The sequence below is a fragment of the Pelobates fuscus genome, chromosome 3 (genome assembly GCF_036172605.1).
Source record: "Pelobates fuscus isolate aPelFus1 chromosome 3, aPelFus1.pri, whole genome shotgun sequence".
NCBI lineage: Eukaryota > Metazoa > Chordata > Amphibia > Anura > Pelobatidae > Pelobates > Pelobates fuscus.
The window spans coordinates 273923994-274068172 of NC_086319.1; the positions used below are offsets into that span (position 1 = coordinate 273923994).

The following is a 144179-nucleotide window of genomic DNA, read 5'->3' on the forward strand; positions in this document are numbered from 1 at the left end:
ATGGCAAATCAAAGAAGACTTCGGGAGTAGCCAAGGACGGTCCAGAAGTGGGTGTCACATGAAGAATGGCACCTATGAAGCTTTGCTGGATTGGAGAAGAAGCGAGTAAATCTTTATATTTTACATTGAATACACCATGCATCTTTATAATATATTTTGTATTCAGTGTGAATGGAAGCGATTTAAGGTAAGTTGCTTTCAGGTTCACTTTAAAGATCAGATTCTGAAGCACTGCAAAAGAACCACCAGAAGGCAGGGTTGAGCAATGTTTTTGACTGCAATACCATCAACAACATACTGTCCGCTAACCTTCACTTTCAGAGCATTATCTTACATCAGTAAAGTTAAAGGTACACTATAAGCACCATAACCACCACAGGTGACTGCAGTAGTTATGGTGAAGCATGACCCTGGCACCTTCACCAGGTTCTATGTAAAACAGTTTTCAAGCATTTTCACACAAACAGAGGGTCCTTTGGGCTCCTGTAGCCAGGCCCTTTGCTGTCCACAAAGGGCCTGTATTCTGCGGCTGAGCACATCAGCTGACTAACTCAGCCAATAAATGCTGTCCAAGTTGGACAAAATTGCTAATACAAAGGTGGAACTCCTCTCTGTTCTTCGTACAGAAATATATTTTTATGTATAAGATTATAAACACTCACATTTGTGCAGTAAAACCAGGCATCTCACTATTATTAAACTCCTAAATGATTGTAATGTAATATAAATGATTGTGTTGTCCTCCAAACTTTGGCTAGCAGATATTTAACTTGTGAGAGCAGGAGTAGGCGTCTTTCAGCACTCCAGAGGTTTTGGACTTCATCTCCTATAATGCTCTAAAAATCATAATGCTGGTAAAGCATCAAGGGAGATGTAGTTCACAACATCTGGAGTGCCGAAGGTTGACTACCGCTGAAACAATAGTATTCTGTCTTTTATTTACTTGTGGCACAGAAATAAAATGTTTGGTACTATGGGTATTTTTTTTTTACATAGAATCTCATTTTAACATTTTATATTTTAACAGAAGTGCTAATAAGATGATATATGTAGACTGAGTATCTTCTCACTAAGGAGAAATCCACTATGTTAATTTATGACAGTACCAAACATTACCTGAAAATTGTTGCCCCCTACCCCCTATGTGTCTTCCTTCAGCCTATGTTTAAAGGAAATGTAGAACAAAATACAAATGTAGAGCAAAATATATTGGCACCCAGTTATGCCTTCAAAAATGTACACGGGGATAATAAAATAGAAAACAGTAAAGGTTTTCACTCATGCAATAGATGCAAAGCTTGTAAAACCCAAAAACTATTAAATATAAAAAAAATTAAAAGCACCATAACAGGGAAAGAGTTTAATATAATATCCAACATAAATTGTGAAACCCGAAATATAATTTATGTCTTACAATGTCCCTGCGGGAAACAATACGTAGGGCGAACTTGCAGGAAACTAAAAGAACGTATTTTGGAACATCAAAATAACATTCGAAAAAAATCTAATAAACACATAGTTCCAATTCATTGTAATACCTGTAATAAATTTAATTTAAAGGAAACATTTTCATTTTCTAGGGATAGAAAAAATAGATAATTATTGGAGAGGTGGTAACCTCATTACAAAATTGGCCCAATGGGAAACATATTGGATTACCGTAATACACTTAAAACCCTACAACCAAGGGGACTTAATTTAGACATTGATTTATGGTGGTTTTTGGATTAGAATTAGTTTATTGTGGTTAGACATTACGTGCCTTTTCTAATTTTGCCTTTTTTTATCTTTATTTTTATTTTTTATTTTATTTTTATCTTTATGGTGTGGGGAATTCTACATATTGAATTTCTATTTTCATATATCTATTGTCATTTCTTTTCCTCCAGTCCTTCTTTTTAATGTAAAGAGTTCCTTCTTGCAATCATATATATATATATATGAAAAAGAACACAAAAAAGAAAGAACCAACAAACCAATATACAATCACGGTTATAGATAAAACATCTTTATTGATACAGACAAAAAAAAAAAATTATTTACATTATAATAAATTAAATGTCTGAAATATATGAATTATACCTCTTTAAATAATAAGATAATTGCTCTTTACAGTTCTATGTATGGTTGCTTGTGGGAACTTTATATTGCATATTTTTTTTTTTTTTTTTTTTTTTTTTAATTCTTTATTTTTGTTGTGCAAAAGCTTGACAGACAGGGTTAATATGCCACGATAATAGTTACAGGCATTTCAAAAGACATATTTCTGTGGCAATTAAGAAAGAATGCACATTTTTTTTTTTTTTTAAGAGTAATAAACAAGCAGGAACACGGTATGTCAGATATTGAGATGGCGGTACGCACATGTTTAAACATATCGAGAAGACTAGCGATAACAGTGTTAATAAGTGAATCTATGAACATGTTAAATTATAACTATTTCTGTAGCTTAATAGCCGCTGGATGCTATTCATACGATTAAGGTAGTTTTTAAGTTGGCGTTGTCGTATTGTGCCTAACGTGAGCTTGCTTACTAAAGAGAGGCAAAACAGGCAGAACCGTTGCACAAAAGGACACACAATTCGGAACATTATACAGGCAAAAACATTAATGACATGCTAGAATAGCCTGACTGGCATAGAGACATTAAGGCTAAGGTGGGCAAGGTGGTGTGTGCAATTGTAAGCTTGTAGACCATGAGTCCTCTATGTATTGCAATTAACACTTAAGTTAGACAGAGAGGTGAGGGAGAACGTTTCATGATAGGGCTGTGGAGATGTATATGAGTGAAGCACCTGCACCCCTATCAGGCACAGTATCAGGGTAGAAAATGCTAAGGACATTGAGCATTATCACATTTAGATGGGGGTAGGTATGAAGCCTGTAAAAGTGAGCAATGCTCGTAGGAGAGTAGTTCAACCTTTGCCCCTCGGACTGCAGGTACTATGGTGATGATCCTGGTCGGTGTACATGGTAGCATATTTAAGAGCATGCAACTAGACAATTATGCAGTATGTGTGAAATCAAAAGGGCTCAACTAAGCTAATGCAGGTCAGTAACATAACATTGTAAACTTGCTAACATCTTTTTGGCGGAGGGTTGTCAAAGTCCAGTAATGTGCTGTACCGTGGTTTACCAGGGGTGCATTCCAGACATACTCGGATCCGCGGTATTTTCATCCGACGCCATGGATGTGCTTCAGGAGATAGTCTGTGTGGTGTCTTAGTATAGTGTCTCCGTCCTTCCTCTGGCTGTTCTTCACCCGGTGTCGGTCCACATGATGGTCTCCCCCGCCTGGTGTATATGTGCGGACGCTTGCTGCACTTGCCCGGTGGTGTTGTACGTTGTTGCAGACGTTGTGTGTCCATTTACGTGGGGAAGTCTGTTGCTGGCCCAGAGGTGCCTCCGGGTGGCCTTCAGGCTGGTTTTGTTTGTGGCTCTCGCCCTGGCGTGCGCGGGAGCGAGTGCCGGTGTCCAAGGGGCTTGACATTGATTCCCGCCTCGTGAAGTGCTGGCGTTGCCCCCCAGGCGCCCCTCTGGAGGCCCGAGGAGGGTTCCAGCACATACTTCGTCTGGTCGTCGGGCGGATCCAAGCCGCTGCTTCTCTCCTCGCCCGCCTGAATGCCTGTCCCTGGGTGTGGAGCTTTGTGCAGAGGTGATCCATGAGTCTGCCGCAGAACTCTGCTATATTCCCGGGGGGCTTGTACAGTGAGCGCTTCGTCCTAGGCTGCCTTGTCGCCGCCATCTTGTTTGGGCCTCGTGGGTCCCGTTTGGTAGTAGCATGGTCTTGCCGTTTCACAGGGGTTGTCGTCCCCAGAGTGGACCGGGATAACCCCCGCCGGTCCAAAGGGGGGGGCAGCAGGGCTTTGCTCTTCTCGCGCTTGTGAGCTTGTGAGCCGGGGGATCGGCCGCCTCCTCCTTGCTCTAGACCCCGCTCAGGAGTAGGCCGCGTGGCCGGTTCGGGCTTTCCCGTGGCGGTTTGGTACTGGCTTGGTACCATTCTGCTCCGTGCGGGGTCCCGGTTCGATAGCTGGGTAGCTTGTGTTGTGGACCTCATTAATTCAGGCAGATTGGGCATTTGTGTGCCCTCTGGTGCAGGAGCCCTCAGCGGACACGTCCGGCCATCTTGGCTGTCAGGCCCCGCCCCCTATATTGCATATTTTTATGTATAGAGTTACACAATTAATAGAAAAGGAACATGTGCAAAATATTCTTATATTCAAATATCTTTAAAATGTGTTTTCATTCCCCTCTCCATACATAACATATCGATTTCGAACGGTCCCACTTTGATGGACCGACTGTGAAACACAAGAAATAAAGATCCACCGAAAAAAAATTCAATCTATGGAACGCAAGTGGAACACACAGCGGACGCACGCAACGGAACGTGATGACGTCATATACCCGGAACCAGGAAGTGATCGCATTTCAATTGCGAGCAGCTGAATTTCATCGTTGGAACCTATGAACGGACGTTACTTATTGATTGTGGGGTGTATTTAAGAAGGAGAGGGAATGCTTTTTATTTATTGTTATACCTGCCACACTGCTGCAAGGTCCCTGAGGAAGTCCCTGAAGTGGGAAGAAACGCGTTGGACACACTTTGGGCAGTTTTATCTTTGATTTTATGCTGATTGATCCTTACCTATGTGTAAGTAATAAATGCTTTTTGTACTTTGCACAAGCCTTTCTACTTTTTCATTCTGGATGCTTTTTATCTTATTTTTTTCCACATAAATGAGATTGAATAATTTTGAAGTCAGAGAAACACCTGAGAACAACAAGGAATTTTGACACGCCCTGTTTTTACAGTAAAAGTGTGAGTGATCCATTTGGCACATATCACTACTATATATATACCAAACAGAGTTGCACTATGTTACTTTTTATTTCCCTATAGTTGGATTGACCCATATTTTGGTTTCAAGTTTTATATTTAAAGTAATACCATAGTGCCAGGAATACAAATGCCCGGTTGGCCACAATGGCCATAGGCCAAGGCAGACAGGGGAGCTCCTTTCATCTCCCCTACACACTCTGCACCGCTCACACACCAAACTACACCAATAACAGACTGCACACATGACACACACTGCACCCTTACACACATTGCACCTCTCACATACTGCACCCCTACACACACTGAACCACTCATACACACTGCACCCCTCACACATTCTGCACCTCTCACACAAACAGCGCCACTCATGCACACACTGCACCCCTCCCCTACACATACTGCACCTCTCACACACTGCACCCCTCACACACGCACTGCTCCCCTCACAGACTGAACACCACACACACAGTGAAGCCCTCACACACTGCTTCACTTCATTGTGTGTGGTGTGCATTTTGTTCTTCTTGCTCCCCCTCCCCTCTTCTAACTACTCCCCCTCCCCTCTTCTTACTTCCCCTCTCCCCTCTTCTTCTTATTCCCCCTCCCCTCTTCTTCTTACTCCCTCCCCTCCCCCCCTTATTCCCCACTAATATACATGATGTAAGGGAAGAATCTTTACGTGCAGTTCTTCTTACTCCTCCCCCCCCCCTCCCTGTGTCCTCCTCACCTCCCCTTCCCTGTAATGTGGCCGAGCTCCTCTACGGTCCGCGGTACAGGAGTGTGCACTTCCTGTCAGTCCGGCCGGGTTGCGGACCGGAGAGGAGCTTGGCCACGCTACAGGAAAGGGAGGTGAGGAGAGAGGCAGTGCTGCAGCTGCCTGAGGCTCTTTACAGGGCATGAGTAATGAGTAATCAGCATGAACATCTCAGTTAAGTATAGAAGCTGTTACAATTGTGTGTAAAACAATACAATTTAACAAATCTTTACAAATCAATTTGTCAAGATCATAACAATGTATCAAAGATTTAGCTTACCTTTTTTTTTGTTTAATTTCTTTTTATTGGTTTTCAAGTTGAGTCATCAATGCAGGGGGTACAAAAGGAATAAGGATACGAAAATTGGTTGAACATAGTGGGGTTCACAGAATTTATACATAATCAATAAAACCTTCTAGCATGAGCAGTTGCAGAGCCCTGTTGGGCAGTCAATGTCTTTGCAAGTATATTTGTTTCAGATATTTAAAATTTCTAGTATCGGTGTCAATACCGTTCATAGCATGGCAAACGTCAGTTTGGACCCGTGGGTCCCAACAAGTACACTTTAAGGCTGTCGTCGTGGGATGATCGAGTGATTATTATCACCGGTTGAACAGTCGAAAAGACAGGACTGAGTAGGTTCCCTGCGGGCTTGGGAGTTTGAGGCTCCCCGACCTCCCAATATCGTTGTAATGAGATATATACAGTGGGCTCGCAGGTCTCCCATTCATTAGTGGTGGGAAGTGAGACCATTGCTGCCTATCTAGTGGTCGGGTGTGGTCAGCATCTTTACCCTAGGTGTTGGGTGCCTGACGGATAGAGCCGATAGGCAGTAGGGGCAGTGCTAGGCTTAGGTTAGAGCAGGACTCTAGGTTCCGGCCTACGGTGTATCTTGGATAAGGGCTCTCCAGCCTTTGTATTTTCGCAGTGCACGTCATGGTAGACACCTGGGTCTAAAGCGTTCGACGTGTTGTGTGTTGTCTCGGGACCGGGGGTCCAGGTATGTCTCTCTAAGGGTTTCAGCAATTAATCTGTGCTTGTTCATGCGTTTGGTCTCGTTTTGTCTGTTATTCGTGTTTGCGGTATGGGGTGGGGCAAAGGGACGGGTGTGCGTCCGCTCATCGGTCTGTCAGGCGTCTGTCGGTGTTGGGTGGGGTGGGTAGAAGGGGAGGGGGGGGGGTTCCTTGGGGAGCCAGCTGTCGGGGTACGTTGGGCCGGCGTGGTTCCCTTGCGGGGACCTCGCTTGGGCCGTCAGCCCGTGCTTGCATATATCTGGGGTCTTAGCGTTAACTAGTCTCCCCCAGTACGTCCGGGAGTTTGTCTCCAGTCATCGTCAGAATCCAGTGTGTCCATGTGTCTAGGTACCTCTGTGCCCTGTCCGTAGCCGTCAGATGTAAGTCCTCCGTCACCCTGAGGTCCTCCATTTTCGCAAACCATTCCCTAAGGGTAGGGGCCTCAGTGTCCTTCCAGTGTAGGGGGATGAGTAGTTTGGCGACGTTCAATATCCGTATAGTCAGTGAACGTTTGTATATGTTGCTAGGCACCGTAGTATGGTGTAGGAGCATTGCTGCCGGTTCGTAGGGTGGGGGGCGGTCAGAGAATTTCTGTATTCGTTTGTAAATCCCCCGCCAGAAAGGTTGTATCCTCTCGCAGGACCACCAGATGTGTATGTGTGTCCCGGTTTCAGTCCCGCATCGCCAGCAGTGTGCGTCATGGTCTGGGTGTATGTTGTGTAGTATGTCTGGAGTGCGGTACCATTGTGTGAGCAGTTTGTATGCGGCCTCCTGGTGTCTACTGAAAGCCGCACAGTGGTGTGTCAGTGTGCATATTTTGTCCCATTCCCCCTCGCTTAACTTCAGGTTCAGGGCTGATTCCCATTTACCCTTAAATCTAGGGGTTTCTACGGGAATCTGGTTTTGTATCATGCCATAGAGTTTTGATATCCCGTGCGAGAGTGGTTCCGGATCGAGGCACAGTCGCTCGAACTCCGTGGGGGTACGGCGTAGGGCCCTACCCTGTGGCAGAGTCCGGAGATAGCTTGTGCGTGTGTGAATGTCTGTGAGAAGGTCGGGGGCTGATCGCCTATGAGGTCTGAGAGGGTCTTCCGACCTGTTGGTGCGAGGAGGTGGTGGAGTCTAGGTAGTTGGTTTGGTATAATGCTCCTAAAAATTAGCGGGTCAAGTCCCGGGGGGAAATCCGTGTTGTGTGTCAGGGGGAGTAAGGGTGACGGGTACGGGGTTAAGCCAGCTCTGTTAGCTATGCCGTACTATACCTGTAAAGTGTGCCCTCCACTCTCCCCCTTCTAGTAGGTAGCCATGGGGCCAGCGCTATGGGGATCCCCAGATCCGCCTCCTCCACTATCTTCCATTGTTTGTGAAGGTTGCATTTGGACCATTCCACTATTCTGAGGAGATGGCATGCTAGGTAGTAGAGGTGGAAGTCTGGCAGTGCCATGCCACCCCTCTCCCTCGGTTGAGTGAGTTGAGAGAATTTTAGCCTATTCTTCTTCCCTTTCCACACGTATTCTCTTAGGGTCCTATGTAGGGTCGCGAAGTATGTCTTGGGGATACGTATAGGTATCGTCTGCATCAGGTACAGCAGGCGTGGGAGGAAATTCATTTTGATGACTTGGACCCGTCCAAACCAGGAGATGTGGGGGTATGACCATTCCCCTGTATCTCTTTTAAACACGGTCCGCATCTGGGCAAAGTTTTCCTTAAAAAGGTCCGTGCTGTTGCGGGTGAGCCATATACCCAGGTACCTGATTTTAGAGTCTGCCCATTGGAATGAGAAACTCTGGCGGAGAGGTGTTTCCCATTGTTTGGGTACGGAGATGTTAAGAATATATGATTTGGCGAAATTAATTTTCATGTTTGAGATCTCTCCGTACTCTCTAAAGGCTTTAATAATGTTAGGGAGTGAGAGTTCGGGTTTAGAAACAAAGAAGATAAGGTCGTCGGCATACGCTGTGACCTTGTGCTGTGCCCCGCCTCTGGTTACCCCAGTGATGTCCGGGTTGGTTCGGATTGCTTGTAGGAATGGCTCTAATGCTAAAACGAAAAGAATCGGCGACAGGGGACATCCCTGTCGAGTGCCGTTCTGTATTGTGAAGTCATCTGTGAGGGCCCCATTCACGAGTATCTGGGCTTTGGGTTGCTTATAGAGCGCCTCTATCCAACCTCTCATGTGCGCTCCCATACCCAGGTGTGTAAGGGCCTGGAATAGGAATGTCCATCCGATCCTGTCGAAGGCCTTCTCCGCGTCTGTGGATAGCAGGAGAAGGCCCCCGACTCCCCAATGCTCCCCGTGGGCTATTGACAGGGCCCTGATCGTGTTGTCCCTGGCTTCCCGCCCCCGCACGAACCCCACCTGGTCCGGGTGTACCAGGGCAGGGACGTGCGGTTGCAGGCGGGTCGCCAGGATTTTCGCTAAGAGCTTCGTATCGCTATTTATAAGGGAGATGGGTCTATAGTTGTGACAGTAGTCGCCATCCTTCCCTTCTTTTGGGATGTGCGTGATGTGTGCCCTGAGGGATTGTGGGGGTAGGTGGTGCCCTTCCCTAATCGCGTTGAAGGAGGATAGCATCGGCGCATATAGGGTCCCCGCGAAGCATTTGTAGTAGCGCAGTGGGAGGCCATCGGGCCCCGGGCATTTGCCCAGTTTAGATGTTTTGACAGCCCCTGCTATCTCCTCCACCGTGATGGGTTCATCTAACGCTTCCGCTACCTCTGGTTCCAAGTGTGTGTGTGTGTTAGTTTGGAGGAAGTTAGTTATCCGGGTCATGAGGTTGGCTCGTGATTGTATGTCTTGTGGGGTCGGTAGGGAGTAGAGGTCTGTGTAGTAGGAGCGTATGATTTTGTGTATTTCGGCAGGAAGGCGAAGCACCTTCATTCTGTCTATATATGTCAGCTGTCTACGTTTGGTCAGCATTCTTGCTAGCAATGTTCCGCTTTTATTGCTGTTGGCCTCAAAGAATGCCTTTTGTCTGGCCACTTCTCTGTGGTGTCTAGCGTTCAGTAGTGTGGACAGTTCCCTTCTCAGCTGAAGTAACTTGGCCTGTAGTGAGGGGAGGTTGTCTCTTTTGTTCGAGTCGTCTGTCGTCTGTATGTCTTGTATGAGTGTCGTGATGCGAGCCTCTCTTTGTCGCTTTAACAACGACCCCTTTTGTATAAGGTGTCCTCTTATTACGCATTTGTGTGCCTCCCAAATATATGTGGGTGAGGTTTGGTCTGGTGTGTTAGATGTGAAGTAGTCTGTCAGTATCTTCTCTGTTTCGGTCCAGACGTCAGGTATGGACAGCAAGTAATCATTCAGCCTCCATTTGGTCGCCCTTGGCCTATATAGTGGTGAGGAGATTGTGAGCGTTACCGGTGCATGGTCAGACCACGTTGCTGTTCCCAGCTCCGCTGTCTTCACCAGGGTTAGGTGATGGTGTGTCGTGAAGAGATAGTCGAGTCGTGAGTATGTGTTGTGCGGGAGGGACAGGAACGTATAGTCCCTTTCGTCCGGGTGGTGTGCTCTCCAGCAGTCTATCAGTTGCGAGCGTTTGAGTAGGGCTCTTATGTGGGTTAGGTGCTGAGTCGGGACCCTTGAGGACCGGGAGGACGAATCCCATTTAGGGTCCAGCGTCAAGTTTAAATCCCCTCCCAGAATTAGTATGCCCTCTGTGAAGGTTAGCAGTTTGCGTAAGGTGCGTTTGAGGAAGCTATAGTGCCTTTGGTTAGGGGCATATATGTTTGCAAATGTGTATGAAGTTTCGGCTATGCTGCCCTTTAGGAACAGGTATCGTCCTTCCGGGTCCGACTTGGCTTCCGTTTCATGGAATGCTACCCTCTTGTGAAGTAATATGGCGACCCCTCTTGATTTGCTTGTCTTATAATCACTATAGTACCCCCTAGTGTATCTGTGGTCTGTCAGTTTGGGCCGGAGCCCTTCTTTAAAGTGCGTTTCCTGGATATAGACCACGTCTATTCCGGATTTATAGAAGTCCCTCAGTGCGCTTGTGCGTTTCTCGGGTTTATTCAACCCTCTCGCGTTGATAGTGGTGATTGTGAGATCTGCTTGGCGAAGCGCCATGTTAGGCCTCCTGGGGGACCCCAGGGTGACGGTCTAGGGGAGATAGTCTGGGGACGGGGATAAAGTAGAAAAAAGAGAAAAAAAAAGGGGGGGGGAGGGGGGAAAAATAGGGGTGGGTAGTCAGTCTGTAGTGAACCAGCGTCCGTCGGGGCGCTGTCTAGAATGTGGGTTGCCCGGGACGGGTTAGTCACCCTCCCACCAGGGGTGTGGGGTGACCCCCTGCCCGGGGTCTATTACCCCTTCCTCAGAGGGGTCGAGGGAGGTCGCGAGTTTCGTGGCAGCACTCGTGAGTGTGTGGACTGTTATGGTACCAGTCCCCTAAGTCCTGGGGTTCGTTAACCATGTCGTCCCCTATCGGCTCGTTGTGTGTCCTAGTAGCCTAAGTGTTCCTCGCTGTCTAAGGCGTGGCCCTGGGCCATGTAGCCTTCGTGCGTGTCGGATCTCTCGTGGGTCAAGAGATAGCGTGTGTGGGGGGGTCTATGATAACCATTCAACATTTAAACATTTAAACATTTAAACATTTGATCAGTAGCAGAAAACATAAATTAGAGAAAAGGATAACCTGCAGCGTCTTGGGCCTTGTCACAGCCCGGCAGTATGTGCCCAGTGCCCCCGTGGGGCCCACCCCCTCCCCCCATCCCTGTTAGCTTCATCATCCAGGCAGTATTAGCCTGTGTTAGTCGGCCGTAGAGGCCCGCATTTCCCTTCCCGGGAGCCCGGGCCCCCCCCGGCCCGGCCGAGGGCGCCCCCCCCCCCCCCCGCGCGCTCTCCTACACGGGTCGTCACGCAGCGGAGTGGGGAGCCCCCGACCCGGCCCGGGGCACAGACCCCCTTCCTCGGCCCTGGGCCATGTAGCCTTCGTGCATGTCGGATCTCTCGTGGGTCAAGAGATAGCGTGTGATTGTGAGATCTGCTTGGCGAAGCGCCATGTTAGGCCTCCTGGGGGACCCCAGGGTGACGGTCTAGGGGAGATAGTCTGGGGACGGGGATAAAGTAGAAAAAAGAGAAAAAAAAGGGGGGGGGGGAGGGGGGAAAAATAGGGGTGGGTAGTCAGTCTGTAGTGAACCAGCGTCCGTCGGGGCGCTGTCTAGGATGTGGGTTGCCCGGGACGGGTTAGTCACCCTCCCACCAGGGGTGTGGGGTGACCCCCTGCCCGGGGTCTATTACCCCTTCCTCAGAGGGGTCGAGGGAGGTCGCGAGTTTCGTGGCAGCACTCGTGAGTGTGTGGACTGTTATGGTACCAGTCCCCTAAGTCCTGGGGTTCGTTAACCATGTCGTCCCCTATCGGCTCGTTGTGTGTCCTAGTAGCCTAAGTGTTCCTCGCTGTCTAAGGCGTGGCCCTGGGCCATGTAGCCTTCGTGCGTGTCGGATCTCTCGTGGGTCAAGAGATAGCGTGTGTGGGGGGGTCTATGATAACCATTCAACATTTAAACATTTAAACATTTAAACATTTGATCAGTAGCAGAAAACATAAATTAGAGAAAAGGATAACCTGCAGCGTCTTGGGCCTTGTCACAGCCCGGCAGTATGTGCCCAGTGCCCCCGTGGGGCCCACCCCCTCCCCCCATCCCTGTTAGCTTCATCATCCAGGCAGTATTAGCCTGTGTTAGTCGGCCGGGAGCCCGGGCCCCCCCCGGCCCGGCCGAGGGCGCCCCCCCCCCGCGCGCTCTCCTACACGGGTCGTCACGCAGCGGAGTGGGGAGCCCCCGACCCGGCCCGGGGCACAGACCCCCTTCCTCGGCCCTGGGCCATGTAGCCTTCGTGCATGTCGGATCTCTCGTGGGTCAAGAGATAGCGTGTGTGGGGGGGGTCTATGATAACCATTCAACATCCAAACATTTAAACATTTAAACATTTGATCAGTAGCAGAAAACATAAATTAGAGAAAAGGATAACCTGCAGCGTCTTGGGCCTTGTCACAGCCCGGCAGTATGTGCCCAGTGCCCCCGTGGGGCCCACCCCTTCCCCCCATCCCTGTTAGCTTCAACTTCCAGGCAGTATTAGCCTGTGTTAGTCGGCCGTAGAGGCCCGCATTTCCCTTCCCGGGAGCCCGGGCCCCCCCCCCCGGCCCGGCCGAGGGCGCCCCCCCCCCGCGCGCTCTCCTACACGGGTCGTCACGCAGCGGAGTGGGGAGCCCCCGATCCGGCCCGGCCGGGGGCACAGACCCCCTATACCCTGAGCACCCCCCCCCCCTCACCAGTCCGTGTAACAAAAACAAAACTTTGGCTGCTGGTGTGAGGTCTCTTCGGTCTCCCGGCTGGGCGGCCCGTGCTAGTTTTCAGGGTGCCACTGTATAGCTCCGGTAATCTGCTAGCGGTGTAAGTCTAAGTATAGGGGTTGGCGGGCCAGATAGTCCCAACCCCCCGCCCTGCGCCAGGTTGGCCTCTGGGGTGCCTGATGAGTGTTAGGGTGAGTTGGCACGTGGTGGCTGGGTGCCAGTGGAGTAGGGCGTGGGTGGGCCCTGGACCCCAGCGGGGCCCGGGCGGCGTACCTGGCGTTCTACATTGTGGCCCCGGACGGGCGCATCGCCTGTTGTCGGCCCCGTCGTTGTCTCTGCGGTCTCTGTTGAGGCAAATGGGCGTTTGTGGCAGGTAGGTAGAATGCCAGAGGATCCGGCCATGGCATCTGGATCGGAGGGAGCTGCAGTTCCCGGATCAGTTCCGGTAGATCTTCTGCCTCTCGCACCAGGACAGGGCCTGTTGGCGTGAAAATTTGTAATCCGGTTGGGAATGTCCAGCGGTAGCGATGTCTGTTGGATTGCAGGACCCTCGTGAGCGGGCGCATGGCCCTGCGGTAGGCCAATGTCGCTGGGGAGAGGTCTGGAAATAGCTGTATCGCGGCTCCGTTCAGAGGTATATGGTCCATCTCCCTGGCCCGTTGGAGGATCTCCTCTTTGAGTGGATAGCTGGCCAGGCAGCAGACAATGTCTCTGGGGGGGTCTTCCGGAGTCCCCTTAGGGCGAAGCGCCCTGTGAGCTCTTATGAACTCAATAGTAGAAGCCTCCGGCCTTCCAAGGATTTTGTTAAAGAGTCCTGTTAAAATCTCCTTCACCGGTTCTGAGGCGGTCGTGTTTTCGGGGACACCCCTGACTCTGATATTTTGCCTTCTGCCTCTGTTATCGAGGTCTTCGATGTGGTGGGCCATCTGCTTGAGTTGGGCTGTTTGTTTGTTAATGGCGTCCGAGTTCGCCGTTTGCACCGATTGTGCGTGGTCAGAGTCTGCCTCCAGTTGCGATACTCTGTGAGTGAGGCCTTGCAGGTCCTCCCTCATGGCGTGTAGTTCCTCCGTGATGGAGCGTTGCAGGGCCTTGTTTGCCTCTCTTAGATCTGCTTTTGTCGTGATGTTGCTGAGCATTACCATCCATTCCGGGGGCATCGATGGTGTCCCATGTGGGGCAGGGTCCCCCCCCCCAGGTAGGTGTTGGAGCGGGGTCCGCGGCCCCGGAGTCGTTAGAGGCCTGTGAAGTGAGGTCGGCCGGTGTGGTGAGGTATTGCCTGATTGACGGCGCCGGGGACCCCCTCGGGGTGTCGGCAGATCTGGCGGCTTGTGTTACCCTTTGAGATTTCCCCATCGTGGGGTCCGACACGTTGTTCAGCGAGGAGTTAAGCAGAGCCAGCGGGGAGCTCACAGATTATGCTGCCATTGCTCTCGGCGTCCAGGCCACGCCCCCCTTACCTTTTTTTCTGTATGACAAGTTCAACCACTAAAGGTGTATTTAACCCTGCAATGTAAATATTGCTGTTACTATAAAAATTACAGTGCTTTACATTGCTGGGTTAAAAGGACTGGGCCACTTCACCAAGACCACTTCATTGAAATGATTATAGTGTTCCTTTAACCCCTTAAGGACACATGACATGTGTGACATGTCATGATTCCCTTTTATTCCAGAAGTTTGGTCCTTAAGGGGTTAATAAGGTTAACGTAAGCATGGGGGCGGGGTACTGCAAAGGTGAAGATCCATTGGGTGGCCCGGGCACTTAAGTCCACCCAATGACATGTGCCACGAGGGGCCCGGTCGTGAGTTTTGGCACTTTAATAGCAAAACCGTGCTCCTTCTAACTTGCTCAGAGTGCTGGGAGGAGGTGAGTGAGCCGGGTACTTCCTCCAAGCTCAAATAGAATCTACCGCGCAAGAGGGGGAGACGCGAGAGGGAGAGTGAAGAGGCACAAGTCCCTTACACCCATCACCCCCAGCCATTGAAACCAGCATCTACAAGGTAAGAAGCTAGAGGGTGGCTAGAATTGTGATTTGTATGTGTGTTTTCTATATCTGTACATCTGCATGTGTCACTATGTGTATCTGTATGTGTTTCAGTGTGTGTATCTTTGTGTCGGTGTGTATCTGTATGTGTCAGTGTGTATCTGTATGTGTGCCAGTGTGCGTATCTGTAAGTGTGAAAAGAATGAGAAGGACATATCCACACAGTCACAATAAATCTGTCCTTTGTGATGTCTACCTCAGAGCTACAAGATAGGGGGTAACCCAAAAAAGTACAGTTAACCAAACTTAACTTAAAGGGACTCTATAGTCACCATCAGTGGCGTACACACAACCCATGGGGCCCCGGTGCGAAAACTGATCCGTGGGCCCCCCCCCGCCCGCGCGCTTACGCTGCGCGGGCAGGGGCCGCAACACATGGCGGCGGGCACCGGGTCGCAGGGCTGCGACCTGTGTGACCGCGGTATGTACGCCAGTGCATGCATAAACACATACACTTTAAGGACCACTACAGACACCCAGATCACATCAGCTCAATGAAGTGGTCTGGGTGCCAGGTCTCTAGTTTTAACCCTGCAGCTGAAAACATAGCCGTTTCAGAGAAACGGCTATATTTCACTGAGGGTTAATCCAGCCTCTAGTGGCTGTCTCATTGACAGCCGCTAGAGGATTTTCTGCGATTCTCACTGTGAAAATCACAGTGAGAAGACGCTGAACGTCCATAGGAAAGCATTGAATAATGCTTTCCTATGGGCGGTTTGAATGCGCGCGTGGCTCTTGCCATGCATGCGTATTCGGAGCTGAGAGGCGGAGAGATTCCCAGCACCAAGGGAGTCCGGCGCTGGAGAAAGGTAAGTGCTTAAGACACACACACACAGACTCTCATAAACAGACGCACACATTTACTGACAGACACACACTCAGTGACAGACATACATACACACTCACTAACAGATGCACACAAACATACTCAGTAACAGACACACACACTAACACACACTCTAACACACACACACACACACACACACACACACTAACATACACTCACACACACTAACACACTCACTAACACACACTCACACTCTAACACACACTCACACACTGACATACACTCACACACTAACACTCACAAACACACACTAACATACACTCACACACTAACACTCACAAACACACACTAACATACACTCACACACACACACACACACTAACATACACTCACACACACTAACACACTCACTAACACACACTCACACTCTAACACACACTCACACACTAACATACACTCACACACTAACACTCACAAACACACACTAACATACACTCACACACACTAACATACACTCACACACACTAACATACACTCACACTCACAAACACACACTAACATACACTCACACACACTAACTCACACTCACACTCACAAACACACACTCGCTAACACTAACATACACTCACACTCACAAACACACACTAACATACACTCACTAACACTAACATACACTCACAAACACACACTAACATACACTCACACTCACAAACACACACACACACACACACTCTAACACATACTCACTAACACTAACATACACTCACACTCACAAACACACACTCACACTCTAACACACACTCACTAACACTAACATACACTCACAAACACACACTAACATACACTCACACTCTAACACACACTCACTAACACTCACAAACACATTTTTTTTAAATCCCCCCAGCCTCCTTACCTGTGGGAGAGCTGAGGGGATTCCCTGGGGTCCAGTGGTGCTGCTGGGCTCCTGGGGGGCCGGTCACCCGGTGGGCAGGCAGGCTGGCGGGCGCGCGAGGGAGCACTGTCTCCTGAGTGCTTCCTCTTCAGCTCCCTCGCGCGCCGCGTACTGATGCCGGAGCCGGAAGATGACGTCATCTTCCGGCTCCGGTATCAGTGCGGTGCGCGAGGGAGCTGAAGAGGAAGCACGCAGGAGACACTGCTCCCTCGCGCGCCCGCAGTACCGGCCAGCCGGATGACAGCAGGGCCAGCCTCGGGGGGCCCGGAGGTGGCCGGCTCCTGGGCCCCCCAGGAGAAGAGGCTGGCCCAGTGACATACATACCGGGTCGCAGGGCGGCCGGGCCCCCTGGTGGGCCGGGCCCGGTCGCAGCCGCGACCCCTGCGACCCCGGTATGTACGCCACTGGTCACCATATAAAAGCAAGAAAGACAGGTTCCCCAGCCTTCCTTCTTGCTTTTATATGTACTTTCATTCATTAAAAAAAAATTTAGAGGTGTTTTTATATTAAAAACTTACCTCCGTTCCAGCGCCGAGCTCCCCGCTAGGCTGCGCCCCCTTTTTCGTCAAAATGACGAAATCGCGGGGCCCTATAGGACGCTTCTCACAGAGAAGCGTCATAGCGATGTGGTGCGCATGCGCGGCTTCGCGCTGCACCAATCGCGTTCTTCATAGAGCGGCATTGAATGCCGCCCTATGAAGAACCTGAGCGCTTTACCGCGCATGTGCGCGGAATGCGCGTTCGCGAGCTGAGCTGTCTGACTGACAGCTCAGCTCGCTTTCTAAAATTATCAATAAGGGGGGGGACCTACTGTCCCCCCCGGCCCCCACCCCTGTGCGGTGGGTGGGGGCCCTAAAATTATCAATGAGGGGGGGACCTACTGTCCCCCCCGGCTCCCACCCCTGAGCGGCGGGTGGGGGCCCTAAAATTATCAATAAGGGGGGGGACCTACTGTCCCCCTCCCGGCGCCCACCCCTGTGCGGCGGGTGGGGGCCCTAAAATTATCAATGAGGGGGGGACCTACTGTCCCCCCCGGCCCCCACCCCTGAGCGGCGGGTGGGGGCCCTAAAATTATCAATAGGGGGGGGGACCTACTGTCCCCCTCCCGGCCCCCACCCCTGAGCGGCGGGTGGGGGCCCTAAAATTATCAATAAGGGGGGGGACCTACTGCCCCCCCGGCCCCCACCCCTGAGCGGCGGGTGGGGGCCCTAAAATTATCAATAAGGGGGGGGGACCTACTGTCCCCACCCCCTGCCCCCACCCCTGAGCGTCGGGTGGGGGCCCTAAACTTATCAATAAGGGGGGGACCTATTGTCCCCCCCGGCCCCCACCCCTGAGCGGTGGGTGGGGGCCCTAAATACAAAGGGGGGACCCTAGTTAACCCTTCCCCCCCCCCAAAAAAAATATCTCCCTACCTAACCCCCTCACCCTAAAAATAATGAGGGGGGACCATTAACTAAAAACCTGTAAAAAAGAAAAAATGAGATAAAATCAACTTACCATTCGATGTTTTCTTTCTTCTAAAATCTTCTTTCTTCAGCCCCAAAAAAGGGCAAATAAAAATCCATAATAACGGACGCAATTAAAAAAATAAAATAAATAACCAGCGCAAAAAAACTAATCCATCTTCACCCATGAAGGGCTCCGCGCAGACTGAGCTCCGCAGGGCGGGGGAAGGCTTATAAAGCCTTGCCCCGCCCTGCAATTAGGCTAAGAACACTCTGATTGGTGGGTTTAAGCCAATCAGAGTGCTCTTTGTCATTTTACAAGCGTGGGAACGTTCTTTGGAATTTTCCCACGCTTGTAAAATGACACAGAGCACTGTGATTGGATGGATTTCAAGCCATCCAATCACAGTGCTCTGCGTCATTTTACAAGCGTGGGAAAGTTCTTTGGAATTTTCCCACGCTTGTAAAATGACACAGAGCACTGTGATTGGATGGATTTCAAGCCATCCAATCACAGTGCTCTTTGTCATTTTACAAGCGTGGGAAAGTTCTTTGGAATTTTCCCACGCTTGTAAAATGACACAGAGCACTGTGATTGGATGGCTTGAAACCCATCCAATCATAGTGCTCTGTGTCATTTTACAAGCGTGGGAAAATTCCAAAGAACTTTCCCACGCTTGTAAAATGACACAGAGCACTGTGATTGGATGGCTTGAAATCCATCCAATCACAGTGCTCTGTGTCATTTTACAAGCGTGGGAAAATTCCAAAGAACTTTCCCACGCTTGTGAAATGACAAAGAGCACTCTGATTGGTTTAAACCCACAAATCAGAGTGTTCTTAGCCTAATTGCAGGGTGGGGCAAGGCTTTATAAGCCTTCCCCACCCTGCGGAGCTCAGTCTGCGCGGAGCCTTCCATGGGTGAAGATGGATTATTTTTTTTTGCGCTCGTTTTTTTTTTTTTTTTTTATTGCGTCGGTTATTACGGATTTTTATTTGTCCTTTTTTGGGGCTGAAGAAAGAAGATTTTAGAAGAAAGAAAACATCGAATGGTAAGTTTTTTTTATCTCATTTTTTTTTTTTTTACAGGTTTTTAGTTAATGTTCCCCCCCTCATTATTTTTAGGGTGAGGGGGGTAGGTAGGGAGATAATTTTTTTTGGGGGGGGGAGGGTTAACTAGGGTCCCCCCCTTTGTATTTAGGGCCCCCACCCACCGCTCAGGGGTGGGGGCCGGGGGGGACAATAGGTCCCCCCCTTATTGATAATTTTAGGGCCCCCACCCGCCGCTCAGGGGTGGGGGCCAGGGGGGACAATAGGCCCCCCCTTATTGATAATTTTAGGGCCCCCACCTGCCGCACAGGGGTGGGGGCCGGGGGGGGACAGTAGGTCCCCCCCCTTATCGATAATTTTAGGGCCCCCACCCGCCGCTCAGGGGTGGGGGCCGGGGGGGGGGACAGTAGGTCCCCCCCTCATTGATAATTTTAGGGCCCCCACCCGCCACACAGGGGTGGGGGCCGGGGGGGACAGTAGGTCCCCCCCCTTATCGATAATTTTAGGGCCCCCACCCGCCGCTCAGGGGTGGGGGCCGGGGGGGACAGTAGGTCCCCCCCCTTATCGATAATTTTAGGGCCCCCACCCGCCGCACAGCGGTGGGGGCCGGGGGGGAAGGAGAGTAGGTCTCCCCCCCCCCTTCAACCACTATTGTGGACAGTAAGCGTCCCTGTGAATTCGGGCTTCAGCTGTCAGCTGAAGCTGAAGCTGTCAGCTGAAGCCACGCCCACAGCAGTGCTGATAGGCTATCAGCACACAAAGCGCGTTCACAGTGCTTTGTGTGCTGATAGCCAGTCTGATGTATTCACCCAGAATGCATCAGACGAGAGGCCTTTTTAGGAAGTCCCTCTGGTGGCCGTCTGATCGACTGCAACAAGAGGTGTTCCAAGCTTTCAATGTAAACACTGCATTTTCTCAGAAAATACAGTGCTTACAAGAAAAAGGCTCCGGGTAGCTGTAGCACTCACCTGAACAACCTCATTAAGCTGAAGTTGTTCAGGTGACTATAGTGTCCCTTTTAACCAAACATACTGCCTACCTAAGTGCTACCTAGTGAAAATAAATAATTAAACAAAGTGAGGAGCTACTGACGACGGTGTATTTTTACACCGAAACGCCCGTCGAGCGTTTCCTCAGTTTATTTAATTATTTATTTTCACTAGGTAGCACTTAGGTAGTCAGTATGTTTGGTTAAGTTAGTTATCAGTTTATTTAGGACTTTGAAGTTAGGCAGTCCGGATCCTGTGGGGCTAGTTTGGTCTCAGCTTGGGGGTTGGGTTTGCTCACCTCAGTAGACCCACCCGCCTAGCAAACAGTACTCCTATCTGTCTACCTGTCATTTACGTGGGTACTCTCTCTTTCTCTCTCTGTGAGGTTTTAACCTCTTCTAGTCCGCTCAGTTTGAGTATTTCTGAGATATAGGAGACGTTACAGTTACGTTCTTTGAGGATTCTTTCCTCCTACAGACACCATTTTTAGATGGTTCATAGGTGTAGATAGGGTTTCTTCTGTTTACTCACTTCCACCTTGTCCATCTTTCTACTCTTGTATGAGTGCCCCCACCTTTCCTATTATTAGCTGGCAACTACGTTCGTTTCTTTCTGTGTGTCCAGAGCTACTACTGGGATCCCCTTGCCACAAGGGTCTCCTTAAACTTACTTGTATCTGTAAGTGTGTCTGTTTGTGTATCTATATGTGTGTGTCAGTATGTGTGTAACTGTATGTGTCTCAGTGTGTGTATCTGTATGTGTGACAGTGTTTGTATTTGAATGTGTGCCTGTTTCTGTATGTGTGGCAGTGTTTGTATTTGTATGTGTGCCAGGATATGTATCAGTGTGTCTATGCAACTGCATGTGTGGCAGTGTTTGAATCTGTGTCTGTGTATCTGTATGTGTGTCAGTGTTTGTATCTGTATCTGCATTTATGTCAGTGTGTGTATCAGTGTTTGTATCGGTGTATCTGCACTATTTGCTCTATGACCACTAAGGTTTATGGTCATGGTGCTACGCGTCTTGGGTACGTCTTCCCCAAATCCTGGACCCTCTGCAGTTGTCTCTGCATCTGTGTGTCTGTGCATCTGTATGTTTGTCAGTGTGTGTAACTATCTGTATCTATCTATATGTGTCAGTGTTTGTATCTGTGTGCATGTGTCAATGTGTGTATCTGTATCTCTGTATCTGTGTGAGTGTGTCACTGCTTGCATCTGTATGTTTGTACAGCTCTATGTGTGCCAGTGTGTGTATCTGTGCAACTGTATGTGTGTCAGTGTTTGTTTTTGTGTGTTTGTGTATCTGAATCAGTGTTTCTTTTGTGTCAGTTTTTTTGTGTGTCTTTGTGTGATTTTCTGTGTCTGTATCTGTATCAGTGTTTGTATCTGTGTATTTGTATGTCTGCACGCGTCAGTTTGTGTATTAGTGTACATGGGCATCCGCAGGAGGGGCATAATTGTAATGACATCCATGCTTGGCCCCTTTTTGACAGTGTAGACAGTTCTCTATATTGCGGCAGGAGATTGCATTTTTGAAGTCAGAGATTTGTAATTCGTCTGTTAAACAATCTCAGGCTGGGACTGTTGCAAATCCACTGCCGCAGAGACATACTAGGAATGGCAGATGGATTACTGTAGGATCTGGTAGACTTAGAGATGTGGACAAAATGCATATTGCACAGTCTGTGTCTTTACATAATTCATTTTCTGCACTTCCATACTGTAGTGGTGTTACGGAGAAAGGCTCAGGCACCGAGTTTGTGGAACCACCATCTTCTATACCTAAAGTGAGCAAGAGTGCAGCAAATGACAAAGAGGACAAGGTGAGGCCTGATAGAAAGCAGTTGTTGTTGTTGGGGTATTCTATCTTAAGAAGTGTAGAGTTGAACAATAGTGGCTTTGTGAGATGTCTTCCTGTAGCTACTGCTTACAGAGACAGGAGACGTATCTGTAATATTGTTAAGCAATGAAAGCAGGAAGGGGAATTAGAAGTACTTGTCCATCTAGTGACAAATGATTTGGTTTGCAATGAGGTTTCTGAGGTAAAGGAAGGGTTTTGTGTTCGTGCCAATGATATACGGCAGGTTGCTTCCACACTATCATTCTCTGAAGTTCTGCCTGTGCATAACACTCCGAATTACAGGCGGATGCGTATTAGGGACTTTAACTTGTGGCTTGGTGAATGGTGTCGGGAGCAAGGATTTGGCTTTGTTTCTCATGGTAGCTCTATTTGGAATAGAAATGAACTGTACAAATAAAAGATTGTTTGCATCTTTCTCAAAAGGGAACAAATGTTCTCAGCGATCAAAGATAGACAGACTTAGCGAGAGGAAATCGGACGCCAAGTTTGTTTTGGTTGTAGGGTAATTAGGGCATAACCCAAAATGAAGATGCAGAGAAAGATCAGACTAGGGCCAGGGATAGGCAACCTTTCGGCTCTCCAGATGTTGTGGACTACATCCCCCATAATGCTCTTACACACATAATGCTGGCAAAGCATTATGGGAGGTGTAGTCCAAAACATCTGGAGAGTTCGAAGGTTGCCTATCCCTGGACTAGGCTTGCAAAAAACAAGACCAATACTAATCCTATTACCCTTGTTTTAATTAACTAAACAGGTATTAGACTGGGTGCCTTGATTAAAAACACAAACTTTATTGAATCTTTATACAGGTACAGAAAACACACACAAAAAGATAATAAATGTAGGGAAAATTTCTAAATAAATGTGCTTCAAGAAAGGGGGAGGGGTGGTCCTGTATGTGAAGGAAAGCATAAAATCTAGCCTAATAAAAGTTAGTGAGGCGAACATAGACTCCGTTTGGGTTACGTTAGAATTTGGTAATCACACAGTAACTCGTGTAGGTGTGATTTACAGGCCCCCTGGAAAAATAGAAGATTTAGATAATCTACTAGTTGAGGAAATAGCTAAAATTACAATGAAGGCGAAAGTTATCATCATGGGTGACTTTAATCTTCCTGATGTGAACTGGAAAACCAAATTAGCTGCTTATGCCAGGAGCACACATATTCTAAACTCCCTACTGGGATTTTCTCTAAATCTCTAAAACAACTTGTTGAGGAACCAACTCGTAAGGAGGCCATACTAGATTTAGTACTTACAAATGGGGATTTGGTATCAGATATTAGTGGAGGTGAAAGTTTAGGATCCTGTGATCATCAGTCAGTGTGGTTTAATATAAGAACAGTGACTGAGTCACACCACACAAAAACAAAAGTTTTAGACTTTAGAAAAACAGACTTTTCTAAAATTAGAATATGCGTAAAGGAGACCTTGTCAGACTGGAGCAGTTTAAATGGAGTCCAGGAGAAATGGGATTATTTAAAAGTTCCGCTGCTGAAGGTAATAGAAAATTGCATTAGGCTTGTCAATAAAAGCAAAAAAATTAAGAAACCACTGTGGTACTCCGCAGATGTGGCCAAAATAGTAAAAAAACAAAAAGTTAGCATTTAGTAATTATAAAAAAACCAGAGTGAGGAAGACAGACATATCTATAAGATTAGGCAGAAAGAGACTAAGCAAGTTATAGGAGCTTCCAAATCACACACAATCGGTCCCTTCCAGCTCCTTGCTGCCCTTTCCACCTCCTTGCTGACCCTTTCTGCGCCTTCTCCTACTTTACCTTTGTGCTCCATCTGTTCCTTTCTGCTTATTGCTGCCCCTTTCTGCTCCTTTTCCTACTTTACCTGTGTGCAACTTCTGATTCTTTCTGCTCCTTTACCTTTGTGCTCCTTTTGTCCCCTTTTGCTCCTTGCTGCCCCTTCTCCTACTTTACCTTTGTGCAACTTATATTTTTTTCTGCTTCTTCTGTCCCTTCCTGCTCCTTGCAGACCCTTCCTGCTCCTTGCTGCCCCTTTCTGCTCCTTCTCCTACTTTACCTTTGTGAAACTTCTGAACCTTTGTGCTCCTTTACTTTTGTGCTTCTTCTGTCCCTTTCTGCTCCTTACTGACCCTTTCTGCTCCTTGCAGACTCTTCCTGCTCCTTGTGGACTCTTCCTGCTCCTTGTGGACTCTTCCTGCTCCTTGTGGACTCTTCCTGCTCCTTATCCTACGTTACCTTTGTGCTCCTTCTGATTATTTCTGCTCTTTTACCTTTGTGCTCCTTCTGTCCCTTCCTGCTCCTTGCTGCCCTTTTCCGACCCTCCCTGCTCATTTCTGTTCCCTTCCCCTTCTCCTACTTTACCGCTGTGCTCCTTCTGCCTCTTCCAGCTCATTGCTGACCCATTCTGCTCCTTGAGGTCCCTGCTTGCTAATTTCTGTTCCTTCTCCTTTCTGCTCCTTCTCCTACTTTACCTTTGTGCTCCTTGCTGCCCCTTTCTCCTCCTTGCAGACCATTCCTGCTCATTTCTGTTACTTTCTGCTCCTTCTCCTACTTTACCTTTGTGCTTCTTCTGCCCCTTCCAGCTCCTTTCTGCCCCTTTCCGTTCCTTGCTGCCCTTTCCAGCTCCTTGCTGACACTTTCTGTTCCTTTGTGCTCCTTCTCCTACTTTACCTTTGTTCTCCTTGCAGACCCTTTCTGCTCCTTAAAAGGAAACTATAGTCACCAGAACAACTTACAGCTTAAAGGGACTCTCCAGTGCCCCACTTCCTCCCACCTCCCCCCCCCCATCCCAAGTTGCTGAAGGGGTTAAAACCCCTTCAGTGACTTACCTGTATCCAGCGCCGATGTCCCTTGGCGTTGGTTCAGGGTCCGCCCACGCTCCTCCCCCGCCAACGTCATTCGGCGGGGGAGAACCATTGTGCATGCACGGCCTCCGGCGGGGGAGACCTAATGCGCATGCGCGGCAATGCCGCGCACGCGCATTAGACCTCCCCATAGGAAAGCATTGAAAAATGCTTTCAGTGCTTTCCTATGGGAAATTCTGCGACGCTGGAGGTCCTCACATAACGTGAGGACGTCCAGCGACGCTATAGCACACTTTTCGTGTGCTATAAACAAGGAAGTGCCCTCTAGTGGCTGTCTAGTAGACAGCCACTAGAGGAGGAGTTAACCTTCAAGGTAAATATTGCAGTTTATGAAAACTGCAATAACTACACTTGCAGGGTTAAGGGTAGTGGGAGTTGGCACCCAGACCACTCCAATGGGCAGAAGTGGTCTGGGTGCCTGGAGTGTCCCTTTAATTTAGTTGTTCTGGTGAGTATAATCATTGCCTTAAGGCATTTTCATGCAAACACTGCCTTTTAGAGAAAAGGCAGTGTTTACATTGCCCCTAGGAAAACCTCCACATGGCCACTCCTTAGATAGCCACTGGAGGTGCCTCCTGGCTCAGTGCTGCACAGTAGGCAGCAGGGCCATTCAGCGTCTTCTCATAGAGATGCATTGATTAAAACATGGGGCGGGGCCAGCGCCGGCAGACCCGCATGGCGCTGGAAATAAGGTGAGTTATATTAACTTTTAAGAGGGCTAAGGGGGGGGGGGGGAGGGAGAGGGAGGGGGGGGCAAAGCAACCTAAATGGTGGGTTTTGCACTATAGGATCAGGAATACATGTTTGTGTGCCTGACCCTTTAGTGTTCCTTTAATGTCCCTTCCTGCTGATTTCTGCTCCTTCTTCTACTTACCTTCCTGCTCCTTTCTGACCCTTCCTGTAAGCAGTGGCGTACATACCAGGGTCGCAGGGGTCGCGGCTGCGACCGGGCCCGGCCCACCAGGGGGCCCGGCCGCCCCTGCGACCCGGTTTGTAGCCACTTGGCCAGCCTCTTCTCCTGGGGGGCCCTAGAGCCGGCCACCTCCGGGCCCCCCGAGGCTGGCCCTGCTGTCACCCCACGGCCGGTCCTGCGGGCGCGCGAGGGAGCACTCTCCCCTAAGTGCTTCCTTTTCAGCTCCCTCGCGCACCGCACTGATACCGGAGCCGGAAGATGACGTCATCTTCCGGCGCCGGTATCAGTACGCGGCGCGCGAGGGAGCTGAAGAGGAAGCACTCAGGGGAGAGTGCTCCCTCGCGCGCCCGCCAGCCTGACTGCCCGCCGGGTGACCGCCCCCCCCAGGAGCCCAGCAGCACCACTGGACCCCAGGGAACCCCTCAGCACTCCAAAAGGTAAGGAGGCTGGGGGGATTAAATAAATAAAAAAAAACGTGTGTGTGTGTGTTAGTGTGAGTGTGTGTAAGTGTTAGTGTGAGTGTGTGTGTAAGTGTTAGTGTGTGTGTGAGTGTGTGTTAGAGTGTTTGTGACTGCTAGTGAGTGTCAGTGAGTGTGTTACTGTGTGTGTCTGTTACTGAGTGTGCTTGTGTGTGTGTTAGTGTGAGTGTTAGTGTGAGTGCTAGTGTGAGTGTGTGTCTGCTAGTGTCAGTGAGTGAGTGTGTCTGTTGAGTGTGTGACTGCTAGTGAGTGTCAGTGAGTGTGTTACTGTGTGTGTCTGTTACTGAGTGTGTTTGTGTGTGTTAGTGTGAGTGCTAGTGTGAGTGTGTGTGTGTCTGCTAGTGTCAGTGAGTGAGTGTGTCTGTTGAGTGTGTGACTGCTAGTGAGTGTCAGTGAGTGTGTTACTGTGTGTGTATGTTACTGAGTGTGTTTGTGTGTGTTAGTGAGTCTGTTTGATGTCTGTTAGTGAGTGTGTGTTTGTCAGTGAGAGTGTATGTTTTGTAAGTGAGTGTGTATGTATGTCTGTCGCTGAGTGTGTCACTGTCAGTAAATGTGTGTGTCTGTTAGCTAGTGTGTATGCGTCTGTTCGTGAGTGTGTGTGTGTCTTCAGCACTTACCTTTCTCCAGCGCCGGACTCCCTTGGCGCAGGGGATCCCTCCGCCTCTCAGCTCCGAATGCGCATGCGCGTCAAGAGCCGTGCACGCATTCAAACCGCCCATAGGAAAGCATTACTCAATGCTTTTCTATGGACGTTCAGTGTCTTAGAATCGCGGAAGCGCCTCTAGCGGCTGTCAGTGAGACAGCCAATAGAGGCTGGATTAACCCTCAGTGAAACATAGCAGTTTCTCTGAAACTGCTATGTTTTCAACTGCAGGGTTAAAACTAGAGGGACCTGACACCCAGACCACTTCATTGAGTTGATGTGATCTGGGTGTCTGTAGTGGTCCTTTAAGTGTGTGTGCATCTGCATGCACTGGCGTACATACCGCGGTCGCAGGATTCGCAGCCCTGCAACCCCTGCGACCAGGTGCCCGCCGCAATGTGTTGCGGCCCCGGCCCGCCAGAGTAAGCGCGGGGGGTTGGGGGGGGCCCACGGATCAATTTTCGCACCGGGGCCCCATGGGTCATGTGTACGCCACTGCCTGTAAGCTACCCCTATGCCTCATTTACTTGATCTGTAGTCTGCCCCCCATCCCTCACTTACCTGATCTGTAGGCTGCAGCCCATCCCTCACTTACCTGATCTGTAGACTGCCCCCCATCCCCCACTTGCCTGATCTGTAGGCAGCCCCCCATCCCTCACTTGTCTGATCTGTAGGCAGCCCCCCACCCCTCACTTACCTGATCTGTAGGCTGCACCCCATCCCTCACTTACTTGATCTGTAGGCTGCCTATGCAATCTGGGAGTTGCTGGCTGCACTCTGTGCTGCTCCCCTGCAGATTCAATCAGGAGAGAGAAGCAGGAATGTAGCTTCCTATCCCTGCCTCTTTCTATACACAGCGCCACCTACTGGCCAGCGCTGCTATTGCAGTATATTCTGAATCTCAAAAGAAAAATATCGGCACAAGCTGAAAATTCATCCTTTTATATCAATAAAAACAAACTTTCAAACAAGTTTGATACTAATTAGCTATGTGAATGATAAAAGTGAGAACATGTACAGTATTTTAAACTGTACATATTAAAGGCAATATTGTAAATATTAAGGCTAATATCCCAATAAATAAAATTCTACCAGCTGCACATTTTGTTTCAACTTGGTAAACATACAAGCACCCAGAGTTACACAATCACATACTTTGTGTGTACCTGGCAGAGCCCTGGCTCTAGTTACACACCCTCTCCAGGGCACTGACCAATCAGATCGCACAAAACACTGTCTCACTGCGAGGCTTGGAACGCATTAGAAGCTGCGCATGTGCGAGGAAGGGGACACGGTGGTGCCTCAGTGGCACTTTGGCAAAAAGTAACTTTCTGTAAGCGGTGATGGAGCGGAACAGAGCTGCAGGTAATACGCCCGGCAGAGTATGCCATTAGTGAGGGAGGAATTTGCCGATAGATTAACAGCTCTTGTCATATTAACCTACGAGGAGAGAGTGCTATGCACTAACATTTAATATGCGAAGAGGATAGTTCAGGTCAGGTAATGGCACAGCGATGCATGAAGTCGGGCAGGGATATACTCTGTGAGAAATTGTTTTAGGGAGAAGGCTGTACTGAATGGATCAGAGCTGCTAGGTGTGAGAAGGGGATTGTCAAAATGGGACAATCTTGCAAGGAGTGGGCAAGTGATGCACTGAATGGGCAATTGATGAATTGAGTTGGACAATGCTGCAAGGAATGAGAGAGTGAGGAATTCAGTAGGACAATGCTGCAAGGAATGAGAGAGTGAGGAATTTAGTAGGACAATGCTGCAAGGAATGAGAGAGTGAGGAATTTAGTAGGACAATGCTGCAAGGAATGAGAGAGTGAGGAATTCAGTAGGACAATGCTGCAAGGAATGAGAGAGTGAGGAATCGAGTGAGACAATGTTGCAAGGAGAGAGTGAGGAATTGAGTGAGATAATGTTGCAAGGAGAGAGTGAGGAATTGAGTGAGACAATGTTGCAAGGAGAGAGTGAGACAATGTTGCAAGGAATGAAACAAGAGAGTAATGAAAGGGCCAGTGTTCCAGGGAGAGGGTTGTGGAGGTTGGGATAGACGTTCTGAATGTGGTGTTACAGGGAGTGGTAGAAAGATGTGTTTAGTGGTACAATGTTGCATTATAGGGACACTCCAGACCCCTAAACCACCCCTAAAATGCTTAATGTGTGTGTGAAGAGTGGTCCTTATTAGCATTTTATAACAAGTACAGATTTCAAGAAAAAATAGCATTTTTATAAATAAAGCCTCTTACACCCCCAAGAGAACTCCATCTTTTGTAAGCTGTTTTTAAATATACCGTAAATAAATATAAAATGCATAATGTGGTGAGTGGAGTGTCCCTTTATGTGCTAAAAGGGTGTTGTGCAGTGTGGGGCAACATTACAGGGAGTGGGAGACGGATGTTTTGAGTGGAGCAGTACTGCAGGAAATGGTACAAAGCTGTATTGAGTGGCTTCCAAATATCTCCTTTGAACAGCTAACTATTATCACACATATTAAGTGCTATATCCTTACATATTTTGTTTTTTTCAAAACATTTTTATTGTACTTGCTGTAAAGAACACTTCCGTCTGTCCTAAAAGATCCTTTCTCTAAAATTCCTTTACTGGCCCTGGATATATTTGTATAATGCTATATCTATCTATCTATCTTATCTATCATGAGTGACTTGTACTATTGTTTGCACAGTTGTAATCACATTAGTAGAAGATTGCATATTGTAGGTTACATTTGATCATACTCCATGTTGTGTTTCCTCCAGCCTCTTTGCGGGCCGAGTCCTCTTCATTGAAACAGCAGAAGAATAACAAACCCCGGTCAGCAGAGAAGAAGGTTCAGCCACACAGACCGAATGGCAGCTTCACGCGCAGGGTGTTTGGATTCAACTGGTCAGATTTTTCCAGCTGGCATCGCTTTGTTACACTAATGAATAGACCCACCGATCCTGCAGGACTTGGTGTATTCCGATTCCTTTTTGGTGAGCTATTGCCCCCACTCACCTAGCATCTCATTCACAAAAGTCTATATTTACTGCTAAAACAGGACTGAGGTATTTTAAATGGGATACACAATACATATATTCATCCAGATTGTTTTAATTTTTTATTTTAGACTTATTCCACAAATCCAAAAGTAATATAAAGCATTCACTAGCAAGAGAAAATAAGAAAGTCTAGTGCACAACAGCAGAATAACTATATAAAAATATAGAAAAACCTCCTAATAAAATAATGCACTCTTAAGCTTGACACCGCTTCATAGTCCAGATATACATATCGGGTAAGGTTTATCAAGTCAAAAAGCTTTACTTTCTCAAACAAAGTGATAATTAAAGAGTGATCACAATGGAAACAAATGTAATGTCTCATCTCTCTCATTTAAGACATTGCACACAAAAGAGTACATGCCTTGCCTTGATAAATCTCCAAAATAAATCATTTTATATATATATTACACAAGATCCAGCGCACTCAACCAATACACTAAACAGCAACTTCAATGTTGACAGATTTCTTAAAAAAACAACACCTAATCTATGCAAAAATAATGGGTTTAGTTACATCATATGATCATACATTGCATAAGCCTGCCACAACCTCAATGTACCCCATCTTTGGCAGGTCCTACACTAACAGCCTAATGTCTGCTCTTATGAGATTAACCCACTTACTTGGGGAAAAAAATTCCATCTGGGGCTCTCTGCAGTACAAGGCTAAATAGGGACCTGTGAGGGGGGAGGGGGGGGGGGGGTGCAAAACCAAGGAGTTGGCTAGACTCCCAAATAAAAAAAAAAAAAAAAATAAATAAATATATATATATATATATATATATATATATATATATATAATGAAACCAGGGGATTTCACTCACCTGAACATGCATAAATGGGGTGCAGTTGGGATCCAATTTATACAATACACAAGATCCAGCGCACTCACCTATCCAGTAAACCGCAACTTCAATGTTGAAAGATTTTATTTGTTTTATTTGCCTGCCACAACATCAATGTACCCCATCTTTGGCAATGTACCCCATCTTTATTTATTTTGCTGGAGAGATATAGTTAGCAGCATCCGTAACCTCCATTGTCATCTCTAACAAACATATAAATGTGCATATATAGTAACAAATAGGGTTTTTAATCACACATCAGCTTCCAACTCCCTCTCTTTATCTTTCCCAAAACCAGTGAATTCTGGGAAAGATCAGTGAGAAGAATCTGAAATGCAAGAGCCTACTGAGTGTCTGTTTGAACACCTTTTACCTTACTGCTATTTATTTATGATCTTTTAATACTTATGGGGGCATGCATCACTTGACAATTCTTTTTTAAACCAGCAAGCAAACACCTTTTAAACAAATCTAAAAAAACTAAATAAAGCAAGATTTTTTTTGCAAAGTATGTAATAAACTTGTATAAACTTACTTACATGGTTACATTGCTTTCTTAAATATAGGCCTCTCAGCTAGGGGAGTTTCTATAGCCCCCATACTTTTAAACATTGATCTCCGTTTCAGACCTGCCCACTAATGACCGAAACAAGGCATCATTGTACAGCAGTAGGAAAGAGAAACCCATAAACAGAGGTTGCTCATAATCATACTGATCAGACTCCCTCTCTTCTCTCCCTGTCAGGATGTTGCAAGGTGAAGAAGTCTAATACATGCACATGTGTAAATCTTGTCAGGCATGCCCTATGCACCTTTGCAGCATTCCTAAGGATGGGACACTGATTGGTTAGATCAATATCCCTTCTTTGCGTAGGTGTGGAAAGCATAAGAAAGAAGTAAATATGGAGGGGGAATCATATTTAACTGCTTTTTTCACCCTGCAGAGTGAGACAACTGTCTCATTCGAAGCCAAAAACTTTAAATGAGAGCAAATCCTTTTTTAATAAAGTATCACATTGTATTATTTATGTGCACCAATTCTAATTTAGTGAGTAAACACACATATATTTACTAACGGCTGAAAATGTCATTTGCAGAACTGCACAGACCGATTAGCCAGGTTTTTTTTATGCAGTTTACGAACAACCAAATTTTTTAGTACAATGCTGCTAACAGAGCAGATTTATACAAAATTTGCTGAATGAAAAGTAATTCATATAAATGAATGTGAATCTGTAATGACAGGTTCCCATTAACAGATAAGAGCTCCTAAAGTAATGAATGTATAATTTATCATAAAGATAATGGTGGTTCTGTTAATAGTCACTTTCTCTTTCATTGCTGTTAACATGACACTCACTTCTTCCACCAATCTACTACACTATTGTTCATGCATGGAAACGCTTCTACGAAGTAGTGATTTGTTTTTCTTTTTTGGGGGGGCAGTGATGTGTCCCTTTAAATTGTGTCTAGCATGACTGATAAACTTTAATTCTGGTATTATTGGGATTATAAAACCAATATAGAAATTTATTGCTATATTTTATGCGCACATCACATTTATTTAGGCATTACTGACTTTAACATCCACTAATTGTCTATTATTACAAGGATCATGCTCCTGTGTAGCTAGAGGGGGGAGGTGACGCAATGTTAGCCTGACCTTTGATTTATTTACATGGTGTGGGGGGATTATTCATTCACAAACACAGAAGCTGAAATGTTAGTTGGAGAGGTGAAGGGGTCACTTTTCTCATCTATCTTCTTAGATCTTGTAAAAGTTTATTAGATTTTTTTTCTTTTCTTTTTTTTTTCCTTTTCCATTTTTTTTTTAAAGGAACATGCTAACTTTGATAATAAATATATTTATTTTTTATTTTACATTCTCCGCATAAATGGAGAGGAAAAAGAAAATAAATAAAGCTACCAAGCTTAGCTCAGAGATTACCATTCCCAACTGAGAGGAGTTGGGGAGCACCATCCAGCCACTCCTAAGTAAGAAGTCAAACCATTACTAAATGAGTTGATTAATTGCTTTGATGGGGGCTAGCACCATAACTACTACTATAAAATGTAGTGGTTATCATGCTTGGAGTGTTCCATTAACGAGGAAGTGCCTCTAGCAGCTCACGGACAATACTTATTAATATTATTTTTCAGAAACTGTCCAAGAACAAAAAGAGCATTTATGCACTAAAACCACTTAATTAGGATGTAGTGATTTTGGTGCTTAGTGTCCCTTTATGCACTTTGTGTCTGAAAACATAACAAATATTCAATGCTATATGTGACGGAGCTCCTATATTCAAATTCAGTATCTCTTCCAATCTCTTCTGGCACAGCTAGAATAATTATAGCTCCATCCTCAAGCATCAGCCTAGGCTTTATGAATGGTAAACATGTACAACCTTTATTCAGAAATTCACACATATTTACAAAGCCATTCCCAACTGGGGGTCATCAAACCAAACAATACTATCCCACCTTGGTGTCTGGGACATAACTCAATCAAAGACGGGGTAATTAAATAGCAGACATCATGGCGCCTTACAATAATATCTCTAAAGTAGAGTATTCCCCACAAGTAATTCCCAATAGCTATACATGAGAGCTTAAATAATGGCTTCTCAGAGCCCTGTAGAAGGGAGCTCCTTCAAGTCCTTGGTGTTGCTGGACACCTCATAACCACCCTGACCTCCCCTCCAAATAGAGCTCAGGTTGGTGGTTCAGAGACCAAGAGATGCCCACTTGAAGTGTGACTAGATCACTGAATCTTCCAATCTGGTGTACAGTCCAGGATGATTCTGGTTACCGCGCGGTGGCCGGTCAAGCATCACTTCTCCATTTAGCCCTAAGAGGTGTCCTGAAAGTCTGTAGGGATAGCTGGGCCCAAGGTTAGACTCCCTTATGTTCTGTAGGGTCCAATATTATAACTCCAATGCCACTTAGAGTGTAAATACTGTTTTTTTTCCATGCTTGTAGATGTGCAAAAATGACTTCAGTCATGAAAACATTTGAGCTGTTTGAAAGTCTGCACAAGTTATTTAGGATTTTTACTTTCAGCGGAAGTGCAGATCCCCATTGTGATGTCACACCATGAAAGGAGGGGGTGTCTCATTCCTTAAGCTATAATGAATAGAATGAACAGGGATGTACAGGGAACTCCTTGATCCCAAAGGAATCAAACAAGCCTAAGGAATTCTGAGAGCATAAACATTTTAAATGTTATGATTTGGCTCCCACTTTTTCCCCCTTTTATGTGGATATTTATGGAAAATTATTTACCTTATTATTATCTTCTCCTCCCTTATCATTGTATAGAGTTTTTATATTCTGTTGTTCTGCAGGGCCACACAGATTCAATATCCTTTTGTTGCTCTATACAGGTCTGTTGATGGTTCTGGACATACCTCAGGAACGAGGCCTCAGTTATCTGGACCATAAGTATTTGGATGGGTTGGATGTATGCCGCTTCCCACTTTTTAATTTCCTGCAGCCGCTGACTCTGGACTGGATGTACCTAACATATGTCATCATGCTTCTTGGTAGGAGATATTTTTTTCTGTATGTATTTTATAAAATATATGCCCTATGTCTTTGTCTCCTAAATGCCTCTGTTTTTTTAAAATTATGTCAGAATATCAATTTCTGCAGGTCAATGTCTGACCAGCATTTCTCTCTTTCTTTCCAACTTAATCTTCATGTCAAATATTTAATTTTATATTCATTTAGGTGCACTGGGGATTACCCTGGGATGTTTTTACCGCCTAAGCTGCCTCCTTTTTCTCCTGCCATACTGGTATGTGTTTTTCTTGGACAAAACGTCCTGGAACAACCACTCTTATCTTTATGGACTGATTGGGTTCCAACTCACGCTGCTTAACGCCAACCGTTACTGGTAAGATTTGCTATTAAGTGATCTGTTCCTTAATGTTAAAGCAGCCTTGTCATGTTTTGTGTGGTTATTCTGCTATGGTTTTCCTTCCTTAATCTCCATGTAACGTATTGATAAGTCTCCACTCATTGCCACCTTCCCTTTTTCATATTTATTATCTTCAGTTCCTTGTGCTGGACCGCAATATCAATTCTGTTTTCTTCTGCCCGTGATGTCCATTTTCCAATCTGTGGAATTCCTTTTACTGAGTGTTGGTAAATTAGCTTAGCAACTGGTCCGGAACCTTAGTTAAAGGAATACTTCATAGCCCAAATGGGCAAAAAATTGAGAAGCCTCTGAATTGGTGCACTTGTGTGTGTGCACACATCTGATCAAAGGTCTGGAAGAGCTGAATGTGCTGATGTAGGGGAGGAGGCAGTTATGTTCAAGTAGGAGTTAAAAGTAGTTGTGAAAGTGACAATTCCTCATCACAATTGGCACTTTTATAAACTGGGCTTAAAATAGGATACAGCTCACCCATAAGCACTTGAGCAAGCTAAAGTGCTTATGGGCTATGGAGTGGTCTTTTAAGCTCTGCCTATTGTCAAGTTTTGTCAACTTGACTGCTAGACATATTAGTCCCTAAATTTCCTTATATATTTTATGAAAACTAGAGGGCTCTTTAAAAAAAAAAAAAGTTAAAGCAATTCAGACAAAGGGAGCTGTATAGAAACTATATTCTATTCTATCTATTTATATTAGATAAAGTTTATTTTTGGTGGCTGAGTTCCTTTAATAGCAAAATATATCACTTTTGTCATTGTCCTAAATGACAAAGAACAGATACCAGCTTTCTGCTAAATTCTGCAATTTATTTTTACCACTTTGTGGGTTAGTTAAATGGTTAAAGGACCACTATAGGCACCCAGACCACTTCAGTTCAATGAAGTGGTCTGGGTGCCAGGTCCCCCTAGTTTTAACCCTGCAGCTGTAAACATAACACTTTCAGAGAAACTATGTTTATATTTGGGGTTAATCCAGCCTCTAGTGGCTGTCTCCTTGACAGCCACTACAGGCTGCTTTTGCGATCCTCAATGCGAAAATCGCATTGAGGACACGCTGACGTCCATAGGAAAGCATTGAGCAATGCTTTCCTATGGGCGGTTTGAATGCGTGCGCGGCTCTTGCGTCGGCAGGGGGAGGAGAGGTCACCAGCGCCGAGGGAGCCCGGCGCTGGATTAAGGTAAGTGGCTGAAGGTGTTTTAACCCCTTAAGCCCAGCGGGAGGGGGGCCCTGAGGGAGGGGGGACCTAATAACCCTATAGTGCCAGGAAAACAAGTTTGTTTTCCTGGCACTATAGTGCTCCTTTAAGGACGTATTATCATGTCCTACAAAGCATGGGCTTTAAGGACGTTGCGGCATAATGACATGTTCTAACGTTTTGGTGTTACCAGGTTTAAATCCCTGCTCAATCCTTTAAATTCCTGCTCTATCAGCTGGGGCCATATTTATTGGCTCCTGACTGTATGTAGTGCCCAAAGTGAGAGCTGCATACAACCCTTTAAATGGGGGTTTAAATCCTCATTCTTTCAATGTGGTTGAGTAGGGTTAAATCACATTTAGTGGCCCCAGACTGACAAAAGAGCTGTATGAAGAGATCAAAGTGAGCACTGCATATAACCCTCTAAATCTATTGAAATCACTGCGGCTGAGTGATGGCTCTCAGTCGTGGTGATTCTAAGGCTGCAAGCTGCTCAAGGTAGACCTCCAGGATCTGAACAAACTCTCTCAGGGTCTCTCTGCGGGTCCCCATGTTCAGTGTGAATGGGATTGGTTTGCTACACAGCATTGATCTCAGTGTAATCGGCATGCTGGAGTTTCAGTATTACAGGGGCCATTATTGTTGCAGAGGCAGGCAGTAGACAGCAGATGGAGTCTCACTTGGGACATTTATTAGGTGGTGTGAAGAGCGGCATGAGTGTAATATACTATTAATGGAGGAAGAAAGGAAGTTGGTATGGAATAACTGATTAGCTGGAGATGTGACAGAGTTAACCATCATTGAAAAAGACACTCTTGTGGTGTATTAGGGAAATTGATAAAGAGATTGGGAAGTGGGTTATATTCTAGGTAGGGAGTGATATGACTAATATGATATGTATGAAAAGGATTGTACCTAAATAGAATAGAACGGAGAGGGTTATACTGGAAACTGTATTTATATTTCCCATTCTTCCTTCTCTGCATCTTCCAATATACAATCCGTATCTGCTTTTCAATCCTTCTGAATCAAACATTTCCTCTCATCTGTTTAAAACTTAATTGCCTTCCATGTCTCCCTCCATTTCAGTTCCCATTCCCTCCCTCATAATTATCCATCCTGCTCTTCTTTCCATACCATTTTTCCTATAAGCGTCCTATTCTCACACTTCCATCTCAATATCCACTTTTTTAATCCAACATATACCTTCTTATACAGATCACTCTCCATTGCCCTATCTTATCTAATTTTCAGAGGGTGATAACCTTGTTCGTTCAGAGCATGCGGTATAGGTAAGACTTGCAGTTTTCCTGACACTGTAGAATCCTGCATTGCCCCCCCTCCCATGGTGCTGAAGGGGTTAAAACCCCTTCAGTCACTTACCTGAATCCAGCACAGATGCCCCTCAGCGCTGGATCAGGCTCCGCCCACGCTCCTCCCACGCCGACGTTAGCAATGGCTGTGCTCGCATTAGGATTTCCCTATAGGAAAGCATTTATTCTCAATGCCTTCCTCTGGGGAAAGTCTGATGCTGGAGCTCCTCATGCAGAGTGTGAGGACATTCAGCGTCAGATAATGGACCAAAGGTCCGTTTTTATTCCGGAGGGGGCCCCAAGAGGTGGACGCTTCCGGCGGGCTCCTGTCTCCCGGTCAGACGCGGCAAGGGAGCTGTGTTCTCTCTGCTCCCCGTGCGCTGTTTGGTGTGGCGAGAGAGAAGAGAGAACACAGCTCCCTTGCAGCATCTGACCGGGAGACAGGCGCCCGCCGCACTGAAGCCCCACTGGACCTCAGGGACCTCCTCTCCAAGTAGGGAGGCTGGGTGGACATTTTTAAAATTTTAAATAAAATAATAATAATTTGTGTGTATATGTCTGTGAGTGTGTGTCTGAGTGTGTGCGTGTGCGTTTATATATGCATACAAGTATATATTTTTTTTTGGGGGGGGGGGGATCTTGGGTGAGTTCACACACTTTATTCCCCAGGACTTGATCCCTGTGCAGCCCCCTAACAGACACGCGCACGCAGCCCCCTAACAGACACACACACGCAGCCCCCTAACAGACACACACACGCAGCCCCCCCACAGACACACACGCAGCCCCTTACAGACACACATAGGAAAAAAAAGGTAGAATATAAAATAGAAAACATATATATATATATATATATATATATATATATATATATATATATATATATATATATATATATATATATATATATATATATATATATATATATATATATATATATATATATATATTAAGTCCATCTTAAAGGGGAAAAAAAAATCAGATTTGAGCTATAAAATTAGTTACTGTGGTGGGCGGTAAAGGAAATTTTACCATGAAAAGATAAAAAAGTGGGCTATAGGTAATAAAAGGTTGACTACCCCTGGTCTATACACTAAAACTGCTGCACTAAGTGAAATTTATTTTGTTGTGTTAATGGATTACTTAAAATATACATGGCATGTAAAAACATGCCACGGTACTGTAGGTTATAACATTTATCTATTTTATATATTGTTACCTAAACAGCTAAAAATGTATATGTTGAGTCTTTTATGTATTGCTTTCTGTTCAAACTTGTATACTGTTAGCATCAATGTGCAAATTTTCAATATGCTGTAATAACGAAATCAATAAATTTACCTTTGCACTATGTGTAGTAGGTGACTACAAGCTAGATAGGATTGAATTCATGTAGTAAATGGATAACGGAATGCCAGGTAAGATGTGCTTATGTATTAGTCTACATTCTGTTGGAGATTTTATAAGCTCTGTGTGTGGATTTTTCAAAATGTTATGTTAAATTTGGCCTTGTTAGCATCCCCTTTTTGGGGTGCTATGTCCTCATTACATTCAGCTTGTCATCTTACCATTTTAATTGTAGATATAGAAGCAACGTAAACTGTATTAAATACACATACCTTTGAATTTCTCTCTGCTATCCATTGTATTTCAAACTTTGAATTGCAATGGGTTAAAAGGGAATTTCCAAGTATAAAAATACCTAAGTTAGACAATGTTTCCAAATGTTCTATTACCAGTTTGTTTTTCACTTCACCATAAGTCGCTATTAAGTGAAAAAACCCCGTAGAGTTCTACCTTACTTAATGAAAAGAGAAGTTGTTAATTCTCAGTATGTGTTCTCTCTTTCTATATTAAACCTTCTAATACAGCTTCAGGAACTGCATGTACAGTTTGTAATTTTTGTGATCTCTCCCTTTATATATGTGCCCTTATGTATTATTTATTAATTTCCACAGGTCTATAGATGGTTTACTAAATCCCCGCAAGCGAAATGCACATGTCCCACTTTGGAATTACACCTTGCTCAGGACACAGGTAAAAACATTCCTTTTTTTTTTTTTTTTTTAAACCCTTTCTGAATAATTGGCATTTCAAACCACTTCCTTATTTATATTTTTTTTTAATTTATTTTGTATTCTTTCAGATTTTTATTGTGTACTTTATTGCTGGTATCAAGAAGCTGGATGCTGATTGGGTTGAAGGTTATTCAATGGGGTCTCTGTCTCGACATTGGCTGTTCGACCCTTTCAAGTAAGACACCGCGTAGGCGGAAGTCACATGAACATGGTTTTTGTTTTTTTATATATATATATATTTCTGTGCGTTTTAACCTGTGTGCTTGTTGTAAGTGAACAATTACAAACCTAAAGACTCATTGTAAGTGAACAATTCCAATGTATTAAATAGTATCCCTATTTATAACCATTGGAATAACACAAAGTATAACTGTACAGTGCCTTTTCAGGAATGTGAGATTGCACTTAACAATAGGTATCTTTCTATCTATTTTACATCTTTTATAAAATTTAGTAATGTCATACTGTTCCGGGAAAAGCAGTTGATTTACACAACCTTACTATGAAAATTATATTTATGTCCATGTGCAATTATTCTGTTAAGTTATAAAAATGTTTACATCTGTATTTTTTTTTAAGGTTTTCTGGCGATTTAATGTTTTGGGGGTAGTTCTTGTTTGAAATATTATAATGCAGTAGCAGTCACAATTATCTTCCATGAAAATACAGTGACACAGAAGACACCATAGAGTGGATAATTTATGATTGCATACATGATAGCCTAAGAAGCATAAAACTCAAATAATGTGTGTATTGATATATATCCTTTATTATTACAGAGAGCATAGAGTTTGAACATGGATCCTTTGTTGAAAGTCTAGACAGAAAATGTTTCAGAATTGTAGATTATGCTAACGTAGTGTACCTATAATCTTAAAGGGACACTCCAGGCACCCAGACCACTTCTGCTCATTGGAGTGGTCTGGGTGCCAACTCCCACTAATCCTAACCCTGCAAGTGTAATTATTGCAGTTTTTTATAAACTGCAATAATTACCTTGCAGGGTTAACTCCACCTCTAGTGGCTGTATATTAGACAGCCACTAGAGGGAACTTCCTGCTCTATAGCACAGGGATCCTGTGCTAGAGCGTCGCTGGACGTCCTCACGCTGTGTGAGGACCTCCAGCGTTGCTCAAATCCCCATAGGAAAGCATTGAAATTCGTTTTCAATGCTTTCCTATGGGGTGACGTAATGCGCATGCGCGGCATTAGGTCTCCTCGGCCGGTGGGCGGGATCAGTCTCACCCACCGGCCGACGGAAGAACAGGGAGGAGCGTCGCGGAGGAGGAGACAGCGGCGAGGGACATCGCCGCTGCCTCAGGTAAGTGACTGAAAGGGTTTTCACCCCTTCAGTAACCGGGGATTGGTGGGTGGGAGGGAGAGGGACCCTCCAGTGCCAGGAGAACGGATCGTTTTCCTGGCACTAGAGTTTCCCTTTAATTTTAGTAATGACAGAAGGCGAATATTTGCATAATGAAGGAATTTACTTAGACTATCTGGATACCAAGTCCAGAGGTCTATAGTAAGTACTGGAGTAGGAAAGATGGGATTACCAAATTAATTAATGATATGAACGTAAAGAGTCACTTAGCAAATATAACAAAATAGCCCAAATATAACAAATACCCGAATTGGGTAAAAAAATCTAGCCACAGTGGCTCACCTCAAAATATCTTAGTCAATGGGGTACTTTATAGATTAGTCTTAAGAAAGCTACAGATATTAGAATTTAATCATGGTAGGTCAATTCTGATAGCTACAGACAGTAGATAAGCTTAGCTCCAAGTTGCTAAGTAAAGTATTGACTAGAAACACAGACCTACTCATAATATTTAAGGTTCACAGTATATCTTACCCATATTATGTGAAAAAAACAGGGGGGGGGGGGGGAATGGGAAAAGCTTGCAGGAATGTAGTACTAAGTCTAAGAGTATATAGTTAGCTGCTCCCAGGCAACATGTCCAGTGTAATGAGGTGAAAAATAAAGAAAGTGAAAATTAGAGTGATCTAATGTGTAGAACCATACTTAGATTGTTGGTTACCTACACATAGTGACAGTGCCCTAGTGAAAAAATAAGTGAAAGGAAAGAGAAACCCGACGCGCGTTTCGGTGCTTTCTGTAATGCACCTTCGTCAGGGGCTGGGGTTGGGCATATTACGAGTAGGTCTCATTACAGTTATCTAGCCCTCATATGTGTGGGTATGTTTGCAGTTTTGTCCTGTTGATTATTTGCAAGACTACTTTTTAAATCCTGTTTGCTCCATTTAGATAACTCCACAGACGTTAGCTGTGGCCTATAGAGCTTTACAACCAAGTCTGCTCCCAGCCTAAAGACCAGTGTTTCTAGTCAATACTTTACTTAGCAACTTGGAGCTAAGCTTACCTACTGTCTGTAGCTATCAGAATTGACCTACCATGATTAAATTCTAATATCTGTAGCTTTCTTAAGACTAATCTATAAAGTACCCTATTGACTAAGATATTTTGAGGTGAGCCACTGTGGCTAGATTTTTTTTACCCAATTCGGGTATTTGACCACCTATTTTGTTATATTTGCTAAGTGACTCTTTACGTTCATATCATTTAATTAATTTGGTAATCCCATCTTTCCTACTCCAGTACTTACTATAGACCTCTGGACTTGGTATCCAGATAGTCTAAGTAAATTCCTTCACTATTCTCTATTTATGGGCTAAGCCCCAGGACACGTCTGGAGTGTCCAATCTTGGTGAATTTCTGCCAGTGTTGAGGAGTTCCATTAGTTGGACCCACCAACAAGGGTAGGGATACATTTCGTGATTGAATATTTGCATAACTCTCTTTTTACTGAAACTCCCAGCAGCACAGATCATAAGAGAACAACCAATCAAAAAACACTTCAATGTTATACAAAAGGACCTGTCACACACATCACTTCCTCCTTCTTTGTAGCGAACGGATAAAGGTAAGGTTCAAATGTCCGAAAAGTCCAAACATAACCTAGATAAACAAATCAAAACTGTAGCTGTGGAAACGTCCATAACCGCCGTAGATTGCAGAATAGATGTAGAAAGCACCGGTCATTCTGAAAAGAAACAGAAAGAAGTAAAGGCATCTGAAGTGACATTTTGTCTAACATACCATAACTGTCGATCTACTACTTAAGTTAGATGTAAATTAAATATAACAGTCATGCCTAGCCGGTAGAAACGACTATAACAATCTATCTAGCTACTAGAAGACGATAATACTATACAATACATATAATAGCACCATATATGATCATAGAATATCCTAATATCATAAAAAAAATTACAGAAATATTGAATTATAGAAATCCCAGGGGGGGAAGAGACAATAGGGTGGGGAATATTCGCCTCCTGCCATTACTAAAAGTAAGATTATAGGTACACTACGTTGGCATAATCTACAATTTTATCACATGACAGGAGGCTTCATATTTGCGTTTTTAATGCTGAGAATTTAGAAAAGTGAAATAAGCGTGAGAGGACTGTCTGTTATAAAACACATGGAGAGTAGATTCCCGTGACCAGTCCGCACATCGTATGATATCGGCCAATGATGCGCCCGCTAACAAAGCTCGTGACGCCGCAGCTCTGCGATCCGAGAGTGCACTGAAGCAGGAATCTATTCCAGCCAAAGACAAAATCCAGCTGCCCATACCCCGGATGGTATTCTGCCAGTAGTGTGATCTTGCGGGCGAGGCAACATTTGTATATGTCTTCTGCCGCCTCCATCAAGGATCGGGATCTGGCTCTGCCCAGTCCGTTGAAGCATTGGACCGCTGAAAACTGTCCATGCGGAGCAGGGTGCCACAGTCGGAAAGTCCTTTCCGGTGTTGGTCCAAATCTAGCCGGCCATTCCAGGCTTTCATGTGGAGTAGCCACCAACAAAGTTCTGGCCGCATCTCTCGCGATAGGGGTATCCAAAGATCGTATAAGTGACCCACACGCAAATGTTTTGCCTTCAGTCGTAGCAGACTTCTGTAGTGCAAAGGCCCTGGAAATATCGCCTGGGTCAAGGAGGCAGAGGGCCCACTATCCACGCGAGGAGTCGCAGAGGAGCCGTATCCGTGTGTAAGAACTGTCGAATCTCCTTTCGGATGGATGCAATCTTCGTGGCAGGTGGTCGGAGGACTCAATCCCTTGAGTCTATCTCGAAACCGAAAGACTGTATTACCAGTGAATGGGAAAGGACTGACTTTTGTCTGGTCACCACGAAGCCCAAAGACTCCAGAAAGTGAACGGCAAAGTATGTCTGTGAGCGCAGTCTGGATTCTGCGTCGCAGAAGATCAGCAGGTCGTCCAGGTAGACAAGGCAACGGATGCCCCAGATTGGAAATGGGCCATGACAGGCTTCAGTAGCTTCGTGAGGCACCATGAGCCAAACCGAAGCCGAAAGGCAGGCACGTAAATTGACATGACCGACGACCCCATACGAACCTAGAAAGCAATGACTCGTAGACGCCACAGGTACCGAACGATACGCGTCCTTGAGATTGAGACGAGAGAGCCAATCAATGACCAGCAGGAGATCCCAGAGTAGATGTATACGTTCCATTATGAAATGTCAATAGACGACACAGTCGTTGAGCTGGCGGTGGTTGATGACTGGCCGAAAGTCTCCCGAGTTTTTTTCAGACCAGGAAAATGTTGCCGTAGAAGCCCCAATTGTCCAGGGCGAATCATACCGTGCCTTTGGCGACTAGAGAGCGAATCTCTTCGTCTTTGAGGAGTCAGTGTTCTCTTGTTACATGCAACGGAGGTGGTCAGGTGGTTTGTATGGGTTGGGAGTGGAACTCGATGGTATAGCCCTAAACCGTCTGCAGGATCCAAGCATCTGCCGTGATCTTTAACCATTTCTGTAGGATAGAAGGTCGGCGATTGTGAAAAGGGCCTGGATCCAGTGGACCAAAATCGGCTGGTGGCTCGGCCCCTTTGCCGACCAATCCTCCCCAAAACACCCCTGCCGGGTGGTGGTCTGAAGCCGTGCTTGAGTGAAGGTTGGGCTTTGGTCAGCGTCGTGAACAGGTTGACCTGTCGCTTAAACTCTGCTATAAAAGGCTCACCGAATAGGAGGAGTCACTTTGTCAAGGGTCCCAGTTCTTTGGAGCCCAATTCCAAGAGTTTTGAGTCCATCCTCAACAGTGCTGTCTCGCATCTCGCTGTACAGAGGGTCGCATTGGTGTTACCCATCATGCAGATAGAGCGATGGGCCATCCTCTGAAGTCATTTGGGTCCAACTGCGTGCCCTGTGAGAGGGCCAGATCCACAAAGAATAGGATGGGCCTAGTAGCTCCAACAGCTTGTCTTGTGACAACTTTAGCACCTTCTCGACGCCCTTCCTGGGGTCTCTGCCAACCCGAGACATGAAAACTCAGATACCAGAGTGATAGCCACCAAATATGGACGAATTGCGGGTCCAATAATGGACGAATTGTGCCAGATGATCTGGCATTGTCCATACCGACAACCTGGGGTGTTGTATAGTGCGTGGATCGAACATGGGTACCCACATTTTGTCCAGAAAAATCCTCCTCCGGTGGTCTTGGGCGGAGGTGTGCAGGTACCCTTTTCCTGATATTCGTCACCTAGCATGGTTTCAATCCCGTACTTGGAGTCGGAGTGGGTTAGGTTTTGCCAGTCCACTCTTTCAAAATGCTTGCCCCTAGACTTGCTCGGGGACCTGGAACCCATCCCGTGACGTTTGGGCCCTGTCTGGCTCAATGGAGTGTCAGATACCAGGGCGGCATCAGAGTCTTGTGGCCCAGTTTGCTGAGATTTAGGCAGGACCCGTAGTAGGGCCTTTTAAACGGAGGCCGCAACAGCGGCATTAATCATGGCCTGAAAGTCCTGCGTTGGTGGAGGTGTGTCGCTCATGGTGGTCGGTCTGCCTGTAAGAGGACAGTGGCAATCAGTAGGAGCAAGATAAATGGAGACGCACGTAAGGTGCCAGGCTCCCAGCTCACCCAGGGATCAGATTCACGGTATAGCCGTCTACAATGATAGTGCAATAAAGAGGGGCTCACCCTCTAGGTGTACGAAAGGGGGTTTCTCTTAATTGAATGGGAGACGTGGTAGTCTCAGAATTATGGGGTTGATCCCCAGCTTAATTCCCCATCCGGGGTGATATTGAGGGGTTAACCTCGTAATTGTTGCCAAGGTGACGTATCTTCGAGGGGTTCACCCCAGTTACACGTCAAAGCTGTACCTCCGTGGTCCGCAATAAAACAGGTGTACACCACATGCGTGATAGTTCTGCATGGTGTGATTATGTATCTCCAGACAACATAAAGGATGTGGGAGATCCCTGTAGGGCATGTGCAGAACACCTGTGAGCCCCCAAATCTCCTCACCCCAGGTGGTGTGCCATGAGAACACCCACATATGGCAACTAATGTTATCAAAAAGGCATATTCTATATGGCTGTTAAGCCCAACATGGTCCCACATAGCTACACCTCAGTGTATGACAATTTCTGTTGTGTCAGCAAACATGTAACAGCCCAGCACGTATTGAATAACTTGTAGTAAGTACTTTGACTGTAGGTGAGAAATCAGCACTGCAGTCTCCAGTGGGATGGCACCGTGTATATGGCTGTGAAGCTCCATAAATTTCCACATAGCAATTACACCTCAGTGTATGTCAGTCTGTTGTCCGCAAACAGCATGTACCAGCCCAGCATGTATGTGTAATCACTTGTAGTAGGTACCTTAGCTGTGGATGAGTTTGGAGCCTCAGATACAGCTTGAAGGTAAGTTATTTAGTCCAGATTGCAGTAATACCAAACCGGAAGTAAAAAAGAAACGGGCAACATGAATCCCGCGGCACTCGCGAGATTCAAGATGGCTGGCGCGCGCGCGCAACGATTGGTGTGACCCGCGTTTCTGCAGGCCCGCCGCTCGCAGAAGAATCACGCCCACCACGCACACACCCTCAGCTAGCCCCAAAGAAATATAAACAGGCTGAAAAGAGCACGATGGCCGCGATCAGCATGAGGGGCAAGGGCCAGGACAGTCCTAGGAGCAAGGAGAGAAGGATCAGGCCTCAAAGAGTGTTGTGAAAAGCAGGTAAAAAGGGGAAACAAGTATTAGCAGAACGGTAGTGGGGACAAGCTAACAAGAACAGCAGGGTAAATACCTATATAATACAAATATAGTAACCTTTGTTTAAAGTGAAATAACACACAATGAAAGAATACAACCTATAAATCAGTTTACCTAATAATACAATCTTCAAACTGTACAAAGATATATCCGCTAATAAAGCAATCTTAAATACCAGTGATTCATTACCCAGAATACAGAATAAATCTGACAAGTAACCGTAAACAGTCACAAGGACAAAATACTCTAACCTGTACATGGCTGGAGCAGCAAAGAAAGAGGAAGTGATGTGTGACAGGTCCTTTTGTATAACATTGAAGTGTTTTTTGATTGGTTGTTCTCTTATGATCTGTGCTGTTATGTTTCAGTAAAGAGATTTATGCAAATATGAAGCCTCCTATGTGATAACATTTCTGCTATCATCTATGAGTTAATGCCATCACTAGGTGGTGCTGTTTGCTTACTTCTGACATTGCACAGGCTGCCCAGCTCCTGCAGTTTCTCTCTTAGACATATTCTTCTGTAGCTTTCAGTATACAGTATCAGACTTGCCAGAACACAGGAACCTTAACCTTCTGATATTGATGCAGAGTAGCCTAGAACTTTCAGAAAGCCTTAAATATACAAAGTAAAGTCTTTACAAGGAACAGTAGTGTGAATGTGAAAACAAATCCGTTTTGAATATTCCCTTATTTACAATGGGTAGGCTTGTAGTGGTGAGCTCTGGCAGTCCAGAAGTTGGAACACCCGGGGTATGGTTGCCTTGAGTACTGTTGAAGTGAGGGCCTGGCCACGCTAAACCTGCAGCGCTGGTGTTCCATGCATAAAAGTGAAGCAGAGTGTAGTGCATGTCTTTCCGTTGTAGAATGTCAGAGCAGAGTTGTGAGATGTACTGTCAGAAAGTAACATTTCCCTATATTTCTGCTACAGACTGATCATGTCAGAGGAGATGACCAACCTTGTCATTGTGCACTGGGGAGGCCTTATTCTGGACCTGACAGCCGGTTATCTGCTCTTCTTTGATGTCACTCGCCCCGCAGCCTTGTTTTTTGTCTCTTATTTCCACTGCATGAACTCACAGCTCTTCAGTATTGGTGAGAGATAAATGCATTTAGCCTCCAGCAATGTTTACACCTACTTCCCTCCTTATTAGTAAACTTAGCTGTCTGTCCTCCATGTTTTTGCACTGCACATGGATCCTTCAACCTTTAATACTTCCCACTGCATATGGAAACTCCATCCATGTCATACTGCACATGTAGGCATAGCACCTCCTTCTGAACATCCATGAGGGAGAAGAAACCATTCACTGTACATGTAACTCCCATTCCATAAAACATAAAACAGGATAAGCTATTGTTTGTTCTTATGTAGCACACTGCTCTTACAAAAAGTTATAATACTTTTAAATTATTTTATTTATTAATTATTAATTATTTAGTTCTTAATTCTGTCTCATTTCAGTCTGTAGGTAGTCCCTGTCCAAAACATTTCCACACCCGTATATTATCGTGTTATTTTCTCATTGTATTTGTTCATACTTCTGCCCTTCCCAACTGTGGGCCCACTTCCAATGTTATTGTTCAATGTCTTCTGTAAGCTGTTTTTACTACCAGCTGGTAGATATTTGCATCCATAAAATACTGACAGGTTTCCAACATCCAGGACCATGAAAAAAAGTCTGCCGCTGCAGATTCTATGCATGTCTTGGCATCCATCTATGTTGTCACATAAAAAAGCTGCGTTCTGTATATGCACACTTCAACGGTGATAGGTTTGAGTAGGACAGAGATAGAAACGTTGTACTAAGCTAAATACATAGAGGTGTGATGAGTCTCTGCATCCAAGTTGTTGCCCTAACTTATGAGGTTAAGTTTTGTAATGTAAATTATTAGTTTAAATGGCAATGTGAATTTAAATATTTATTTCCTTTTTTTTTTTTTGTATAGCACCAACTCACTAAAAAGCTCTCATTTCCTATTATTTTCTGTGGGAGAATAAACTTTTCAGCTGGGAATTACTACTACTCACTACTACCACTACTCACTAACTTTGGTGACATCTGTGTCCATATCTTTTGGAGTGTGTTTCCTGTGTGTATAAGATTAGGTCCCTCTGGTTAAACTTTTGTCCTTTGTGCTCTAGGCATGTTCTCTTACACCATGTTGGCCACAAGCCCATTGTTTTGCTATCCTGACTGGCCTCGTCGACTTGTGGCTAAGTCACCGTCCTGCCTGCACTGGCTTCTGCCCGCCACACAGCCCCCACAGGAGAGTGCGGCCTGTGTGTACCCAGGACGCAAAGGCAAATCACACTCCAGATTGCGCCATAAAATAGGAGCGGCCTTCACTGTGCTCTACATAATAGAACAGCTGTTCTTGCCGTATTCACATTTTATTACACAGGTACAAATGATTTTTGTTTTCCAAAATGGGTCAATCTAGTTTTGTTTTTTTGCTCAGGAAAGGAGGGTCTGATTCTGACATTACAGTAGAATATTCAAACATGGTATCCTCATTTCTAACATATAGAGACTTGTATTATGACTGAGGTGCGGCCATTGCTACAAAGGCTAATTTCTATACTGTTTATTTTATTCTGCCTTGTTCAATTGCATCATTCTTGTATTCGCCCCATGTATTAGAAGTTATCTTCAATTTAAGGGGCTTGCTTGTCATCTATTTTTGTGTGAACTGAATAGTTTTGTCTTTTTTTTTTCCTCAGGGTTACAATAACTGGACAAATGGCTTGTATGGTTACTCGTGGGATATGATGGTTCACTCCCGATCACACCAACATGTAAAAATAACCTATAAAGATGGAATAACTGGGGAAATTGGGTATCTTAATCCTGGGGTAAGTCTCCCTGCATGCAAGGCTCACACAATATCTGCGCCTGCGTCCTGATAAATATGAGACGGAATGCCAGACTTGTCAGAGAATCTTTAGATTAATATTTTGGAGCCGGTTTATATTGGCTCGAGCAAATGCGAGTGCAGCGACTGTGAAATTCAGAGTGTGATGTAACCCACTTCTTTCAAAAACACAGAGCAGTGTCATTGTATATTTTATGTTGTTATTTTTTTAGTTCTCCGATGATTAGGAGGGTAACTTTGTTTGCATTCAGAGTGCACTTTCACTTTTGTTTTAGTGTGATTTGTAGAAATTCTATGCTTGCAGCCTTGTTTTCAATCTCATAATATCTAGTTTCTGCTAACGTAAGTTGTCCACCCTCATTTCATCCTCTTCTAGTCCATCCTTTCTGGGCGACCTTGACTTTCCTTTCATGCATGTTTTGACATGTTGCACTGTGTATTCTTTATTCCAAGCCTCTAAGAATTGTTGACTGTGCATTATCAATCTATTAATTAAGCGATTGTATTTTTGAATTGAGGCAAAAACTAATTTAAAAAGGTGTGCTAGATTATTGCTGTTACATCTTTCATTGTTCTCCCTGGGAAAAACGTTAACCTGAGAGTGTATGGCCGAGGTTTTGTTTACAGTTAGAAAGCACTAGCAGAACCTGGTAGTTGTCTGCTGCCACTGTGTCCTCTCTTCCATCATGTGACTTTTATCCACACCCTGTATTCCTACCAGGTGTTTACCCAGACACGACGCTGGAAGGACCACGCAGATATGTTGAAGCAGTATTCTGTGTGTCTTCATGGTCTTTTGGGGGCGTATAACATTTCTGAGCCTGAGATCTACTTTGACGTGTGGGTTTCAATCAATGACCGGTTCCAGCAGAGGTGAGCAATAGTTGATTTGCATGACAGGGTGAGTGTTAGATCTGTCATTTTTGCAGTTAAATAATTGCCATACCACGTAGTATTAAAGCTAATATTCAGTCACTTCTGAAATTGGGACATATATTTCTTCTATGTAGATAATAATATCCAATAAATATTTGCTCCTATAATGTAGCTTATGATTGTGGTTATTTAAATAAAATATCCTTGCGTTCCACATATTTGCTTCTACACAATGACTGAACAATGCTTGCACAAATTTGTACCCGCTTTTAGGCTGTTTGACCCCACTGTGGACATTGTGAAAGCTGATTGGTCACCATTCCATAGAACACCTTGGTTGAAACCCCTTCTGGTTGACCTTTCACCTTGGAGGGCAAAATTCCAGGAGGTGGAGGACTCACTGGACAATCAGACAGATGTGGTCTTCATTGCAGATTTCCCAGGTATGAAATTATATCCTCTATGATAACATGTTTAGTTAACGGGACACTCTGCTGTCCAAATACAAAATAAATAAAACTCACTGTTTGTAGACCAACCCAAATGCCAACATACATTTATTTCCTTCTTTTTTTTTTTCTTTTTTTTTTAACTGAGTAATAGTAAAAACTGCTTGCAAAACCTGCAGTTCTCTTAACTGAAGCCTTTGCAAGCCCTCTCCTACTAACTCAGCCCAGACTTTCTGTGGCTGTCCAATCACAGACTTCCCAATGGAGCTCAGTGAGAAGTCTTTGCCAGCGGGGTTAAACAAGGTTAATTTATAAAACTGTCAATTTCTATTGAAACCTGTACTTTTTCAAAATGGAAAAAAAAAAAAAAGAGGACACACTCTCTACACACACAAAGTTTCTCAGCAAGATAAAGTGCTTTTAGGGGGCTGTCCCTATAAGAGGTATTTCGTTGAATGCATATAACTGGAATAGCAATCTTAGAAAATCATGCCAGTGATGGCTTCTATGGGATCATTTTGAGCAGAACATGGCAATTACAAATGTGCAAATTACAATTAAAAGTAATAATAAATTGGTTTAAATACAATATACATAGTATTTATTAATTATTAAGACGTTCTGCTGCTTGGGTTCAAGGACTCCCAATCAACCAGACCCAACCAATATATATAATTGTGTGTAAACATGTATTTAGCCAGCCTCTTTTGTTCAATTACACATACATATTTATTTAAACATACAAAATTTAGGTCTGTGCTCAAACTCACAGTACTCCTTGGCAGCACCAATGGCTACAGTAAGCATCAGCCCAAATACATAGAACAATACCATGAAGCTTCCTGTACATGATCCCAAATCCCTATGCACATTTAAATAACTGGAGTTTTTTTGTATCACACCAATGGCCATTAACATGTGAGCTCACCTGCTATGCCAAGGTGAGTCTTATACTAAAAATAATTACCTGCTGTTTTCAGCTAAAAGGTAAAATCCCCATTTCTGTCTCATTACCGATTTTCCCTTTTAGCTGAAAACAGCAAGGTTTTTTTGGGTTTTTTTTTTTAGTACCTTTTTGGAAATTGCATACAATTGCATAACTCTTCAATCACATACATAAGTCAGTCACATGCAAACACACATATACATAGTCACAACCAACTCATGCACAGACACACATAATTCCTATATTTCTAACGCATTCACTGTTACACTCCCCTTTGTCTATGGCGAGATGGGAGAGAAATGAATCCAATATCTAGTTCCTGCTGTCTAGTCTGTAGAATTGAGAGATCTGGATAACTGCGTACTATTCAGCTCGGCCTTCTCTCCCACTCTGTCAGCGTGCTCTCTTTAGACAGGCAGCATGTGCTGGGACATAATTTCCCATCCAAACACCCTCTACTATCTCACAATATGAGCATACTCCTGTTGAAGCTGGACATTCAGCAATTAGCACTCTGCCCAAAACATGTGTCTCACTTGCCAGTCTCTCTAGGTCTCTTCATCAACTAGGAGATTTATTAAAGAGCATGGTGACACTTGCAATGGAGCTGCAATTCAGGAATAGCAACTAGGTGTGGCCAGGTATGACCTGGTAAAGGTAAATGGAAGCCAGACTACATATTTTACAAACAATAGAAGGACCAGACATGTAGGTGAAATCTCAGCCACTTACCTGCCATGTATTGCATGGGGATTTCCAGCAAATATTAGTTATTCAGAGAAGCGTGTATATGATATATCAGCCACAAAGCCACATCTACTATTAGCCTCTGGTGTTGTATAACAAAAACTGAAGACACACACGTGTTGATGTAGAATTATTAAAAATCTTTATTGAACTTGTATTGAATTATTGTACTAACTCCATTTTAACTGCATACTGTGAATCCTCCATTTTGTCCTCCTAACCTGACTTCTTCAATCCTCCATTTTGTCCTCATAACCTAACTTGTTCATTTTAAAACTACATTACATGACAGAATTTCCCAGCACATCTAATACAATAGACAAAGACTGTATTCTCTATAAAGACATGATTAACTCAGGAACTGCTGACTTTACTGACTTTCCCCTAACTTGCAACATAGTATAATTTGAAGGCCACGAGAACACAGTAGTAATGAAATGTTCTATTCATAAGAGACCTTGCACCTGGACATGAGGCCCGATATCACTGACTGTGTAAAATGACGCTCAAGCCCCCCTTTCCACCGAGTAAACCTCATGCTGGGAAAGATGGCGCCTGAGCCTTCTGTCCACACCCTTGTCCAGAACAATACCACCTCCCGGTGGGAGGACACCTAGCTGGTCACTCAAATCCCTGAGCCAATTAATAATATTGATGGGTGGACACTGATATAGTCACATAACGTTTAATCCAATTAATGATGTTTATTTGTTATTATCTGATATTCAATGATGATGTCATTTTGCTTTTAAAAAGATCTACACAACTGTTTTCCAACCAGATTGTATTAAATTTTCTGAAGTGCTTTTAACCTGAACTCCATGTGTCAGTGTGAGCTTACTTCTGCGTATACGCAATTTAATCATCTCAGATTTGGACAGGAACAGATAGACATTTAAACATATTTGTTTATTTCTAAATTAATCTACATCAATTTGGCGCCCAACGTGGGGCATCGGGCTATGGCCTCTGGCCGGTGAGCCGTCCTAAGGAAGATGCTGTTGGACGGGGGAATCCTGGGGGTAGGAAGGGAGACTGATCACCTCCAAGTACACGGTAGAGACTTCTGCAGAGCCACCGGTATGTTCCGGCCCCTTTGATTGACCCGTCCACGTGTCTGTGACTGCTTCCCGGGAGGACATCAAAGACAGGTAATATCTTGCCCGGTGTCTCGTTACTCACTTGTTTACCTGCATTTTAGTCTATCTGTTGCCTGGGTGTGTTTGAATTGTTTGCCTGTTTCCCCATTTTGAGATAAAGGGGGGGTGGACCTGCAGGGGTTTTGCCTGGGGTTCTGTCTTGCTTGTTTTCCCCTTTTTGGGATAAAGGGGGGTGGACCTGAGGGGACTTGCCTGGGTCTTCAGTATATCTGTCTATCTGTTTGTATTTTACCCCTTTTGGGATAAAGGGGGGTGGACCTGAGGGGATTTGCCTGGGTCTTCTGTTGCCTGTTTTACCCCTTTTAGGAACCACGGTGCTGTGGTTGTAGGGAAAAAGGGGGGTTGACCTGTGGATGTGTTCCTGGGGGTCATCTTTTCCTGTTTAACTCTTTTAGGAGCCTCGTGGCTGGGGCTGTAGGGAAAAAGAGGTGTGTTGGATCTGTGGAGATTGTGTAGACTCATAGTTTCCTGGGGATCCTTCTTGTGTCACTTTGATAGCCTAGCTAGCTTCTCTGTGCACGTTACTCTGCTTGCAGAGTGGTGGTACCCTCCAGCTTTGAGCGCTGAGCTGGAGCCATTCCAATTTTTATTTGGTGGTGTGTGAATTCGGGCAGGCATTGCTGTCTTCATCACCACGGAGTAGTGGGACTTATAAAGTGGGTCTTTATAGGGGCACTACAAGAGTGAGGGTAGCGCAGACACTATTAGTGGGCTGCTGTGACGAGGGAGGCATATGGATTTCGGACCGGTGTTAGCTGTTATCCTTGGCCGCTGGTAGTAAGATACTACGGGATTGAGGGAGGTGACTTTGGAGTAAGCACACGAGTAAAGGAAAGGGATTATTGTTGATTTCATTTGAACTGTGATGCATGCACTATATTTCAATTGTACTGTTGTTTTGTTTGTGTAATTAGGAGTTATTTAAACTCCTGTGTCTGTCTCTAAGGATTTTTCCTTGCCTTTTCCCTTTTCTATACTTCCTATATTATTATTCTATCCTCTCCTATTTCTTTTGTGAGAGAAGTGATTGGTCACACACTTCTCACCTCGCTCCAATTAGTGACTAGTCTACGTTTTGGGAAGACGCACTTGGGGGGGACCCACCCCTCTCGAGTGTCAGTCCACCATTGTAGACACTGTTTAAAACCTTTTTCCCCTATATCTGGGACGCCTGTATAGGAGGGGAATGGAACAGGGTTAGAAAAGCCCAATAAGGGCTGACTAGCGCGTGTGATCTAGTTGAAGATAGAGATTGCTAAAGTGTGTAAAATTGCTGTGCCTTCATGTGGTAGATTACTGACAGAGAAGAAAGCAAGCTTACTGGTACAGAGTAGCAATGCTATTCAGCAGGAAGGTAGGGTTGAGGAAGAACTAGATCACAAAGGGTTAAGAATGTATGTATATTATAATAATTGTTTTTGTATTTTGTGTTAGCCATTACCCTGGTAGAGGGTGGGGGTTTTGTATTGAGTTTCACTGAAGAGTATTATTAAATGTTGTGTTTTTGTGTCTCTTTGCTTTTGCAATAATTGTAACGTAACTGTCTTTCCAGCGCTGACATGGTTAAAAAACTTCATGCTGGCTCTCTCCTTGCCTTCTGTGAGACGCGAGGGGGGAGAGGGAGGGGTGACATTCCTGGTTTTTCAGTTCTGCGTTCAGTAAAATTATTCAGAAACTAATAAGATTTAGCAATGGAACAAAGTATTTTCTCCAAGACTGTTGTATAAGATAAGGAGTCAGGGATGTAGCTCAGTGTTTATTACGAAGGTTAGGAAAGTGAATCTGATGCAGGAATAGAGAATTATTTGGACGAGTTAAAAATGTAAAGGCAAGTGTGATTTGTTGCATTGCTATGCAATGTGGATAGAGGGAATATGCAAAGTTGTTAAGCTAGATTGTGAAGAGGAAAAGTGATTAATGGCTGTAGGTATATTGTTTGCATTCCGTGAGTTTATTTATTTATTTTATTTATTTATTTATTTTCCGCCCGTGTATTGTGTCATGCTCATCCTATCTTAAAGACATGCTGTCTTCCTTAATTCCCATATATTATGAACAAAAAGGTTACGGTTACTAGGATTATCCTGCTATTAGTTTCCCTGTGTCAGGAAGGTGTCTGTGACAAGTATTGGTTAATATGTAGATAGGATATATATCCTATCGTTTCACGTATAAGTAACAAGTGTGTTTTAGCTTTGTGTACAAAGATTGATAACATGCTGAAAGAAGGGTTATCTTAAAGAACATTTACTAAAAGAAAGTTCTAATAAACCAAGATTTCTTGAACAAATGAATAAGCCAAGTTTAAAGACTGACTAACATAATTTTTGTTGTAAGCCCAGATATTTTATTATTGCATATGCGTAGGAATTGAGACTTTGGGCATTATAGTATATTAATTCTAGATCTGTTACTAGCAGCAAGTGCTTAGCCTTATGCCTATCCCACGCATGCTTAAAACACTTCTACTGAGTTAACCTCTACCACTCCAGTTGGAAGGCTATTCCATGCATCCACTACCCTCTCAGTAATGTAATACTTCCTGATATTATTTTTAAAACCTTGGTCCCTCTATTTTTGAGACTATGTCCTCTTGTTATGGTAGTTTTCCTTCTTTTAAATATAGTCTCCACTTTTTACTGTGTTGTTTTCCCTTTATGTATTTAAAATGCTTTTATCATATTTCCCCTGTCTCGTCCTTTCACCTAGCTATACCTGTTAAGATCCTTTAACCTTTCCTGGTGAATTTTATCCTGCAATCCATGAACCAGTTTAATAGCCCTTCTTTGAACTCTCTATAAGGTATCCATATCCTTCTGAAGATATGGTCTCCAGTACTGTATCCAGTACTCTAAGTGAGGTCCCACCAGTGTTCTGTACAATGGCATGAGCATTTCCCTCTTCCTACTGCTAATACCTCTCCCTATGCAACCAAGCATTCTACTAGCATTTTCCGCTGCTCTATTACATTGTACATTGTCATCAACAGCCAGAAACTGGAGAACAAGAAATGTGAATTAATGTATAGCCATTTATAAGCTTAACAAAATCTCCATTATCTTTTCCATTTATTTTGCAGAAGGCAATGTTATTTGTCTATTTTGTATGTTTTAAAAAATACATTATCAGTAAAGAGTAGAATAAATTTTATCCCATTTACGAGACATAAAATTGTGATAATGTATATTTGTGATATAAGTAGAAATTACATTTTGAGATGTTAGATATAAATTATTAAATTAAGAACGAGAGTCAGGGATAGCGTCTGTCTCCGCGGGCACAAGGCCCCGTGTGGAGAAGTGGTGGGCAAGCCATCATGGGCCACCCATGGGAGTGAAACGTTCGAGGCTTGTGGAGACAAGATGAGCATGTTAGCCTTTTATTATTTTTCTCTAGGGAAAGCATAGGGCCAGTTAATAGTTGTTGTACATGGGCTATTTGCAGCCTCCATTGCATTTCTACCTAGTCTTGATTCCTGATGTATCCTCCATTGCTACATCACCTGTTTGCTCCCTTACCTGCCCACCCCCGCTTATTCCTCTAACCAATCCATCCATTCCTCCCACCGATCCCTTCCCTTCATCTACAAGTCCCCCACTTTCCCCTACTGCCCCTCCCTCTACTCTACCTTCTCCTCCTCCTACTCCTTCTTCCTGCTCTTACTCCTCCCTCCTCTTCCTACTCCTCCCTCTACTCCACTTTCTCCTCCTACTCCTTCCTCTACTCCACCTTCTCCTCCTCCTACTCCTTCTTCCTGCTCTTACTCCTCCCTCCTCTTCCTACTCCTCCCTCTACTCCACTTTCTCCTCCTACTCCTTCCTCTACTCCACCTTCTCCTCCTCCTACTCCTTCTTCCTGCTCTTACTCCTCCCTCCTCTTCCTACTCCTCCCTCTACTCCACTTTCTCCTCCTACTCCACCTTCTCCTCCTCCTACTTCTTCTTCCTGCTCTTACTCCTCCCTCCTCTTCCTACTCCTCCCTCTACTCCACTTTCTCCTCCTACTCCTCCCTCTACTCCACTTTCTCCTCCTACTCCTCCCTCTACTCCACTTTCTCCTCCTACTCCTCCCTCTACTCCACCTTCTCCTCCTCCTACTCCTTCTTCCTGCTCTTACTCCTCCCTCCTCTTCCTACTCCTCCCTCTACTCCACTTTCTCCTCCTACTCCTTCCTCTACTCCACCTTCTCCTCTTTCCTCCTCCTTCTCCTCTACCCCCCCCCACCCCTTCCTCCTGCTCTTACTCCTCCCTCCTCTTCCTACTCCTCCCTCTATTTCTCCTTCTCCTCCTCCTACTCCTCCCTCTACTCCACTTTCTCCTTCTACTCCACCTTCTCCTCTCTCCTCCTACTTCTCCTCTATTCCTCCTTCTCCTCCTCCTACTCCTCCCTCTACTCCGCCTTCTCCTCCTCCTACTCCACCTTCTTCCCTCTCACTCTATCCACTACTCATTCTTCCATCTCCCCACCACCATATCTATATCCTTTATATGCTTCCTCCCTTCTTATTCCTTACCAATTTCCTCCACTCATAGACAACTCTGCCTCTACCTGACAACATTATATTTTGAAGAAAAGTTGCTCTGGCCACTCTTCCGCCACTTCCCAGGGGGGAATACCACACTGAAAGAACTGTTTTGGGCACTCTCAAGGAAATAGTGCGGCCCTGACCCAGATTCCCATGGAAGTAAGGGAGGTGGCTGTCCCTCATGTTTTTTCTTCACTAAGTCCCCAGAAATCTCATGAAAGGAACTTGACTCATTAGAACAAAACATGAACATTCAATTTACAAATCTCTACAGAGGGGGGTCAGCAAGAGAACTGTGAATAGAAAGACAAAGTAGCTTTACCAGATCCTGACTCCACTCTGTTTGCGGATAAAGAGGAAAGGTACCATACTGGATTTGCTGTTGCTACAGAAGATCAGGTACGTCAAGCACCTTCACTTTCCTCACTCACATCTGCTCAAGATGCTGAATTGACAGCCTTCTCAGTGGCATACAAAATGCCTGAAGGAAGACATGCCAATATCTACACTGACTCAAGACATGCCCTGGGTGCAGCACTCAGCTGCCCAAAAGCTGCCAACCAAGCCACAAGTGCACCAAGGGAAGTGGACAGAAGGGTGTCCGCTAAAGAAACTTCTATACTCACCATGTAGATCCTACCTACAGATCTCAAGCTTCTGAAAGAATGACAAGCAGCTGCTGACCCTGAAGAAATACAAAGCTGGAAAAACAGAAAGGGGCAACCCTTGAAGACGGGCTGTACTCCAACGCTCTTAAGCTCTGTTTACCCAAAAACATGTACTGGGCAGTGAGCCCATGGAACTTTATACCTATCCAAGACCCTCATGAACTCTTTGATCTCTAAATACTCTAAAGCACCTAGAATTACTCCTCTAATCACCAGTCACTGCCGATCCTGTGTTATTTGTGCCAAGGACAGCTCAGGCAGAAGAGGAGGAGAATCCTAAGCACCTAGCTAACTCTCAATATCCCTTTCAAGAATCCAGATGACAAAGAGCTACTGGGTCAAATATGCACTAGTTATCATAGACATTTTGTCAGGATGGCCAGAAGCCTAGCCGGTCATCAATGTGACATCCAAGACCATATACCCAGTAGTGCATTGTGAAAGTTGCAGAGATCACTCAGTGGATTCATTGTTCCAGATTCAAGACTCTCTCTGCAACATGAGAAGTGACATTTGTTGATTTTGACACACTTTTGACTCTAAAGAAAAAAATGACTTGTTAAATAAAAAGATACCAGCAAGTAGGTGTTTGATGGCCATAATAATGCCTGACCACCTGCCATCAATGGAAAGCCGAGGACCCCAAAAGGAGACCTCGTGAAGCTAAAGAGATCCAAACGCCAAGCTCCCTCAGGATTATTTGCCCATCCTGAGTTTGTGGTGATATTAATATTGACTAAATGATCCGAGTCCACCTACGCTGATGTAGCGTGGGACAGGTTTAATACTACAATGCATAAGCAAATGCGCCCTAGCCAAGGTTATTATGTCCATACACATAATACATGACAAGGTACTCTTGACACACCACATTCATGCTTCAGAACATAAAAAGGAGCACCCCTCTAAAGGGAAAGTTTGATATATATATATATATATATATATATATATATATATATATATATATAGATGCCATAGGTGTGCCAAGGGGGGTACCAGATGATTTTGCAGTAAAGGGAAAGTTTGAGTCCATTTTCCCAACCGTCACTGCTAATAATAATAATAATATTTTGATTTGCATTTATTATATCTATTGCAACCAACAACGTTTACCTGTCACCATGACTTGTTGTGCCTATATTCCAGATAACACAGGTCCATATGGTAATGTAAGCTTGTCTATTTATGATGTCCCTCTGAAGAACTAAGAAGACTTTAAGAACCGTTACTTCATAGGGTTTTGTGCCTTTGGGCTAACCTGTCTTCTGAAACTAACTAATAAAGTTTATCTCTTAGAATATTAACATTTCATAGGGGGGACTGATGTAGAATTATTAAAAATCTTTATTGAACTTGTATTGAATTATTGTACTAACTCCATTTTAACTGCATACTGTGAATCCTCCATTTTGTCCTCCTAACCTGACTTCTTCAATCCTCCATTTTGTCCTCATAACCTAACTTGTTCATTTTAAAACTACATTACATGACAGAATTTCCCAGCACATCTAATACAATAGACAAAGACTGTATTCTCTATAAAGACATGATTAACTCAGGAACTGCTGACTTTACTGACTTTCCCCTAACTTGCAACATAGTATAATTTGAAGGCCACGAGAACACAGTAGTAATGAAATGTTCTATTCATAAGAGACCTTGCACCTGGACATGAGGCCCGATATCACTGACTGTGTAAAATGACGCTCAAGCCCCCCTTTCCACCGAGTAAACCTCATGCTGGGAAAGATGGCGCCTGAGCCTTCTGTCCACACCCTTGTCCAGAACAATACCACCTCCCGGTGGGAGGACACCTAGCTGGTCACTCAAATCCCTGAGCCAATTAATAATATTGATGGGTGGACACTGATATAGTCACATAACGTTTAATCCAATTAATGATGTTTATTTGTTATTATCTGATATTCAATGATGATGTCATTTTGCTTTTAAAAAGATCTACACAACTGTTTTCCAACCAGATTGTATTAAATTTTCTGAAGTGCTTTTAACCTGAACTCCATGTGTCAGTGTGAGCTTACTTCTGCGTATACGCAATTTAATCATCTCAGATTTGGACAGGAACAGATAGACATTTAAACATATTTGTTTATTTCTAAATTAATCTACATCAGTGTAAATATGTATTATTTTTGTTTTTTTGTTTTTTTGTTCTCTTTTTCTTTTTTTGTTCCTATCAGGCCTGTACCTAGAGAATTTTGTTAGTGAAGACTTGGGCAACACCAGCATACAGGTTCTTCAAGGAGAGGTCAATGTGGAGATTGTGAAGGATGCAAAAAACTTTACACTGAAAGAAGGAGAGCGAATGCAGGTAACATATAGCCTGAGTGCAAAATGAGTCAAGAGAGAACAACTCGCATAGTCATTCTTCTGTGTAAAGGCCCCTTTTGGGTACCTCATACACAACTGCATATTACATTCCTGACTGCCAATGTTTTAAGCATTGTTGTAGAGCAGTAACTAATTTGACCACAGGGTGGCTCTTAGCATTAGTAAGGCTTTAAACAATGCATTATCGGAAAAGCGAGAGGGGAAAATTCATATTTAAAATAAATGGAATGCAATTCAGTAATTCTCATATCCATTAACCAATCAAAGCCAGGAGTGAATACGTTCCAACATTTGGCCCTAATCATTCTCAGACAGTAGTAAAGCATGCCAAACCATAGCCTGACGTAATTTTGTTTTTAAATACAGTCCCTGAACGTTCTCTATATGGACATATTTTGAAAGGCAGTCAGTTGTTTGACATGGGCACCAAATCTTGACTTTTCCTATAGTAGCTGCATGAGGGGAAAAAAGTATGCACTACTGGGGCTAAACACACGCTATTAGAGCTGCCTAATTTAGAAAACTATTTGTGAAATTGTGTATAGTTTTAGAATTCTTTAGATCTTTTCCGATTATATCCCCTCATTATTCTGTGTTCAGCAAATTATCCAAGATAAGGTTACAAATGCACAGAATGCTGAACATGCCATATCACATGTCACCGTGTTATGCATATCAAGTCATTGTGAAAGATACAGAGAAAATGAGAGAACATTACTCTGCTCTGCTTTTGAAAGAGTACTAAGCTTACTTCTTTTGTCGTTTTATACAGCATATCTCCATATCTCCCCCCCCCCCCTTTTTTTTTTTTTTTTTTTTTTTTTGCTGAACACTTTTATCTATTTTGCTTAAAAATGTCATGGCAATGAAATATCAAGCTTGTACTGTTATTTTCTATTACTACAGTGCAGCTGTGGGCAACCTTTAGCACTCCAGATGTTGTGTGCTACATCCCCCTGATGCTTAACAGCATTATGGCAGTAAGGGCATTATGGGTGATGTAGTCCACATTTTGAGTGCCGAAAGTTTCCTATCCCTGCTGTATTACATTACCCACACTCCATAGTTTGGTTCTGTTAAGTACTACATTTCATTCTCTGAGATCTGTAAAGAACTTATACATTTCTGGCTATTTTTTCCCCCCCGATTATTCTGTCAGCTCCCGGCTGGTGAGTACCACAAAGTTTTTACCGTGTCTCCAGGACCCTCGTGTTATATGTACATTTATGTTAACACTACAGCCGTGACATTGGAACAGAAGCTCACTCGCCTGCGAGAACTAAAGGAGAAGGTGGAGAACGGAAGTGGTAAGAGTACCAGACGTAACAGTAGGGTGGGTTTCATGTTGGTCAATGTAAACCATGAGGAACAAGTTCTCCTCAAGCCTAATGCAGTGAAGACCAATATATACAATTCATACAACAGACTTTTAAAGGATGTAATAATTACTAATGTGGATTAAAAAGGATTTATAATTTAAAACACACTTAGTTTATCCTTAGGCTACATGTCCTTTGGAAAGTCTTTAATGATCTGCTTTGCGGTAACCTTTTAATCCTGATTGTATCCTTTCAGAGACCTCTCCACTGCCTCCAGAGTTGCAGCCTCTTCTATCTGGAACAGTAGATGATGTCAGTTCTGCTGATCCTCTAGTTGTCGCTTACTTACGCAGGGAGATGCGAGTGGCAGAGGCTGAGAGGAGGCGCAACGCAACAATAATACAGAGATTTGAGCGTTTTGTCAACAAGAAATACTACATGATGAGACGGAGGTAAGCGCAGAACTTTTATAGACACCGTTTAAAGACTGTTATGCAGCCACCATAGGAAAAAAAAAAAATTTTGGTGCCAATGTCAAACAATTGACTGCCTTTCAAAATAGGTCCATGAATCAGAACGTTTAGGGACTTTACTTAAAAACAAATTATGTCCGGCTATGGTTTGGCATTTAATACTACCTGTTGCTGATAGAATGTTAAGGCCAAACATTGGAAAGTTTCCACTCCTGGCTTTGATTGGTTATTCAATATCAGAATTAATGAATTGCATTCTAAAAATCAAGTTACTTATACATTGTGTATTTAATTTCATTAAACATAAAATTATAATTGTGTAATATAATTAAAGAGAAACTCTAAAGTATTAGATTCAATGGCCCAATGTTAAAATAAAAAATATTAATTTGCCTTCTATCCATCTCCGCACTGGTCTTCCTGCAGCCACCATTTCCTCAGAAAAGGCAGTGGCTACACATGAGTTACTGTAGGGACAGTCTATATGCACCAAAACCACTACATTAAGCTGTAGAGCTTCTAGGGTATCCTGTTTATAATGGTAGTAGTCATAAGAAGTTTTGGTTGCACACCTTTTGTAAAAGTTTATTATCAATAATTTTCAAATTATCTTAAATCAAATAAGACACAGCGAAAAGGTTACAGTGGCTATGGTGTTTGAAGTGTTCCTTTAAGAAAACCGACTGAACAGAACTTATGAAGGAAATTATGGGGGAGAACAAAAAGATGCCCAACAAAGTAGATTGAGAGAAAAAAAGGAAAATATTGTTATATAACCATTACAACAAATGTATATTTGGTATAAGAATAAGAGGAGTCATAAAGTGTCAAAATTGTGCAATTGCGGAAATTTGCGAAATTGGTGCAGTTATAAGCCCACCCGCTCTGTAATAGATGTTATAGGTGGAAAGTTATATCTTTATTTGACCATACATGGCATGTACTCATATGTAAAATGTTTCATCTTTCATCTCAAAATCTGGCGTTATAACACATGGGCTTCATAGAAGAATAATACATCTTTGGGTTTGCTCATATAAAATAAGAATGAGGAATTGATTGTATATGAAAGTCAGTTAAAAATGAAATATACTTAGAATATATATATACATACACACATATACACACACACACACACTTTAAATTCTTTATTTTTCTTGTGCATAGAATAACAGATAAGCTTGTAAAGCCACAACAGCGATGACAAGCAGTTCAACAGCGTACAATGTCATGGCAAATAAAACCGCACATTTTATATTTATGAGTGGGAGCAGGCTAGGGGTACAAACTAAACTATAGTAGTGTAGCCAGTCTACGTATGCATGCTTAAGTAATAGTTGTATGATCAGAGAGTACACTAAGTGTATTTTAATATTAATATATATTTTAATTTCAAAATACACGTAGAATGATTGATTAAATATATAAATAATAAAAAAAATAAAAAAAATGTAAATACGTAAAAAAATAAATAATATGTTATTTGTTCTAACTGTATTGTGATATTAATATATATTGATATCAAAATACACGTAGAACGAAATAATATATATACGGTATCTATATACATAAGTATATTCGTATATATCACTATATATATATATATATATATATACCTATATATAAATAAAAATGATTTTTAAAAAAAATTATATATGTGTGTATGTGTGTATGTATGTGTGTGTGTGTGTATATGTATATATATATATATATGTGTGTGTGTGTGTGTATATGTGTATATATATATATGTGTGTGTATGTATATATATGTATATATATATATATATATATATTCTACGTATATTTATGTAATATTTTTACATAATTAGGTAATTTTATTAATGACAATTTGCGGAACCTGCTTGACAACCCGGGCCGAAAGTATAGGGAATTTAATTTGCTAGCACTATATTTAACCCTATAACTTTCCAAGACACCATAAAAACTGGACATGGGGGGTACTGTTTTACTCGGGAGACTTCGCTGAACACAAATATTAGTGTTTTAAAACAGTAAAATGTATTACAACGATGATATCGTCAGTGAAAGTGACATTTTTTGCATTTTTCACACACAAACGGCACTTACACTGACGATATTATTGCTTTGATATTTTTTACTGTTTGAAACACAAATATTTGTTTTCAGTGAAGTCTCCTGAGTAAACCAGTACCCCTCGTGTACAGGTTTTAAGGTTTTTTCAAAAGTTATAGAGTCAAATATAAGGCTTGCGTTTCAGTTTTTTCAAATTCACAATTAAATTCACCAGATTGGTTACATTGCCTTTGTGACCGCATGGTAGCCCAAGAATGAAAATTACCCCCATGATGGCATACCATTTGCAATAGTAGACAACCCAAGGTATTGCAAACGGGGTATGTCCAGTCTTTTTTAGTAGCCACTTAGTCACAAACACTGGCCAAAATTGGTGTTCAAATTAGTTTTTTCCATTTTTCACACACAAACAAATATTAACGCTAACTTTGCCTAGTGTTTGTGACCAAGTGGCCAGGGACGTATTTGCCACGAGGCAAACAAGGCATTTGCCTTGGGCGGCAATTTCCAGGGGGCGGCAAAAAAAGCCTCCCCAAATACCCAGGCAAATACCTGGTTTGCCTCGATTTATGGGAGCCCAAGAGGTGGCCAGTTGGCCACCTTTGGGCTACCCATGGGCAGACGGGCAGTGGTTTCCTGGTCGGGCGGCGAGGGAGCACTATTGCCTGAGCCTTCTGCTACCTCGCGCGACCCACAATGATGCTGGGAGCCGGAATATGACGTCATATTCCGGATTCCGGCATTACTCTGTGGCGAGCGAGGGAGCTGAGCAGAGCGCTCAGAGGAAAGTGCTCCCTCGCTGAAAGTGCTCCCAGGTGAGAAATCCACCCAGCTATCCCAAAAGTAGGGAGGCTGGGTGGATTTCAATTTAAAAAATATATATTAATAATAGTTAGTGGAGGAAATGTGAGTGAGTGTGTGTCGGTGAATGTGAGTGTGTGCGTCTGTCAGTGAGTGTGTGTCCGAGTAGTGTATGTCTGTCTATCAGTGTGTCAAATCAGTGAGTGTGTGTATGTCATTGTTTGTCAGTGTATATGAGAGTGTGGGTCAATGAGTGTATGCATCTATCAGTGAGTGAGCGTCTGTCAGTCAAAGTGCGGCCTTGACAGGAAGGGGTGGGCAAAATTTTAATTAGTGGGAGGGTGCCCGAGCACCGTCCTGCCTAGGGCAGCACAAATCCTAAATACACCACTGCATGTGGCTACTGAAAAAAGACTGGACATACCCCATTTGCAATACCTTGGGTTGTCTACTTTTGCAAATGTTATGCCATCATGGGGGTAATTCTCATTCCTGGGCTACCACACTGTCTCAAAGGCAACGTAACCAATCTGGCGAATTTCAATGTGAAAAAATAGAAAAATGTAACATGCTATATTTGACCCTGTAACTTCCCAAAACACCATAAATCCTGTACATAGGGGGTACTGTTTTACACGAGACATCACTGAATACAAATATTGTATTGCAGTAAAAGCAAACGGTATTATGACCGTCACAGTTAAAATGACAGTTAAAATTAAATCTTATTTTCTCCCTTTTTAACATTTTATATTAAATTATGTTTCATAGCTAAATATTTGGTGTTAAATGAAAGCCCTATTTCCCCTGAACAAAATTATTTATAATAAGTGTGGGTGCTCATAATAAGAAAGAGGCGAATTACGGTTGGACAGACATATAGCTCAAATACCAGGTTTTAAGTTTTTTGTTTTGATCACAACGTTTACATTTGGCTCAGTCCTTAAGGGGTTAAAGGAATACTCCAAGCACCATACTTTTTACGTAAATTATGTAGTGCAAAAGATAGTTATGCTTCCCTGCCATACATAAGTATTGTATCCTCACTAACGTTTACAGATCGAGTCAAGTCTTTCTGTGCACATTTTGACTAGCTTCAAACATGAAACCACATAAATAGGGGTAAATTATAGCAAACTTTTTTTCTGTGTTTCACAGTAGATTCATTAAAATGGTTTCTTGTGATTTATATGAATGCCATCAGACATGTTATTGCTAACCACTCCTAAACAAAACAATGCTTAAGATATAGATCTCATATAAAATGAATGCCTAACGTTTTATTGGGTAAAGTTCAAATAGTGCTCAACTGATTTTAAACAAAATTAAATCTTTTGTATATAGAAGCACTCTAAGAAATAAATATATTTTTTTCTGTTTGAAATTGATTTTGAATGTTCAATTTCCATGATCACATGGCCTCATTGCATTTTACATGTAGTGAGTAAAAACCAAATGCAATGTTCATATTAAATGGACACTATAGTCACCCAGACCACTTTAGCTCAATGAAGTGGTCTGGGTTCCAGGTCCCTCAGGTTTTAACCCTTCAGATGCAAACATAGCAGTTTCAGAGAAACTGCTATGTGTACATTTGAGGTTAATCCAGCCTCTAGTGGCTGTCTTCCAGACAGCCACTAGAGGCGCATCTGCAACGCACCTCCATCACGCAGAGCGTCCATAGGAAAGCATTGTGAAATGCGCCTTCGGCTCCGCTGACGTCGGCGGGGGAGGAGAGGTCACCAGCGCCGAGGGAGCCCGGTGCTGGATTAAGGTAAGTGGCTGAAGGGGTTTTAACCCCTTCAGCACCACGGGAGGGTCACCCTCAGGGCACTATAGTGTCAGGAAAACCGCTTTGTTTTCCTGACACTATAGTGATCCTTTAATATGGATTTTCTATTTGCTTCTGGGATTGTATAGAGAGCCTTTAAACGTGACTTCAGGAGTCCAACTTCAGGGCAATAAATAAAATAACACTCCGAACAGTACTGATTCCTGGAACAGCAAGACAGGTGGGGACTATTTAAAGCATTTACATTTTTTTTTTCTTCTTCTTCAGTCAGCTGTTTTAGAACTGAGATACTACCCATGTGTAATATTACCCCTTGTGTGTTGAAAACACTCTATATTTTTTAAAGGAAGATGTGCAATGTGTATTTGCGTGTGACTAGGGAATTAGAATGTCAATAAACAAATAACAAAACAGCTGTAAGTTCAGAGAGATGTGAAAAAACAGCAATTTGACACTAGCAGCATTATTCACTGAAGTGTGAATTGCCAGGAGTTCATACTGAATTTCCATTTGTAGTCCAAAATAGCTAATTTCAGTTATTTAGAAGTTTAACTACATAGTGCCATAAAGGTAAATGCATACATAATTCTGTTAGGGATTCCAAATTAGCTGGAAAAGCATTTTCTAAGCAGATACCAAACTGTACGAAGAATATTATAGAGCAGTGATAGACAGCCGTGAGTACTGTTGTAGACTATACAGTTGCAAGAAAAAGTATGTGAACCCTTTGGAATGATATGGATTTCTGCACAAATTGGCCATAAAATGTGATCTGATCATCATCTAAGTCACAACAATAGACAATCCTAATCTGCTTAAATTAATAACAAACACAGAATGAAATGTTGCCATGTTTTTATTGAACACACCATGTAAACATTCACAGTGCAGGTGGAAAAAGTATGTGAACCCTTGGATTTAATAACTGGTTGAACCTCCTTTGGCAACAATAACTTCAACCAAATGTTTCCTGTAGTTGCAGATCAGACGTGCACTCCTCTTTACAGAACTGTTTCAGTTCAGCAATATTCTTGGGATGTCTGGTGTGAATCGCTTTCTTGAGGTCATGCCACAGCATCTCAATCGGGTTGAGGTTAGGACTCTGACTGGGCCACTTCAGAAGGTGTATTTTCTTCTGTTTAAGCCATTCTGTTGTTGATTTACTTCTATGCTTTGGGTCATTGTCCTGTTGCAACACCCATCTTCTGTTGAACTTCAGCTGGTAGACAGATGGCCTTAAGTTCTCCTGCAAAATGTCTTGATAAACTTGGGAATTAATTTTTCCTTCGATGATAGCAATCCGTCCAGGCCCTGACGCAGCAAAGCACCCCCAAACCATGATGCCCCCACCACCATACTTCACAGTTGGGATGAGGTTTTGATGTTGGTGTGCTGTGCATCTTTTTCGCCACACATAGTGTTGTGTGTTTCTTCCAAACAACTCAACTTTGGTTTCATCTGTCCACAGAATATTTTGCCAGTACTGCTGTGGAACATCCAGGTGCTCTTGTGCAAACTGTAAATGTGCAGCAATGTTTTGTTTGGACAGCAGTGGCTTCCTCTGTGGTATCCTCCCATGAAATCCATTTTTGTTAAGTGTTTTACGTATTGCAGATTCGCTAACAGGGATGTTAGCATTTGCCAGTGACTTTTGTAAATCTTTAGCTGACACTCTAGGATTCTTCTTCACCTCATTGAGCAGTCTGCGCTGTGCTCTTGCAGTCATCTTTACAGGACGGCCACTCCTAGGGAGAGTAGCAGAAGTGCTGAACTTTCTCCATTTATAGACAATTTGCCTTACCGTGGACTGATGAACAGCAAGGCTTTTGGAGATACTTTTATAACCCTTTCCAGCTTTATGCAAGTCAACAATTCTTAATCGTAGGTCTTCTGAGAGCTCTTTTGTGCGAGGCATCATTCGCATCAGGCAATGCTTCTTGTGAAAAGCAAACCCAGAACTGGTGTGTGTTTTTTATAGGGCAGGGCAGCTGTAACCAACACCTCCAAACTCATCTCATTGATTGGACTCCAGTTGGCTGACATCTCACTCCAATTAGCTCTTGGAGATGTCATTAGTCTAGGGGTTCACATACTTTTTCCACCTGCACTGTGAACGTTTACATGGTGTGTTCAATAAAAACATGGCAACATTTCATTCTTTGTGTGTTATTAGTTTAAGCAGACTGTGATTGTCTATTGTGACTTTGATGATCAGATCACATTTTATGACCAATTTGTGCAGAAATCTATATCATTCCAAAGGGTTCACATACTTTTTCTTGCAACTGTATCTCCCCTGATGCTTTGCTAGCATTATGGCCATGAGAGCATTATGGGAGATGTGGTCCACAAAACCTGGAGTGCCAAAGTTGCCTATCCCTTTTATAGAGCAGTCATGCCCCTTTAGACATGTAAGTGCCACAGAGAGATGTATTTGTACTTAACTCCTCTGTACACCTCACCCAGTAAAGTATTTTATAGTGTTTACTGGAGTAAAGAAATGCAGATCTGTCATTTTGAGCTCATTATCAATTATTTAAAAGCTTGCTTTTGTCACTCAATACAATTCTTATGTTCCAAAGCTTGTAGTTTACTAAACTGAATTATAATGGACTGAAAATAATTTTAGCTAAAATAACTAACCCCCCCCTCCCAACTCAGCTTTAAAATTTAGTTTGGGTGGGATTTCAAAGTTAAGTAAATACTCTTTTTTTTTTTTTTTTTTTTTTTTTAGTTTTTATTCTAACCTACAAAATGCCTATCCTAAATCAGACCAAATGACATAGGGAGCCTGTTCTTTGTCCTCTTGCCGTAATCAGATGATACGATTGACTTTTATGAAGTCACATGGTAATGTGATTCTCTTGAGTGCTGCCAGAAAGCTGACCTTGAGTAATCTATGTCTCGATTACAGTGACTCACTGGTGGGTACTACAAATTTGAAACATGGGGGATGGTTGCACTCACCTGAACATGCTTAAATGGGGTGCTGCTGGGGGCCATATTATACAATAAACAATACACAAGATCCAGCGCACTCTCCTATCTACTAAACAGCAACTTCAATGTTGACAGATTTTATTAGTTTTTAAAAACACCTAATCTAGGCAAAAAATAATAATGGGGATTTAGTTACATTTTATGATCATACATTGCATAAGCCTGCCACAACGTCAATGTACCCCATCTTTGGCAGGTCCTACTCTCACAGTCTAATGTCTGCTCTTATGAGATTAACCCACTTACTTGGGGGAAAAATCCATCTGAGGCTCTCTGCAGTACAATGCTAAATAGGGACCTGAGATGAGGCACCTGTAACAGGGAGGGGTGCAAAACCAAGGAGTTGGCTAGACTCCCAAATATATATATATATATATATATATATATATATATATATATATATGAAACATGGGGGATGGTTGCACTCACCTGAACATGCTTAAATGGGGTGCTGCTGGGGGCCATATAATGTAACTAAATCCCCATTATTTTTTTTGCCTAGATTAGGTGTTTTTAAAAACTAATAAAATCTGTCAACATTGAAGTTGCTGTTTAGTAGATAGGAGAGTGAGCTGGTACTACACATTTGTTCAGTATATAATTGGAATTTTATAACATGACAGGAGGCTTCATATTTGCTTAAGTCTCTCTTTACTAGAACTCCACAGCAACAAAACACCAGAGAGTAAACAACCAATCATATTTTTGTATATGTATGATCATTGTCTGTTTTGTTTAATTCCTTGAGGACTGTTTTTTCCCTTAGGGGATATTTTTTTCTAACCCTTTTCTCCTCTACTGGGATTCTTTTATTTCTCCCTTTGGGGCGCTATCCCCTTAACTGTCCCCTCTCTGTTTTTTCCTGTTTGTGCTTCGGGTATTGTGCTGCTCGGGGGTTTTGAGAGGCCGTCCGTTTGCTGCCTCCTCCGATCCCCCCCGAGCCCTCGGGACCGCGAAGTACGTCTCCACCGGTCCCGTGTCTATTTTTTCCTCTGCCTCCGGTCGCGGGCTGCTTGCCACGCGAGCGCTCCTCCCGACGACCAGAGCTTTCCTACACGTGGCCGCCGGTCGCGGCCAGATCATCCCGCGGACCGCATGTGTCCGCCGAGGGGAGGAGGGAGCACTATACACACGCTCCCTCCCCCACTTGTTAGAGGGCTGGCATAGCGTTTTACACGCTGAGGGGGTTCCCTACCTACGTTAGACCGCAGTCTGAGGCCTACCTATAGGTCCTGGCGGTCTCGGAACACCCCTTTCCCCCCTGCATTACAACAGTAGCTATAGCTTCACATTCCTGATTGCAAGGACCTCTATCAGAGCTGTGCTCATTCAAGGTCCTTTAGACAGGGCTTAGCAAGGTGGGGGTGATTATATGTGCTGCATTAACCCCTTGCAACTCACTCTTCAGCCCTATTTGACCATCTGGAGGTTCACTTCACTAAAGTGACCCTTTTTACATGTACTTTCCGTAGTGACCTGGCCTGCGCTGTCTGTGCCCTTGTCACTGGCCTGCTTTGACTGTGCCACATGCCTGGCCTGCTTTATGTGTACCCCTATACCTGGCCTGCGCTGTCTGTGCCCTATGTCTGGCCTGCTTTGTCTGTGCCCATGAGATTGGCCTGCTTTGTCTGTGCCCATAAGATTGGCCTGCTTTGTCTGTGCCCATAAGATTGGCCTGCTTTGTCTGTGCCCATAAGATTGGCCTGCTTTGCCTGTGCCCATAAGATTGGCCTGCTCTGACAGTGCCCTTTTTCTGAGCCGGCGCCTACCTACGCCTAACTCCTTACGGCCGCTGGCCTGAGATATTATGCAGGAGTTTCTTATTCTGGGGTCCACTTTTACATTGTGTCCGCCTACATTACTGCCATTATAATTGGGTGACGCATGTCATTTCTACCCCCAGGGTCACACTACGGTCACGATATGGATGCTCCAACCCAAGAGAGCCTGCAGGCTATGATTAACGCGGCCGTGGCCGCTTCGGTGGAGAAAGCGCTCTTGCACACACTTCCTCGGTCATCCCAAGATAGGGATGTGTCAGAGAATCAGCATGCGCTGATAGATTCCGGTCCCGACTCACCGGACAGAGGCCAAGCACACGCTTCCAAGCGCTACTCGAAGGGTGAAGGCCCTGGACCGAGTACCTGGAAGGGTAAGGCTCCCCGCAAAGAGACCCAGGTGGACGTCCGCCGCGTCTCCAGCGCGCACGCGCTACTTCCCCGAGGCGGAGTTCACCCTTCCCGCACCCCTATCCGTACTGGATAATTGGCGGGCGGATCAATCCCCCTCAGAGGACGAAAGGGATTGGGGCGTGGAAGACCCGGAGGAGCCGGCGTACCAACAGGACGCTGGCAAGGATGGCTCACTACACCTGCAATCCTCCTTTGGGGAGGATGTGTTCCTGGACTCAACGGGCGAACCCCTATTCGACCCACGCACCATCCGGCACCCCAGATCTCCTGAGTGGTCACTACTCAGATTGAGGGCTGAGTGCCCTAGGCCCACCTTACCGGATAAGGTCGCTATGGCGCCCGAATTCGACATGATGGTCTCCACTTATTTGACCCGTACGGGCGTGATCCCAAGAAAGGGATCGAACGCAGTCTCCGCCTAGCACAAGATAAGGTGCTTGACATGTTGGGGCCGCTGGCACGGATCCATGCCATGGCGGACGAGGCTGTCTCGCAGCATTCCCCCCTGGACGCTGCAGCCATAAGAGATTGGGCTTTGCGCTCCATTTGCCTGCTGGGCAACTCAAATGTGGCATTGTGCACAGAGCGGAGGAAGTCGGTCCTTATACGCATGGACGCCAAGTTATCTGAGCTGGGATCCAAGGAACTGGGACCGTTGGCCAAAGGGCTACTATTTGGAGAACCCTTCATCAAAGAGCTCCAGAGGCACGTCAACCTCTATGCCACCCTGAATAAGGCCCAATCTTCGATGAGGAGGGTTTTCCTCGGGTTTTTGGCAGGGCTGGAAGGCAGCGGGGTCGTGCCTCCAGCCGCTTCTGGCCATCGAGCCATCGAGGATCCCGGACACCGTCCTTCTTTCCCAGCTACCAATCTGGGTCCTTCAGCTCCCAGAGGTCGTACCGTGGCAGAGGAAACCGGTCACGCGGTAGGGGCAGACTACCCACAGGTGAGACATATTACACCACAGTTTCCTCCCAGTCTTTTGCATGCCGGCAGGTTGCGTTTTTGTCTCGACAGGTGGCGGGACATTTCTTCGGACACTTGGATACTCCAAACGGTCCAAGGTTACGTTATAGACTTCCATTCGCCCCCTGTCCAGAGGATGCCCCCCTCAACTCCGGTGTCGTCGAGAGCATTGCAGGCCCTCATTGACGCCGAAATTCAAGCCCTTTTCGACAAAGGGGCAGTTCAGTGGGCGCCAGACGACGGAGGTTTCTTCAGCTCAATTTTCTTAGTCAGGAAAAAGACGGGAGATTTCCGCCCGGTCATAAATCTGAGGAACCTGAATGCCTTTGTTTCCTATCAACACTTCAAGATGGAGGGCATTGATCTTCTAAGAGACATACTGCGCCCAGGGGATTGGTTCACTCGTCTAGACCTGAAGGACGCTTATCTCTCCGTGCCGGTGGAACCAGGATGTCGCCGTTTCCTCCGTTTCAGCTGGAAAGGGAGGCCATGCCAATTCACCTGCCTACCCTTCGGCCTCAGCTCGGCACCTTGGTGTTTCACCAAACTGCTGAAACCTATAACTGCATGCCTGCGCTCCAGGGGCATTCGGTGCCTGATATACCTGGACGATTTGCTTCTCTTCTGCGAGGACGCCTCCAGGCTGAAATCTCAGACGCTCTACGCGGTCTCTTTATTCGAATCCCTGGGGTTTGTGGTCAACCGAGAAAAGTCGGCCCTCACACCGACGCAGGTGGTTCAATTTTTGGGGTTCGAAATAGATGCGACTCCCTCAAGCCAAAGTTTCGGCCATTCGAAAAGAGATTCGCCGGATCCTGCGTCAAGAGATGATCCCACTCAGGATCCTGGCACGAGTGGTAGGCCTATTGTCTGCTTCGATCCAAGTTATCTACCCAGGTCCCCTTCACTACAGAGCCATGCAATGCCTGAAGGCACGCTTCCTGCGCAGGAAGCCCTCATACGACCAACTGATTCCCATCACACAGGAAGTCAAGACCGAACTTCGTTGGTGGCTGTTACATATGTCAGCCTGGAACGGCAAGGCAATTTTCGGTCCGACCCCGGATTTTGTCCTGGAATCGGATGCGAGCCTATGGGGCTGGGGAGCGACCTGCGCGACCGCATCCACGGGAGGCTTTTCTTCAGGACTGGCCGGCACAGGGAGCCTATGCATTTCCGCCATTCACTATGATCTCCAAGACCCTTCTACAAGTGCGACGTCAACAGATATCGTTGGTGTTGCTGACACCTCTGTGGCAGGGCTAAGCTTGGTTCCCGGAATTACTGGAGCTGTCATATCAGGACCCGCTTCTTCTCCCGTCTCCGCATTTTCTTCTGTCGGATCCTCGGGGCAACCATCACTCCCTCGTACTGGAGGGCCATCTTCACTTGGTGGCTTGGACTCTTTCCGGGGTACCTGGAATGTCGATGAATTATCAGGATCGGCTAGAAACCTCCTCTGGGACTCGTGGGCCCCGGGTACAAGGAGATGTTATCTGTCCGCCTGGAACATTTGGTGTCGTTGGTGCATGGAACGGAGTATCGATCCCTTTACGGCACCTGTATCCAGCATACTGAATTTCCTTTCCCACCTCTTCGATCAAGGGAGGTCATATCGCTCCGTTAACGTTGCCAGATCGCCCATTTCGGCGGCTCATGTTCCCATTCAGGGGACACCAGTTGGACAGGATCCATTGGTTTGTAGGCTATTGCGAGGAATTAGACTGGCACGTCCACCGGCTCCTAAGTATACATCACTCTGGGATGTACACAGAGTTTTGGATTTTATTCAAGCATAGCCGGAGTCAGGAACTTTCTCTACGGCAGTTGTCAGCCAAGTTCACACTTCTCTTATGCCTGGTATCATTTCGTAGGGTCTCCGACGTCCGGGCTTTTGATATTAACGCTTTCACCTTTTCTCCAGAGGGGGTGACCTTTTCGGTGTCGAGACGTACCAAATCTGACTCAACTGCCATTTTCTACCCTTTTTTTCGAGAAGCTCCTAAGCTCTGTGTGGTTTCTGCTTTGTCTCGATATGTGGCAGTTACGGCACCACTTCGAGGTTCTCAATCGGAACAACTGTTGATATCTTATGTACGACCACATAAACCGGTTTCTACCATTACCATGGCTCGTTAGATCAGATGGCTTTTGTCGTTGGCTGGCGTGGACTCCTCTTTTGGCGCTCATTCAGTAAGGGGCGCGGCGGCTTCGGGAGCCCTGGTAGCAGGTGCTTCCCTGGCGATATTCTACGTTCAGCAAACTGGTCTCGATAAGACACATTTCGACAGTTTTATTTCAGACCAACGGAACATGCAGCTTTTGCCTTGCTGGCTGAGCGTTGAAACTGCAAATATGAAGCCTCCTGTCATGTTATAAAATTGTAGATTATGCTAGCTTTAGTGTACCTATAATCTTAATTTTATTAATGACAGGAGGCGAATATTTCCCACCCTTTGTGTTCCTGACCCTTGTGTGTTTTATTATCTGATAGTTTAATATTAATAAAGGAATATGTCTCTGGTCAGTGTTCGTTGTGGTTATTTTCTTCGATACGTTTCTTTTCTGCCTGGGCCGGGATCTGTAGACTTGGTGGTTTTCACTATAATTTTGCACTGGGTGGCTGCATGTTTTTCTATGTACCTTTCGATTCTGTTTATCTTGTTTCAGTATAAAGGTCCCAGGATGAGCTCACGTCCAAGTTTTCGATTCGGTTGAAGATTCCTAAGAGAGTCGTTGTTTCTGTCAGAATTGGACTATTATTGTTTTGTTATGTTTACCTTTTCTTATGACTGTGTTTTGTTATCGCAGCTCGAAAGAGGAAATGGAATGTTGGGAAGGGAGTTATATGGTCTCCTTACTGTTTTCTGATTGGTTGTTTACTCTCTAGTGTTTTGCTGCTATGGAGTTCTAGTAAAGAGAGACTTAAGCAAATATTCGCCTCCTGTCATTAATAAAATTAAGATTATAGGTACACTAAAGCTAGCATAATCTACAATTCATGTTGGCAGTTTTTTTAGTTTAGTGTTTTTTTTTTTTTTAATAAAGTGAATCTGTTACGATAGTTTCACTTTACGTCTTAATAACTCATTAAAGAAACATTACATATTTAAAAATGTTAGAAAACTCTCCAGTGCTATAAATAGAAGTATTAATTTAAAATTGTAACGGATCCCCTATACTCCGACTGAGTATATGTGCTGTAGTTCTCCCAAATCCCAAGTGAAGCAGTGATTACCCAAACATCAGCCAAGAATTAATGAAGGGTACATGAAGACTAACTAACTACACAGCAAGGATACAGTAAAACACTCCCACAACACCCCCATGAATTTCTGTGTCAGCATGACTAAGCATAACACATAAAATATTAAAAATATACAAAACACAAATAGGAACCCCCATAAATATAACATTGTTAAACAACCCTGATCTGAGCGCTCAGATCCATGCAGTGTAGGGGAAACGCCACTGTGTTAAAGTTCAGAACGGCCGCACACATGGTCCTATGCCCAAAACAGTTCCAGGGCGTTTGGTGCTTTTGCTGGTGAACTTTCGGGTGCTCTGCCTTGCTCTTAGGTAGCTTTGGTTCACCTTATTCTCAGGCACCTTCCCTCCAAAAAGCACTCTCCTGGTGGATTTCAAAGTGGATCTACACTGCGAACCAAGTTGTCTGGGAACCGCCCGGGCACCTCATGCCGAAAACAGTTCCACAATATTTGCGCGACTAAGTCCCGCTGAGGTGACCGGGAACCCATGAAGTCCTCATGCCGAAATTAGATGCATAGCAGTTGCGGCTAAGTACCACTGGGACCATTTGTGGGTTTGGTTCACGCCAGAGTGCCAGCTTTCAGTTCCATTCGCATGAAGGGAAAGTTCCTAACCAGGAGCACCCAGGGCACGCTACTAATGGCGGGTGGGTAGATTTAACTCCTGAACAAAGTCATGGTGGTCAGCTTCTACACTCCTCCATGAATTTGTGGAAAACATCCAGGGCAAGGAGCGTTTGTCACAATAATATTGGAGTGTTCATATTTGTTGTTAACCCCTCTCCCGACTCCTCCCCCACCCCCATGTCTCAAGGTACTCTATATTTTTTTTTTTTTTTTTACTGCCTTGTTAATTCTCTGGATCTATTTCTTAATTGCTGCTTTCTTAGTGTTCCTGGAAATTATGTTTACCACATAGTTGTCATCTGACCACACTAGCTGGTGCAGTCAAAATTCTCACACATGCTCTCTTCACAGGACATTTGGAAAGGGCAAAAGGAGTCAACACGAGAATATTCAGGAAAGCTGAGTATTCTGGGAAAATTCTCCTAGACACAGGAGAAGGAGCTTACTTAAGCTCCACCATAACTCAAGAAAGTCAAGTGTAAAAAAAATTAATAAGACAAAGTAGTCCCTATTTTGTCTTATGTATTTATTTAGAAATAGATGAAAAACAGTAGGGAAGAGGATGTTATTAGGAAAAGGTAAGTACAGGTGACACTTTATGTAGTAAATATATACTTGGTGTAATAATCACAGCAAATACAGTGCTTGCAAGCATAATGTATAGATTACAGTGCAAGTTCTTTAAAATTACCATTAGCCTTGTGTACCATGACTGGTACCTTTTTAAAGATGTTAAATTAACTTAAGGGATTCTTTTTAAATGTGTGTTTGTAGATATTACAGTAGGTAACATTATTTAAAGCAGCTACCTGTTAAGGAAGTGGGAGAAATATTTAGGTATCAGCACTTCTTAAAATAGCGAGACTGCATGTGTGCAAATCCTGGCTGGGCAGTTTTACAAATTTGGAAACAGGTGCCTTGGCCTGTGACTTAGCTTGATTGGGCATTTGTGTCCATGTAATGCTTCTCATTCAGATTAATGTTCTTCAGAAATACCAGATCTGCAAAGCCGTTAAATGGTTGAAGCTGCCCATTTATTGATATGGAACTGTAGAGACTAGTCAATCATGCCCAGTCCCAGAGATATACTCAAGGCTTGGCAGATCTCTTTGCAATGTCAGATCTTAAGCTAAAGTTCTGCCATGTAACGGTCCCCTGTGTGGATGGCTAAAATGCCCTTCATTTTCATCCCCAGTTGGTTGAGATCCTCTGATTATTTGTATGTACCTGAAGATGTTCATCCCCCAGCTCATGGTTGATGGCAGGTGAGAACTAAATTTAGCAACTGCCTGCTCTTTATACTTGATGCCATCGGCTGATCTTCAACAGTCTTTTTGGTACTAACCAGCAGCAGTATTTGTGTGAATGGTGTTAGATAAATAAGAGCATTCATGCTTAAGTTTTCAGTTGTTGAATAAAAACTATCTAGCATAGTGTCATGCTCCCACCTGAGGACCACGTAAACTGCAGCATGTGATTACATGGAAAATAACTAGGTTAGCTTAAAAGATGACATCCTTGAAGCAATAAACAGAACAGCATGTGTTGCATAAATGTAAATATCCCTACCAAAATTGACCCAGTCTATGAACACTGATAGATGAGTCATCTTTCCTTATCCCCCTGTAGTTTGAATGACCAATAAAGGACTTAGATTATTTTCTCAAGTGGTCCAATCTTTTATAGAAAGCCATTTTCATCAGAGCTAGGCACCACAGGTGCTTCTGTGGTGTCAACCTATCCCGCTTCCTTCTAATCAATGTGTTACTGTTTTTTTGCTGCCATTTCAATTACTAGAGGGGCTGTACCAAGTGTGGTGAAGCCTGACTAGGCATCCCAAGTGGTTGCGCTGGATTGTAAAGGAGTATGGCAAGTCACAGATGCTTGTCAGTTGGTGTGGTGGCATATAGAAGAATTATACATTTTGCCTATTTAAAAATCACAAAGACTTACAGTAGTCCTTTTCTCTGAAGTTTGTAAATCAATAACAAATGTTGTATATGCTATTGGTATGACTTCAATCTTGTGGAATTTAATTGATAAATTAAATTGTCCTTGATGCCCCTTATCCCCAAGTTTGTTTTGGGTACTTTAATATATTTTTTTTAATAGCTCTGTTAAATTGTTTAATTTCATTTCAGTTTCCTCATGACTGCCATTGCATTGCGGAACCTTGTGTTGGGACGACCCTCACTGGAACAGCTGGCACAGGAAGTTGCTTTTGCAAACATTAAGTATGAGGATACAAGCAGAGAGAGTAGAAAAGAACATCCCAGAGAGCATGAACACTCAGATTTGTGAAAAAAAAAAGTTAAAAGTTAAATGCTGCTGGTAGACATTTAAGAACACTGTGTGCAATTACCCTAAGCCTTTTACAATAAAAAATAAATAAAGTGTGTAAGTTGTGTATGCTTAATAATGCCTAGATGTCTAATGGGCTTATTTAAAGCCTTTACCCTGCATTGTAAGGCATAAGGCCCTGATCTAGAGTCACAGAACTGTCACCTTTCTTTTGATGTTCAAGAGTATGTATTATGCAAGAACCAAGCCAGACACAGACATAAAGGAGAATTGAATACTTTATTAAGGTTAGGTCTTCTGCTGTTAGTTTACCAGAACCAGACATTGAAGAGATTTAAAAAAAAATTGGTGGAAATTTTATGGAGCTAGCACCTAGTGTAGGAGACACACTGCATTGCAGCTTGTAAACAACCAGTTACTCTGTACAACACTGGTAAAGTGTGCTTACACCTACAGAGTGTTTCCTCACTGGAACAAGCAGACATGTTACACCAGCTAAAGCCTCTGCAGAAGACAGTCCCGGTTTTTCTGTACAACACCAGGGCCTGCCAGAGGTTACTGACCACATTGATGAAGAGAACCAATACACTAAGATTTTTCAAAAAAAAAAAAAAAAAAATAAAGTTGTTGCCTGAAGCAGAGGCTACTCTGTACTTACTCTAAAGTCAGGCAACACAATAAATAAAGCAGTTACATAGCCATTTTCTTCAAGTAAGATCCTTTCACTCTGCCAGCCTTACATGCCAGTTCTGTGTCTGGACTCTGCACCAAGCTGGTTTCTCTGTAGCCACACCAGCTCGCAGCAAAGCAAGAACAAAAAGCAGACATAGCACTGGAATGCAGAATAAAGTTAGTTTAAAAAGGCAGGGAGAGATTTGTGCAGTGTGGCAGTTGAAAAAAAAATAAATTTGAGTTTAAGATTAATTGTACAGGCACCAGGAAGGGACATCTTGTTACAGCACTATGGCCTCCCCCCACTTAATGTTTGTACTTGCAAGTTTAAGATAAACCCTGCAAGTTTAGCTATATTTTGGCAAAGTGCTTAGTCTAATGCATAGGGAATTTTAAATGCACACTGGGCATTGAGGGTGTAAACTTAAGTTACTTATATGAAGTCTTAGGTCATGGGAAGAGTCAGGGATTTAAGCCATTTCCCATGTTAGATACTGCAGGGGTAATAGCCAATGACACCAGCAGAACTGAACCATAACAGTACAAGGCAGGCAAGATACTTGGTCATGATAGAACACAAAAACATTTACGGCTACGTGCAGTTTAGGTTTATGCACTACAAGCACTGACTAGATAAACAGCAGAGGAGGATACAGGTCATACATGGTCCCTTCTCCTCATTAGCAAAACATGGCACTAGAGACTATACAGTGAGCCAGGAGTGACAGGGAAAGTTGAAGGGGGTCTTTTCCTCCCATAAGATCCTGCAAGCTTCTCTGTATACAACGCAAGCAGGTCTGAGGGGGAAAAGCCTAACAATCAATACTCCAGCTTTTTGGGCACTTCCCAAGGGAAGCTGTCCCTACCAAAGTGACCATAGGCTGCAGTCCTCTGATAAATTGGTTTCTTCAGATCCAGATCCCTGGAATATACAAGTCCGCTAGTTAATACATAGTCTTAAAAAGATTTTCCATAATTATAATCCCACTCTTCTACAGGGTGATCCTGCCCCACCACTCACCCTGTGCAGTTTTGTGCACATGTAGGCCACTCTGTACTTACCAGAAGACTGGCTAGCTTCCAGATCCACCAGTGAAACCCACTTCCAATCTTCACACATCACCTATAGTGTCAGCCCACAATATGACAAGCCAGCTGAGGCAAGCCCTCACTCAGACTAGCTATGCACAAAGTTAACCTTAAATATTGGAACACTCCACCTCCCCCAATAAATAAAGCAGAGTTCTACCAGCGTTACCTGACAATGACACCAGGACGAAGGTCAAAGTTCTTCTTTACTATTTCCAGCAGTTCCCGCTCACTCTTCTGTGAGGTCCCATAATGGAAAATGGAGATTGACAGAGGATGGGCAACCCCAATTGCATAGGACACCTGAAAAAAAAAAAAAAAAAATCTCATCTAAATATAAACAAAGAACAGCATCCACATAGGAATAGGATTTAAGTGTCCAAATTAAGACCAGTATGTTAACACACCTGGACCAGGACACGGCGGCAGAGTCCAGCTTTAATCAGAGATTTTGCCACCCAACGGGCAGCATAAGCAGCAGACCGGTCCACCTTGGTGTAGTCTTTGCCAGAGAAAGCTCCACCTCCGTGGGCACCCCATCCACCATAGGTATCAACTATAATCTTTCGTCCTGTTAACCCAGCATCACCCTGTAGGCAAATATAAAGGACCCTGGATTTAGTACGAACAAAACTGGGACTACTGCACTGTTTTTTATTAAGTGCAGTTTACACAAAAAGTTTGTAAGTTTACCTGAGGACCTCCAATCACAAAGCGCCCACTTGGCTGCAAGTGGTAAATAGTATCATCATCCAGGTATTTTGCAGGTACCACAGCCTTCACCACCTTTTCCTTAAGGGCATCTCTCATTTCATCTAGGCATATCCCATCATCATGCTGCACAGATACTACAATGGTGTGTACTCTGATTGGAATAACTGCTCCACGGTCCTGCATATACTGAACAGTCACCTGCAGAGAGTGCAACAAGAATGTGGTAAGTTTCTCTTTTTTTTTTTAAAACACTGAAGCCAACACTAAAGTTCCATTAGTCAGGAAAAGAACCCTCACCTGGGTCTTTGAGTCAGGTCGAAGCCAGGGTAGAGTTCCATTGCGTCTCAGTTCTGCCAACTTAGCATTCAATTTGTGAGCAAGGACCATTGTAAGTGGCATGCACTCTTCTGTCTCATCTGTGGCATAACCAAACATTAATCCCTGCAAGAAGGAAGCGCTGTTAACTTATGGGGGCCTTGTTTGGTGGCTGTCACTCTTGTGTATTTATACCCTACCTCCTCTAGGCCAAGCTCGTTTGAGCAGGGTCCTCAACTACCTATTGTTCCTGTTATTTAGTTAATTCCCTTCTATTGTAAAGCTTTGTGGAATAAGCTAGCACTATATAAATACCAATAGTTTTGTTCAGAAGCATATCACCCCCCCCCAAAAAAACACCTTTAGTGTAGAGCAGGATCCTTGATCCATATACATACACCCATATAAAGACAGTACAGTTACACTCAGCATGCCAACACCAGAAGCAAAATATATTTTGGTCCACTAGAGTCTGACAGCCGAAGAAGAAACAATTCTAAAAAGACAAGAGCTTTGAGGAATGACTAAGTGGGTCTGGCACAGACTATCAGTAAACATTCTAGGTAGGTGCTTACCTGATCTCCTGCTCCAACATCTGCTTCATTTCTGTCCAGATGAACAGCAGCAGCAATGTCTGGGGATTGCTGTTCCAGTGCAACCAATACATTACATGTTTTGTAGTCAAACCCTTTAATTTATAGATATAAAAATGTTAGTGTACCATCTATTTGACTAATCACATTTGCAAGTCTGCAATAAACACTTACCCTTTGAGGAATCATCATATCCAATATGTTTAATTGTGTCCCGCACAATTTTCTGGTAGTCCACAGCTGCCCTGGAGGTGATTTCACCAGCAAGGAGGATCATGCCAGTCTTTGCAACAGTTTCTGCAGGCAGAGGAGAGCTTTAGTAATTAAGTTCGCATATCAGTCACAAATAATTTCATGTTACAACCAAATAAATGTCTTACCACATGCAACTTTGGCATTTGGGTCCTGTTTGAGGTGGGCATCAAGGACAGCATCACTGATTTGGTCACAGATTTTGTCTGCAAGACAAGACAAACATTTCATATAAATAACAAGAGTATGTATTAATCTTAATGACTCCATCTAAAATTGTCAAGTGGCCCCTTAAGACAGGAAAACATACCAAATACCAACCGATACTAAATGGTGACATTTAAATCTTTAATTGTAACCAGAGACCATGCTGTAATGTAGCAGTGTAGACTATACCATATGCCACTCTATGACCACTTGTACATGTGGTTAGGTCATCAGTCTCATTCCGTGAAAGCATTTCCAGGGATAGCACTGCATACCAGAGTGCTGTAACTGTCAGTTGGATCACATTCATTACAGTAAAATCTTGTATAATTTAAACTCCGCCTCCATTAGTGGTTACACAAGGTAAGCCACACCTGGAAACTGATGTTTTAAGCCAAGAAAATCAACTAACAGGTAGAATTGAAGGTGTGCTCAATAGTGTTACACAATGCTCCTTGAATTGATGTGCTGCTGCACTAAACCCACGTGGTAGAGACCAGAACTGAAGCACTGTGTACACTTCCGATGGAATGTTTCCAATGACAGCACATGTTTTATAATATTCATGCCGTCGCAGACCTGAAACCTGATCCAATGAGGCAGCTGCCTCATTGGATGGCGCCCTTCACACCCACCCATCTTCTTAGACGTCTTGCCATGCGATTTAAATAGATCAGAACCAACTTATTGGTCAGTTAGCCAACACCCACTACAAACTACACATGGTAACTGCATCATGCCAACAGATCCCTTACACTTAAGGTCACTGCACTCACCAAGTGCAAATGTAATTGCGTCAGCATTCCAAGAGCTACTCCACCAGACATTCTAAACAGAAGGTATTTCTGGGGTTCTAGAAGAAGTCCTGCATTTAAATCATGTAAACTCCCCTCCTATGAGACATTGCAACTAGAGCTGGTTTGACAATGAGAGCCTGCCTACCATATCAATTGGCTTTCTTAGTTCGAAGCGAATTTGCATTTAAAAAAAAAAGTTTCATTCACGTAAATTTTATACTTGAGTGTTCAAGCCACACATATATATTTAAGTTTAATTTATGGCTACACAGGCTGGCGTTAACAGAATCCTTTCTAAGTCAGTGGCTGATCCTCAGGTAACAGTGCCCGCAGCAGTTACCCAACACGACTGGCCAGCGCTCGTGCGATCAGACTGCTGGCTGTCACGCTGTAGTGCGGGGGGGGGGGGGGGGGGGGGGTGACAGAACGGATCCCGGCTCGCGCACACTCCGCCCGACCGCAGCCCCGGCTCCCCCTTTACACCGCGAACAGCCGTCGCAAGAGCCTCCCTGGGACAGAAAGTACGCAACAGCCCTGCCTAGGCCCTCAGCCTGCACCACGCGCCCGCCGCCATGTCACTCACCGGGATGGCCTTCTCCGACAGACTCCGAGGTAAACAGAAAGCTGCCCTCGTCGATGAGGGAGTCGTGGAAACCGTTAAGCATCTGTCCGTTCATTATTGCCGGTTTATAACTGCGGAGTGTATCGAGCAGCCACGAATCACAACCACTGACTTTCTGTTCCTCGCCGGTAGGAATGCGGGAATGGAGCCAGGTGCTGGCCTTTTATAATCTGCTGGCTATTGACGTCATCCATCCCGCGCGATGCTCGCCGGCCATTCCCCAGCCCCCTCCGTATCTGACGTCAGCCCTGAGGAGAGTGGAGCCAGGCGGACTGTACCACTTCGAGGATTAGAGGGGACCGATAATACCAAACATATGCGGTTCATTTGTTTTTAACGTTGGTGGTGAGATATTTCATGTCGTTTCAGATAATTGCTTATCAGTTTGAGTATATAGTGAAACTATTTAGATTATTAGATAAAAAAGTTAATAAAGGTTTAATTTCTCGTTATTGTACAGTCCACTGTGGTTGGGCTATCTGCTAGTAGGCGGAGCTTATCAGTCTCCTCTGGAACAGGGAGAGAGAGTTCAAACTAGTCTAGTGGGTCAATCATTATTGTGCTCACTGCAGTCTGTGTTCATTATTATGTTTCTTTTTCAATTGGGAATGATAGCACGTCTTACAGCTTATTTTCACTGCCTGCTATTGCACAGTAATTATTTTTACAGGCAAATATGGTTTCTGCAGTGCTTCTCAGTCTTTGTTCCACCAGATGAATTAATAATTTAGGTTAGGTAGGTGATGTGGGATAACGCATCAGAAAGTCAATGGGAAGTTAAAGCAACTTAAATCAGTTGCCTTTTTTAATTTTGGTTGGGTGTCTATAGTGGATGATAATTTGTACTGCATGACTGGTGGTAAATAACATTATTTTTAAAAAAAAAAGGATCAGTCCATATGTTTGTGATTTATGATAACTATACTGCTCACTATATGGGATAACCTTATAAAAGATGCAATTCAGGTTTGCTGAGCCTTCAATGCAGCAACTGCAGAATACTGTATGAGTGCAGAGTACTTAGTAAAAGAACAATGTATGTGCTTGCCTTGTTATACGAAATTATGTCATTATTTAAAATATTTTACCAAGAAGAATATGCATATTATTTTGTATCACTCAGCATAATATATATATATATAGAGAGAGAGAGAGAAAGAGATATAATGCTTATTATATTAGTACATCATCTATACATGTTTTGCTGCGGAAAGGGACGGTGCATTTCATTATTAAAGCTGAGTGGGATCATTTTTCTAAACTTGCTTTTTTTTTAGCTGCAAATTTAATTCTTTATTTACAATAATTCTGTGTTTAGCGAATAAACCCCTATAGGCTTGGTCATGGGATGACACTCTTTTGACAAGAGGGGTTGATGTTTCTGCATGCACCTTTGCTTGTGGACTTTGGCAAAAGGATTTATTTTGTTTCATCCCACGTCAAATAAACAGAGCACTGCTTTCCTCTCAATGACATCCTGATTTATTTGGCTGAATCTTAGCAGTCTGAATGCAGTGTTATCTTGTATATCATATTCATGTTTTCTTTAATAGATGAAAAGATCCTAAGTCTACAATATGGTACAATAAGTCTCTTAGCCCATCATACTTTACTTGCATCAATGTAGCATTTGCTCTTACTGTCTTTTGGGGTAAATTTGTTTTTTAACAAGAGTAAGTAGAATCTGGGGCCCTTGTTGAAGAGTAGTATTTTCAGGCACTGTATATATGCAGTGCTACTTAAACTGCACCAATACTAGTGTCCCCTAAAGACTGATGGTTCACAGTGCTTTCCTCCTGTTGTTCAAGTCCTTTAATCTGCAGGGATTTTTTTTTGTATAGATTTAAGATCTGGCTGCTGCCACTAATGTAATATGATACAATAAACTATCATACACAAGGCAGTGTTCCTGGGCCTTGATCATGTTGCTATATTTTATCAATTCTATGAGACTATCGTGTACCCTAGTCATTGTAATTTCATTGCTCTTAAATGGTTACATTTCACTCTGTATTGAACGGCTCTGCAGATATTCATGTCAGCAATGCAGTGTTCTGGGAGCTTTGGCCAGAACTATTCTGCTCTGCAGGTTTATAGGATGGATATTTTGTTTGTTTGATTTAATATTTGCTAAGCAAATCCTTGGAAATATGAAGCTAAACTCTGCAATTCTGTGGAATAAATCTTCTATCTAAAGTTCTTTATTTTTATGCACTGAAACAAGGTTGTCCCATGCTCTGTAGGTCTACCAACGGGGTTAACTGTATTGTCTGTACGTCCCCGGGACATTCATCTTTGTTCTGATGGCCTATGTTCTGCAGAACATTCAGAGTGATATATACCCCTGAGATCTCAAGGTAGGTTGTACAGTCTGATAACAGGGTTACTGATTTGCAGGGTGGGTTACATGTTCAGCAGTTCACATGATAGGCTACATTTAATTTGACATATCCCATTACATTGTGCGCAGCAGCGTTCAGGGTAGGTTTGATTGTTCTGCATGGCTCAGGGTAGGTTAGTTTTGGTCTGTTGATCTCAGGGTAGGTTTTTGTTATGAAAGTCTTGTGGTTGGATACTTGTTCTGCACATCTCAGAGAAGGTTGCTTGTTCTTCTGCAGGAATTTGGAAGGGTTACTTTGTGCACTGCAGGTCTTTGTAAAATAGCATTTTCCATAGACGGTAGAGTGTTGCTCCCTCCTCCCTTCACTGCAGATTTTTTCTCAGAATCGATGCTGATGAAACAAAGAGCTTGCACGTGGAACTTGAGCTAAAGAGAGCAATGACACTGCATGTTTCATACCAAACTGCTTGCATATATAACTTGATATCAATAATGCAGAATGTAAAACACAAGATTTGAATACAATATCACTCATGCTGGACATATTCATTTTCACTAAGAGCACATGCAAATCTATCACTAAATGCTTTTATAACTGTAATTTACTAATATTGTGTAACATAACTCTTTTACTAACACTGCACGTATGAATACTCCTAGCTGTCCTGGGTTCAGCTAGACTGTCCCGAATTCGGGCTCCTGTCCCACATTTCTGGTAGTCCAAGTTTGGGGATCACAAGGAAATCAAAAGGCACACTTGTACTACGCAGAATGCTGTCAGAACATTAAGATAGCATTAGGCCCACGCTCAAAGTGCTTCACAATATGTGGTGTCCTGAAGTGGGGCTTGCCAGCTAGGCCTTCTATCAGTCAGCAGTCATGCATCCACACCATAGTTACATATCCTGTCTTCTGTCAGTCGTACCCCATTTCCATGCGGGATTGCCTCTTTTTTGCTTCGCCAATAGTACAGCTTCTGTCACTGCCAAGCCCGCCTACCCGTCCCGATTTGTTACTTCCCAATGTTGAGATGTATGTGTATAACATAATAATACTGCGTATATAATACATCACTAAGGCAACATACATTACATGATGTACTAACGAGTTTGCATGGTTGGTATGCAGATTGCTGTCGTTGGACTCTATAGTGGTGGAAGGATATTCTCTGGATTGATGAATTAGGCATTGCGGGTGCAAAAAAAAAAAAAAAGTTTAACAGCAAGATGGCTACGGAACACTTTTTTCCTTGCTGCAACTACAAAACTGTATATATATATATATTCCACTCACATGAGGTAACTTTATCTGAAAATTCCAGTAATATATATCCTCCACCAGATACACAAAAATAAGATGAAACCCCCTGGGTGACTCATTGTGTCCTATATAGATTTTGTATTATCTCATTTATCCAAATAACTAGATACTATTACAGCCTTCTATAAAGAAGACAAAGTCCTACCTAAAAGGGACACTATAGTCATTTTAACAACTACAGTATAATGTATTTGTTCTGCTGAGTATAGTCAGTCCTTGCAAGCTTTTTGCTGTAAACAATGCATTTTCATAGAAAAAGTCAGTGTTTACATTGCTCCCTAGGGACACACTTTCAGTGGCAGTCACTCAGGTGGCCACAAGAGGTGCTTCCTGGGTCAGTCCTATACTATTCATTTAATTCAGGCTTTAAATAAAATGATTTGGAAGTCCAACTATATTCTTGTTACATGTGACATGCAATCCCTATATACGATCATTCCTCACCATGAGGAATGTCAAGCAGTACAGAAAAGAAAATGTACACAGGGTAACACGGTAGCAGAATGGAGACCTCCAAGTACATATATATGTATATATTACTTTCCCCTTGTATTCGCCTGTCTCATCCTTTTTCCGTTCAGGAGATGTCATACTAACAGAATTATTTCGTCTCCCGAACAAGGACCACTCCTGTACCCCCTTAGAACGTTGACACTGACCCCTTAAGTGTGAAACTGCAAGGGAAGTAATTAATAAATGCTTCCCCTGCATGGCCGCCATTTCGTATAACCGAACATGTGGCAGACAAAAGAGTGGCGGCCATCTTATCTCTCGATTGTGGGCAGCGGTACTTGGTCGTCGAGTGCCTGGAACTCTCTTTGGCTAGGCACTCGCATGAACGCCGGTAAAACATATATATTATATATAATTTTCTTTTTTAAAAGGTCTGTACAAACACAATAATAGACCAGGCTAGTTGCCATTATGGCTCCTGGCTTAGTATTCCCAAGAATACATTTTTAAGAATTATGAGAAACTGCTCCTTTTTGGTACAAATTATAGGTAGGTATGGCAACCAGAAACCTGCATAGTGGAACACTGTTGGAATATAATCTTCTAAACACCCTAAACACTTAAGCATTCACAATAATAATCTAAACCATATTAAAGTTATTGGAATACAAAAATGTTAGAAAAGAGATGCACTGGGTTTTTCATTTAAAAACTCTTGAACCCAAGAGTCTAAATGCAGAATTTGACTTTTAGTACTTTATAAATATTTTATTTTTCCTTTCTTCAGCTTCTCCTCCTAAGGCTGTATTTTTATTTTAACTCTAATCATATTTATTTTATGTGTCTCCCATCATTTTAGTATAACATGCCTATATATTTATGGTAATTTTGATATTAGTTTATATTTTTATAGCAACTTATACGTTTATTTTCTTACCTCAACTATTTATTATATAAAACTGTTCATTTTCATTTCACCCGTAGTCTGCCCTTATCCTTCACTCCCAGGAGCCCTTGTTCATATTTTTCTTTTTTTTAGATGCACAGCATCTGCCCACAGTTTGCCCTTTTAATATTTCCAGAAGCCATAACCGATCTTTTCAAATTGAGCAGGTCACATGACATACTGATGTATTTCTGTGTCACTTTACCGCCACATTTTCACTTATTTTATACCTATTTATTCCCTCTTTTCAATATTAGTATTTTTCTTTTATTCCCCACATGGATAGGTTTATTTTTTACAATTCATTTGCCACCTATAGCCCCTTATTATCTCATCCTATTATATGCTTATGGGACTTTATTGCAGTCATACAAAGGTTACTGTATATCCCTATAATAAAGCTTTCTTTTTAATTTATCTTATTTTATTATGTGATTGTGCGTATAGGTGTGTGTCAGTGATTGTGTGTGTGTATGTATGTATGTATGTATATCTGTGGTTATATGTGTATGTATACACAAATCAAAAATCACATGGAGAGACACAATTATATTAAATAGCTAGGTGCAAACCATATAAACACTCCCTTACGTGTTTTAATATCCAAATATCTATATTATAGTGTGCATCCTATATTATATAGATATACGGTATGTGGATGTATATACATGTGTACATTTTAAATAAATAGCTCCCTAATTTGGTATTCTTAAATATGGCATTACCACATAAGGATACCAAATTAAGTGAGTTATCTATTAAACAAATGAAATATAAAAATTAAGAAAATAGTTTGTCATGTTTTATTATATAAATGAATTATATTATGTATGTTATGTGCGGCTCAAGACAATTCCTCTTCACTCGATGTGGCATTGGGAAGCCAGAAGGTTGGACACCCATGGTTTAGTAAATAACTCTATTGTGGCATAAGTCATTTACTTCATGAATGTGTTCTGGGTCAATTACAGTTTAATGTGTACATGGAGTTCATGTTGAACTCTAGTAAAACATTATTATGGCAGATGAAGTAGGTTAGGTGTTTTTTTTTTTTTTTTAACAGTTACATTCTGTTTGGTTTGAAGGGGCTGTTTGGTGAATTAGTGAGTAGTCTGGATCTTGTTTGTTGGCCCAACAGCACCCTTATAATGTATGCATGTGCAGGTGAGTACAGCCCTCTTGGTTTCATATATAAATATATTCCAGGTCAACTCCCTGGATTTGCACCTGTCCCTGTCTCAGGGGTCTCATTCAACGTTGTCATGCTGAGAGTTCCAGGGGGAGCATCTCTAAAGAAAGTGGGTTAATCTCATAAAATCAAGCATTAGGTTACTAGGATAGGATATGCCAAGAATGGGATACATTGACATTGTGGCAGGCTTGTGCAATGTATGATTATATTCTGTAGTCAACTCCATATAATTTTTGCATAGGTGAAGTGTTTTAAAAAAAAATGATTACATTCTGTCAGCTTTAAAATTATTGCTGTTTAGTGAATGAGTGTGTGCGATGGAACTTGTGTGTTGCATAGCAGAAGAAGCAAACATGCCTAGTTAAGATAGTAACTATGTACATTTTCAATGGTTACACTTTCTGTTTCACATTTTGGTGACTTTAAAATTGTTGTTGACGTTAATTCTCTATGCTTACAGTTACTTACAGTTAAAGCGGCACTGTCACCCACCCTTGAAAAATGTGTATTTCATAAAGATAGACTCTCATACTGACTCATTCAGATTGTTTATGATGGAATTTCACTGAAATTATACTGATACAGTCAAAAGCTATACAGAGACATTATTTATTTAGCAAATATTTTCCCAGGAAAGATACATTGAGGTTTCTCTTATTTCCTCGGTAAACAAAACATTGCATTGATACAATAAACAGGTAGGGAATATATCAACCATGACACATGCATTCTGATTTGTATGTAGAGAGGGATCTCTTAACCCCTTAAGGAGCAAACTTCTGGAATGAAAGGGAATCATGACATGTCACACATGTCATGTGTCCTTAAGGGGGTTAAAGGACTTTAGGCTTGGGGAAGATTTTAAAGTGTGCGGGAGGTCGTTCCATAATTGCGGTGCTCTGTAAGAAAAGGAGAATCGGGCTGCTTTCTTTTTGTATTCAGGCAGACTAAGAATAGTGCTGGTACTGGATCGGAGGTTATAGGAGGTGGGAACAGCCGGGGAGAGCATTCTGCTCAGGTAGGGTGGAAGTTTCCCAGAAAAGCTCTTAAACACAAGGCCCAAAAGATTAACAGTGCATCTGGATTCCAGCAACAACTTTTTCCTCAGTATTTTTCCTACACTTGACAAAGCTTGAAACAAGACGGAGCTACCACTGTCAAGAAGTGTCGTACCCCCAACGGTCACCAGTGACGCCTGCCAGTAAACTGGCTCTATCTGTGGAGGCTCCTGCGGTTGTTATGTTTGGTTTACATGCAACTCTATGGTTCATTTTTCTATTGCAATTATTTCCTGTTTTGGGGTTGCTTCCTGTTCTTATCTTATCATGATTTCTGTCCACTAATAGCTTGCACTGTCATTATTTACACCACATAAAACATGGTGTCAGAAGTGTCTGAACCTGATCCATTTCTGCACATTTAATCCTAAAATCTTGCAAGTCTTACATTCAGAGACTTTAGACCTGGTTGTGCCCTCCCGTAGCAAAGACTGTCCTGTCCTGGAAGCTGACGGCAGCCGCTAATTCCACTACCTAAGGCAATGAATGAGTGGAGATTGCAGCAGGGCAACTTTAGAGCTGAGTTAGAGATAAGCCTGCAGCAGTGCAAGCAGCCAGATTAAGGAGGGTGATGTGCAGTGGATACCACTATGTTTATAAGCACAATTTATACCTGACAGAGGAGCAAAAGAGTGACCCTAAGTCCAACAGGGACGCATTAGAAGCTTTTTTCAGACCTTCAAATAAGGTAATACATGAAAGATATATATATATTTGCCAATTGCAAGCAATAAGAAGGTGAAATAATCAACAACTTTCTCACATGGCTAAGAGAAAAGGCTGTGAGTATGGCTCTCTGAGAGATTATCTTATTTATGACGAAATAGTTCAGGGCATCAATACTGAAAGTACACGCCATCGCCTATTGAGGGAACATGATCTAAACTTACATGCAGCAGGTGAGATATGTTGAACTGCAGAACTCACTGACAAACATATGAAAGCTATAAAGCTGGATAAACGGACTGACAGTATCAATGCAGAGTTCAAGCAAAAGCTAAGCTTGAAGAGCCACAAGGACAAGCGACTCACCGGCGTCCGGTGTTCAAATACTATGATGTCACATAGTGACAATTCAAAGTGACATGGGCAAGATTGGCCTAGAATGTTGTCTATTGCAAGAAGATCAGCCTGTTGTATTTGCATTCAAAGCACTTTCTTCAGCCGAGCAAAATTATGCTTAAAGTGACACTATAGTCACCCAGACCATTTCAGCTCAATTAAGTGGTCTGGGTGCCAGGTCCCTCAGGTTTTAACCCTTCAGATGCAAACATAGCAGTTTCAGAGAAACTGCTATGTTTACATTTGGGGTTAGGCCAGCCTCTATTGGCTGTCTTCTGGACAGCCACTAGAGGCGCATCTGCGACGCTGGAGGCATATTATGCCTCTATCGCACAGAGCGTCCATAGGAAAGCATTGAGAAATGCTTTCCTATGGACACTTTGAATGCGCGCGCGGCACTTGCCGCGCATGCACATTCGGCTCCGCTGACGTCGGATGGGGGAGCTGACGTCGGCGGGGGAGGAGAGGTCACCAGCGCCGAGGGAGCCCGGCGCTGAAATAAGGTAAGCTTCTGAAGAGGTTTTAACCCCTTTAGCGCCACGGGAAGGGGACCCTGAGGGTGGGGCCACCCTCAGGGCACAATAGTGGGGGCACTGACACTATAGTGATCCTTTAAATTGAGAAGGAATGTGTAAGCATTGTTTTTACCTTTTTTTTTTTTTTCTCTGCAATCAGAGCTGAAACTGGTCACAAACCACTAATAGCCATCTTCAAAAAGCCTCTTTTGTGTGCGCCAAAACATTTGCAGAGCATGATGCTTACATTGCAGCATTACAATCTTGTTGTCTACACGTCAGGAAGTGAACTGTACATTAGTGACACCCTAAGCAGAGTTGCAACAGAACATGTGGTATCTGGAGGCAAGCATGAGAAACTTGCAGTTAGTTTGGCTGGAGCAGGAATACCATTTCTCTACCAATCAGCTCATACAGCACACAGAAAGAGGTACAACTTCAACTTTGGAAGCTCTAAAGTCTATAGTTCTGTTTGAGTGGCCAGATGAAAAGGAAGTGAAGGAATGTTGATTCTTCAGAGATGAGATTATCGTACAAAAAAAAATGGTATTCTCTACAAAGGTCCAAGAGTAATAGTACCGAACTCGAGATGTTATTACACATGCATTCAAGTCACATTGAGGGTGAGGCATACTACAGACAAGTTCACAATACTCTTTAATGGCCCAACATGCAAGGTGAAATTAAACACTTTGTCAGCAATTGTCCCACTTGCAATGAGTATGCACACTAGCAACAAAAGAAACCATGATGTCACATGAGATACCTAAATATCCTTGGCAGATTGTCAGTATGGACTTATTTAAATATGCCAGAAAAGATTACCTGATATTAGTCAATCATTCCTCAGACTTCTGGGAAATTTTACTTCTTCCTGACATATCTACTGAAACTACAGTTAAAGGGACACTATAGTCACCAGAACAACTACAGCTTAATGTAGTTGTTCTGGTGAGTATTATCATTAAGTTCAGGCATTTTCATGAAAACACTGCCTTAGTATTTACATTGCCTCAGATGGCCACTTGAGGTGCTTCCTGGGGCAGCAGTGCACAGTAGGCAGCACTGCCGTTCAGTGTCTTCAAGCTCTGCATGGAGATGCTTAATTGTCCCCATAGAGATGCATTGATTCAATGCATCTCTATGAGAAGGTGCTAATTGGCCAAAATGGTGTTTGGCCCTTCCCACATCCTGCATCCTTGCCGATTTCAACCAATCCAATGCTTTCCCAATGGGAAAGCATTGGATAGGCTAAAAATCGCAATTTGGATGATGTCATTAAGGAGTTGGGTGGAACGGCTTACCTGAGGTTGGAGTCTGGTAGGCAGAGATATATGCTTACCCTTGCAATTAAACACAGGCCAAGGTGGTCAGGTAAGAATTAATCTGGCCTATGAGTCTGTGCATGGGGGCTGTACAGGTAAGGACACAGGCAGGAGAATCGTCGACCGTAAGCCAAAAGTCAGAGGGTGCCAAAGTCAGGATAAACGAGGGTAAGTCAAAGTCAGAGGATGCTAGAATTCAGGATACACGATAAGAAAGCCAAGGTCAGGAGCCATGTGGAGAACACTGCATCACAAATACAAACACAAGAACCAGAGTCAATGAACTGACACTGTCCTCAGAGAGAGGCAGTGTTTTATACCTGAGTAATTAGGCATACTATACAGGTGGACCATGATTGACAAGAGCAGTCACAGGTTAAGTCCAGCCCCCAGTACTGGAGACATGGCAGGACTAAGTTTCAAGACAAACCAAGAGCTGAAGTGGCTCAGAGGCAGGAACACAGGTTTAGAACCATATAGCACCCAGGTTCAAATCCCCTGTTGGGCATTTCTGGGGTGACCTCGTCTGGATGTCACGAGGAGAACCGTGACATTGGGAGGGCCAGCGCTGCAGCCCTGGAAAAGTACGTTTTAATTCTTTCTAAGGGAGCTAAGGAGTGGCAAATTGTGGATTACATGTTTGTGTTCCTCACCCTATAGTGTTCCTTTAACAGGTGCAAGGCACAGTCTGCATGTCATGGCCAGCCAGATAAAGTTATCTCTGATAATGGACGTCAGTTTGCAAACTTATAATATAGAAAATTTGCCACTAAATAGGAGTTTGAGAGTGTGAATTCTTAAATACGTCATCCACAGGCTTACGGCAAAACTGAATCTACTGTGAAGATGGTGAAAAAAATGTATGCAGCAAAACAAAAAGTTATGGTAAAGACCCGTGGAATTGCAGAAACACTCCAACCGAGGTCATGGATATTATTCCGACACAGAGACCGATGACAAGGAGACTAAAGACATCCTTACCAGTAGCCGATAAGCTACTTGAACCATCTGTGATACCAGGTGTACCAGAAAAGTTATTACTTAAATCCATTTTAGTTCAAAGCCACGAGTGAATCTCTGTCTGGCAGTCACTAGAGGCGTGAGGATTGCAAAATGTAAACAGCACCATTTTTTTTTTAAAATAACACTGTTCTCATTTGCAAGGCTCGGCAGCGTCTGTGCCCACAAATCAATTCAATAAGTTAAAGTAATTGTGGTGCTTTGAGTGTCCCTTTATAGACAAATTTTCATAAATGCCATCATCACAATCTGGATTTAAAGGACTCCCAACTAAAAGTATAAATTACAAAGGATCGGATTGTTATGAAACTGCTGACCATCACTGTTCCCCAATGGGCTAATTTAAAATTAAATTTTTCAATTCACCAAAATTCATACTTAGGAGCACTCTCTTAAATAGTTGTGTTTGAAAGCCGGTTATCTATAAAACTCAAACCAGATGTTCGGCTGGCACATTTTTATCCTCTGTGTTTTTTTTTTTTTTCTAAGTTTCCCCACAAAAATAAATAAAAACAAATATAATAAGAAAAAAGTCCTTGGTAGATATAGAGTGTAAATAAACAAATCCCCGTAGATGTGGGAATGAACTCTGTACATTGATTTTTCCGTGAAGTTTTGTGATAATGTATAACTGTTTCTATTTCTGTTATCAGCGGCATAACAAGGCCAGGTATAAAGAAACTAAGAATAAATCTGTCATCACCCTACCAAAAAAAGAAACATCACATAATGGAATACCAAACGACAGCTAAATAGTTATTTTAGATTGTGTAACACTATATACTCCAATAGCACTGGGTAAATGTGGCCAAGCTCCCAGCTTTCTTTGTGTGTATGCATAAAGATGAAAGGTCAAGAACCATTAAAAAGCGTGAATCTCAGGACCCCTATTAAATCCCCTCAATTTTGAGTGCCACAGACAAACAGGGTAAAGAATAACCTAATGCACAACAAAACTGTCTGTGGAAATCTGCATATAATGAATTTGTGTTCAGTTGCTTTTATGTTAGAAATATAGAGACATGTTATGTGTATCTCTTATTAACAGCTTATTACACAGACAAGTCATCCACTCAATATATTTGTAGCATACCTAGGTCTATGGGGAACAATGCTATTGTTATGGATATAAATTAGTGATAGTAAAAGGTCTATTTACTGTGTACACCTGTATTCAATATCTACTCAAAATGGCTGCTAGAGCCAGGGCCGGACTGCTGATACAAAGCAGCCCTGGATACAAAATTTATGCCAGCCTCATAAGTCACTGCGCCATATATTGTCACGTGTAACATGTAAGGCTATGTCTTGCCATGACAGATGATTGAGTAATATATATATATGCATGTCCCTACAGGCTTTTCAACGTAAACACTGACTTTTCAGAGAAAAGGCAGTGTTTACATTGCTTCAAAGTGACACCGCTAGTGACAGTCACTCAGACGGTCACTAGAGGTGCTTCCTGTGTCAGTGCACCTACATTCAGGGCCTCCACACTCTGTAGGTGCTGAACGTTCCCCAAAGAGATACATTGATTCAATGCATCTCTATGAGGAGAGGCTGATTGGTGTAACATTTTGCAGCCAATCCAATGGCAAAGCATTGGATTGGCTGAGATCATCAAGCTTGATGATCTCAGCCATAGAGGCAGGGCCAGTCGAGGGGAGACCAGCTCGCTGCGTGGGAAAAAAAAAAGGTGAGCAAAAACACAATTTTTAAACACACATATACACCATGACAGACACAGAAACACACATATACCATGACTGATACACACCCCATGGCAGACACACACCATGACAGACCATGACACAGACAGACCATGAGGCAGACAGACCCACACACACACCATGACACAGACAGACACACACACATATACCATGACATACACACCATGACACAGACAGACACACACCCCATGACAGAGACACACACACCATGACACAGACATACACACACCATGACAGACAGACACACACACACACACACCATGACAGACAGACACACACACCATACAGATAGACACACACACACACCATACAGACAGACACCGTGACACAGACAGACACACATATACCATGACACACACACCATGACACAGACAGACACACACCCGATGACACAGACACACACACCATGACGGACAGACACACCATGGCACAGACATGCACACACACCATGACAGACACACACACACACCATGACAGACAGACAGACACCATGACACAGACAGACACACACACCATGACACAGACAGACACACACCCCATGACACAGACACACACACCATGACGGACAGACACACCATGACACAGACACACACACCATGACGGACAGACACACCATGACACAGACAGACACACACACACACACCATGACACAGACAGACAGACACACACACGCCATACAGACAGACACCATAACACAGACAGAGACACACACCATACAGACACACACCATGGCACAGACAGACACACACACCATGACGGACAGACACACCATGACACAGACAGACACACACACACACACCATGACACAGACAGACAGACACACACACACACACACCATACAGACAGGCACCATAACACAGACAGACACACACACCATGACACAGACAGACAGACAGACACACACCATACAGACACACACCATGACACAGACAGACACACACACACCATGACACAGACATACAGACACACACACACACACCATACAGACAGACACCATAACACAGACAGACACACACACACACGCCATACAGACACACACCATGACACAGACAGATACACACACCATGACACACAGACAAACTCACACTGACACACATTACTCCTACCTGCCAGGGGGTCGTGCAATGCAGGAGGTCTGCTGGCGGCCGCTGCGGGAGGTCTGCTGGCGGCCGCTGGGGGAGCTGCACTGGCTCTCCCGCCCTCGCGCGCTGCTGAATGAGACCGGTGCCGGAATATGACGTCATATTCCGGCCCCGGTCTCATTCAGCTGCACGCTGGGGGAGCAGAGCCAGCGCAGCCAGCAGTCCTCCCCCAGTGGCCGCCAGCAGATTTCCCCCAGCAGCCGCCAGCAGACCTCCCCCCAGCGGCCGCCAGCAGACCCAGGTGTCTGCCCGGCCCCAGGTGCCGACGGCCCACCGGGAAATTTCCTGGTATCCCGGTGGGCCAGTCCGGCCCTGGCTAGAGCACCCCCTCCCACCGACTAACTACTTTGTGTAACAAGATGGCGCCTACATCCGGAGTAAAATCCCGGGATGATGGAGACATCACGCCCCGTAGGATGTGCATTAGATAAGACACTTAACACCTAACCAATTAAAGATGGATTCTTTCTGTTATCTACATTTTTGCATATGATGTATTTCTGACTTTATAAGGGGCTTGCCGCCCCCCTGATTAAACATTCCGAAGTTCTTCATTAACCTGAAGTATTTGGAAGGGAGCAGATACTCAAATAAACAAACACTTGGTTTGATCCACAACACTATTAAAAGGGACAGTTTAAAGCGATAGCTCCTTGGAGTGGTCATGCTGTTAAGAACCATTTGATATAGGCAAATGGAGGATCTCTAGATGTTGTAGAACTGCAATTTCTATGATGTATTGACATTCTAAAGGCTGGCAAAGCATCACGTCAGTTGTAGATCTACAACATCTGAGGATCTACCTTTTGCCAATTCTTGATATACACAAATGGTCTTCTCGGCACCAAGGGACATCCCCCATATTTAATGCATTGACAATACAATTAACTCTTCCGTATATCAGTGTCAATTTATTCTGAACTCTGACATTGATTGAATGAGTATGTGCATAGAAACATAGAATGTGACGGCAGATAAGAACCATTCGGCCCATCTAGTATGCCCAATTTTCTAAATACTTTCATTAGTCCCTGGCCTTGCCTTATGCCTATCCCACACATGCTTAAACTCCTTTACTGTGTTAACCTCTACCACTTCAGCTGGAAGGCTATTCCATGAATCAACTACCCTCTCAGTAAAGTAATAATTCCTGATATTTTTAAACCTTTGCCCCTCTATTTTAAGACTATGTCCTCTTGTTGTGGAAGTTTTTCTTCTTTTAAATATAGTCTTTCCTCCAAGCTATACATGTTAAGATCCTTTAACCTTTCCTTGTAAGTTTTATCTTGCAATCCATGAACCAGTTTAGTAGCCCTTCTCTGAACTCTCTCTAAAGTATAAACCAGATGAACGGTGTAAAGTGTAAGGCACTTAAGGTAAATTTACATAAAAAGTAGAACAAGCTGCTCAACACTCGTGTAAGTACCTCTAACTTAACACTCTTAACATGCAGACCAGATAGTGGAGTGGAGTTTGAGTTGAGAGAACCAACCACATCAAACAAAAACCCAGTGGAGCGCTGAATGAATACACTTACCCTTAAACAAGGGAAGAAACTTAAGGATCTATAGGGAAAATGAACAGAATATTGTGCAGTATGTCTAGATACACAGAGTGGTATAATGTCTATATGAAGCACACTCACATGGTACAGAGTCTTGAAGGGATAGGCTCAAATCTCATGCCCAGAGGTATTTCAAGGTAATACCAAAACTTCTTCTATGTAGAGGTATGGAGTACTCAAAAAGGAAAGATAAGCTATTTAACCGAACACCTGATCATTCGGGACTTTGTTTTATGTGAATGCTTTAACCCAGATAGCACAGCCATGGAGCCTATTTGTGTAGTTAAAGACTTTGGCTCCATGGCAATTGAACTGTGTGTATAGGATCTGAACGCTGTTCGGTACAATTGTGCGCTCAGATCCCAGCTATCTGGGGATGGGTTACATGTATATATTTTATGTGATAAATGTAACATTATGTATTTTAGTGTTTTATTGTAACCACGTGTGTAATGGCGATTTGCCTCTGTCCTGGGAGATAATTGGATTACTTCCTAATTATCTCCAGGATAGAGGGGAGGGAAATTAGGATGCATTGTGGGGATGTTTTACTTCTGTGTGTCTGAATGTGATACATGTCTGTCTGTGTTACAGTCTTCCATCTGGTCCCCTAGGGGAGTGTCCACCAGGTGGGAGACCTGCATAAATACTGGGAAGGTAGCCCTGAATAAACCAGACCACTGCTTGACTCTCAACACGGAGCTCTGTCTTGTCTTTGTGGGGGGGGGGATTTACTGTATGCTGTTAGAGACTGATTGCCAGGAGTGTAAGCCGCTTGGGTGCTTTTCCTGTTCGTCTGCTAGCAGCTATTCGTGAGGTTCCAATTCGGGAGTGCTACTTTGTATGCAGTTTGGGAGTTTGGAGCATTCCCTTGTATTCAGTTCGGGAGTTTGGTGTTCTGCAGTAGCTGTGCCTGTGTCTCTGGAAGGGGAAGATCTACTAAACGGTTTTAACCCCTTTATGCCTGGGGGTGCCGTTACACTCACCTTATTGAGAGCCAAAGGACTGGGCTCTCAGGGTAATGTGCACTGTGCCTTTAAGAGGGCACAACTCTTCTTTGCAGCAGAGGACAATGGCAAAATAGGGAACTTTAAGATAAATGTAAAAATTTATTACCAAAAATAATGGATATAAAAACAAACACATTTAAAAAATACCAGTTATTAAGTCCCACACTAATAAATATGCCGTCCAAAGTTGTCAGATGCGTTTCGCCTGAGCCAACAGGCTCTCACAATCGGTGTCCTCATCTCTGCTCAGTCTGCCAGTTTTGTACCTGGCGGTTCGTCCATGATTGGTCCCCTGTGTAATGTATCATCCAATCGGTGCATTGGTCCGGGGGGGTGTCGGCTCTCTCAGCTGTCTGTGTTTAGTTCCATATGAGCGGAAGTATCAGAGGTCGTCTGACGTCACTTCCGGGTTAGCGATATCACCATTTTAAGTGATGGCATAATGCTTGCCAGCATACCAGTACGAGGCAAAGTTCATGGTATCCAAAATATTATGCAAAAAAATTGGAGAAAACAGACATTAAGAACTCAATCTTAAAAGGCATTTATAAATGCAGCATAATAATTATTGTATACGCTAGCAAATTCTGCAAGTATACTGCTTAGTGTGTATTCACATATAGCCAAAAAAAAAAAAAAAAATCATCATCCACACGTACCCAACATCTCATATATATATATATATATATACACACACACACACACACACTATACTGTATTAAAGTGCAAAATATTTTACCAGCTTCCCAAAAAGAACCACATGACAGCATCATAAATATATATATAAAAGTAAAAGGAATGTTTTTGAAAATCATAATTAATGGAAAAAAATGCTTAAACGGACCCATTGTGGCCTTATACATCCCATAATAAATGTACATAAAAATAAATATAAAAAATTCTTGTTTTATAAAAAATGACAGTTCAAAATCGCTGTTTAAACCACTTGGGTGTAGGGTATCCAAATTAAAAATCCAGCGCATCTCAGCTCGTCCCATCCTTTTAATTAAGTCATCCCCCCTCCAATTGGGGGTTACTTTATGGATTCCTAAAAATTGTATTTTACTGGGATCACTGTTATGGAAGTTCTTAAAATGAAGAGATACACTGTGTTTTAAAAAGCCATTCCTCACATTTCTAATGTGCTCCTGTATTCTTATTTGTAAGGGGCGACTAGTACGTCCAATATATAATAGTCCGCATGGACAGGTAATCATTATTTTTTTTAAATTCTTTTGGAATGGCACGTGATAATGTTTTTAATTTTAAAACTTTTTTTCGAGTCTTTGGGGTGTATAAATTCCCTAATTATTCTGTTTTTACTATTTGTATTCCTACACGCTCCGCATGTCCCCAGGGCCGGCGCTTTCTATAAGGCGAATTAGGCAGCCGCCTAGGGCGCCACATAGGAGGGGGCGCTCTGCGCCCCCATCACCGGCCCTTTAAATACTGCAGCTACCTGAGTGCTCTGTAAAGAGCTTTAGGCGGCTGCAGCACTGCCTCTCTCCTCACCTCCCCTTCCCTGTAGTGTGGCTGAGCTCCTCTCCGGTCCGCGGTCCCAGCCGGACTGATAGGAAGTGCACACTCAGTGTGCACTTCCTGTCAGTCTGGCCGGGTACAGGAAAACAGAAACTCCTGTTCCGCGCGGAGTTTCTAGTATATTATTATCCTGTACCCGGCACCTTCCTATCACTCCGGCCGTGCACCACGGACCGGAGACGAGCTCGGCCACGCTACAGGGAAGGGGAGGGGAGAGGAGGGGAAAGAAGAAGGAGGGAAGGGGGGAGTAAGAAGGGGGAGGGGGGAGTAAGAAGAAGGAGTGGGGAGTAAGAAGAAGGAGGGGGGAGGGGGGAGTAAGAAGAGGGGGAGGGGAGTAAGAAGAGGGGGAGGGGGAGTAAGAAGGAGGGGAGATAAGAAAAAGAGGGGGATAAGAAGAAGAAGGGGGGAGTAAGAAGAAGAAGGGGGGAGTAAGAAAAAGAGGAGGAGTAAGAAGAAGAAGAAGAAGGGGGGAGTAAGAAGAAGGGGGTAAGAAGAAGGGGGGGTAAGAGGCAGAAAGGGGGTAAGAAGAAGGGGGAGGGAGTAAGAAGAAGAAGAGGGGGTAAGAAGAAGGGGGGAGCAATAAGAAGAAGGGGGAGTAAGAGGAAGGGGGGAGCAATAAGAAGAAGGGGGAGTAAGAGGAAGGGGGAGCAATAAGAAGGGGGAGTAAGAGGAAGGGGGGAGCAATAAGAAGAAGGGGGGAGAAAGAAGAAGGGGATAAGAAGAACAAGGAGGGAAGTAAGAAGAACACAGGGAGGAGGGCGGTAAGAAGAACACAGGGAGGGGTGAGGAGAACACATGGAGAGGGGGAGTGAGAAGTACACAGGGAGGGTGGAGGGGGGGATGAGAAGAGCACAGGGAGGGTGGGTGAGTGTGAGGAGAGACCACTAAGGGGCAGGGGAGAGCTCTAAGGGACAGAAGGGACAACTCTATAGGACAGGGGGCAAGACAGGGAGCTCTTTCACACTACGCGCACACACACACACACACAATGCATCCCTATACACACAAAAACACAACATGCTTCCCTTACACACAGAGAAACACACAATGCATCCATTACACACAAAGACAATGCATCCTTTGCACACATACACAGAAACACACAATGCAAACCCTTACACACACATGCAAACATACACACTGCTTTTCTTACATACACACAGAAACACAATGCATCTCTTACACTCAATGCACACACATACAGACACACACCTTGCATCCCTTATGCATACAAACACAGATTCACACAATGCATCCCTTACACACAACCAGAAACACATAATACATCCCTTATACACAAATATACACTGCTTCCACTACACACAAACACACTGCATCACCTACACAAACTGGTATCCCTATACACTACATACCATAAGCACACATATTAGATCCTCTACAATAACACATAACGCATCCCCTACACACTCCACTCCCTGTGAGCGAACATATAAGTGGACTTATGAGTGGGCCTTATGGGCATAATCACCGTCAGGCCCTGGGGCCCAGACCTTGAGCTGTGTAAGGGGCCCCCAAAAAATGGAGCTGCTTCCAATTCTCCCAGAACATTGCATTTTGTGACCACAGTTGCAAACAGCCTCCAGATATCCTGTTCTACACCAGACCAGTGGAACCAAACTGCAGCCCATCATCATCCTCATCTGGTTGTAAGTAGGCAATCTAGTATATTATTAGTGTCACTAATCTATAATTTACCTCACATTAAAGGGACACTATAGCTTAATGAAGTGGTTCTGGTGTCTATAGCCGGTCCCTGCAGGCCTTTTAATGTAAACACACACTGTGTGCAGTTCATATGGCAGATCATATGGGTGGGGTATTGTGATTTCACACGGGGTGGGGGGGGCAAATATTTATTTTGTCTAGGGTGGCAAAAATCCTTGCACCGGCTCTGATCCTGGGCAGGTGCACCAGTCTACTGGTGACCCACAGGAGGGGAGTGCACTGATTGCACTGCACTCTCCTCCTGCCCAGACCCGTGTTTACCTTAGTGCAAGTGCCCTCTGCCCCTAATTTACAGTGGCTCACACTCACAACAAGCAGTGTCTCAAGCCCTTTGCAGAGACGGGAACAAAGAGGTTCTGCGGCAGCTGGCCATCCTGCAAGCATTACATTAAACAGCTGTTCCCCATGCAGCCGCAGGTGGCACTGTACTGGGAGAATGTGATTACTCTTCACTTCCTCCCAGCTTACAGAGCAGCGCATGGGGGAGAGAGAGGAGGAGGCATGATTTAATCTTACAGCAAATCTTTATAAATTTAGGGGGATCAGCTCTGTTTCCACAGTTTATTGGTGTTTACTCTGATGTCTGTATTAATATTGAGGTATTTCTAAGTAGTAACATCAGTTTGTGTCAGCAGGGCCAGCCGTTGGGGTGTGCAAGCTGTGAGGTCACGCAGGGTGCCATGACAACAGAGGCGCCCGGCGGCCAACACAGCTCACAAGTTGGGTACACCAGCATATTCAATTTAAACGATTCCATGGTGGTCCACTGGTGCGCACCAGCAGTAGGTGCAGTCAGATTATAGCCTCTCCTCGAGGTTCCGGCGCTCAGTTAGTGAGTCAGAGCACAGGCTCAGAGATTCTCAGCCTGCGCTCTGACAACATTGAAAGTCAGAGCTGTGAAGGAGCGGGTATGGCAAAGAGCTACTGATTAGCATAACATCAATATCCGTTAAAAAAACAGGAAAAGGTGGGCATGGATGGTGAACTGATTTGGTGGTGCAATGGGCCACTTGACTGGTTTTGCCCCCAAGTCATAAGGTTGCCAGCCCCCCCCCTGCCTGCTGATGTCTGATCAGGGTCAGGTGAAGCACAGCAATAGTCAAGGTACAGCCCCCAGTGTTGTAGACATGCCAGGATGAACAGGATCAGAATAGCTTAGAGATAAACTAAGCTGCTGTGGCTCAATGGTAGAAAGCAGACCCCGGACCGCCAAGTTCCCAGTTTCAAATCCCCTGTTGGGCACTTCTGGCTGTCTGGATATCACAGTGAGAACCCTGACACCCATCCCCTTATAAATATGTTATTATGCTACTATAATTTCCTCTATATTTTCTGACATGTTTTGGTTATTTTAATTTTTGTTATGATTGTCACAGCAATGTATATGTAATGATCATATGAGCTAGTCCCAAGTACAATAAAGTATTGCATGTCAGTTCCTTTTGAAACGTGTGACCTGTGTGGATTTTTAGGGATCCAAGTGACAGAGTCTTCAGACCTGTTGGCTGGTTGAATGATCCCTCTACCCCTGGAATAACAAGAGAGCTAGGCCTGAGAGCCGCCATTGCCTTGGTAAAAGCAATAGCAATCACTGTAAGCAGTGCTGGTGGAAAAGCTCCAGAAGTACCTCAGTCAAGCTGTGGTGACTGGGGCAGATGTGTTTCAGGTTTTCCAGTTCGAGCTAGGAGGTGAGCTTGGGGAAGGTACTCAGTACTTGGGGAAGGTACAGGGAGCTCTGTCACATCTGGATACTTAAATATGCAATGTCCATGTGCTGCACATTATAACTATTATACACTTGATTCATAGCTTGTTACAAGTTAATTATATTTTGGATAGCAATGTTTCCTTTAAGAAAGGTTATTTCAAGCGCCATGATTTGTAGTGGTCATGTTGCTAGCAATGTTTGCTGTGCATACAGTTTAACCCTTCTGCTGCGGGATGTGTAGCTCCACCTCTGGCCTCTGGCCAATGCCTCACATGCGCATTATGTCTCCCCCGCTGGATGACGTCGGCAGGGGAGGAGAGAAGGTGGACCCGCACCCGGCGCTGGACCCAGGTAACTGACAGAAGGGTTTTTTAACCTGTTCTGCACCATGGGGCAGGGGGGGGGGGGGGGGGGGGGGGTTGACGTAAGGGTAAGCCATAGTGCCAGGAAAAGGAGTTTGTTTTCCATTTAAATGTATATATATATATTTTTTGTGGTGGGGCGGCTAGACCTGTTTAGGAAGGATTACTCTGATAATACAGCTTTTGTTTGAAGTAACCCTTTAATGCTTCAAATGATGTTGTACTCTCCTTTGTGTTCTTGCCTTTCTCCCCTGTTTATTTCCTGTACCCTATCCCATCCAAAAAAGGGAGCGCCAGTGATGCAATTTGCATAAATGGCTTTGCCTGTAGGGAGACACACCTGCCCATAGAATTGACAGCCCAGCTTAGCATGAATGCAATCAAGGCCCAGAGGAGGCGGGCTGAAAGCTAGCCGGATAGGAGGCATGTGTGGGTGTGGTGAGTGTAGGTGTCACAAGTGGGGATGTCACTTAGGTTAGAGCAGTGGCATACTAAGGGGGGGGGGGGCGGTCCGCCCCGGGTGCCATCAGGCAGGGGGGTGCCACCAGGGCTGGCCAGGCTTGGGGGTCAGTGAGCTGTGTGGCTGCACCGGTTGCCATAGCAGCAGGGGCGCCGGGCAGCCGACACAGCTCACACGCAGGGGCTGGGAGCAGGAGCAGGAGATCTGGCTGCACGGCGAGTTGGGGGCGGAGCTAGAACAACCGTGGGGGCGGAGCCAAGCCGGATGCGGGGGCGGAGCTAAATGCAGCCTCTTACTGCTGCACACAGAGGGGAAGCAGGAAGGAGTCCCTGCTTCCCCAACTACAGCACAGGAGGGACTGAATCCACTCCTCCTCCAGCCCAAGCTTACTGTAAGTGAGAGAGAGTGCTGTGTGTAACTGTGATTGTGACTGTCTTTGTGTGTGTGTGTGATTGCCTGTGTGTGTGTGAATGTCTGCCTGTGATTGCCTGTGTGACTGTGTGTGATTGTGTGACTGTGTGTGTGACTGTCTTTGACTGTGTGTGTGCTGTATGTGACTGTCTGTGACTGTGTGAGTGACTGTCTGCCTGTGATTGTCTGAGTGACTCTGCGTGTGTGTGTGTGTGACTGTCTGTGACTGTGTGTATGTGTGACTGTCTGCCTATGATTGTGTTTGTGTATATCTGTGATTATGAGTGTGTGATTGTGTGTATCTCTGTGTATGTGTTTAGTAGATAGCTCCCTTATTTGGTGACTGTCTGTGACTGTGTGTGCGACTGCCTGCCTGCCTGTGTGTGTGTGTGTGTGAGAGACTGTCTGCCTGTGATGGTGTGTGTGTGTGTGTGACTGTCTGTGACTGTGTGTGTATGTGTGATTGTTTGCCTGTGTGTGTGTGTGTGTGTGTAAGACCGTCTGCCTGTGAGTGTGTGTGTGTGTTTGTGTGTGTGACTATCTGTGACTGTGTGTGTATGTGTGATTGTCTGCCTGTGTGTGTGTGACTGTCTGTGACTGTGTGTGTATGTATGTGTGATTGTCTACCTGTGATGGTGTGTGTGTGACTGTCTGCCTGTGATTGTGTGTGACTGTGTGTATGTGTGACTGTCTGCCTTGGATTGTGTGTGTGTGTGACTGTCTGTGACTGTGTGTGTATGTGTGACTATCTGCCTGTGATTGCGTGCGCATGTGTGTGACTGTCTGCCTGTGACTGTGTGTTTGACTGTCTGCCTGTAACTGTGTGTGAGTGACTGTGTGTGGGACTGTGTGCATCTGACTGTGTCTGACGGTCTTCGCCCTGCAGTGAGACGGCAGCCGGGATATGGTGTCATCGCGGCCTCAACGTCATTACAGGGCGTGCGAGGGGCCTGTGCAGGAAGAGCACAGAGATCCCAGCAGCAACCACTGACCACCAGGGACTGAGGATCCACTCCAGCCCTTCTAGAGCAAGGTAGGGAGGCTGCAGTGGCGGCTCTAGACTTGGCGAGGCCTTAGGCGAAATTCATACATGAGGCCCCCACTAACACCATTATTGGAAAAAAATTGCAGTTGACTTGTGTGTGTGTATATAAGAAGCTGTAGATATATTGAAAGGAAGCTTGCAGTACTGGATATAGAGAACTAGTCTTTGTATACATAGTTGCATTGTGCATTTACCTGTGTGTACCTGAGAGTGTGTGTCTGGCAGTGAGTATCTTTGTATATGTATGTATGTTTCCCTGAGCATGTGTATGTTTGTGTACTGGCCTTTGGCATTAAGTTCATGGCGACGCTATGTTTTATGACAGTGTGTACTGTGTAGAATGATTGCCTTTAGGGGGTGACAGGGTGAGTGTAAAAGAGCAGGAGGGTGCCAGAGTGCGCAGAGTGGTGCCCGTGTGTTTAGAGGGAGCGATAGTGTGTATGGAGGTAGGTGACAGTGTGTATGGAGGTAGGTGACAGTGTGTGTGGAGAGAGGTGACAGAGTGTGTGGGAAAATGACATAGGGGGTGACAGGTGAGGTGGCAGGGTGAGAGGGGGTGGTAGGGTGAGTGACAGGGTCAGATGTGGGGTGAGAGGGGGTGACAGTGTGAGGTGGGGTGACGGTGTGTGGGGAGTGACAGGGTAAGTTGACAGAGTAAGGTGGGTGACATAGTGTGGGGGGGTCACAGGGTGGGTGACAGAGTAAGAGGTGGGGTGACAGGTGAGGTGGCAGAGTGAGAGGGGGTGACAGGTGAGGTGGCAGTGTGAGAGGGGTGACAGGTGGGGTGGCAGGGTAAGTGACAGGGTCAGATGTGGGGTGAGAGGGGAGGCAGGGTGAGGGGGTGACAGGTGGGGTGGCAGGGTGAGAGGGGGTAACAGGGTGAGAGGGGGCGACAGTATTAGGGGGTGACAGGTGGGGTGGCAGGGTGACAGGTGGGGTGGCAGGGTGAGATGTGGGGTGAGAGGGGAGGAAGGGTGAGGGGGTGAGAGGGGGTGATGTGGGGTGAGAGGGGAGGAAGGGTGAGGGGGTGGCAGGGTGAGAGGGGGTGACATGGTGACAGGGGGTGACAGTATGAGGGGGGTGACAGTGTGTGGGGAGTGCCAGGGTGGGTGACAGAGTGGGGGTGACAGGGTGGGTGACAGAGTAAGAGGTGGGGTGAGAGGGGGTGACAGGTGGGGTGGCAGGGTGAGAGGTGGGGTGAGAGGGGGGTGACAGGTGGGGTGGCAGCGTGAGAGGGGGGTGACAGGGTGAAAGGGGGTGACAGGTGAGGTGGCAGAGTGAGAGGGGGTGACAGGTGAGGTGGCAGAGTGAGAGGGGGTGACAGGTGAGGTGGCAGGGTGAGAGGGGGTGGCAGGGTGAGTGACAGGGTCAGATGTGGGGTGAGAGGGGAGGCAGGGTGAGGGGGGTGACAGGTGGGGTGGCAGGGTGAGAGGGGGTAACAGGGTGAGAGGGGGCGACAGTAATAGGGGGTGACTGGTGGGGTGGCAGGGTGACAGGTGGGGTGGCAGGGTGAGTGACAGGGTCAGATGTGGGGTGAGAGGGGAGGAAGGGTGAGGGGGTGGCAGGGTGAGATGGGGTGACAGGGTGAGATGGGGTGACAGGGTGAGATGGGGTGAGGGGGGTGACAGGGTGAGGGGGGTGACAGGGTGAGATGGGGTGAGGGGGTGACAGGGTGAGATGGGGTGAGGGTGGTGACGGGGTGAGGGGGTGACGGGGTGAGGGGGTGACAGGGTGAGGGGGGTGACGGGGTGAGATGGGGTGAGGGGGGTGACGGGGTGAGAGGGGGTGACAGGTGGGGTGGCAGGGTGAGTGACAGGGTCAGATGTGGGGTGAGAGGGGAGGCAGGGTGAGGGGGGTGACAGGTGGGGTGGCAGGGTGAGAGGGGGTAACAGGGTGAGAGGGGGCGACAGTAATAGGGGGTGACTGGTGGGGTGGCAGGGTGACAGGTGGGGTGGCAGGGTGAGTGACAGGGTCAGATGTGGGGTGAGAGGGGAGGAAGGGCGAGGGGGTGGCAGGGTGAGATGGGGTGACAGGGTGAGATGGGGTGACAGGGTGAGATGGGGTGAGGGGGGTGACAGGGTGAGATGGGGTGAGGGGGTGACAGGGTGAGATGGGGTGAGGGGGGTGACGGGGTGAGGAGGGTGACGGGGTGAGGGGGTGACAGGGTGAGATGGGGTGAGGGGGTGACAGGGTGAGATGGGGTGAGGGGGTTGACGGGGTGAGATGGGGTGAGGGGGGTGATGGGGTGAGAGGGGGTGACAGGTGGGGTGGCAGGGTGAGTGACAGGGTCAGATGTGGGGTGAGAGGGGAGGCAGGGTGAGGGGGGTGACAGGTGGGGTGGCAGGGTGAGAGGGGGCGACAGTATTAGGGGGTGACAGGTGGGGTGGCAGGGTGAGAGGGGGCGACAGTATTAGGGGGTGACAGGTGGGGTGGCAGGGTGACAGGTGGGGTGGCAGGGTGAGTGACAGGGTCAGATGTGGGGTGAGAGGGGAGGAAGGGTGAGGGGGGGCAGGGTGAGAGGGGGTGACAGTATGAGGGGAGTGACAGGGTGGGGGTCACAGGGTGGGTGACAGAGTAAGAGGTGGGGTTACAGGGTGACAGGTGGGGTGGCAGGGTGAGAGGTGGGGTGGCAGGGTGAGAGGTGGGGTGAGAGGGGGTGACAGGTGGGGTGGCAGGGACTGACATGTGGGGTGGCAGCGTGAGAGGGGGTGACAGGTGCGGTGGCAGGGTGAGATGGGGTGACAGGTGGGGTGGCAGGGTGACGGGGTGACAGGTGGGGTAGCAGTGTGAGAGAGGGATGACAGGGTGAAGTGGCAGGGTGGGGGGGTGACAGGGTGAGGTGGCAGGGTGAGGGGGTGACAGGTGGGGTGGCAGGGTGAGAAGGTGGTGAGAAGTGGGGTGGCAGGGTGAGGGGGGGTGACAGGGTGAGATGGGGTGAGGGGGGCGACAGGGTGAGATGGGGTGACAGGGTGAGGGGGGTGACAGGGTGAGATGGGGTGAGGGGGTGAGATGGGGTGACGGTGAGATGGGGTGACAGGGTGAGATGGGGTGAGGGGGTGAGATGGGGTGAGGGGGTGAGATGGGGTGAGGGGGGGTGAGATGGGTGAGGGGGGGGTGACACGGTGAGATGGGGTGAGGGGGGGTGACAGGGTGAGATGGGGTGAGGGGTGTGACAGGGTGAGATGGGGTGACAGGGTGAGATGGGGTGACAGGGTGAGATGGGGTGACAGGGTGAGATGTGAGATGGGGTGAGGGGGGGTGACAGGGTGAGATGGGGTGAGGGGGGTGACAGGGTGAGATGGGGTGGGGGGGGTGGGGGGGTGACAGGGTGAAATGGGGTGGGGGGTGACAGGGTGAGATGGGGTGGGGGGTGACAGGGTGAGATGGGGTGAGGGGGGTGACAGGGTGAGATGGGGTGAGGGGGGTGACAGGGTGAGATGGGGTGAGGGGGGTGACAGGGTGAGATGGGGTGAGGGGGGTGACAGGGTGAGATGGGGTGAGATGGGGTGAGGGGGGTGACAGTGTGAGATGGGGTGGGGGTGTGACAGGGTGAGATGGGGTGGGGGTGTGACAGGGTGAGATGGGGTGGGGGTGATAGGGTGAGATGGGGTGGGGGGTGACAGGGTGAGATGGGGTGGGGGTGGTGATGGGGTGGGGGTGGTGACGGGGTGGGGGTGGTGACAGGGTGAGGGGGGTAACAGGGTGAGGGGGGTGACAGTGTGAGCGGGTGACAGGGTGAGGGGGTGACAGGGTTAGGGGGTGACAGGGTGAGGGGGGGGTGACAGGGTGAGGGGGGTGACAGGGTGAGATGGGGTGAGGGGGGTGACAGGGTGAGATGGGGTGAGGGGGGTGACAGGGTGAGATGGGGTGGGGGGTGACAGTGTGAGATGGGGTGGGGGTGTGACAGGGTGAGATGGGGTGGGGGTGATAGGGTGAGATGGGGTGGGGGTGTGACAGGGTGAGATGGGGTGGGGGTGTGACAGGGTGAGATGGGGTGGGGGTGTGACAGGGTGAGATGGGGTGGGGGGTGACAGGGTGAGATGGGGTGGGGGGGTGACATTGTGATATGGGGTGGGGGGTGACAGGGTGAGATGGGGTGGGGGGTGACAGGGTGAGATGGGGTGGGGGGTGACAGGGTGAGATGGGGTGGGGGTGTGACAGGGTGAGATGGGGTGGGGGGGTGACAGGGTGAGATGGGGTTGGGGGTGACAGGGTGAGATGGGGTTGGGGGTGACAGGGTGAGATGGGTTGGGGGTGACAGGGTGAGATTGGGTGGGGGTGTGACAGGGTGAGCTGGGGTGACATGTGGGATGACCGGGTGAGGGGGGGGTCAAAATGTACCTTTTTCCCTGGTGGTCCGGTGGGGTCAATCTGTCCCTGGTGGTCCAGTGTCCTGGATGGCTCCCTGGTGGTCCAGTGGGCTTTCCGGTCTGCAGCTCCGCCGGATGCAGAGCTGCAGACCACATGGGGAAAGTCTCGCGATCTCCATTCAGAGCGTTGCCGTGGTAACCCGCGGCAACGTTCTGATTGGCTGGAGATCGCGAGACCTCAGTCTGCAGCTCACACCCGGCGGAGCTGCAGACTGAGGCAGGCTCTCTCCCCAGGCGGCCTGACAGGAGGGGCCTCGCACCCGGCGGCACCATGAGCAAGCCGCCGGGCCCCCTCCTGTGTCGGGTCCTCGGTCATAGACCGAGAACCCGACATGTCAGTCTGCCCTCAGGCGATTTAGGCGGCCGCGAGGCCCCTGACTGCGCGAGGCCTTAGGCGACCGCCTAAATCGCCTAATTAGAGAGCCGCCTCTGGGAGGCTGGGTGGACCTCTTATTTATTAAATGTGTGTATGTATGTAATGATTGTGTGTCTGTGATTGTATGTGTGTGGGTCTGTGATTGTGTTTGTGTATATCTGTGATTGTGTGTATCTCTGTGTATGTGTTTAGTAGATAGCTCCCTTATTTGGTGTCCTTAAATATTGCAATCTAATATAAGGATAACAAATAAGGGATTTATCTACTAAACAACTGAAAATAAGAAAAGGGCGTTTTTAATTTTGATCCCTTAGCTGTTTAGTAGATAATTCCCTGAATTGGTGCCCGTATGCGAGATTTCCATATTTAAAGATACCAAATGAGGGTGCTGTTTAGCAGATAGTTCCCTTATTTGGTGTCCTTAAATATGGCAAGCTCACATAAGGATAGCAAATAGGGAAGTTATCTGCTAAACAATGATAAAAGAGGTGTCAGCCAGCCCACAACAAGAAATCTGGGTGGCTAATGTGAATTATATGCAAATGTGTTGTCAGATGCCAGCCTGCAGAGCACAGTGTTTCTGCGTGTGTGTATATGTATCTGCATGTGTGTATGTCCGTGTATGTGTATATGTGCAGACATCTCAAAATCTCACCAACACTACACACAAATACACTCATGCATTTCAACGTCAACACTACATACAAACCATACCATTATATATAACCACATCACTGCATTCAAATACCACACAACACACAAATGCATGCTTGCATTCAAACACCAACACTACATACAAACACACACACCCCTACATTCACTCACTCATACTCCATACAAAAACATGCATACATTCACACACAAACACTGCTCAGTGCTAAATACATTAAAAATGTTTTGGTTGTTTTTTACATTTAAAGTTGAGGGGTGGGGGGTGCCAAAAATAGGACCCGCCCCGGGTGCCAAATGCTCTAGGTACGCCCCTGGGTTAGAGGTAGGGTGGGGTCATATAAAGAGCAGTCATTTTGTCCCCTTACCTCAGCCATCTTAGAAATGACGGCTGGTAACATCTTGCTGCCTGTTGCCACTGCTTGTCTCAAGGCCAGGGCTTATGGATATTGACTCCATCTTAGCGGCCCTCCGGGCTGAGGCCCTTCAGGATGGTGGCCGGCACCTGCAGTCCCAGCTGGCATGGCTCTAGGGTGCTGCTGTTGTGGCTGCTCCCTCCTCCAGCAGCCACGGGAAAATTTTGGCTCATTCATCATCTATCGCACCCCCATGGGGGTTCTGTAAATGATGACATTGCGGCAGAACTCTGCTGGGTTTCATACGCCTCATTTGATGCTGCGGTTTGTATGGTCATGGCCGTGGGCCCCGGGGCACTCATGGCAAAAACCGACATTGAGACGGCTTTTCGCCTTTTGCCAGTTCACCCGGAGTGTCATCATCTCCTGGGTTGTTCTTTTGAAGGGCACTACTACGTGGTTATGTGCCTCCCGATGGGTTGCGCAATATCCTGCTTCTATTTTGAATGTTTTAGCTCCTTTCTGGAGTGGGTAGTGAAAACGGAGTCTGGTTACGACTCCCTCCTTCACTACCTAGACGATTTTCTGTTTGTTGGTCCCGCACATTCCCCGAAATGCGCACACATTTTGCAATCGGTAGCGGATGTGGCCTGTGGGTTTGGCGTGCCACTAGCGCCCGACAAAACAGTGGGCCCTTCCCCGTGCTTGTGCTTTCTGGGGATCGAGATCGATTCTGTTGTCGGGGAATGTTGGCTCCCGGCGGACAAATTGGCTGATCTACGGGTGGTGGTGCGGAAGGCGGGCTCCCTGCGAAAAATTACGTTACAGCGGCTTCAATCCCTCCTAGGCAAGCTGAACTTTGCCTGTCGGATCATGCCTATGGGCAGAGTGTTCAACGGCGCCTGGCGGCCGCCACGGCTGGAATCTCCAAGTCGTTCCATTTCATCAGCTTGACTAAGGCGCTCAGGGAAGACTTGGCAGTCTGGGCTGTTTTCCTAGACGGTACAATGGTAGGTCTTACTGGCAGCAGCCAGAGGTTTCGAATGCAGCGCTTCACCTGTTTACAGACGCTGCGGGGTCATCTGGTTTTGGGGCTATTCTGGGGACACAGTGGTGCGCGGAACCTTGGCCCAGGGCTTGGGTTGACTCAGGCCTGACCAAGAACATGGCGTTCTTGGAGCTCTTCCCCATCCTGGTGGCGGTCCATCTATGGGGGACGGAGCTCAGGGACCGTCGAGTCGTGTTCCACTGTGACAACTTAGGCGTGGTACAGGCCATTAATAACTTAACGGCTTCCTCCCTTCCGGTGGTCAGGCTCTTGCGGCAACTGGTTTTACGATGCTTGTCTCTGAACGTGACATGCCGCGCTGTACACATTCCAGGTGTTCTGAATACCACGGCTGACGCTCTTTCTCGTTTTCAATGGCAGGTGTTTCGGGCGGTCGCTCCGGGAGCAGATATGGAAGGCCTCTCCTGTCCCAGAGAACTATGGTCCCTTGGCCTGAGCGAATAAGGGATCGGATACGGTCCCTGGTGTCAGAGGCGACATGGGTCCGGTATGGTAAGGCTTGGGGGGATTGGGTCACACTGGAACAGGATCTCCGAGGGTACGCTTCCTCTGCCAAAAGAGTCCAAGGTTTGTTACGTTTGCTCTGGTTCTGGGAGGTGTGTGGGTGTTCCCCGGCTACTGTGTCGGGGAAGCTATCAGGCCTTAGTTTTTGGTTCAACCTAACTCAGGTTCCAGATGTTACAAAAGATTGCATGGTAAGGCTTGTGATGCGCGGTTGGCGTAGGGGCCCTCGCGTGTGGGATTTTCGTAGGCCGGTTGTTGGGGATCACCTCGGTACTACCTCAGATCTGTTATTCCGCTCCGGAAGCTTGTTTGTTTCTAGTTGCCTTCACTTTTGCCTTTTTTGGGGCCCTCCGGATTGGGGAACTCGTGAGCCCAAGCAGGGGGACCCCAGGAGGACTGTTGTTTCACGATGTGTTCCTCGTGAGTGGTGCAGTAAGTTTTTTGTTGCGATGGTCCAAGACTGACGTTCTGGGAAAAGGAGGATGGGTTACCCTCCGCGCCATCCCTAATTTGTCTGTTTGCCCTGTCTCGGCGTACCAGTCCTACTGCTCTATACGCCCGACTTCAGCGGGCCCGCTGTTGATTCACGAGGATGATGCCTATCTGTCTCGTTTTCAGTTCCTCAGGGTATTCCGGTTGGCACTTGACCGGCTGGAATCCCCGCAAAGATTTTGGGGGTCATTCCTTAGGGATTGGGGCTGCAATGGAAGCATCTCGGCTAGGTTTCTCTGATCAAGCGATCCAGAGGTTTCGGTCTTATGTACGGCCTACGCGTCTAATAGGTACCCCCCTTGTGTTTTCTCCGCAGGGCCCGGCCGATGGATCTGGCTGATTGGGCATTCATATATCTACTGGGCCCACCTGCGGGCAGGGGTACGCCCAGGTGGGACACATCTCGGAATTCCTCGGGAGCTGTCGGAGGTCCGATGGTTTGGGTTCCGGGGCATGCGATGGGTCCAGCTCTTGCCGGAGGTTGTACAGCTGGCTACGTTTGTGGGGGCCCCTGATGTATTGGTAGTACATCTGGGGGGCAATGATCTGGGGGCGCTGCCCGCGTGGGGTCTTGGAGAACTGATTAGGCATGATTTAGCGCGCTTGCGAGTCCTGTTCCCGTAGCTTTGCTTGGTTTGGTCAGGGATAGTGTCCAGGAACTATTGGGGGCGCGCGCGGGATCAGGGGGCTATTGAGCGCTGCAGGGTTAAGATCAACAAAAGGGTGTCCAAATTTGTGCTCGGAGTCGGAGGTGTCACGGTGCGACACCGAATATTCGAGCGGGAGGCAGCGATCTATTTTCGCCTGACGGGGTCCATCTGACCGACGTGGGGTTAGATTTATTTAATTTAGCGCTGCAGGATGCGCTTGAGCAGGCCATGGCGTTGGTTGGAAGTCGCGCCAGCTGATTTAGGCTTAAATGCAGCAGGCGCTAGTGGCGGGTATGGTCCTTGCCGAACCAGTTGGGAAAAGGAGTACACTGGAAGAAGGAATGCAGGGTCTGGTCCCTCCCCTAACCTCGGAAAATGTGTTGGTAATTGGGCGTGCCCCCTGTGCCAGGAAAGGCAGCCAGGGGTTGGCATGGGAAATTGGAAGGCCAAGGTGAAGGCCAGTTATCTCGGACAAGGGGGGAGGGCAGGTACCCTGGAAGGGGGTACTCTAGAGTTGTTATGGTCCGGTTGGCAAGGACGAGTTTGAGTTACGTCTTACTCATATTAAGGATAGTTAAATATTGGTTTATATATATATATATTTATATATATTTATGCTTGTTATTTATAAATAAAGCTGTGGCCTGTTTATACCACATTTACGTTTCTTGGTCTTAATTGGTGGAGGATGGGGGAGAGTGGGTTTGTGGTATATTGGGTCGCACCACACAATAACCACTGCACACAAGCAACCACTGCCCACAAAGGGAGCACTGTTTCAGTGCTCTCTGCAGGGTCCTTGTGCCTTGAACATAGCACAAGCTAGTCTAATGTTAAGGACAGTTCTTTTGTGTCCCAAAAACCAGGGAACTAAGATGGAACGGCGAGACAGGGCCCAAAAATCAATCACTGTCTTGCTGAAATTGAAATGGTTGGATGCCCTGCTATCCCTATTATCAAGAAAATGTTGAAAGTGGAATAAAAAGGTGTATTCCCGAACTACTATCATATACTATCAAACTATAGCTGAAATTATAACAGGGTTATGCATGACATAATCTAGTTTAATATTATCTTTTATATGCCTGGCTACTCTATTATAGTTGGGTTATTTATTAAATAATTGGAGTATAAGCACTGAAAAGTGGGTTGTGGTGAGTTGACAGTGAAATTGTAAATTGTAGTTCTAAAAAGCTGAGATGGAACTTTTGTTTCTTCAAAACACTATTTAATAACTACATTATTAAATTTTTTGCAGTGCACAGAACTGACTGATCTGAAAGGAAATGCCCCATGACCTGTAGAACAAGAATTGGAAATTCCTAAGTAACTAAGATAAGGATTTTAGTAACCTTCACTTGGAGAGAAATCCTGTAGGCTTAAACAATGTTTGTTGGTCCACTTGATAAACTAGAATCCCAAAACATCCCCCGACATCCACCAGTAGTTTCAACTTTACCCATTAAATCTACAGATAACATTAAAAAGCAATATTTCCTTTATTTTTAAAAAGCTTTTTTTGGCACAGCATCAGTTCAATTCATCATTCAATTTTTTTGTTTCTTCATCCTAATTTTGTGGTCTCTTCACATGCTCACTCACTGGCTTTTACACAGACAGACACATAGATACACACACACACACAGAGGCTGTTACACACACACACACACTGCTTATACATCAACACCCACTGGCTCTTATACACGTACACACACACACACACACACTGGCTCTTACACACACACTTACTGGCTCTAACACACACACACTAACTCTTACACACACACTGCTTATACAGACACCCACGCACACCCACTGGCTCTTATACAAACACACAAACACTCACTGGCTCTAACACACACACTGCTTATACACACTCACTGGATCTAACACACACACACTGCTTATACACACACACACACACACACTGCTTATACACACTCACTGGCTCTAACACACACACATATAGTCTCTTACACACACACACACTGGCTCTTACACACATACACACACACACACACACTGGCTCTAACACAGACACACACACACACACAATTTCTTACACACACACACTGCTTATACACACTCACTGGGTTTAACACACACACACAGTCTCTTACACACACACACACACACTGCCTCTTCCATTTAATTATTTATAAAATATTTTACCAGGAAAGATACATTGAGATTTCTCTTGTTTTCAAGTATGTCCTGGGTCCACAAATCATTGCATTGTTACAGTTAGTGTACAATAAAATACAAATACAATATTAATATACAATATATACAAAATTTAACATAGAACAGGTATGAAATATATAATCAACCATGACAGGTACATTCTGTTTTGAGGTATGTAGAGAGGGATCTCTTAAAGGACTTTAAGCTTAGGGAAGATTTTAATTTGTGCGGGAGGTCGTTCCACAAATGCGGTGCTCTGTAGGAGAAGGAGGATCGTGCTGCTTTCTTTTTATATTGAGGTAGACTAAGTAAAGTGTTGGTACTGGATCGGAGGTTGTAGGAAGTGGGAACAACCGGGGAAAGCATTGCGTTCAGGTAGGGTGGGAGTTTCCCAGAAAAGCTCTTAAACACAAGGCTGGAAAGATGAAGGATGCGTCTGGATTCCAGCGACAGCCAGTTTAGTTCTTTTAGCATGTCACAATGGTGGGTCCTGTAATTACATTGTAGCACAAATCGGCAGAACGAGTTATACAATGTGTTGAGTTTTTTAATGTGGGATTGCGATGCAGATGCATATACTACATCCCCATAATCAATGATTGGCATCAGCATTTGCTGTACAATCTTTTCCTTTACTGAAGGGCTTAGGCAGGATTTGTTTCTGTACAGGGCACCTAGTTTTGGATAAAGTTTAGATGCAAGCTTTTCTATGTGCAGGCCAAAAGATAGATTGGGGTCTAACATCATACCCAAGTATTTTAAAGAGTGGACTGCGGTCAGTGTGCCATTTGAAATTGTTTTGATGGATAGGTGGGAATTGTGTAATTTGTGTAATTTAGGTACTGTTCCAAAGATCATTGTGACAGTTTTGTCAGTGTTCAGGAACAGTTTGTTTTTTGCGATCCACTTTTCTACCTCTGTAAACTGGTCTTGGAGCACAGCCTCAAGCTGCGGTAGATCGGAATTGCTCGCATAGATTACCGTGTCATCTGCGTACATGTGTACATTTGAGGATTTGCAGACATTAGGCAGATAATTTATAAATAATGAAAATAGTAGGGGGCCGAGAATGGAACCTTGGGGAACACCACACGTGACTGGGAGAGGGAGGGAGTCGCTGTCAGAAATGGACACATATTGTGAGCGTTCCGATACATACGATCGAAACCAGTTTAGCGAATGATCACCAATACCTGAGTTTTTGAGTTTGTGCAGTAGAATGTCGTGGTCTACTGTGTCAAAGGCCTTAGCAAAATTAAGGAAAATAGCTCCAGTTAGGTCTCCTTGTTCCATGCCAGTTTGGATGTCATTGCAAACTTTTAAGAGGGCAGTTGTAGTGGAGTGATTCTGGCGAAAGCCCGATTGATCAGGGGTCAGATAGTTTGATTGTTGGTAATACTCACATAGTTGCGTATGGACACATTTTTCTAAGATTTTTGACAATACCGGGAGCAATGATATAGGGCGATAGTTAGAAACCAAAGTAGTGTCACCACTTTTATGGATAGGCACTACTCTTGCAGTCTTCCAAAGTTTGGGTAAGTATCCAGACACCAAGGATTCATTAATTAGGGTTGTGACGGGTTTAGCAATTGCCGGCGCACTGAGCTTCAACAGCATTGCTGGGATTTGGTCAGGTCCGGACTGGTTTTTCATTTTTAGATTATTAAGATGTTTTTCAATGACACTAACAGGTACAGGTCTAAAAATGAACTTGTCTATATTGGGCGTTTGCAAATTTAGTGAGACCTGATCCACATTTGTAGTTTCAGGATGCGTGCCATTTATTAGCTTGGCAATCAGGGCAGTAGAGCATACGACAAAATAATTGTTAAAGGCATTTGCTACATGTAAGGGAAGTTGCAGGGTTTGGTTATCCACTTTGACAGTGGAGGGTTGGGAGTGGATTGGGGGAGTTTGTAGTTTATTTATGACTTTCCGAAAGTTTCTAGGGTTTGAGATGTGATTGTTCAGATTGTCATAGAAATATTGGGCCTTGGCCAATTTTGTTTGTTTTGTGCATATATTTCGCCATTGTCTATACGCACAGTGATCATTCATAGAGCCAGTACGCTTAAACTTTGACCACAAAGAATCCCGAAACTGGTACATTTGGATGAGGTCAGCAGTGATCCAGTTCATATGTGCTCCTTTTACCCTCACCTTACGCAGCGGGGCATGCAGATTCCAAATTTGTAGGAGTTCAGACTGAAAGAATTCAACAGCACAGTCTAGGTCTGGGATAATGTTTAATCTGTGCCATGGGAGGTTCTTGATGTCCTTTAGAAAGGATTCAAGATTAAATTTTTTGAAGGACCTAGTTATTTTAACCTTGGGAGAGGATTTAATAGCCTTTATTTTGCGCACACAGTACACTAAACAGTGATCACTGAAAGTGTTTGGGAGAACACCGGCCTCCTGGATTCTATCAGGAGAAGTGGAGAGAATCCAATCTAGCAGGGTATGGTTAAGGCTTTTAATGTTTATGCGAGTTGGGGAGGAGATTAATTGCGTTAGCTGCAAAGTCTTAAAAAGCGTGCAAGAACTATTATTTTTAGGATTCAGCCAATCAATATTAAAATCTCCAAAGACCAACAGTTCACTTTTAGGGTTTTGAGCAATGGTTTCACTAAGGAGGTGGGCTATGTCAGAAAGGGAATGCACAGGGGAGCTAGGTGGGCGGTAGATTCCTGCAGCAATGATTGAATTACTGCACGGGATCTCAATTGTGCCAGAGAGGAAATCAAAGGTGGCAGGAGGACTAAGGTTTTGTAAAGGGGTAAACTTTATGGAATTGTCAACATAAATAACAATGCCTCCTCCTCTCTTTGCTCTGTCATTTCTAAAACATGAATACCCCTGTATTGCAATGGCGGTGTCTGGTATTTTAGTCGTTAACTAAGATTCTGAGAGCACAATGATTTTTGGTTTGTAATGGGAACACCAAGCTTGCAGTGCATCCAGTTTAGGGAGTAAACTACGGGTGTTGCAGTGCACAAAATAGAGGCCATTTTTAGTGGGGAGATTAGGACTAGAATTAGCTGAGGGGCCAGGGTTAGACTCCACATCATTTGCAAGGGCAAGTAACATAAGGAATAGGAATTTGGACATCATTTTTGTTTGGGCATATAGTGAATGGGATACTTTATAATTTTGTGAGGTGGGGGTAGGAGGGCTATTTTTTAGAACTCTCCACCATACACACACACTGGCTCTTACAAACACACACACACTACTTATACACACATACACACACACACACTGGCCCTTACACACAATGGTTCTTACACACACACTGCTCATACAGACACCCACGGACACCCACTGGCTCTTACACAAACACACACACAACCACACACTCAATGGCTCTAACACACACACTCACTGGCTCTAACACACACACACACTGCTTAAACACACACACACTGGCTCTTACACATACACACACATCCAAATTATTATGCAAATTATATTTTTCTCATTTACCTAAATAATTGATGTAAATAACAGTCAGCATAATTCTCATGTTATCAACTATTAAGAGAACAATTCAAATTTTATTTAACAAACCACCTAATGATAACAGTATTTTTTTTAAACATAAAAAAACTTACAATGCACTGTTCCAAATTATTATGCACAGTAAGTTTCAAAACACTTTATAGGTTGTAAAGAACTGAAAATTGTAATTTGTTGTGATTGCAGCATATTGCAGCATATGAAATCAAAAGCTATTTCAATCAAACTTATAGCAACATTTTTAACTTTTTAAACATTTTAACAGGTCACGTTACATTTTAACATAGGACCCCTTATTTGAAAGCAGCTTCACAAGTCTTGCATCCATTGAACTTGTGAGTATTTGGACAGTTTCTGCTTGAATTTGTTTGCAAGATGTCAGAATAGCCTCCCAGAGCTGCTGTTTGGATGTAAACGCCCCCCCCCCCACCCCCACACCCTCATAGATCTTTTGCTTGAGGATGCTCCAAAGGTTCTCAATAGGATTGAGGTCAAGGGAGGATGGAGGCCACACCATGACTTTCTTTCCTTTTATCCCCATAGCAGCCATTGATGCAGAGGTATTCTTTGCAGCATGAGATGGTGCATTGTCATGCATGAAGATGATTTTATTACGGAAAGCATAGTTCTTCCTTCTGTACTAGGGGAGAAAGTGGTCAGTCAGAAACTCCACATACTTTGCAGAGGTCATCTTTACACCTTCACGGGACCCTAAAGGGGCCGACCAGCTCTCTTCCCATGTTTCCGGTCCAAAACATGACTCCCCCACCGCCTTCATGACGTTGCAGCCTTGTTGGAACAGGGTGGTCGTCCACCGACTATCCACTACTCCATCCATCTGGACCATCCAGGGTTGCACGGCACTCATCAGTGAACAGGACTGTTTGAAAATTAGTCTTCATGTATTTTTCTGCCCAATGCAGCCGTTTCTGCTTGTGAGCATTGGTTAGTGGTGGTCGAATAGAAGGTTTATGCACAGTTGCAAGACTTTGGAGGACTCTACACCTTGAAGTCTGTGGGACTCCAGAGGCACCAGCAGTTTCAAATATCTGTTTGCTGCTATGTAATGGTATTTTAGCAGCTGCTCACTTGATCCGATGCATGGATCTGGCAGAAATCTTCCTCAATGTGCCCGTCTGTGCTCTGAATCAGCCACAAATCTCTTAATAGTGCGATGATCACGCTTAACCCCTTAAGGACCAAACTTCTGGAATAAAAGGGAATCATGACATGTCACACATGTCATGTGTCCTTAAGGTGTTAAAGGACCACTATAGGCACCCAGACCACTTCAGCTCAATGAAGTGGTCTGGGTGCCAGGTCCACCTAGGATTAACCCTTTCTGCTCTAAACATAGCAGAATCCAATCTAGCAGGGTATGGTTAAGGCTTTTAATGTTTATGCGAGTTGGGGAGGAGATTAATTGCGTTAGCTGCAAAGTCTTAAAAAGCGTGCAAGAACTATTATTTTTAGGATTCAGCCAATCAATATTAAAATCTCCAAAGACCAACAGTTCACTTTTAGGGTTTTGAGCAATGGTTTCACTAAGGAGGTTGGCTATGTCAGAAAGGGAATGCACAGGGGAGCTAGGTGGGCGGTAGATTCCTGCAACAATGATTGAATTACTGCACGGGATCTCAATTGTGCCAGAGAGGAAATCAAAGGTGGCAGGAGGACTAAGGTTTTGTAAAGGGGTAAACTTTATGGAATTGTCAACATAAATAACAATGCCTCCTCCTCTCTTTGCTCTGTCATTTCTAAAACATGAATACCCCTGTATTGCAATGGCGGTGTCTGGTATTTTAGTCGTTAACCAAGATTCTGAGAGCACAATGATTTTTGGTTTGTAATGGGAACACCAAGCTTGCAGTGCATCCAGTTTAGGGAGTAAACTACGGGTGTTGCAGTGCACAAAATAGAGGCCATTTTTAGTGGGGAGATTAGGACTAGAATTAGCTGGGGGACCAGGGTTAGACTCCACATCATTTGCAAGGGCAAGTAACATAAGGAATAGGAATTTGGACATCATTTTTGTTTGGGCATATAGTGAATGGGATACTTTATAATTTTGTGAGGTGGGGGTAGGAGGGCTATTTTTTAGAACTCTCCACCATACACACACACTGGCTCTTACAAACACACACACACTACTTATACACACATACACACACACACACTGGCCCTTACACACAATGGTTCTTACACACACACTGCTCATACAGACACCCACGGACACCCACTGGCTCTTACACAAACACACACACAACCACACACTCAATGGCTCTAACACACACACTCACTGGCTCTAACACACACACTGCTTATACACACTCACTGGATCTAACACAAACACACACCCCGTCTCTTACACACACACTGCTTATACACACACACACACACACACACACACTACTTATACACACTCACTGTCCCTAACACGCACACACACACGCAGTCTCTTACACACACACACTGCTTAAACACACACACACTGGCTCTTACACATACACACACATCCAAATTATTATGCAAATTATATTTTTCTCATTTACCTAAATAATTGATGTAAATAACAGTCAGCATAATTCTCATGTTATCAACTATTAAGAGAACAATTCAAATTTTATTTAACAAACCACCTAATGATAACAGTATTTTTTTTAAACATAAAAAAACTTACAATGCACTGTTCCAAATTATTATGCACAGTAAGTTTCAAAACACTTTATAGGTTGTAAAGAACTGAAAATTGTAATTTGTTGTGATTGCAGCATATTGCAGCATATGAAATCAAAAGCTATTTCAATCAAACTTATAGCAACATTTTTAACTTTTTAAACATTTTAACAGGTCACGTTACATTTTAACATAGGACCCCTTATTTGAAAGCAGCTTCACAAGTCTTGCATCCATTGAACTTGTGAGTTTTTGGACAGTTTCTGCTTGAATTTGTTTGCAAGATGTCAGAATAGCCTCCCAGAGCTGCTGTTTGGATGTAAACGCCCCCACCCCCCACCCCCACACCCTCATAGATCTTTTGCTTGAGGATGATCCAAAGGTTCTCAATAGGATTGAGGTCAAGGGAGGATGGAGGCCACACCATGACTTTCTTTCCTTTTATCCCCATAGCAGCCATTGATGCAGAGGTATTCTTTGCAGCATGAGATGGTGCATTGTCATGCATGAAGATGATTTTATTACGGAAAGCATAGTTCTTCCTTCTGTACTAGGGGAGAAAGTGGTCAGTCAGAAACTCCACATACTTTGCAGAGGTCATCTTTACACCTTCGGGGACCCTAAAGGGGCCGACCAGCTCTCTTCCCATGTTTCCGGTCCAAAACATGACTCCCCCACCGCCTTCATGACGTTGCAGCCTTGTTGGAACAGGGTGGTCGTCCACCGACTATCCACTACTCCATCCATCTGGACCATCCAGGGTTGCACGGCACTCATCAGTGAACAGGACTGTTTGAAAATTAGTCTTCATGTATTTTTCTGCCCAATGCAGCCGTTTCTGCTTGTGAGCATTGGTTAGTGGTGGTCGAATAGAAGGTTTATGCACAGTTGCAAGACTTTGGAGGACTCTACACCTTGAAGTCTGTGGGACTCCAGAGGCACCAGCAGTTTCAAATATCTGTTTGCTGCTATGTAATGGTATTTTAGCAGCTGCTCACTTGATCCGATGCATGGATCTGGCAGAAATCTTCCTCAATGTGCCCGTCTGTGCTCTGAATCAGCCACAAATCTCTTAATAGTGCGATGATCATGCTTAACCCCTTAAGGACCAAACTTCTGGAATAAAAGGGAATCATGACATGTCACACATGTCATGTGTCCTTAAGGTGTTAAAGGACCACTATAGGCACCCAGACCACTTCAGCTCAATGAAGTGGTCTGGGTGCCAGGTCAGTGGTGTATCCTGGTTTTGTGCTGCCCGAGGCAGGACAAAACTCAGGCGCCCCCCCTCCCCCCGCGCCACCCCCACCCAACCTTTCCCCACGCCCCGCATTCTAAATACACACACACACACTCGCTAACAGAAACACACACACACTAACAGACACACTCACACTCACTAACAGACAAACACACTCACTCACTAGCAGACACAAACTAACATACACACACTCACAGGCAAACACACACTAACATACACACACACTAACACACACAGACACACACACTAACAGACACACACACACACTAACAGACACAAACACTAACAGACACACACACACACTAACAGACACAAACACTGACACACACACACACTAACAGACACAGACACACACTAACAGACACACACACACACTCACCCACCCACATTAACCCTTTTTTTATTTATTTATTTTTAACACTTTTATTTTTTTTAACACATTTTTTTAAAAAAAATGTTAACACGTTTTTTTTAAAATTTATTTCTAACACTTTTTTTTAAATTAATATTTAACACATTTTTTTTTATTATTTAAACCCCCCCCCCCCCCGCCTCCTTACCTTTGGGAATGCTGGGGAGGGGGGGTGTCTCTTCCTCCCTGGTGGTCCAGTGGCTGCTGGGCGATCGGGCGGCACTGCCTGGCGGGCGGGCGGGCGGCTGGCCGGCGAGGGAGCACTTCCCCTGAGCTGTCTGCTCAGCTCCCTCGCCGGCCTCAGAGTGAGGCTGGGAGCCGGAATATGACGTCATATTCCGGCTCCGCCTCCCAGCCTCACTCTGCGGCTGGCGAGGGAGCTGAGCAGACAGCTCAGGGGAAGTGCTCCCTCGCCGGCCGGCCGCCCGCCCGCCAGGCAGTGCCGCCCGATCGCCCAGCAGCCCGCCGGCATGTCTGTTAGCCGCAAGGCTAACAAGACATTTGCCATGGGCATTTGGGGGCGGCTTTTTTTGCCGCCCCCTGGAAAATGCCGCCCAAGGCAAATGCCTTGTTTGCCTCGCGGCTAATACGCCCCTGTGCCAGGTCCACCTAGGATTAACCCTTTCTGCTCTAAACATAGCAGTTTCAGAGAATGTTTACTTTAGGGTTAATCCAGCCTCTAGTTGCTGTCTCATTGACAGCCGCTAGAGGCGCTTCTCACAAGTATGTTTTCCTGGCACTATAGTGGTCCTTTAAGTTTTCGTGAAATATCTAATGTTTTCATACCTTGTCCAAGGCATTGAACACTCTTTTCAGCAGCAGAGAGATCCTTTTTCTTCCCTATATTGCATGAAAATGGTGCTCTGCTTAATAATGTGGAACACCCTCCTTTAGTAGTTTTTCCTTAAATTGGGCTCACCTGGCAATCTAATTATCACAGGTGTCCAAGATTGTTTTCCGTGATCAAAAGAGCCCTGAGACACAATACCATCCATGAGGTAAACTGAAAAACAAAATATTTAATCTTTGTGACACTTAAATAGAATTTGCATAATAATTTGGAACAGGGTGCATTTTTAAGGTACTTTTGGGGTGTTTGGGAAATAGGTACAGTACTTGACTCAATTATCTCTCAGGCACAGGGGAGGGATTATCTTATTATGTGTGGGAGTGTCCTGGATCTGAGAGCCAATGTAATTGTGTATTTGTTTGTACTGTGATTTACTCTCAGGTCCAGGGGGGAGTGCCCCTTGCATGGGGACCTGCATATTAGGCCAGTTGTGGCTGCCAATAAAGGTATTTCAGCTTGTGCTCCCAGAACTATGTGTTGTCTGGTTACTGGGAGAGGAAAGGGCTACTCTTTAATCACTGTTCCAGTGTGGAGGATACAACAGGGAAAGTCCTTGTAAGGACTAGAGCTCCCTGGACTGAGTGTCGTCCAGTGTCTGGGGGTGTCTAGAGCTCCCTGGACTGAGTGTCGTTCAGTGCCTGGGGGTGTCTATTCGGCTCCAGGAGGGAGCGATTCCAGGATCCCAGTCAAGCCACAGTGACTGTGGGCAGAAGTGCTGTGGTTTGCACCCTGTTCCAGCTAGGAAACGGTCCTTGGCGGAGGTACCCAGCCAGGGGTACAGGGAGCTCCGTTACATGTTGGAAGCAGGAAAAGTGGGCAAGCAAAAGATCTGGGTGACTTTGACAAGGGCCAAATAGTGATGGCTAGAGCTGAGGAGACACAGGCAGCATAGGCATAATATGCCACTATTGGGAATGAGCACCAGACATGCAGACAGCTGGAAGCCCTGGTTTGAATTCATTAAGTGACAAGAGGCTGGGGATCAGTTAGTGGGGTGAGCGGGAAGTGGAGTAGATGGTGGATAATGGATCAAGGGGGGCATCCCCTTGGAGCTTGTCTTTTCTTTTCTTCCTTCTCTATCTCAGATATTTTCTACCGCTAGTCTCTTGGAGATTTGAAGCTCTGGCGGTAAAAGTGGGATAGGGGAGTTGGGGAATGTTTGTAATTTTAGAATGAGACAGGTCTACATGATGTCCTCTTCCAATCTTACCTGAGCTTGAATGTATGTTAAACACACACGCACGTCAGAGAGGGTAGATTGACATCAAATTGAAGTCCCTTACTGCTGTCCTCTTTACAGCTCTACTTTGGGGCCTAGTGGGGGGAGTATTGGAATTGTATTTTACTTAAGAAGACATGTCATCTGATGCCAATGTTTCTTGATTGTTCTTTTCTCTGTAAATTGATAAATCTTCTTGAATAAAATAGATTAATAAAACAATTATAAAAAACAGTGATGGCTAGAAGACAGGTTTAGAGGATCCACAGAGCAAGTCTTGTAGTTAGTACCTACCAAAAGTGGTGCAAAGACAGCCAGCCAGTGAACTGGCATCAAGGTCATGGGTGCACAAGGTCATAGGTGCACAAGGTCATAGGTGCACAAGGCTCATTTGCATTTTTCAATGTGTGGTTGATCAGTGTATATGTGTTCTTGTAAATGAAGCAGAGTATTTTAAACTATCTTAAATGAACATTATTCCTGACTCTATAGTGCTTAACCCACCATTTAGGTTGCTTGCCCTCCCCCTTAGCCGCCTTAAAAGTTAATTAAACTCACCTTATTTCCAGCGTCGCGCAGCCCGGCCCCCTTGGTAACATCATCAGATGTGAAGACGCTGAACGGCAGCATGAAGACGCTGAACGGCAGTGCTGCCTACTGTGCAGCACTGAGCCAGGAAGCACCTCCAGTAGCCATCTGAGGAGTGGCCACTTGGAGGTGTCCCTAGGGGCAATGTAAACACTGCCTTTTCTCTGAAAAGGCAGTGTTTGCATGAAAATGCCTAAAGGCAATGATTATACTCACCAGAACAACTACATTAAGCTGTGGTTGTTCTGGTGACTATAGTGTCACTTTAACATTTGGGGGACTTATTCACCAAATACCAAACTGTAGTGAACTAAAAGGCAAATTGCAGGTCTTAGCTCCACTATAGTCACTGCTTGTTTATTTTAGCCTAAATTTTGCAATTTGGTTTTCAGTTCACTACATGTCACTGTTTAGTGAGTAAACCCCATTTACCCTAAAGTTTAGCCTGTTTTAATAGATTTTTCCATCAAACACTGTTGCAGACAATCCCTGGTATATCCCACACATTCTTCCTATTCTCTTACCTGGTGCGCTATCTGATACATTCAACATTGTCACTACTTATATGCATTGTTATCTAGCTTAATACCGTGTTTCTCCGAAAATAAGACCGGGTCTTATATTAATTTTAGTCACAAAAAACCCACTAGGGCTTATTTTCAGGGTAGGGCTTATTTATTTACGGTACCGGTATGTACATTGAACCCCCCCTTTAATTAATCCACCCCCCCTTTATTTAATTCACCCCCTTTAATTAATCCACCCCTCCTTTAATAAATCCACCCCTCCTTTAATAAATCCACCCCCTCTAATTAATCCACCCCCCTTTAATAAATCCACCCCTCTAATTAATCCACCCCCTCTAATTAATCCACCCCCCCTTTAATCCACCCCCCTTTAATAAATCCACCTCCTTTAATAAATCCACCCCCTCTAATTAATCCACCCCTTCTTTTAATAAATCGACCCCCTCTAATTAATCCACCCCTCCTTTAATAAATCCACCCCCTCTAATTAACCCACCCCTCTAATTAATCCACCCCCTTTAATAAATTCACCCCCTCTAATTAATCCACCACCCCTTTAATAAATCCACCCCCCTCTAATTAATCCACCCCTCTAATTAATCCATCCCTCTAATTAATCCACCCCTCTAATTAATCAACCCCCTCTAATTAATCCACCCCCCTCTAATTAATCCACCCCTCCTTTAATAAATCCACCCCCTCTAATTAAAGGACCACTATAGTGCCAGGAAAACATACTCATTTTCCTGGCACTATAGTGCCCTGAGGGTGCCCCCACCCTCAGGGACCACCTCCCGCCCAGCTCTGGGGAGAGGAAAGGGTTAAAACTTACCTTTATTCCAGCGCCGGGCGGGGAGCTCTCCTCCTCCTCTCCGCCTCCGATCCTCCCTTTCGGCTGAATGCGCATACGCGGCAAGAGCTGCGCGCGCATTCAGCCGGTCGCATAGGAAAGCATTTACAATGCTTTCCTATGGACGCTTGCATGCTCTCACTGTGATTTTCACAGTGAGAATCACGCAAGCGCCTCTAGCGGCTGTCAGTGAGACAGCCACTAGAGGATTTGGAGGCTGGATTAACCCCATTATAAACATAGCAGTTTCTCTGAAACTGCTATGTTTATATAAAAAAGGGTTAAACCTAGCTGGACCAGGCACCCAGACCACTTCATTAAGCTGAAGTGGTCTGGGTGCCTAGAGTGGTCCTTTAATCCACCCCTCTAATTAATCCACCCCCCTTTTATAAATTCACCCCCTCTAATTAATCCACCACCCCTTTAATAAATCCACCCCCTCTAATTAATCCACCCCTCTAATTAATCCACCCCTATTAATTAATCCACCCCCCTTTAATTAATTCACCCCCCTTTAATTAATCCCCCCCCCCCCTTTAATTAAGTCCCAGACATAAAATACCGGTATATACTCACAGTTCAAAGAGTCCGATCACTGGGTGCATCACCGCCCGGAATGGATCCTTCCGCTGAAGATCCGTGAAGGCAGACTGACGGCGCTGCGCACGTCGTCATCACGCTGCGCACGTCGTCATCACGCTGCGCGATGCCGCGGCCCGCAACGCTCCTCCCCCTCCTCCTCAAAGAAGAAGGAAGTCCCACCGGGCCGCAAAGGTAAAATGCCTAGGTCTTATTTTCGGGGTAGGGCTTATATTGCAGCCCACCCCGAAAATTCAGCTAGGGCTTATTTTCGGGGTAGGTCTTATTTTCGGGGAAACACGGTATAATCATGCTTCATGTCTTAAAAGGAAAATATTGGGGGACAGGGCTAGTTCCCTATTTTAAAGCATTATATATAATGCATTAGAAATAATGCAACAAATGAAACTTTAAAAAAAGTCAGTCACCTTTTCTACAGGGTTTCCTACAGAGAATGGACTATGGGGTCTAATCATATCCCTCCTGCCCAGCAGGAGTTTATAAAATAAATAGTTTATCCTTCAGGAATAATTCCAATCCGGGCCAGACTGGCCAGATCATTTCTTGGAGGGAAGGAAACCTTAAAGCCAGTGTGCGACCACCAAGTGCTCACCGGACTGCATGGCGCACAGCGCACTCACAGGGTGACCGGCAGGAGAGGTTTTATTCAACATAGGATAAAATCACAATACTAAACAAGAATAAGAATGTAAGGGAATTGCAATAACTCATTTCAACCCCTCGTGGTTCTTTCTCAGAGTGCATCTACACTCCTCCGTTCTATAGTCTCTTATAAAGCCAAACAGCATCCAAATTGCACACGCTTTTTTTCCGGGTCCTTATCCATATCAACTTTCCGGCCAATAAAGATGATGCTCACGTCTGTACCTTTGACCTGACGTCATGAACACATAGCGTCATTACGTCTTTGCTTCATTTTGTCATCTGCCTGAGCCCTGAGGTCGGTGTGGGTGCTATCTTTGTTATGGTCACACTGTTAGTTTTCAATGTCAAGTTTTTTTTCCACCTCTATATCTGAATACTATGCTGGTGCGATGAATATTGGGGCTGGTATAGAATTTGTTTCCATGGCTGGTTTTTGTTCCAAGTCTGGCCCTGATTTCAATAAGGATGAGTGGTACTGCTTTCCATACCGAAGTTGCTGTCAGTTGACACACAATCAAGTTCACTGTTTTGTGAACCAGGAAATGTGCACCATCAGCAGAGCCTTGGGCCACACATGCACAGTCTGTGACTTGTCTCTCTTCTGGGATGAATTTGAGTTCAGTCTAATTTGTTCGTGTGATGTGCACAACAAGCCCAAGTTGCCTACAATTTGTCTTCCTAACCAGGAAGAGCAACTGCCTGGCTGTCTGATTGAAAACCAGGGGAAAGGAGCTAGACACTTTGAATCAAAGCTCACTACCTCAAAAGATAATGAGCTCTTCGATGTTGCCAGTCATTTTACACCCCTGTGTCAGAATTAATGTGACTATTTTCTGTTTTGTGTTATGGCTGTTTCAAAAATAAAGAATAATAAAAAAAAAAAAAGATAATGAGCTCTGAAACCTAAGTCTGCAGAACAAAACCTATGCACTATCACCACTTAAGCCAAACTATGTTATTTTGATGCGTTAGAGCAATCCTTTAAATTAAATCTAGAAGAAGACAATTACAGCTATACCACTCTTTCCCTTTTTGACCTTTAAACCTGATCTACTACTTTACAATGGCCAGCATTTATGCTGTACTAAGGTCTACTCATTTTGGAACAGAAACCACAAGTTGAAAGCTGGGATTTCTTAAAGGGTTACTCCAACCTCGATTCAAAACTAATAGAATTACCGTACATTCTGAGTCCCAAAAGGGGAATATCTATTAGGTAATTTTGTGGGTTATTTTATAAAAAACTGAACACTGAAAAATTTGTGGATGTTCACTTAGTCTGTATGTGCAAGAAAAAGACCTTTTAAATAGGGGATTTTGACCTCATTCACTTGGGTAAGATATAACAAAATGCATTATCATTCTATGGACATTTACAAATAAAGTGAATGTGTTTGTACAAATAGTGTGAATGTGTTTAACTTACAGCATATTGTAAAGTTGGTTTTATATGTGATTGTTACACCAATATTTCCTTATAATCAGAAATGCTCACTAATAATCACAGCTACACACCTACGGTAGGTCATGTTTCATAAATAATATTGTATTCAGTCTATGTACAAGATCCAGGGGACATTGCACCGGTTAGGAAGACCAAGATAGACTGACAAAACGCATAATTTAAAGTTAAATAACATTGCAAGCCCAGATTGCATGTCTAATCTGTCGTATTACATCTTTTTATGTTGATGCAGAATATAATCACTATGGCTCCAGAGACAAGATAAAGAGTTCTGTTTTAAAGAAACCATTGCAGATAAACGCATAGGCGTGCGCAGCCTATTGCATTAGGGTGTGCACCCTCAAGCACAAGCACACGCGGCGTGTATATATATATATATATATATATATATATATATGTATATGTATGTATATATATACACATATATATACACACACACACAAAGCTGTGTGTGTGCTGTGTGAGGGTGCTGTTAGTGTGATGTGTGTGTGCTGGTAGTGTACTATGTGGGTGAGGGTGTTTGTGTGTGTGCACTTGTGAGGGTGCTGTAAATGTACTGTGTGTCAGGGTGCTGTTTGTGTGTGAGGGTACTGGTAGTGTTTTGTGTGTGTGTGTGTGTGTTTGTGAGGGTGCTCTGTGTGTGGGTGCTGTATGTGTGTGTGGGTGCTGTATGTGTGTGGGTGCTGTGTATGTGTGTGTGGGTGCTGTGTATGTGTGTGTGTGTGCTGTGTATGTGTGTATGTATGTGTGGGGGTGATTGTGGGGGGTGGAGGTGGGGGTACATTACTAAATATCCCCCCTCCCTTCTTACTTTATGTGGGGAGGGGGGATTCTTGTTCCTTGTCCCTGGTGGTCCAGTGGAGGTGGAGGGAGATCAGTTATCCCCCCTCCCTTCTTACCTTATGCCTGGGAGGGGGGATCCTGCTGCTGCTGCCATCCCTGGTGGTCCAGAGGAGAGTGAACTCTAGCCCCGCAGGGCTAGAGTTCACTCACGCGAGATCTGAGCGTTGCCGCGGCAACGCTCAGATCTCGCGAGAGGAACCCGGCGGAGCTGCTGGCAATAGCTCCCCGGGTCCTCTCCTGCCTCCCTCACTGCCTGTGAGCCGGTGAGGGGAGGCTGAGAGCAGAGCCGGTGCTCGGATAGCGCCGGCTCTGCATGAGCCGGCAGGGGAGATCCTGAGATCTCCCCTGCCGGTCTCAATGCATAGGCGTGCCGCGGGGATTAGGGTGTGCCCAGGCACACCCGGCACACCCCGTGCGCACGCCTATGGATAAACGCAATATAAGATCCATGTCAGCTGATTTAGTCCTAGAATGTGAGGGGATTTCTACACAATATGGCAATACTTGTTTCAGAGAAGCATTACATTTGCTGCTTCTCTATGAGAAGCACTGCCTTGCACAAATCAATCTGGAAGAGCACCCTGTCTGATCAACGGCTAAGAGGGTGCAACTGAGGAACTTACTTTTAAAGTAAGAAAAATTATGTCACTGTTAACATTGCCTGTGACATGTATGTGTGGCCCAAGTAACCTAAACTACACCAGGGCTAGCAATACAAGAAAAAGTGTGTTCTTGCCCCAACAGTGGAGTTCTTGCACTACTGTATTCATCGCCAGGTAGCTATACCTAGTCTCCAGCTACAGTCCAAAAGTCACCCTATTTGGATGGATGTTTTAATGGCTGGTTGGTCCCGGTCTGGTAAAAGAGGTTCCTGGGGCCCTGGAGAGAGAAGTGCCCTAATTTCCTAGGTATCCTCTGATGCCTCATAAACTCCCTAACAACCCCATCCAAATAGCAGCCAGATTTATGGTCTGGGGGCCTAGTGACACCCAATCAAAGCTTCACTGGGTCGTGGCACAGTTCCTAGATGACAAGTTCCACAGCGATTCAAGGGATCTCCTGATCAGTCACTCAATGTGCAGGATGGCCAGGCAATCCCCAGAGTACCCCAAGTCCGGCTGAGGGATAGAGCATGCATCCATGGCCCGCATACCCCATCTCCACAGTGACAGTAGCCTGTTTTTGATATTGTAGGGGCTCTTGGTACCGAGCCCATAGTCTGTGGGCTGGAGGTTGGCCTACCAGCCTCTCCAGGGGCTTCCGTCACAATGGTGTTCGATCTGCACCCAGCTAAAAGTATAACTGGGTTAAGGCAGTCTTCCAATCTGGCCACAAGTTGAAGGAGGTTGGCAAATCTTTGTCGGCATTCCCGTGCTCAACAAGGGGAGTTACTGCAACTTAGTGCACCCACCAGGATCTAACTGTATGAGTACAGCCTGAGCAGAATTTTTATTTTATTTTATTTTTTTAATTCTTTATTTTTGTCGTGCAAATGAGATAACAACACGCATGAGGTACCCCAAAGGCAATCCTCACGCTTTTTCATAAACATTTGAAATCAGAATGGGGTATGTTAACGCATGCACAATTTTATAAGTAGTATTTAGTTTGGTATGTTTATTCACGCTCTGGTATCCCCTGACTGTTAAGCTGTAGTATAACATATGCAACTCAGGTAAGGTAGGTAACGCTTGGACGGGGATGCTTGTGTCTAGAGTGCTAGGTGTGACTGAGCTATTTGCACTTGAAATTATAAATACATCATGGAAACAGTTGCTGGCATTTGAGGGTACTGCACATTTTGTTAGAGTACATGTTACATGAGGTTATGATTTGTCCTGAGCTTGTCGAACTGCTTACAACTAGTAAAATTTAACAGAAGGCTTTTGGCTAGGCTGTGCTTTAATGAGGTGTCTCGTTTGTGGACCTGCCCGCTGTGCATTAGGTGCTTCAGCTGTGTGCTTATAGTAAACAGGCATTTAAACTAGATAGGTTATAACAAACGATTAGTTGTTGGATGATAGTAAATAATAAGTAATAAGAAAAATAAACAGTCCAGTTTGGGGTTGATACCTATCAGTCTGTGGAGTAACAGCAAGGCACTAACTGAGATGTTCACATCAGGCTGCGTGTAGTTGGAGTTTCACCCTATCCCCTGGCTTGGCTTCTGCCCACTTCGATTTGTAAAAGTCTCAGTGGCCCCGAGCCCGTTGTTCCGTCTGCCCCAGGTTTTTATTGTGCTGTGGTGTATCCAGCCGGTCCGCTTAATGCAGGAGGTCGTCACATCAGCGAGATCTGGGCCCCATGGTGCGGACCTGCCAGCACGTGGGAGGCCGTGTGAGGCTGTGTACTGCGGGCGGTGGTGTCTCCTCCAGGGTCTACCCAGGCTGCTGCTTGCTGGTGTTGGCTGAGGAGTTGCAGTGCAGTCTGCCCGGGATCCTTTGGTCGTGACCAGACCTGAATTGACTCACTGCGCCACAGCTGTTTCCCAGGTAGGTTTCGTTTCGCCTGGTGCTGGCGTGGGTGGGTTGCCGCCATTAGCAGTGGTAGACTCTTGGGCTTTCGGGTTCCTCTAGTTCGCCGTCCCCGAACTCATATTGGTGGGAGTCTAGAGACTCAGCTGTTGATAATTTCTTCCGGTGCTGTGATGTCATCACGCACGACGGCTCGTGTGTGTGACGTCACATGCGGAAGTGAACTGTAGGCGTGTATTCGTCCAGCATCAATTTCGTCAGGGGGATGTTATACTCGTTCAGATTGTCCTTTCCAGCCCTCGGTAGTGACGTAAGCGTTTCATTTCCGCCATCTTGTTTGATGGCAAATGTACTCAATGTCCAGGTTTAGTCCAAGAATTGTCCAGTATCATAAAATGTTTGTTCTCCGAAAACATAGTTATAACAGGGGGGAAGAGGAAAGAAATATAATATCAATATAATGGATAGATCATGAATATAGAATGAATACAAAATGCATACAATATGGATGTTGTGATGACTTTGAAATAAGAGAAAATATATAAAAATATATATATATATATATATAAAAAATACAAGTAAAAATATATGTGTATAAAAACATACTGATAATATCATAAAAAATGGCAAATTTCAAAATCATCATTTAGTCCATATGGTTGCATAGTGTTCAAATTAAAAATCCATTTCATCTCTAATTGTCCTATATTTTTCATTAAATCTCCCCCCCCTCCAATTGACAGAGATTCTTTGAATTCCCATAAATTCCATAAAACGAGGGTCACAATTATGTTTATCTTTAAAATGCATGGAGACACTGTGTTTTTCGAAACCATTTTTTATATTTCTTATGTGTTCCTGGATTCGTGTGTTAAGTGTCCTAATCGTTCTTCCTATATATGTTAATTTGCATGGGCATGTAATTTTATATATTACTCTTGTGGAGTGACAAGTGATTAGTTGTTTAACCCCTTAAGGACACATGACGTGTGTGACACGTCATGGTTCCCTTTTATTCCAGAAGTTTGGTCCTTAAGGGGTTAATTTTAAATCTCTCGCCATCATCTCTAGGATGATCAAACTCCTTAATTACTCGTTTCGAGCTTAGTGTATTTTTGCAGGCTCCACAAGAGCCACATCCATAAAATCCATTGGTCTCATTAAAAAAAGATGATTTTACAGTAGTCTTTTTTTTATGGTAGATAATTATGTACTAGACTACTGCTTAAATTGTTTACACCCCTATAAGAAACATAGAAACATAGAATGTGACGGCAGATAAGAACCATTCGGCCCATCTAGTCTGCCCAGTTTTCTAAATACTTTCATTAGTCCCTGGCATTATTTTATAGTTAGGATAGCCTTATGCCTATCCCACGCATGCTTAAACTCCTTTACTGTGTTAACCTCTACCACTTCAGCTGGAAGGCTATTCCATGCATCCACTACTCTCTCAGTAAAGTAATACTTCCTGATATTATTTTTAAACCTTTGTCCCTCTAATTTTAGACTATGTCCTCTGGTTGTGGTAGTTTTTCTTCTTTTAAATATAGTCTCCTCCTTTACTGTGTTGATTCCCTTTATGTATTTAAATGTTTCTATCATATCCCCCCTGTCTCGTCTTTCCACCAAGCTATACATGTTAAGATCCTTTAACCTTTCCTGGTAAGTTTTATCCTGCAATCCATGAACCAGTTTAGTAGCCCTTCTTTGAACTCTCTCTAAGGTATCAATATCCTTCTGAAGATATGGTCTCCAGTACTGTGTACAGTACTCCAAGCGAGGTCTCACCAGTGTTCTGTACAATGGCATGAGCACTTCCCTCTTTCTACTGCTAATACTTCTCCCTATACAACCAAGCATTCTGCTAGCATTTCCTGCTGCTCTATTACATTGTCTGCCTACCTTTAAGTCCTCAGAAATAATCACCCCTAAATCCCTTTCCTCAGATGTTGAGGTTAGGACTCTATCAAATATTCTGTACTCTGCCCTTGGGTTTTTACGTCCAAGATGCATTATCTTGCACTTATCCACATTAAATGTCAGTTGCCACAACTCTGACCATTTTTCTAGTTTACCTAAATCATTTGCCATTTGGCTTATCCCTCCTGGAACATCAACCCTGTTACAAATCTTAGTATCATCCGCAAAAAGACACACCTTACCATCAAGACCTTCTGCAATATCACTAATAAAAATATTAAAGAGAATGGGTCCAAGTACAGATCCCTGAGGTACCCCACTGGTGACAAGCCCAAGCTTCGAATATACTCCATTGACTACAACCCTCTGTTGCCTGTCACTCAGCCACTGCTTTACCCATTCAACAATATTGGAATCCAAACTCAAAGATTGCAGTTTATTGATAAGCCTTCTATGTGCAACAGTGTCAAAAGCCTTACTGAAATCTAGGTAAGCAATGTCTACTGCACCACCCTGATCTATAATTTTAGTTACCCAATCAAAAAAATCAATAAGATTAGTTTGGCATGATCTCCCTGAAGTAAACCCATGTTGTCTCTGATCTTGAAATCCATGTGTTTTTAGATGTTCAACAATCCTATCCTTTAACATAGTTTCCATCACTTTCCCCACTACTGAAGTAAGGCTTACTGGCCTATAGTTGCCCGACTCCTCCCTATTACCTTTCTTGTGAATGGGTACAACATTCGCTAACTTCCAATCTTCTGGGACTACTCCTGTTAACAATGATTGGTTAAATAAATCTGTTAATGGTTTTGCTAGTACACCACTAAGCTCTTTTAATAGCTTTGGGTGTATTCCATCAGGTCCCATTGACTTATTTGTCTTTACTTTTGACAGTTGAAATGGAACCTCTTCCTCTGTAAACTCACGTGTAATAAATGACTAATTTATCCTTTTTTTAACAGAGGTCCCTTTCCTTCATTTTCAGCTGTAAATACCGAACAAAAATATTAATTGAGGCAGTCAGCTAGACCTTTATCCTCATCTACATACCTTCCTTCTTTTGTTTTTAATCTAACTAATCCTTGTTTTACTTTTCTTTTCTCATTTATGTATCTAAAAAAAGTTTTGTCCCCCTTTTTTACTGACTGTGCTATTTTCTCTTCTGTGTGTGATTTGGAAGCTCTTATAACTTGCTTAGCCTCTTTCTGCCTAATCTTATAGGTCATTCTGTCTTCCTCACTCTGGGTTTTTTTATAATTACTAAATGCTAACTTTTTGTTTTTTTACTATTTTGGCCACATCTGCGGAGTACCACAGTGGTTTCTTGAATTTTTTGCTTTTACTGACAAGCCTAATGCAATTTTCTGTTGCCTTCAGTAGTGCAGCTTTTAAATAATCCCATTTCTTTTGGACTCCATTTAAGTTGCTCCAGTCTGATAATGACTCCTTTACACATATTCTAATTTTAGAAAAGTCTGTTTTTCTAAAGTCTAAAACTTTTGTTTTTGTGTGGTGTGACTCAGTCACTGTTCTTATATTAAACCACACTGACTGATGATCACTGGATCCTAAACTTTCACCTACAGTAATATCTGATACCAAATCTCCATTTGTTAACACTAAATCTAGTATGGCCTCTTTACGAGTTGGCTCCTCAACGACTTGTTTTAGAGACAATCCCAGTAGGGAGTTTAGAATATGTGTGCTTTTGGCACAAGTCCCAGTAGGGAGTTTAGAATATGTGTGCTTTTGGCACAAGTAGCTATTTTTGTTTTCCAATTCACATCAGGAAGATTAAAGTCACCCATGGTGATAACTTCCCCCTTCATTGTCATTTTAGCTATTTCTTCAACTAGTAGATTATCTAACTCTTCAATTTGTCCTGGGGGCCTATAAATCACACCTACACGAATTACTGTGTGATTACCAAATTCTAACGTAACCCAAATTGACTCTATGTTCGTCTCACTAACCTTTATTAGGCTAGATTTTATGCTATCCTTCACATACAGGGCCACCCCTCCCCCTTTCTTGCCTTCCCTGTCTTTTCTATATAAAGAGTACCCTGGTATTGCTATGTCCCAGTCATTTTTTTCATTATACCATGTCTCAGTAACAGCGACTAAATCTACACTATCAGTTGCCATTATTGCCACAAGTTCATGGATCTTATTCCCTAAACTGCGAGCATTTGTAGACATGACTCTAAGCTTATCATTTTTTAACACACTTGCTACAGGCACCTTCTGTCCTTGTTTTGGGGGACAATTGGATTGATGTTTTATCACCCTTTTGCCCCCCCCTCCTAGTTTAAATACATCTTAGCAAAACCTCTGAACTGCTCACTGAGAACATTTGTTCCCTTTTGAGAAAGATGCAAACCATCTTTTTTTGTACAGTTTATTTCCATTCCAAACAGAGCTACCATGAGCAATAAAGCCAAATCCTTGCTCCCGACACCATTCACTAAGCCACAAGTTAAAGTCCCTAATACGCATCCGCCTGTTGTTCTGAGTGTTATGCACAGGCAGAACTTCAGAGAATGACAGTGTGGAAGCAACCTGCCGTATATCATTGGCAAAAACACTAAAAACTTCCTTAACCTCTGAAACCTCATTGCAAGCCAAGTCATTTGTCCTTAAATGGACAGGTACATCCAATTCCCCTTCCTGCTTTGCTTGCTTAACAATATTACAGATACGTCTCCTGTCTCTGTGAGTAATCACAGGTCTAAGTAATCACAGGTCTATCAGGCAGCAGGGAGTGGAGAACAGGATCATTCCTTAGTATCGGCCAGTATTTGTTGATTATCTTTTTAAGTTATTGTTGTTACAATTAAAATCACAAATAAAATTAAAATTCTGATAGTGTGTGTCATTTTTTTGTCCTTATATATACCGTATATACTCGAGTATAAGCCGACCCGAATATAAGCCGAGGCCCCTAATTTTATCCCAAAAAACTGGGAAAACTTATTGACTCGAGTATAAGACTAGGGTGGGAAATGCAGCAGCTACTGGTAAATTTCTAAATAAAATTACCGTATATACTCGAGTATAAGCCGACCCGAATATAAGCCGAGGCCCCTAATTTTATCCCAAAAAACTGGGAAAACTTATTGACTCGAGTATAAGACACGGGTGGGAAATGCAGCAGCTACTGGTAAATTTCTAAATAAAATTAGATCCTAAAAAAATATATTAATTGAATATTTATTTACAGTGTGTGTATAATGAATGCAGTGTGTGCGTATGTGTGTGTGTATGAGTGCAGCGTGTGTGTATGAGTGCAGTGTGTGTATGAGTGCAGTGTGTGTGTGCATGAATGCAGTGTGTGTGTGTATGCAGTGTGTGAATGCAGTGTGTGCAGGGCCGGTGCAAGGATATTTGCCGCCGTAGGCAAAAAACATTTTGCCGCTCCCTCCCCCCCATATGTCCTGACTTCCCCTCCTCCTCCCTCAGTGGTCCTTACCTCCCCACCCCCGTGTTCCTTCACCACCCCCCCCCCCAGTGGTCCTGACTCACCACTCCCCTAGTGGTCCTTACCCTCCCCTCCCCTAGTGGTCCTTATCCCACCCCCTCCCTCTCATAGTGGTCCTTATCCCCCTTCTCCCTCCCATAGTGTTCCTTATCCCCCCCATCCCTCCCATAGTTGTCCATATACCCCCCCCTCCCTCCCATAGTGGTCCTTATACCCCCATCCCTCCCATAGTGGTCCTTATCCCACCCCCTCCCATAGTGGTCCTTATCCCCCCCCTCCCTCCCATAGTGGTCCTTATACCCCCCTCCCTCCCATAGTGGTCCTTATACCCCCCCTCCCATAGTGGTCCTTATACCCCCCCTCCCTCCCATAGTGGTCCTTATACCACCCCCTCCCATAGTGGTCCTTATACCCACCTCCCTCCCATAGTGGTCCTTATCCCACCCCCTCCCTCCCATAGTGGTCCTTATCCCACCCCTCCCTCCCATAGTGGTCCTTATACCCCCCCTCCCTCCCATAGTGGTCCTTATCCCCCCCCCTCCCTCCCATAGTGGTCCTTATACCCCCCCCCCTCCCATAGTGGTCCTTATACCCCCCCTCCCTCCCATAGCGGTCCTTATACCCACCTCCCTCCCATAGTGGTCCTTAACCCACCCCCCCCTCCCATAGTGGTCCTTAACCCACCCCCCCTCCCATAGTGGTCCTTATACCCCCCCTCCCTCCCATAGCGGTCCTTATACCCACCTCCCTCCCATAGTGGTCCTTAACCCACCCCCCCCTCCCATAGTGGTCCTTATACCCCCCTCCCTCCCATAGTGGTCCTTATACCCCCCCCCTCCCATAGTGGTCCTTATACCCCCCCCCCTCCCTCCCATAGCGGTCCTTATACCCACCTCCCTCCCATAGTGGTCCTTATACCCCCCCCTCCCATAGTGGTCCTTATACCCCCCTCCCTCCCATAGTGGTCCTTAACCCACCCCCCCCCCTCCCATAGTGGTCCTTATACCCCCCTCCCTCCCATAGTGGTCCTTAACCCACCCCCCCCCCCTCCCATAGTGGTCCTTATACCCCTTTTTTTTGTTGTTATTAATTTTTATTTTATTATTATTCTTTTTTGATTATTATTTCTTATTTTATTT

The 144179-nt window shown here is 44.7% G+C and overlaps 2 protein-coding genes across 3 annotated transcripts; one reads left to right on the forward strand and one right to left on the reverse strand.

Moving 5' to 3' along the window:
* Nucleotides 1-28170: 28170 nt before the first annotated feature.
* GGCX (gamma-glutamyl carboxylase) lies at nucleotides 28171-79845 on the forward strand. Of its 2 annotated transcripts, XM_063448581.1 has the most exons (15): nucleotides 28171-28270; nucleotides 29668-29883; nucleotides 34184-34342; nucleotides 34530-34695; nucleotides 39204-39282; nucleotides 39392-39498; nucleotides 47360-47523; nucleotides 48575-48834; nucleotides 49154-49285; nucleotides 50027-50178; nucleotides 50455-50624; nucleotides 60877-61007; nucleotides 62187-62334; nucleotides 62603-62798; nucleotides 79663-79845. In XM_063448581.1, the coding sequence occupies exons 1-15, from the start codon at nucleotides 28249-28251 to the stop codon at nucleotides 79820-79822; spliced, it is 2262 nt and encodes a 753-aa protein (XP_063304651.1). In that variant the 5' UTR covers nucleotides 28171-28248; the 3' UTR covers nucleotides 79823-79845. The 2 variants fall into 2 exon arrangements, with proteins under 2 accessions (XP_063304651.1, XP_063304652.1); XM_063448582.1 differs by lacking the exons at nucleotides 62187-62334; nucleotides 62603-62798 and having other exon boundaries at nucleotides 79663-79822.
* Nucleotides 79846-80082: 237 nt separating this feature from the next.
* MAT2A (methionine adenosyltransferase 2A) lies at nucleotides 80083-85231 on the reverse strand. The gene is made up of 9 exons (XM_063448580.1): nucleotides 85045-85231; nucleotides 83586-83663; nucleotides 83380-83502; nucleotides 83188-83300; nucleotides 82595-82738; nucleotides 82277-82495; nucleotides 81991-82173; nucleotides 81753-81886; nucleotides 80083-81416 (listed from the first exon to the last, which is right to left on the reverse strand). Exons 1-9 carry the CDS (start codon nucleotides 85136-85138, stop codon nucleotides 81314-81316), a joined length of 1191 nt encoding a protein of 396 aa, XP_063304650.1. The 5' UTR covers nucleotides 85139-85231; the 3' UTR covers nucleotides 80083-81313.
* Nucleotides 85232-144179: the final 58948 nt, after the last annotated feature.

Bases quoted from the DNA above. Each gene is read 5' to 3' on its own strand.
- GGCX (XM_063448581.1), top strand. From the start codon at position 28,249: ATGGAGCGGAACAGAGCTGCAG. The intron at 34,343-34,529 runs GTAGGAGATATT...ATATTCATTTAG, and splicing joins ATATGTCATCATGCTTCTTG to GTGCACTGGGGATTACCCTG. The intron at 47,524-48,574 runs GTGAGAGATAAA...TTTGTGCTCTAG, and splicing joins CTCACAGCTCTTCAGTATTG to GCATGTTCTCTTACACCATG.
- MAT2A (XM_063448580.1), bottom strand. From the start codon at position 85,138: ATGAACGGACAGATGCTTAACGGTTTCCACGACTCCCTCATCGACGAG. The intron at 83,503-83,585 runs GTAAGACATTTA...CTCTGCCTGCAG, and splicing joins AAATGCCAAAGTTGCATGTG to AAACTGTTGCAAAGACTGGC. The intron at 81,417-81,752 runs GTAACGCTGGTA...TGTATATTCCAG, and splicing joins CGTCCTGGTGTCATTGTCAG to GGATCTGGATCTGAAGAAAC.